The sequence below is a fragment of the Mobula birostris genome, chromosome 5, assembly GCF_030028105.1.
Source record: "Mobula birostris isolate sMobBir1 chromosome 5, sMobBir1.hap1, whole genome shotgun sequence".
Lineage (NCBI taxonomy): Eukaryota > Metazoa > Chordata > Chondrichthyes > Myliobatiformes > Myliobatidae > Mobula > Mobula birostris.
In genome coordinates this window covers 60,827,409-60,971,587 of record NC_092374.1, presented here as the reverse complement: position 1 = coordinate 60,971,587, position 144,179 = coordinate 60,827,409, and the positions used below count along the sequence as shown (strand labels likewise).

The following is a 144,179-nucleotide window of genomic DNA, read 5'->3' as shown; positions in this document are numbered from 1 at the left end:
TGCTTCCAGTGCTGTTCATTAAGAGTCATAGGGTCATCCGATGACTTGTTGTCCTTCAGCAGATTGTTGAGTGGTTGGGCAATTTCGGCATGTGAATCAACCCATGCTCTGCTGTAGTTGCACAAACCCAGAAATGATATCGGAGTTGCTGGGCTGTTGTAGGCGGTTCACCTATCTGACAGCCTTCGCATGATCCTCTGATTTCCTGCTTACCTTGGGAAATTTTCTGTCCCAAGTACACTACTTCTTGTTGAAGTTGTGCCTTGTCCAAATTTGCTTTGTGACCCTTAAGTAATCGAGCAAATAAAGCACATCATGTTCAAGTTGATCTGCGGTATCAGATGCAATCAAGGAATCAAGGCATCCTCCACAGACAGTATAAAAATCCAGTCAATGGCTGGCAGGTCCCTCAGATGTTGCCTTAGTACCATGTGGTAGACAATAGGACTGTTGTGCAGCCCTTGTGGTAGCCTTGTCCACTGGTACAGTTGTCCATTAACTGACAACCATAGTTGACATTAAGGTGCTGGCTTCAGGGAACTGAAATTATTAGTGGATCTGCCAGCAGAGGGGTTAACTTGTCAATACACTAAATCCACTGTCAGTCTCCAGGTGCCATTCACTTTATTAGGCCAAATGGACTGTTCGATAAGACCTCAAATGGGAGCCTGTTCTTCCAAACAACTCTTGTAAATTTTGTTCGTCTCCTATGTTGTCATCAGCTCTGAGTCAACTGTCTGGATTTCCTGACAAAACAACATAGTAGCCAGAATTTGGGTGCCAGCATGTGGGTGCAATCTGTAAATGTTCTTAATACGCTGAAGTTCAGACCAAGCTCTGACTACCTCCTTTTTTTGTTGGGTATGTGGAATTTCTTTGGATCATTTATCAATCTTTTCTGGTTCAGGTGGTTAGAAACGTAGAAACATAGAAAACCTACAGCACAATACAAGCCTTTTGGCCCACGAAGCTGTGCCATACACGTCCTTACCTTAGAAATTACCTAGGGTTACCCATAGCCCTCTATTTTTCTGAGCTCCATGTACCTGTCTAGTGGTCTATTAAAAGACCCTATTGTATCCGCCTCCACCACCGTTGCCGGCAGCCCATTCCACGCACTCACTACTCTCTGCGTAAAAGAAAAACTTACCCCTGACACTTCCTCTGCATCCATCATCAGGGATCCGCACCACCCGGGTCATGCTCTCTTCTCGCTGCTGCCATCAGGAAGAAGGCACAGGAGACTCAGAACTTGCACCACCAGGTTGTGGAACAGTTATTACCCCTCAATCATCAGGCTCTTGAACCAAAGGGGATAACTTCACTCAACTTCACTTGCCCCAACATTGAAAAGTTCTCACAGCCTATGGTCTCACTTTCAAGGGCTCTTTGTCTCATGTTCTTGATACTTATTGCTTATTTATTATTATTATTTCTTTCATTTTGTATTTGCACGGATTGTTGTCTTTTGCACATTGGTTGAGCACTCAAATTGGTGTGATGTTTCATTGATTCTATTATGGATTTATTGAGTATGCCCACAACAAAATGAATTGCAGGATTGTATCTGGTGACATATATGTACTTTGGCAATAAATTTACTTCACTTTGAACTTTTGAATTCAAGCAGTTTGAGATAAGCTGATTAAAAGGATTGAACCTGTCAATATAGTTGGACCACAGTTCAGCTAATACTGGTAAGGAAGACATGTAGAAAAAAAAATATGAAGCAAGGGAATGTATTGAAAGCTAATGATGCGAGGTACAATCTATCCTCAAATAAATCGTAAAGGGGCAGTGAAAACTTATGTACCAGTCTCCTTTCCTAGGCAATACAAAGGAAACCCATCAACAATGGGATCTAGTGATGGAAAATCAACAGATAAGTGGGGTGGATCTAGACAACCGTGAATACACGATAATAAGAGTTATGATTAAAGGACAAAGCATAGTTAACGATTGGACCAAGGAAATAAGAGATGAATACAAGAATGGGAGATTCTTTAAAAAGTATTTAATGAAGTTGTTGGTTGGTTGGCATCCACGTCTCGAAGGACAATGGGTGATGATGATCATAATCACAAGCCTGGGCGGAAGGTATGGAGATCCTGAGATGCCCAGTTGTCAAGATCTCCCTCTCGTCCTCACCAGTAGTCCAAAGGAAAGCTCATAAAGCAATACGTTTGGCACCAGCTTGGCGACAGGTGCTGTCAGAAGGATGTTCAATGATGTCCAGCTTCCTTAGGGGCTCCACTGCGGATTTGCTGTCTGAGTTTACTCCCATAAGCCCTCATCTCTCCTGAGGCTGCCCACAAGGCAGTGAGGCTGTTTACCCATAGCTGGGGATCTGGTTCATGAGCACCAGGGTGTGCCCACACACCAGTGAGGCTGCGTGCTACGTGTGCAGGGGCCAGACCTCCTCCCCATCCTCTGTAGTTCAGTCTGAGTCCGAAAGGAGTTCAGTTTCCGTGTGTCACCAGCGAGGAGGCACCACATGAGGCTTGTTGTTGGAGAGGCTATGTGCTGGTAGGGAGAGACCTACACACTCGGCTCTCCTTTTCGCGAGACTGCTAGCCAGCGGTGGAAGCTGAAATTGAGAGCGACAAGCGCTCCCCACTACACTACCACTCTAGATGTGTTACAACAACCAGCTTGACAGTATTTTACTATATATTACTAAAAAGGCCAAACTAAGTTAGGATAAAGAATGCAAAGAAGAATCTGAGTGAAATTGCTAAAGTTATGAATAATGAAAGAACCTATAAAAACTTAAGTAACAAAATGAAATTGAGTTTCGAAGAGCTGGAAGATAAACCTGTAAGTAATGACAAAAAGAACAATATTGAATACTTTTTCACAATTAATACCATGGAAATTATGAAAAACATGACATAAACCACAGGAAGGAACCAAAAAGAATGAAAATAAATATAAGGTAGAAAGAAGAAGCAGCTGTTAAAAGTCTCAAGGAGGATTGTTCCAGATGGAATTCACTTGTACATACTGCACCATCTATTATAAAGAATCACCAGCTGGTTAAAATATTGCCAATCATAGGAAAGAAATCATAATTTTTTTTACAGATGCAAAAGATAAACACACCAGGAACTGAAAATAAAATAAACAAGGCCTGGATTCTGATGAGAATCAGATTAAAATCTTTTCAATGTTTTCTTACTACCAATCATAAATGCTTGCGGGAAATTGGCATTTATGTTGGCTATTGAGTAATAAGGGATCACTGTCTCATTTACATAATGGGCTATTTTGAATTTTTCAATTCTCAAATATTGTATAGGCAAACTTGGCTAGTATAGGGAGCACCAAAGGTTTCTCCTCAATTGGTGATGGCAAGTGTCCTTTTTTGTGGAAATGTGACTAATTTGTCCAAGTTTGACGATTTGCATTTTTATAAGTCTCCAAATCACTAACCAATGTCCCAGTGACCCACTTTAGATAGTACATATGATGTACCAGCAGATAATCAGATAATTGTGCTAATTTAAAGAGATTAAAACATTGCAAGGAAATATTGAATGACATTCAGGAATTTTTTCTGAGCAGTCTACAGTGACATAATAACAGAGAAAAGGGCATGGAAAAAAGTACCTACCAACTGAGAGAGATGAAGAGGCTGGTGTGAGGCATAAAACAGAATAGTCCAATGGGCTGAATGACATTTTATTTTTGGTGATGCAGACTGTGTAATTGAATAGAATTTCTTTTATCTATCAAATAAATAAAAATACTTAAATATAATTTAAAGAAGCTGGCATCTTGGTAGCTAATGTTTTATCTTCTAAATCTCTATAATCCATCCAGATTAAATTAAATCATGAATTTAGTTTGTGACTACTTAATAGATAACAGTTCATTCATGGATTTGCAAGAGGTCCAGTGCTTATTACTATTCAGCAGTAGCGTTTTAATTAATACAGAATAAAAATTGTTATGCGTTTAGATTCCTTAAACAGTGGACAGATCAATTAACAGTTATATAAATTGAGACAAGAACAGGAGTTTATAGGTTAAGGGTGAAAGGTGAATATTTAAGGGGAGCCTGAGGCAGAACTTCTTCACTGAGAGGCTGGTGCAAATGTGAACAAGCTACCAGCGGAAGTGGTGGGTGCAGGCTCGATTTCAACACTTAAGAGAAATTTGGATAGATGCATGGATGGGAAGGATAGTCCAGATGTGAGACAGTGGACTAAGCAGAATAATTGTTTGACATGGACTAGACGGGCCAAAGGGTTGTTTTTGTTCTGTAAGCATGTAAAACTTATATTTTTGTATATTACAGACCAGCAACCAGCATCCAGGCTGACTAGAGCTGATTTGGACGAGCTCACCTTTCTGAACCTCTAGAATGATTAAATCAATGAGATCATAAGTGATCTATACACTAACTCTGTGGATTTTAATTCATTTGCTGAACAAGAAACCAAACTTATTTTTGTTATTTTCAATTGCTCCCTCCATGTTTCAGGTTTTCACTCTCTGAATAGTCTGGCTCTAATTTTAGCCCCCTCCATTTCAGGACTGTCATCAAGAAGAAGAAAGATTCACTGTTTCATAAATCCTCATAATGAAAAGGTGGATACTCCTAAATTCTTCTCCTTATGTGGAGATTGCAGTAAGGCAAAGGTTAAAATAATGTGCTGATAGAGACAGTGTGCAGACATTGTAACAAAGCAACACATGGCCTTGAGAACCTAGTTCCCCTCTTCACAGGTTGGGACTTAAAATCAGCAGACAAACCTAGACGGGATAAGAATGCATAGGATTATACCACACACACTTGCTATTGGACAGTAAGTTTACTAATTCCAAGGCAATTGTGACCTTTAACTTGGGTTTTTTTTCATTATTAATACCTGAAAAAAGGAATTGTGAGTGGTAGCTATTGTATACATGCAAATAATGGAATTCAAAGGTGCACAAGTTTCCATTGGATCAATAACTGTATAAAAATCCCCATTCTGATATGTCAGACATTTTAATTCCACGTCCCACTCCCATTCCGATATGTCACTCATTTTAATTCCACGTCCCATTCCCATTCTGACATGTCTATCCACGGCCTCCTCTACTGTCAAGATGAAGCCACACTCAGGTTGGAGGAACAACACCTTATATTCCGTCTGGGTAGCCTCCAACCTGATGGCATGAACACTGACCTCTCTAACTTCTGTTAATGCCCCACCTCCCCTTCGTACCCCATCATTTATTTATTTATTTATTGTTTCTTCACTCTTTTTTCTCCCTCTGTCCCTCTCACTATAACTCCTTGCCCATCCTCTTGGCTCCCCTCCTCCTTTCTTTCTGCCTAGGCCTCCCATCCCATGCTCCTCTCCCTTCTCCAGCCTCGTATCCCTTTTGCCAATCAACCTCCCAGCTCTTAGCTCCATCCCTCCTCCTCCTGTCTTCTCCTGTCATTTCGCATCTCCCCCTCCCCCTCCCACTTTCAAATCTCTTACTATCTCTTTTTTCAGTTAGTCCTGATGAAGGGTCTCAGCCCGAAACGTCGACTGTACCTCTTCCTATAGATACTGCCTGGCCTGCTGCGTTCACCAGCATTTTCTGTGTGTGTTGCTTGAATTTCCAGCATCTGCAGATTTCCTCGTGTTTGCGTTTAAAAATTGACAATTTTGATTGGAATTTTCAATACAGTTTGGTGACAGGGGCTGAACTGTTGTCCTTGTCCACATGTAAATAAAGTGTAATTAAGAAATTAGTTAATGTTGTCCAGTTAAACATTAACAATGCTTCAACCCCAGTACACCCACAAAAACATGTAGATATACCCTATGTTCTAAAAATAGTGACATACATTAATAAATGTTTCAGTATTTAATGGAAAATGATATTAGCTAATAACTTATTTTTATTGAAACTTACGGGTTGTAATTGGTTTTGAAATGACAAGATGCAGTTGTATAAACAAAAACAACCTTAAAATAGAACAACGCATCACAAGCAGCCGGTTGGCTGAAGTGCATGAAAGCCCATTGCGGTACTGTACAGGCAATGATTGGTTCCGCAATGTCTACGTGCATATCTGGGACAACTTACAGAAAAACACAGCAAGCCAGCTGATAACAAAGACTGAATGCATTCTGCATCTTGGTTCCAAATCACCCCAAAGTTCAGAAATGGTCCGATTATCCTATGCCTGGTCTCAATGGCTTTTGAACTGGAAGACAGAATTACAGATTTCCAATGGCCTGCAGGTTACTGCGTTCATAAAGTTATTACTCAGGGAACATGGATGCAATTAGTTATCTTTCAGCATTGGTAGAAATGCTACCAGAGCAGAGAAGTGGTCCTGAATGAAGCACACTGCATGAGTCATAAAATGCAACCATTCAACGGATCAGTGATCACAGACGATAATTGCAAACACTCAGTTATGAATTGTCAGATAACTGTAACACCTTGAGCATCACAACTTTTAAAAATTGATTAAATTAAAATTTTTTAAAACTTCAAGAAATTGACTTATATGGAGAGGCAGATAGATAAACAGCCATCAAGTTGAAATGCTAACTCTTCCATGCTACAAAAGCTTTAAAGATTTTCCAAAATTCAGAATTCCACCTTCCTTGGCATGTTGCTTTAATTCTTTGCCACACCACATTATGGGATATCTACAGTATGATTCTTTAATTTTGTTGAAACATCACTGAACACTATTAACAACATTTCTCTTTCCAAGATCTTACATAACCTGGCAATTATTTCCAGCACTTGAGTTATTTACACTTCTGCATTAACGTACAAGGGCGAGAAAGAAATCTGTGTGAGGGCAGGAGCCATTAAAAGGGGCAGGGCTCGCTGCGTGTGAGTTTCACTTGGAAAAGTGAAAAGAAGTTCGATTTAAATGGAGCAGCCATTGTTGGAGTGGACAGGGTTGGAGTGGGTGAATTGAGGCTTTGGCTCAAGAGGCTTCAGCAAGAAGTGGCTGAGGCCAAAATTTACTCCTGGTAAGCTTCTTTTCTTTCTTCGCTATTACATAGGTAGAACAGCAAGAATGGAACCCCGGGCAATTGTGTGCTGCTCCTGCATGCTTGTGGAAAGTCAGGGTGACCCCTCAAGTGTCCCTGATGACTACACCTGCAAGAAGTGCATCCAAGTGCAGCTCCTTGCAAGCCACATTAGGGAACTGGAGCTGAAGCTGGATGGCCTATGGATCATTCCAGAGAAAAGGAGTTGATAGATAGAAGCCACCAAGAGACAACCACACCATAGCTGCATGAGGCAGATAGCTGGGTGACTGTCAGAAGTGGAAAAGTGAGTTAGATAGATACATTTATACTGAACTTTGTACTAAGTACACATATATCACCATATATGTTACCCCTGTGGCTGTTGTCAATAATAAATATACCACCTTGGATACTGTTGGGTGGGGGTGGGATGAACTACTAGGAGAAAACTGCGAAGTCCAGGTCTTTGGCACTGAGCGTGGCTCTGTGGCTGAGAAGTGAAGGGGGAGCAGAGGAGTGCAGTGGTGATAGGGGATTGAATAGTTAAAGGGTACAGACAGGAGATTCTGTGGATGTGATACTCTGGATGGTATGCTGCTTCCCAGGTGCCAGGTTCAGGGACAACTCAAATCAAGTCCACAGCAGTCTTAAGGGGGAGGGAGAGCAGCCAGGCATAGTGGTGCATCTTTCTGCCAATGAGATAGCTGGGAAAAGAGAAGAGTGAATATAGAGCAGTAGGAAGGAAGCTAAAAAGCAAGACTTCAAGGATAGTAATCTCTTGACAGTTGTCTCTGCCACATGCCAGTGAGTATAAGAATAGGACGATATCACAGGTGGAACGTGTGGCTGAAAAATTAGTGTGGGGAGCAGTTATTCAAATTTGTGGATCATTGGGATCTCCTCAGGGGAAGGTACGACCTGTATAAAAGGTACAGATTACACCTGAACTTGAGAGGGACCAATGTCCTTGCGGGCAGGTTTGCCAGAGCTGTTGGGGAAGACTTACATTAAGTTGGCGGGGAGTGAAAACGAGAATGATAGGTCAGATGATAGAGCAGTTGGTGTAAATATAGATTCAATGTATTGAGAGACTGTGAGGAAGGATATTCAGTGAATGGGGCATAACAGTCAATTGGATGGGTTGAAGTGTGTTTCCTTTAATGTGATAAGTATCAGGAACAAGGGGTGATAAACTTAGAGCATGGATCAGTACATGGAAATACGATGTCGTGGCCATTGCTGAGATTTGGCTGTTACAAAGGCAGGAATGGCTGCTAGACATACCTTGTTAGTACAAAAGTGGTTAGTATCACCATATTTTACATGGGAGACTAGGTTCGATTTCACAGTGGGGAGTTCCGAAGATTTTTGAGGTGGCACAGTAGGATAGCGATTAATGCAATGCTGTTACAGTATCAGTGATCCAGGTTCAGTTCCTCTGCTCATGACTGCATGGGTTTCCACAGGGTGCTCCAATTTCCTCTCACATTCCAAGGACATACAGGTTAGTAGGTTAATTGGTCATGTGGGTATAATGGGGTAGTGTGGGCTTGTTATCATGCTGTACCTCTAAATAAATAATAGGGTGGGGGGGTAATAGAGGAGGGGTGTGAAATTGCCAGTCAGGGATAGTATCAGTAGGGACACTGTTGATCAGGGTTGACCATGGATGTTGTGTCCTACTGTTTACACAAGCCAGAGCAGTACGATATGGAGACCATGCATCAGGCTCCCCCTCTCCACACAGCTGAGGAATCCAAAGGAACGGCAGAGACCGATACCGTTTGGCACAGGTGGCATCACAGGGGTTGCCAGTCAGCATTGTACTCAACATGGGATGGCCTTAGTGACTCCAGCTCTGGATTTTTTCCTCAGAGTTTAGTCGCGAAGCCTTCCCCATGAGGGGTATAGCAGCAAGGCAGCGGAGGTTTGAAATCAGTTTTCCTTCTAGATGAGGTACCGATCATGGCTGACCAGGGGCTCTGCCTGAAGCAACTGGTTGTTAGTCACCAGTAACCAGTCTTCTCCCCTTCTCCTGTCAGTAGAAACAGTTCCACTGGGCTTAGTAATTAAGCCACACGTGAAGGCTAGGAGCTGGACTTGGTTGCAAAGGTTATTTGAGAGACACGGCATTGGGAGCATTTAATGGGTATTACCACTTATCCCCCCTACCCACCTCTGGCTATGGCGACCTTAAGGAGCCCAGAACTGTAAACAGGTTGACTAGAGGAGAGGCTTTATAGGACCGGTACTACACAATGACCCTGATCAGGTGACATATCTCAGTGGGTGAACATTTCGGAGCTTATTTACATAACGTGTGTCGAATCCTTCCTGTCGACACCTTCTGCTACATCTTGCACAAATGAGACCACAACTCCCTGACCTTCAGCATAGCCTTGGATGGTAGTAGACGGTATGGGGAAGTATTTAATTGGAAGAGGGCGAATTATAATACTATTAGGCAGGAACTTGTGACCATAAATTGGGAACGGATGTACTCAAGGAAATGTGCAATGGAAATGTGGAGGTTGCTTCGGGATTACTTACATGGGTTTCTGTATAGGTTTATCCCATTGAGTCAGGGAAAGAATGATAGGGTAAAGGACCATGGTTGACAAGTGAGGTGAAACATTTAGTCTAAAGGAAGAAAGAAGTATTCTTAAGATTTAGAAAACAAAGATCAAACAAGGTACTGGAGAGTTATAAAGTAGCCAGGATGCAACTTAATAAGGGACTTAGGAGAGGTAGAAGGGAACACGAGGTCTTGGTGAGTAGGATTAGGGAAAACCCCAAGGCCTTTTATATGTAAGTATAAGGATGACTCTTTCCCCGTGGGTTGTCACCTTGTCGTGGTGGAGAAGCTTATGTGGTTCTGTGATCCCGAGAGCAATGGCGTCTGGAGCTATGCTCCTGGTAGGGTCACCCATGGCGGTAAGGTCGAGGGTGAGATCCCTGACGAAGAACAATCCAACCAAGACCTCAACGGTGGAATAGGCGGACAAAGTTACTTCGAATTCAACGGCTGTGAAGGCGGATGGAGGCTGCAACAAATCCATCAGCTCCAATCCTCATGGCTTCCATGCCATTGGAATCAGTTGGTTGATTTGTAAAGTATCGTGTGCTTCTTGGAGCGCAATGTCAAGTACACGTTAAACAAATACATGCACAGGCGTCTTCGCTCTGTGGGCCACTTCTTCAGAATGAAGACCATCATCCTCGATCTTGAGGGATAGCCACAATGATAAGGATGACCAGAGTGAGGGTAGGACTGATCAGGGATAAAAGAGGAAACGTGCCTGGAGTCGGAGAAGGTAGGGGAGGCCCTTAATGAACATTTTGTCTCCGTATTCACCAGAGAGAGGGAATGTGAGGTCAGCTTAGAACAGGCTAATGTGCTGGAACATGCTGAGGTTAGTGATGCTGTAACTTTCGAAAAGCATTAGGATACACAAGTTCCCAGATTACTACAGGAAGTGAAGAAAGAGATTGCTGCACTGTCGTCCATGATTTTTGAGTCCTTAATGACCACAGGAGTAGTAGTAGTACCAGAAGATAAGAGGATGGCAAATGTTATTACTTTGTTCAGGAAAGTGAGTGAGGATAACTCTGGGAATTATAGACCACTGAGTCTGACATCAGTGTTGGGCAAAGTATTGGAAATATTTTTTAGAGAAAGGAATTGTGAGCATTTGGAGAAGCATAGTCTCATTAGGAATAATCAGCATGGCTTGCTGAGGGGTGGGTCACACCTTACAACCCAATTGACTTTTTTGAGGAAGTGATAACACAAATTGAAGGTAAAGCAGTTGATGTGATATAAATTGACTTTACTAAGGCACTTGACAAAGTTCTGCATGGTAGCCTCATTTAAAAATCTACAGAAATGGGATCAAGAAAAACTTGCATGGGGATTCTGCAGGGAGCGCTCATGGAGTGAGGTCGTCTCTCTGGCTTCGCTCCATTCCCGTTATCCTTTTTAACCTATGATCTCCTTGATCTAATCAACTTTAAGTACACCAGAAGACTTACTTTATCTCTCTGAATTATCGATTAATTGACTTCCTTTTGTCAATCGCAACTTTTGAGCTTAAAGAAATGAGTACGAGATCTAAAACCAAAGATGGGAAAGACGCTGCTGGGAACGGAGGAAAGAAGAAAGGTGACTCTAAACCAACGGAATTAACTTACGAAGTTATGGTGAAGTGTTTGGAGGAAATGTTTGAGCAGCATCGGATAAAATTATCTGAAAGTTTAACTGCTCAATTTGAACAACATCGTCAAAGCCTTAATGAAGATTTAAAATCAATCACGGAATCTTTGAAATTCCTGAATGCTGATGTTCAAAAACACGATGCAAAAATTTCTGAGCTGGATACTAAATCTCAGAAGACGGATACAAAAGTTGAGATCTTAGAGAAGAATCTAGCTTCGACTACTAAACAGCTCCAACAACTTAAATCCAAAGTTATTGATCTTGAGAATCGATCGAGAAGACAAAATTTACGTTTAATTGGCCTACTCGAGGATGTTGAGGTTGGAGATCCTGTAATATTCTTTGCTCAACTTTTAAAGGATTCGTTCGGTTCAGTTTTTCCCAACGATCCTCCATTACTCGATCGCGCCCATCGTATACCGTGGGTAAAGTCGGCAGCGGCTGTTTCCAAACCCAGACCAGTTATTCTTCGTTTCCATTATGTTAATGTTAAAGAACAACTTCTCCAGATCGCTCGTCGACAAGGGATGATCAAGTATCACCAGCATTCCTTCAGGATAGTTCAGGACTACAGTCCTGAAGTGAAGGAACGACTGACTTTTAAACCTTTAATGTCGGAATGCTGTCAAAAAAATCTCAAACCGGCACTACTGTATCCTGCACGACTCAGAATCTCTCTTCCCGATGGAAATCGTCGTGTTTTCCACTCTACAACTGCCGCTCGGAGCTTTTTGGATGATAATTTCCCATCTGATACAGACACCCTCTCTTAATCTGTGTTTGGTGCTTTCAGCACCAATTTTTTTTTCTCTCTCTGGTGTTTTTCTTCAAAATAAACCTTCTACTACTGTGCGATGAAGGTTTTATATAAGTTTAAGATTTTTGTTCTTTGTTCTTTACTATAGTGATTATTCTATAACTTATATAGAATATTTATCTTCTGTGAATAACATCACTTTCCCTTAGTTAACCTTTTGTTTTAATTTATCCTTTTTTGTTATTACTAATGATCCGATCCGACAGTCATTTGTAGTTATATGCTTCCTATTTTTGATTTTCGCATAATTAAAATGGAGACTTGTCTTTCTTTTTCTATAATTTTTATTTTTTTTCGGGACGCCATGTTCTTATGCTTCTTCTTCCCATAATCCAGTTTTCTTATTTTGGAAGCGTTTTTTTATTTACTCGTTTATAATTAACTAATTATATGCACTGATACTGGTTTCTTTTATTTTATATATTTTAGTAATTTTTACTATGGAGACTAATTTACAATACTGTTTATTTTTCACATATTAGTCTTTGGGAGGTCACTTACCTAACATATATTTTTGGAGTTGCCCCGTGCAGAAATGGGTTTAAAGTTAATATTAATTAGCGCTTTCTTCAGCCTTCTTTGGCTCAGTTCGGGTTTCTACTTGGGGTTGGGGGAAAGGGTGGTCTTTTTCTTTTTTAATTTTTTCTATTGGGCTGATTCAGAACTACAAAGATGTCCCCAGTGTCGAGATTTCCGGTTCCTCTCTAATCATGTATTCCTCTTCCGATTTCATGAGCTCACATTATGGTTAACCCCTTACTCACCAAAGGGTTAATTTTTAGTTATGGCTCATTCTATTAATTTTGTCTCTTGGAATACAAATGGTTTAAACCATCCAATAAAACGGAAAAAGATTTTCAAAATATTCCAAAGACTGAATGCTCATATTATCTTTGCTCAAGAGACTCATGTAAGGAAAGAGGACAGTCAACGCTTCTTTAAGTTTTGGAAAAAATAACAATACCACTCAAATGCTCAAGCCAAAATTAAAGGCGTTTCAATTTTTATTGATCCCTCAATTACATTCATTCATCAAGACATCATTTCAGATCCTAATGGCAGATTTCTGTTAATTACGGGGGTACTTTTTAATAAAAAGGTCGCTATGGTTAATGTTTACGCTCCAAATGTGGATTATCCTGAATTCTTTAAACATTTACTTACTTCCTTTCCCAATTTAAACAAGTATATGTTGATAATGGGCGGTGATTTTAATTTATGTTTGAATCCCATGTTGGATAGATCCACAAGTAGTCCGGCTTTACCGAATAAGTCGGCTACTATTATCAACTTTTTTATGTTGGATGCTGGGATTTCAGAAATTTGGAGATTTCTACATCCAAATGATAAGGAATTCTTTTTTTCACATGTTCACCGTTCTTTTTCCCGAATTGATTATTTTCTGATTGACTCTCGTTTGATTCCATATGTAGTTGATTGTAATTATGACATTATTGCTATTTCAGATCATGCTCCATTGAAACTTTCCATCAAGTTAATGGATACCTTTTGTACTACCAGACAATGGCGATTTAACCCTATTTTGCTTCAAGATCAGGACTTTGTCAAATTTATAAAGGAGCAGATTGATTTCTTCTTTTCAACTAATACTACGGATGAAGTTTCCAACGGAACTGTTTGGGACGCCTTTAAAGCTTATATCCGTGGTCAGATTATTTCCTATTCGGCCGGTTTGAAAAGACGTATTAATAATGAAATACTTCTACTGGTTGATAAAATTAAAGAAGTTGATAAAAAATATGCTATTTCTCCTAGCAAGGAGCTGTGCAAACACAGAGTTGAACTCCAATTGGAACATAGCTTATTATTAACATCCTTGATCGAAAATGAATGAGAACTAGAAGTGATTTTTATATTCATAGTGATAAATCGGGTAAATTACTGGCTAACCAATTGAAATTTGATTCGGTTAAACGTCAAATTACTAAGATCCGCAAACGGGATGATACTTTCACAGTTGATCATGTTGGGATAAACCAAACCTTTCAAGAATTTTATACCTCTTTATATCATTCTGATTTTCCTCATGATTCTAATTTCATGCATGATTTTTTAAGTAAATTGCGTTTTCTGAAACTATCTCCCGAAGATTGCCTATCATTAGAAACTTCCATTTCAGAGGAAGAAATAATAACTGCAATCTCATCATTAAATTCCGGTAAAGTACCCGGTCCCGATGGGTTTACAGTGGAATTTTTAAAATTTTTTTCCTCCATTCTTTCTTCTAAGTTGTCTAGAATATTTAAGGAAGCAATTAGTTTAGGTAAATTACCACAATCGTTTTATGAAGCCTCTATTTCCTTAATTCTTAAAAAGAATAAAGATCCTACGGATTGTGCATCCTACAGACCGATATCTCTTCTGAATGTAGATTCAAAAATTTTTTCAAAAATTCTAGCTACTAGACTGGAGAAGGTGTTACCTCAAATTATTTCCATGGATCAAACCGGATTCATTAAAAATCGCTATTCATCTTTTAATATTAGGAGGTTAATGAATATTGTTTATACCCCCTCACTTACTACTCCGGAATGTATTATCTCATTAGATGCTGAGAAAGCCTTTGACAGAGTTGAATGGCCTTATTTATTTAATGTTCTTGAGAAATTTAATTTTAATTTGACATTTATATCTTGGATTAAATTGTTATATTACTCCCCGGTAGCCTCGGTCTGTACAAATAATTATAGATCTCCTTTTTTCCGTCTTTTTCGCGGTAATAGGCAAGGTTGCCCTCTTAGTCCTTTACTATTTAATATTGCTCTTGAACCTTTAGCAATTGCTATCCGTGACTGGCCAAATATTGTTGGTATTACCCGTGGAAATGAAATACATAAACTATCATTATATGCAGATGATTTGTTGTTATATATCTCTAACCCGGAGAAGTCAATTCCTGCTATCTTAGATCTGTTAGCTCAATTTAGTAACTTTTCTGGTTACAAATTGAATCTTAGTAAGAGTGAATTATTCCCTTTAAATAAGCATGTACCTATTTATGGACGTTTACCATTTAAATTGGTTACTGATTCATTTATATACTTAGGGATAACAATTACCAAAAAATATAAATATTTATTTAAAGCTAATTTTTTACCTTTAATTGATCAGATTAAACTTTTATTTACCAAATGGTCCCCAATCTCTTTGTCTTTGATTGGTCGGATTAATTCTATTAAGATGATCATTTTGCCTAAATTTTTGTATATATTTCAATCGGTTCCAATTTTTATCCCAAAATCTTTTTTTGATAACGTGGATTCAAAAATTTCCTCATATATTTGGCAGAATAAAAATCCTAGGTTAGGTAAAAGATATTTACAGAAATCCAAGAAGGAGGGGGGACTTGCCCTCCCAAATTTTAGATTCTATTATTGGGCAATTAATATTCGATATTTAAAATTTTGGCTACAAGATTTGGACGCATCTTTAAACCCTCATTGGGTAAATCTTGAATCTAATTCATTACAAGGGTTTTCCTTGGGTTCGGTCTTAGGAACTTTACTTCCTTTTACTTCTTTTAAATCATATAAACAAATGAATAACCCAATAGTTAAACATACTTTACGTATATGGTTTCAATTCCGAAGATTTTTTGGGTTTAATCAATTCATTCTAGCAAGTCCCATTATATCAAATTTTCTTTTTCAACCTTCCATGATGGATCAAGCTTACTTTGATTGGAAAACCAAAGGTATAATATCTTTTCACGATTTATTCTTGGATAACTGTTTTATGTCTTTTGATCAACTCTCTAATAAATATAACTTACCCAGATCTCACTTTTTTAGATATTTACAGATTAGAAACTTTTTAATTACTGTCTCTCCTAATTTTCCACACCCATATCCAATGGGCACTTTGGAAAAAATCTTAGACTTAAATCTTTCTCAGAAAGGTGTAATAGCAATTGTATATAATATAATTATGAATTTATGTCCTGATGCCTCTAATAAAATTAAAGCTGACTGGGAAAGAGAACTTGAGATTAATATACCGACTGAAAAATGGGAAAAAATTCTTCAGTTGGTGAATTCATCCTCTGTATGTGCTAAGCATAGGTTGATACAGTTTAAAGTAGTTCACAGGGCTCATATGTCCAAAGATAAACTATCTCGTTATTACTCTTATACTAATCCAATATGTGACAGATGCCAGTCTGAGATTGCTTCTTTAACTCACATGTTTTGGTCATGTCCCTTGTTGGAGAAATATTGGAAAGATATTTTTGATATTATTTCAACGGCCCTAAATCTAGACTTACAACCTCATCCAATTACTGCTATCTTTGGATTACCAATGATAGACTCAAATAATTTAACCTCTTCATCACGAAGGATGATTGCATTTCTTACTTTAATAGCTAGAAGGTCCATCTTGTTGAATTGGAAAGAGATCAACCCTCCTACAGTATTTCATTGGTTTTCACAAACTATGGTGTGTCTGAATTTGGAGAAATTAGAAGTACAGTTTATGACCCTTCTATTAAGTTTGAAAAAATTTGGAGGCCATTTATTCAGCATTTTCATTTGATGTAATTTGATCATTTCCAAACTGGTTTTATTTCTCTGTACTGTTGTTGGAGGGGAATGGAGGCGTCGACGCTGAGGTTTTCTTCTTTTCCATTTTTAAGTTGTTAGTTTTGCCCAAGTCTTTTAGTTTAGTTTAGTTGTTTTTTTTTCTTTTGGGGTGGGTTTTTTTTTCTTTTTTTTGTCTTTTTCCTTTTTTTTTTGCTTTATATTATCCGTGATCAGTTCTACATGTATGGGAGTTTTGGTAATTTCCACTATTTGGTTTTGCAATTACTCTTTTTTTAAGTGTAACAATACATCTCATATTATCTGTATTATTGCTATGTTTTGTTTCTATATTTTGAAATTAATAAAAAGATTGAAAAAGAAAGAAGAAAAACTTGCATGGATTTAGCTTGGCTTGCCACACAAGACAGAGAGTGGAAGCAGATGGAGTGTATTCTACCTGGATTTCTAGGACCCCTGCTCTTTGTGATTTTTATAAATGATTCAGATGAGGAAGGGGAAGGATGGGTTAGTAAGTATGCACATAGGTCGGTGGTGTTGTGGATAGCATTGTCATAGTAACCTATGACAATGGGACACTGAGAGGATGCAGAAGTGGCCTGATAAGTGGCAGATGGAGTTCAATCCAGGAAAGTGTGAAGTGATACACTTTGGAAGGTCAAACAATGGCAGGATCTTGGGGCCCAAGTCCACAGATCCCTCAAATTTGCACGCAAGTTATTAAGTCATACAGCAGCTCTCTGGGCAGTATTCCCTGGAGTTCAGGAGAATGAGGGGGGATATCATAGAAACATTCCAAATTAGATATAGCAAAGTTATTTCCCATGGTAGGAGAGTCTAGGACAAGAGGGCACAATTTCAGGATTAAAGGATGTCCTTTTAGAACAGAGATACGGAGAAATTACTTTAGTCAGGGGGTAGTAAATCTATGGAATTTGTTGCCACATGCAACTGTTGAGGCCAAGTCATTGGGTATATTTAAGGCAAAGATAGATAGGTTCTTGATTAGCCAAGGCATCAAAGGGTATGGGGAGAAGGCAGGGGAGTGGGGATGACTGGAAGAATTGGATCAGCCCATGATTGAATAGTGGAGCAGACTCGATGGGCTGAATGGCCTACTTCTGCTTTTTATGGTACATTAGCCTTCATTAGTCAGGAGATTGAGTTCAAGAGCCGTGAGGTAATGTTGCAGTTCTATGAGACTCTGGTCAGACCCACACTTATAGGATTGTGTTCTCTTCTGGTCATCTCATTGCAGGAAAGATGTGGATGCTTTAGACAAGATGCAGTCTGGATTAGCAAACAGATCTTCTGAGGAAAGGTTGAGTGAGTTACCTTCAGGACAAATGAGGATGAGAGGAAATTTGGTAGAGGTATAGGAGTTGATAAAGGGCATAGAGTGCATAGTCAGCACCTTTTTTCCAGGGTGGCAATGGCAAATACAAGAGGACATACTTTTATGGTGATTAAAGGGAAGTATGGTGAGGTATGGTGGGGTGGGGGAAAGAGAGGAGGTGAGATAACTGGGGTAGTTTTTTTTAAAAAACACACACACACACACACACACACACACAGTGGAAAGTGCCTGTAATGCACTGTGGCAGGTGGTGATAGAGGCACATAATTTCGGGACATTTTAGATACTCTTAGATAGGCACACAGATGAAAGGAAAATGGAGGGCTATGTAGGAGGTAAGGATTACATTGATCTTGGAGAAGGTCATAACGTTGGTAAAACATCATGTGCCAAAAGGACCGTACTATGCTACATTCTTCTGTGTTCTATATTCCAAAATAGATCAATAACCCAGAAAGAGATTACTGAGTGTACACAGTGGCCATTTTATTAGGTACATCTGCTCATTAATGCAAATATCTAGTCAGCCAATCACATGGCAAAAACTCAATGCATAAAAGCATGCAGATATGGTCAAGAGGCAAGTTATTGTTCAGACCAAACATCAGAATGGAGAGGAAAAGTGATCTAAGTGACGTTGTCAGTGGAATGATTGCTGGCACCAAACGGGATGGTTTGAGTATCTCAGAAACAGATTTCCTGGGGTTTTAACACACAACAGCCTCTAGAGTTTACAGAGAATGGTGCACAAAACATCCAGAGAACAGCAGCTCTATGGGTAAAAGGGCCTTGTTAATGAGAAAGGGCAGAGGAAAATGGCCAGACTGGTTCAAGTGGACAGGTAGGCAGCAGCAAGTCAAATAACCACATGTTACAACAGTATACTGAAGAGCATCTCTGAAAGCACAGCACATCGAAGTGAAGTGGATGGGCTACAGCAGCAGAAGCCCTGTAGTTAATAAAGTGGGCATTGAGTGCATTTTGTGGTTTTATTTATGTGACTCGGCAGAAGGTACTCAAGATTGTATTTTATTTTAGAGAATTTATAAAATACAAATTTTTCAGAATAAAGAGAAAGTCTAACCACTACAATAATATAAATTGTTCCACTTTGTAGCAACAGCTCAAGTTAATAATAATGCCAAATTTTCACGAATTCAAATAATACTTGTGTCATTAATAGAAATTATACCCTACATATGGTTAGGTCACATCTTTCATAATTCTCTAAGTCATTAGTTTAATCAATTGCCTCATTATGATAAAGACATCTGTGTTTAGACCTGAGCGCACAGTGTATGAGCATCAGCTGTTCACAACATCCACTGCTGCACATTCAGTTCAGACAGTGGATCTGGTGGACTGAAACTAGCAGTCAATATGCTTGCACTAATTTCTCCACTCTCTCTTTCACAGTATTATTCTGACAATATTACATGTTCCTATCTGTGCAAAGCAGCTAGAAAAACATGCTTTGGTTGACATTCATGTCAGATATACTGAACCTAGTATACAGTTATGTAACCAAACATAGTAACGATCAAGCTGTTTCATTTATACTGGCTGTTGCTCAATCCTCAAGATTCAAGCTAGAAAAGTTCAGTTCTCCCTGGGCTGTCATCTGTTTGCTCTTCAATGGTGCATTAGTTTGTTGGTTGGATACACAAGTTAAAGTCTCAATGGACTTTGCTCTGTCGCTCTCATCATCACCATCAAAATCAGAGTCATCAGTACATTCAGCATCTCCATTGCCTTCGCTCCCTTTTATGCAACTTCTTGTGTCAGGATCTGTTTCAGCATCACCTTCTCTATTTTGGGTTTCTGAAGAGGACAATCTGAGAAGTGGGGAGAAAAAGATACGTCAGCTTCCTTATTCAGCAAACATGAACAGAAGGAAAACAATACATGATTATTTTTGTCCCAATATTATCGAGAGACAATTTCTTTTATTAAAAAAGAGTGTAGTCAGAGTTGCAATTGCAATAGCCAATTTTCATCCATCAGGTTCTTCAAAGAGAAGTCAGAAATATTAAGCAGAGAGCAGTTATTATCTATCTACAACTGGTTGTGAATTGACCGAATAACTAATCCATTTCAGAGGTGTCAATCAGATTGCTGTGGGACTGGTATTTGAAGCCAAGACAAATTAAGCACAGATGTTCTACCCAAATAAGGAAGGGTTTTCATGGGAGTCTGAATGTTTTACAACTTTTTATTCCAGATTTCAATTTAACCAGGTACCATGCTAGGATGCAAATGCATGTCTGCAGATCCGTAATGCAGCCTCTTGAAACGGGTACAACCAAATATCCACTGTGGTGTCCATCCTTGACAAGATAAACACTCTCTCATAACACCAAGGAAAATTCCTCTGCTCTTTTCTACAGAGTACCATGGAGGTTTATGTTCACTGGAGGGTATAGCTGTTATGAACTTGGATTTTAAGAAGGCTTTTGACAAGATGCCACACAAGCCCATGATATTGCAGGAAAGATTCTAGCATGGATAAAGCAGCGACTGATTGGCAGAAAGCAAAGAGTGGAAATAAAGGGAATAAAAGAGCAGGTTGAAAAAGTAATTGTAGGATCTGGGGCTTTATGAAGAGAGGATTTAAGAGCAAAGTCATAATGAGCCTTCATAATACTTGGTATGGACAGAATGGCCTCTTTCTATGCTATGGTTATTCTGTAATGGTGGTCCTCTTCAGCTCCCCGTTGGAAAATTTATCTGTAGAGCAGTTTCCAGCACTCCAGTTTTTGTACAGCTCGTCTTCCTTTTGGCACATTGATTGTATTGTTGTCCTACTGTGAATGCCTGCAAAAATAACCCAGGTTGTACAGTATATGGTGACATACATGTACTTTGATAATAAATATATTTTGATATCTTGTCCTGTGAATTGGATCATCACAGTGAAGCAGCAGGGCAAGAACAAGCCCTACCCACAAAACTGAAGAAACTGATAGTCAGCTCGTAAATGCTGCTGGGGTGGCTGACTCTCAATGCCATCAAAATCGATGCTAGAAGTCTCTCCTCACATGACAGGACATTTCCCCTCACATGACAGGACAGTATAGAAGTCTCAGCTTTTTAATGGAATGAATTTGAGAAAGAGTATAAATGTCGTCACTACTAAACAGACATGTTTAGTGCTTCCAATCATGGTTGAATTTCTGACATAAAAATGTGGTTGAAATAGTCATGTCCCAAATGCACACGTCACTGTTGAGGCCAGTATATTGATCCAACCTCTCCCCCCTACCCCCATCCTTTTTCCCTCTGCTCCTAACCCACACAATTCTTCTGACATCATCACCAGCCCCCATTACCTTGTTTCTTTCCCCTCCCTCAGACATTCAATCTACACATCACCCACACATTCCTTCCAGAGATTCCCTCCCCCACTGTTTCCAAATGCCCATCTCCATAGCCTCAAAGGGACATAGGCTATAGATTCGGGGGAGTAGATTTAGGACGGAGATGAGGAGAACTGCTTTTCCTCGGACAGTGGTGAATCTGTGGAATTCTCTGCCCACTGAAGCAGTAGAAGCTACCTTAGTAAATATATTTAAGGCAAGGTTGGATAGATTTTTGCTTAGTAGGGGAATTAAAAGTTATGGGGGAAAATGGCAGGTAGGTGGCCAGATCAGCTATGACCTTATTGAATGGCGGAGCAGGTTTGACGGGCCAGAGGGCCAACTCCTGCTCCTATTTCTTATGTTCTCACTTGATTCCATGTTCCACCTTCATTTATCATCAGATTCCGTTATCAGCACCCCTTAAGGTTTCTAACCATCACCCCTGTTACCATTTCTACTTTCCCTTCCTCCACCTGCCTATTACTCTTGACTAGCTAGCTCTTGACTCACCTCCTTATACTGGACATCATCCGCCTATCGTTCACTGCAGATATACACTGCGGTGAAGGGATATGTAGGCAGCTTGCCAGTGTCAGGAAATACTGTAGAACCTTATCTCTTAGTTTCCCCTACCTTTCTGCTTCTTGTAGTATTTTTACTATACAAGAACATCTACATCAGTGTTTACTCCAGAAATTACCAACGGTTCACAGGAAATCTGGGCCAAAGGAAGATGTTAGAGTGCCACCCGACAGCAGAGAATGATTTAGCACACAGCACTTTTCAATCTCAATAACATGTTGCTGCCAGTTCCCAAATGTAAGAAAATACAAAGATTTCTGTATTTAGTTGCATTAAGTATCTGAAACATCAAATGTTATGCTTTTCATTGTCTCCTACCAAAAATCTGCAAAGAACAGCAAAGCAATCAAAAATACCAAAATGATTTTTGTTTAGCAGAAGGTATCAACAGACACAGAGCCATTTGATCAGATTGAATTGATTTATAAATGTATCATCTCTGTCTCACTCTCTCCTCTGGATCAGAATGCTTCCTCTCAAACTAAGCTTCCTTAGCTGGATGCAAAATATCCAGTGTCACAGTTAGAAGAGCAAAGAATCTCTCCCCTGTGTCCCAAGGTCATTACCTATACTCCACAGCCATTAAAATACAGTACATTAACTCCCCTAGGTTGTAGGAGACAGGTAACTGGGTGACTGTCAGGAGAAGTAGAGGAAATGCACAACAAGTGCAGAGTACACCTGTGGCCATTCCCCTCAATAATAAGTATACAACTTTAGATACTGTTGAGGGTGACGAACACAGTGACTATCTCTAGCATGGAATCTGGTGCTGTAGCTCAAGAGTTGGGAGGTGAAGAGGATTGCCCTGTTGATTGGAGATTCTATAGTTAGAGGAACAGAAATGAGAGTCTGTGGGTGCAATAGAGACACCCAGATGGTATATTGTCATTCTGGTACCAGGGTCAGGGGTATCTTAGATCAGGTCAATGGCATTCTCAAGGGCAAAGATGAGCAGCCAGAAGTCTTGGTGCATATTGGCCCTAATGACATAAGTAAACAAGGTGAGGAGGCTGGGAAAAGAGCTTTTAGGGAGCTAGGTAGAAAGCAAAAGAACAGGATCTTTAGGGTAGTAATCTCTGGATCGCTGCCTGTGTCACGCGCCAGTGAGGACAAGAATAGGATGATTTGGCACCTGATTGAGTGACCAAGGAACTGGTGCAGGGAGCAGGGGTTTAGATTTATAGATCACTGGGATCTCCGCTGGGGAAGGTATGACCTGTACAAAAGGGTAGGGTTACACCTGAACCCAAAGGAGTCTCATATCCTTGCAGGCAGGTTTGCGGAAGGGTTTAAACTAATTTGGCAGGGGGATGGGAACCAGAGTGATAGTGCTGAGGTCCAATCACAAACAAGAGAAAATCTGCAGATGCTGGAAATCCAAGCAACACACAAAATGCTGGAGGAACTCAGTAGGTCAGGCAGCATCTACAGGAAAGAGTACAGTCAACGTTTTGGGCTGAAACCCTTCATCAGGACTGGGGGGGGGAGAAAAAAAGAGTCAGAGTAACAAAGCAAGGGGGAGGGGTGAAGTAAAGAGCTGGGAAGTTGACTGGTGAAAAAGATAAAGGGCTGCAGAAGGGGAAATCTGATACTGGAGGACAGAAGGCCACGGAAGAAAGAAAAGGGGGAGGAGCACCAGAGGGAGGCGATTGGCAGGCAAAGAGATGAAGTGAGAAGAAAATGGGATTGGGGGAATGGTGAAGTGGAGGGAGCATTATTGGAAGTTCGAGAAATCGACGTTCATGCCATCAGGCTGGAGGCTACTCAGATTGAATACAAGGTGTTGCTTCTCCAACCTGAGTATGGCTTCATCACAATTGTTCGTGATTGGAAACTTGGATGTCCAGCACCTGCAGGTTTTTTTCTTGTCTGTGAGTGAAAGTCGTTATGAGGCCACACTAGCCTGTAGAACCTACCATCTCCAATGCTGGCAGGCATGGACATCTCCAGACCACGTTACCTGCTGCCGACTTCAGTGGTTCTAACGATCCTGAGCAGATTCAGAAACCAGACTCCATCGCCATCGATGGGGGTTCCAACGACCTCAGACGCCCTCAGTGGCGATTGTGCAACCTCCAACTCTGCCTCCTGCCTTGACCAACAGCATCTCCAATCCAGGTTTTCACGTGCTGCCACTGGAAACGTCTCCCTTTCCCCCACCACCACTGCAATCCCGTGTCCCTCAGGTCCCACCGCCAGCTCCTGGGTCTGCAGAGACTTCCTTTCATACCACCTTCCCTGAACACTCCAACCCTCCCCCCGACACCATCAACCCTCTTCCCCGCTCTGATCCCAGCTCTCATTCGTGCCGAGTCTTCACCATCTCCTCTGACATACCCCTTTCTGAGGCAGAATGTTCTGTCCTCAGCAAGGGCTTCACCTTTGTCCCCCTGCACCCACACCTCTGAGTTTCGCGCCTGCCATGACACTGAGCTCTTCTTCTGCCGCCTCTGCCTCCGGCCTACTTCTTTGGCAAGAGCTCTCCACCCTGCACTGATGACCTTTCTCCTGTTTTCAACCCTCTTCCTCCTCCTCCTCCTCTTCCTGGAGGCACCACTCTGGTCTTCTGCTTACTGATCTTTTCATTGTTAACTGCTGACGTGACATCAACCGTCTTGACTTCACCACTCCCCTCTCCAATTCCAATCTCACTTCTCTCCACTTTCTTTGCACCAATCCTAACCTCACCTGAAATCCACAGATTAGTGGGGGGGGGGGTGTGCTGTAGTAGTCTGGAGGACTAACCTCTACCTTGCTGAGGTCCAGTGACAACTGTCAGAAACCTCCTCTTACTTAACCCTCGAACAGAACCCCACTAAGGAGCACCAGGCCGTTGTCTCCCACACCATCACCAACCTTATTAACTTGGAGGATCTCCAATCCACTACCTCCAACCTCTTAGTTCCCTTACCCCGCACCTCCCGTTTCTACTTCCTACCCGAGATCCACAAACCTGCCTGTCCAGGTAGGCCCATTGTTTCTGCTTGTTCCTGCCCCACTGAACTTGTACCTGCATACCTTGGCTCAGTTTTATCCGCACCCCCCCCCACCCCACCCCACCCCCGGTTCAGTCCCTTCATGACACTTTGCACACTCTTAATTATTTCAATGATTTCAAGTTCCCTGGCTCCGAGAATCTTACTTTTACTATGGATATCCACTGCCTTTACACCTCCATCCTCCACCAGGAAGGCTCAAAGCTCTCCATTTTCCATTTCTTTCTGGACACCAGACCCAACTAGTTCCCCTCCACCACCACTCTCCTCCATCTGGCAGAACTTGTCCTCTCTCTCAATAATTTCTCCCTTAGCTCCTTCCACTTTCTCCAAACAAAAGGTGTAGCCACCGGTACTCGCATGGGTCCCAGCTATGACTGCCTTTTTGTTGGCTATATAAAACAGGCTGTGGTCCAAGCCTACACTGGTGTCACTCCCCAACTTTTCCTACACTTCATCAATGACTGCATTGGTACTGCGTCCTGCACCCACGTGGAGCTTGTCCACCTTGCCTCCAAATTCCATCCTGCCCTCAAATTTACCTGGTCCATTTTCAACACTTCCCTCCTCTTTCTCAATCGCTCTGTCTCCATCTCTCGAGACAGCTTATCCATTAATGTACCATAAGCCCGCTGACTCTCATAGCTACCTGAATTATACCTCATCCTTCCCTGTTACTTGTAAAAACACTATCTCCTTCTCTCAATTCCTTGGTATTGACCGGATCTGCTTTCAGGATGAGGCTTTTCATTCCAGAACCAAGATGTCCTCCTCCTTCAAAGAAAGTGGCTTCCCTTCCTTCACCATCAATGCTGCCCTCAACCGCATCTTTCCATTTCAGACACATCTTCCTTCACTCCATCCTCCCGCCACCCCACCAGGGATGGGGCTCCTCTTGTCCTCACCCACCACCCCACTAGCCTCCGCGCCCAGCACATAATCCTCCATAATACCCGCCATCTCCAGCAGGATCCCACCACCAAGCACATCATTCCCTCCTCCCCCCCCCACCACTTACTGCTTTCCACAAGGATCGCGACTCCCTTGTCCGTTCGTCCCTCCCACTGATTTGCCTCCTGACACTTATCCTTGCAAGCGAAACAAGTGCTACACCTGCCCCTAGTTTATGTTCACCCGAACCCAGAGAGGCAAAGGTGGATGAAAGAAAAGTTGTGGAGAAAGCGTGCCAACAAGTTTCTTCAGTACTTGAGGATGGTAGTGTACACTGTTGGCATTCAAACCACATCAGGGACATCCAAGTGAAATCCCTCATTCTAGAACATGCTAGTGAACAAGATGGATTGGCACTGCAACTTATCCAAGCAGAATTCCCAGTTGAAAGACGAATCTGGACCAACACTCGATCCTGGTGTTTCTGGACAGCGCCAATCAGTCCAGACCAGAAAACTGGTGGAATATTATCAAGCTGGCTTTGCCTGAAGATCTACAGATGGAGAGATGTCCTATCCACCAGATGGCAGTTTATTGTTAAACTGGGAGCTTAACATCCACTGTATCAAACGGACAGGCAGGTAGGCAGAGGGGGTGGCGTGGCTCTGATGGTAAAAAATGAAAAGAAGTTACATAGGTGTTGAATCATTGTCATGTAGCTCAGAAACTGCAAGGGTTAAAAGACCCTCATGGGAAGTTGTATACAGACACCCCAAATAGAATCAGAATCAGAATCCTTTATTATCGCCAAGTATGTGGACACATACAGGGAATTTGATGCCAGTTTCCCTGAGCTCTCGTTCTACAGAATCAAAAAGCAAACAAAACAATAGTGCAAATACTCGTGAATTATATGCAATGAGGTAAGCCTGTGTATAGAAACATAGAAAATAGGTGCAGGAGTAGGCCATTCGGCCCTTCGAGCCTGCACCGCCATTCATTATGATCATGGCTGATCATCCAACTCAGAACCCCGCCCCAGCCTTCCCTCCATACCCCCTGACCCCCGTAGCCACAAGGGCCATATCTAACTCCCTCTTAAATATAGCCAATGAACTGGCCTCAACTGTTTCCTGTGGCAGAGAATTCCACAGATTCACCACTCTCTGTGTGAAGAAATTTTTCCTAATCTTGGTCCTAAAAGGCTTCCCCTCTATCCTCAAACTGTGGCCCCTCGTTCTGGACTTCCCCAACATCGGGAATAATCTTCCTGCATCTAGCTTGTCCAATCCCTTTAGGATCTTATACGTTTCAATCAGATCCTCCCTCAATCTTCTAAATTCCAACCAGTACAAGCCCAGTTCATCCAGTCTCTCTTCATATGAAAGTCCTGCCATCCCAGGAATCAATCTGGTGAACCTTCTTATGTACAGGTGGACTTGGTTTATAATAGACTAAAATTCAAGTGTTCATAAGACTGTTGGCATACGGAAAGAAACTGTTCTTGTATCTATTTGTCCTGGCATACAGTGATCTAAAGCGCCTGCCAGAAGGAAGTAGTTGGAACAGGTGATGTCCAGGGTGTGATGGGTCTACAATGATGCTGCTTGCTCGCTTCCTGACTCTGGATGCATACAAGTCCTGGATCGAGGGCAGCTTCACACCAATAATCCTTTCTGCAGCCCTGACAGTTCTTTGGAGTCTATTCTTGTCTTGTTTGGTAACTGATCCAAACCAGACAGTGATGGATGAACAGAGAACAGACTGGATTATTCCTGAATAGAATTGAATCAGCAGCTCCTGAGGCAGGTTGTACTTCCTGAGTTGACATAGGAAATACAACCTCTGCTGAGCCTTTTTGATAAGAGTATCCGCGTTGGGTGTCCACTTCAGGTCCTGGGAGATTGTGACACCCAGAAACCTGAAGGTCTCCACAGCAGACACAATACTGTTGAGTATAGTGAGTGGGGGGAGTATTGGGGGGCTCTTCCTAAAGTCCACTGTCATCTCCACAGTCTTGAGCGTATTTAGCTCCAGATTGTTCTGACCACACCAGAGGGCCAGCTGTTCCACCACCCGTCTGTATGCAGACTCATCACCATCTCAGATAAGGCCAATAACAGTTGTGTCGTCTGCAAACTTCAGGAGTTTAGCAGATGGATGCTGTGAGGTGCGGTCATTAGTGTAAAGGGAGAAGAGCAGTGGGGGAAGCACACATCCCTGGGGGGCACCAGTACTGATTGTCCGGGTGCTAGAAATGATGCTCCCCGGCCTCACTTGCTGCACCCTGTCAGTCAGGAAGCTTGTGATCCACTGACAGATGGCGGGGGAGAAAGTGAGCTGGGTGAGTTTGGAGTGGAGGATTTCTGGCACGATGGTGTTGAACGCCGAGCTGAAGTCAACAAACAGGACCCTTGCAGAAGTTCCTGGGTTGTCGAGGTGTTGTAGTATGTAATGCAGTCCCATGTTGACTGCATCATCCACTGACCTATTTGCCCGATAAGCAAACTGCAGGGGGTCCAGCAGGGGGCCTGTGATGTCCTTCAGGTGAGCCAACACTAGTCTCTCAAAGGACTTCATGACCACAGATGTCAAGGCAACAGGCCTGTAGTCATTTAGTCCTTTGATAGTGGGTTTCTTAGGGACTGGAATGATAATCGAGCGCTTAAAGCAATGAGGGACTTCACACAGCTCCAGTGATCTATTGAAGATCCGTGTGTAGACGGGGGCCAGCTGATCAGCACAGGTCTTCAGGCAGGAGGGCGACACGCCGTCTGGGCCTGGCGCTTTCTTGGTCTTCTGCCTCCAGAACAGCTGACTCACCTCCCTCTCACAGATCCTGAGTGCAGGTACAAGAGGGCTGAAGTGAAGGGGAGGGTAGGGGGAGCAGTTTTTGTAATGTGGGGTGAGAAAGCGGATACTGAGATATCGGGGTGATGGATGATGGGGATTGCAGGTAGGTCTGTGTTTTGGCTGGGGCGAATGAAGGTGTCGAATCTACAATAAAACTTGTTCAGATCGTCAGCCAGTTGATGGTTCTCCACAGCCTGGGGGGAATGGTTTCTTGTAGTTGGTGATCTCTTGGAGCCCCTTCCACACTGACACTGGGTCATTGTCTGAAAACCTGTTTTGCAGTTTTCCAATGTAGCGCTTCTTCGCTGCCTTATTCTCCCTTGTCAGTGGGTACCTGGCTCGTTCATACAGAAGCCTGTCCCCTCTTCTGTACGCCTCTTCCTTCTCCCGACGAAGCTGCCCGAGTTGTGATGTGGACCAGGGCTTGTTGTTGTTGAATGTGCAGAAGGTTTTTGCTGGAATGCACGTCTTCACAAAAACTGATGTATGAGGTCACGATGTCAGACAGGTCATGAAGATCTGTAGCTGCAGCCTCAAAGACACTCCAATCCGTGCAGTCGAAACAGGCCTGAAGTTCCAGCTTTGACTCGTTGTTCCATCTCCTGACTGTCCCGATAACAGGCTTAACCAATCTTAGTTTCTGCCTGTATGTGGGGAGAAGGTGAACCAGGCAGTGGTCAGAGAGTCCCAAGGCTGCCTGTGTAACAGAGCAATATGCATCCTTTATCGTCGTGTAGCAGTGGTCTCGTATGTTAGTGTCCCTAGAGGGGCACTTAATATGTTGTCTAAATTTTGGCAATTCGTGGCCAAGGTTTGCTCTGTTAAAATCACCAAGAACAATGAGCAAGGAGGCTGGATGTTTGTTCTCCACTTTAGTTATCTGGTCAGTCAGGTGTTGTAGCGCCTCCCTGACGCAGGCCTGAGGTGGAATGTAGACACCGACCAGAATAATTCACCAGAACTCCCGCGGTGAATAAAACGGTCTACAGTTTTTAAGAATTGTCTCTAGATGTGAAATGCATGATTTTCCTAATACTGTGACCTCCGTGCACCAACCTTCGTTTATGTAGAAACAGATTCCGCCTCCTCTCCCTTTCCACGAGAGTCCCGCATCTCGGTCCACTCGAAAGAGTTGGAATCCCAGAAGTTGCAGTGAGTTGTCCGGGATGTGCTCACCCTGCCAAGTTTCAATAAAGCACAAAGCGGTGGATCTGGAAAAATCGCCGCGAGTTTTATTGAGTAGCAGTTCATCCATCTTGTTGAGAAGAGAACAGACATTTGCCAGGTGAATCGACGGGAGCGCAGATCGAAATCCCCGCTGTCTGTTTAACGAGCGTGCCAGCTTGCTTCCCTCTACGGCATCTTGCACACAGACCAGTCAGAGCTGCTGCAGCACCTCGGACCAAAACCTCCGTAAAAGTATCCATAAACGGTGGAGAACAGTTGGTGGCAGATTCACTAATCTTTAGAAGTTCCTCTCTGCTGTATGTAATCAGAGAGGAATCACAGGAGACAGGGCAAATCAGAAAAAAAACAGCAACAGTACCAGAGCAACACACATCAAAGTTGCTGGTGAACACAGCAGGCCAGGCAGCGGGCCGAGACCCTTCGTCAGGACTAACTGAAGGAAGAGTTAGTGAGAGATTTGAAAGTGGGAGGGGGAGGGGGAGATCCAAAATGATAGGAGAAGACAGGAGGGGGAGCTTCTGGCCCAACGAGCTGTATCGCCCAGCAACTCACCTATTAACCATAACCTAATCACAGGACAAGTTACAAGGCCTACTAACAGGAACATCCTTGGGATATGAGAGGAGAGCGGAAGGGGAGGGAAGTACAAACTCTGAGCAGTAATAGCATTTCATGACCTACAACAACTAGAAGGACAAAGACAACAAAAGCATGGGATCAGAACCATTCAAAACTTGTCTCCCAAACCACAGATTAATTGGATTTAGAAATATATCACCAGTCACTCATTGTCACTGGGTCAAAATCCTGTAACACCCTCCACATCTCAAGGACTGCAGCAGCTCAAACTGAGCTCACATCTCTTGAATAAATAATAGATATCATATTAAACGTCTTTTATTATCAAGTGCCTTTTAGAAATCCAAATGTACAATATCAGTTGGTTCCTTTATATCCACTCTACTAGTCACAAAACTAAACTCTAAATTTGTCAATTCACCTTGCTTTATTATGGACCTTAACAATATGGTTCTACTGATGCTATTACTTGCCAATGACAAATTTTCTCCTTCCATTCTTGAATATATTTGTTATATTTGTGGTTTTTCCGATCCACTGAAGCCTATACAGAAATTGGGAAATTTCTCTGAGTACAACTATTGCATCTGTTACTAATCTGCCATTTGCATTTTAGAATGCAAACCATTAGGGTCCGAGGAACTATCAACCTTTTATCTCATTACTTTGCAGCTCTTCCTTTGAGATAGCAATTGCTTTAAATCCCCCTTTTCATAAAAGATCTTCTATCATTATTTGGATGCTTTAGACTCTTATCATAAAAAAACAAAATATTTGTTCAAAGTCTCTGCCATTTCCTTAATTTTCCAAATTTCTGCACGAAGGAACAAAACTTCAGCAACTTTTCATGTATGTGGATATGAAGAACAAGAGGTGGGTAAGAGATAAAATCTTGCTTTCACTGTCTGTAAGGACTGAAAGGTGTTATTTTCAGGATAAAACAGTTCAATGAAAACAGCTGTTAACTCCACTCCTTTTAAAATAACTGCATAAGCCAGCACAAGCTACTTACAGATGCACAATCTCCTCCTTCTTCCCACATTTGGCACAGAGCTCCAGCTTGAAGGCACATGGTTTACACATAATGTGGTACGAATCCTTCACCGTCTTCTGAAGGCATTTAACGCTAAGAAGGATTTTGAATAATCAAAAAGTCATGAAAAAGGTTCCAGACAATATTTCAAATAAGAACAGAGGCTCAGCCTATAAGTAGTGTTTTAGTAGGATCTTTAAAAAAAACGCTTGAGCAACTTGAAATAGAGGTATTATATTAAAGAAAGAGGCAGATCAGTCCATTTGATTTGCCATGGTACAAGTCACTTGGTTGAATTCCAAACCTCCTAGTTTCCACATTAATGCAATTATTTAATGTTTTCAAAGGAAATGACCCAACTTGAATAATCGTACTTTTGCTGAGCTGCAGAGATAATCCATCATCATTTTCCACACTGTATCTGGTTCATAAACTGCAGTAGGTCACTGCTTAACCTTTTTAATGGTTACTGATTGTAACAATGATGAGCTTGGTTTAAGATTGATTAAAAGAATCACCTTCAAAAGACAATGTTCACACCTTTCTCTTTCTGGTCTCTACTGATCTTGTAAACCCAAAATGTTCTGGGTTACATTTCATAGTGTCCAACCAAAGAAAAACAAAATCATTGTTTAGCTAATGAACACCACTCTGCACATCGTGTACAGTTCAGGCCACTCCATTGCAGGAAGGGTGCAGAAAATGTCCATCGAGAATGCTGTGTGGAGTAGAAAGCGTTACTTATAAGATTGGACAAACTTGTATTCTCTGGGGTGTTAGCGGCTGAGAAGAGAACTTAGAGGTTTATAAAAATATGAGAAGCATAGATAGCAGGAATCTGATTTCCAGATACTACCAGGGACATAGCTTTAAGGTGGAAGGAGGAATGTTTAAAGGCAATGTGCAAGGCTTTTCCCCACCACAAATAGTGGTGGTTGCCTGGAATGTGCCGTCAAGGCAATAGTGAAAGCAGATATGACAGTGGAACATGAGGAACATTCAGTGAGGCAGATTAGCACAAGGAATGGAAAAATATGAATTTGTAAAGGCAGGTAGGTTTAATATAATTTGAAATTATGGTCAGCACAGGCACCATGTGACAAAGCTTCTGTTCTTGTCCTATGCTCTGAGAAATGTCTAGCTGCAGAACTCCTCCTTCCCCTCCCCCACCTCACTTGACAGGCATTGCATCTACTTCATACCCCGCACATTGATTGTGAATTCACTGGAATTCAGAAGGATGAGGGGGGATCTCATTGAAACCTTTCGAATGTTGAAAGGCCTAGACAGAGTAGAAGTGTAAAGGATGTTTCCCATGGTGGGAGAGTCTAGGACAAGAGAGTACAGCCTCAGGATAGAGGGTTGCCCTTTCAAAACAGAGATGTAGAGAAATTTCTTTAGCCAGAGGGTGGTGAATTTTTGGAGTTTGTTACCACATGCAGCTGTGGAGGCCAGGTCACTGGGTGTACTTAAGGCTGAGAATGATAGGTTCTTGATAGGACATGGCATCAAAGATTACGGGGAGAAGGCTGGGAACTGGGGTTGAGGAGGTGAGGAAAAAAAGGATCAGCCATGTTTGAATGGTGGAGCAGACTCAATGGGCCAGATGGCCTAATTCTGCTCCTATATCTTATGGTCTTATGCAGGGAGAAATCCTACAGGAACCAGCAGTGAGAGACTGAGAAGTTAATAAAGAGGGAGAAAACTGGCAGATGATAGCAAAACAATCAACGAGGGGTTTCATGAATATAGAAAAAGCAAGAGGTAGCTGATGTAAATGTGGGACCTCTAGAGAGAGAGAGAGAGATTGGGGAATTAACATGGACAGATAACGTAAATCAATACTTTGCATCGGACTTCTGTTGGATGACAAGGATGTCAGATGAACTGAACCCAATGGTAGAAATGACTGCAGTGATAGTGGAAATATTGGTTGAACTTTATTTTTAAATCTCTGAGTTCTGGGAAGAAACCAATGGATTGTAAAACTGTGTGTGTCTAAGGTAAGAGGGAGATAAAAAGCAGGAAGCTACAGGCCTGTTAGTTTAACATCTGTTGTTGTCAAGATGCTGAAGTATTATCAAAGAAGAAGTGCCCATTTATTTAGAGAGGCCTGATGTCATCAAGCCAAGTCAATATGTTTTTTTGAAAGGTAAATCATATTTGACAAATTTGCCAGAGTCCTTCAGGGATGTAATAAAAACAGTACACAAATTTGGATTTTCAGAAGGCACTTGATAAGGTTGGTGCACATGGCATTAGGGGGAGCACACTGGTGTGGACTGAAGATTGTTTATCACACAGAAGACAGAGAGTTGAAGTTACCAAGACTCCTTTATTTCAGACTGAAAGGGTATAACTAGTGGGAGTGCCCTAAGGATCAATGCTCGTCCTATAGTTATCTATGATTAAACCAGAGGAGGAGGAGGAAGTAAAGTCCTTAGTACACAGGCTTGCCAATAAGTTTGGTGATAAGCATGGTTTGGTGATATTAGGACTTTGTGACGCTCATATAAATAGACTGTGTGAGTGGAAAAAAAAACTTGGCAAATGTCATTAGACGTGGGGGAATTGTGAGGCTATCCATTTCACTAATGGGAGTATAAAAGTGAAATATTATCTAAATAGAGAATGAACAAAATACTGAACTATAAGACCATAAGACATTAGAGCAGATTTACACCATTTGGCCAAGGTAATCTGCTCTGCCATTTCATCATTGCTGAACCAATTTTCCTCTCAGCCTCTCCCCTTAACCCTTCATACCCTGACCAATCAAGAATCTGTCAACCCCTGCCTTAAATATACATAAACACTTGGCTTCCACAAAGAATTCCACAGATTCACCACTGTCTGGCTAAAGAAATTCCTCCTCATCCCCGTTGTTAAAGGATGCCCCTCTATTCTGAGGTATCTGGGTGTTCTTATGCTCAAAGCTCAAAAATTTAGCAGGCAGGTGCAGCAAGTAGTTTGGAAGGCAAATGCCATATTGATGTTTATTGCAAGAGGGTTAACATTTAGAAATAAGAAAGTACTGATAAAGCCAAGCCTGGAGGATTATGTACAACTTTAATCCCTTTGCTAAGGAATGGACATAAAGGTAGTCCAAAAGTCCAAAAGATATTCACTAGGCTAATTACTGGGATGATAGTGTTGTCTTATCATTCAGTGACTAAAGAAAATATAGTTTGAAGTTGAGAAAAAAAGAGGAGTGATTTCATTAAAACATCATGAAAGGACAGGATGGGGTAAATACTAAGATGTTTTCACTTGGGAGAATATTGAATGCAACCCACAGTTATAAGACTAGGGGCAGTGAGTTAAATCTGAGATGCATAGGAACAACTTCTTGCAGTGGGTATTAGGTCTCAGTAATTCTCTACCTGAAGGGTTACGGAGACTATGCCATCAGTGCGATTTAAGAAGTAGTGGGCAAATGTACGAAAGATGTATGAAAGACTGGGGAAGTGAAACTGGCAGAAAAAGTGAGTTGATCTCATCTGCCCAGTCCGCCGGAGCTAACTTTGCATGTCCCTATCTCAGCAGAGTATGAGGCTGCCGGCTACCCTCACTTGGTTTAGCCTGCCTGTTGAAGAGATGTACTGGGGTCTGGCTGCCATCACATGGAAACAGCTACTTGCAGCTATAGGTGAGAATTGAGCATCCAGTGGGAGCCAAAGGTGAATGAGCTGCCCCAGAATGGACGCTACAAGCTCCTTCAGTGGTTCTGCCCCTCACTGGACACCCCACATACCCCAAACTGTTTACATTAATCCTGTATTAATGCAATTAATTCTCTCATCACTTCATCCAGATTCCCCCACCTGAGGACAGGTTATGGTGGCTAGTTCATCAACCAACTTGCCTGTCTTTGAGATGAAGAAGGAAACCAAAGCACATGTGGATACGATCACAGGGCGAATGTCTGAGTTCCCCACCGTTAGTTACAAGGTCAGGATCTGGTGTTCTGATGCAGTAACTGTGCCAGCTGTGTCACTCTTCCCCCTCTTGTTATGTCACTATTCGCGCTGCCTCCAATTCCATCCTTGCTGACATAAGACCAAACTTCATAGGTACAAACTACAGCTTTTGTTGAAAAGTCAGGAAGAATCAAAAAGGGCATCATCTTGAAATTCCCACTTTGTCCATATTGTGATGGATAGTTCCAAAATCTGCCCAGACCCATGCAAGGCTGATCCAAGTTATTTTATCAGTCACTCTTCCTGTTCTTTCATTGTTTGCAGCCTTCTAATTCCATACATCTCATTGCATCATACTGCAAACTCCTCTTCACTAATTGTCCCACACCTCACTGAGCTGTAGGCACCCATGTTGTCAATGTTGCCCCTCAGACAAATTCCATCTATGTCTCAGCCTGCCCAGTCTCTCACTGGTCACCTGCGCTCAGGATGATATACAGTAACCAATTAACCACCAACCATCTTCTGGATTGCCAGCACAAGCTGGATTACCCAAGCAGGAAACTCCTCCAGTCAAGCAAACACTACAGTCACTGAAGCTACAAGGAAGCGGGAGACAAAAGAGAGTGCAGCCGCTGGATTCTGAAGCAACGATCAATCTGCTGGAGGATCTGTGGAGGGAGATGGGTAGTCAATGTTTCTCCACGGATGCTGCTTGACCCGTTGAGTTTTTTCCATCAGATTGATTCTTGCAAGGAAGCACCTCTATTCTCAGCACTACACTACTTTGCTCGTGCTCAGAATACATCTATCTGTCCCGTTTCCCCACTTACCTCCGTGGAACATATTTTCTCTTTCAGATGCCCATTAATTTCCCCCAGCTCTTCTGCAACCCATTCCTGTGAAACCTCCGCTACCACACACTACCATCAATTGCATCATCACAAAACAGGAATACTATGCTTGATTCTTTCCCTCCAACCTGAACAACATCAGTGACTTCAAGGTCTGGGGACCCTTCGCAGCCTGGGCTTCTGATTACGAGATGTTCAGAAGATCTGGTGACACTACTATTACCAACATCAGTTCCAAACAACCCAAGTGGACCCTGGATTCCATCGCCATCAATGCCGGTTCCTACGACTCCGGACACTGTCAGACTGCAAAATTCATGGCCCCTAGTTCCAGCTCCAGTCTGAATCTTGATCGTCAGCACCTCCTAGCTGAGACCTTACTTGCTGCTGCTAGATGCCCAGTCCCCCCTTCCCCAACCACCACTCTGCAACCCCATGTCTCTCAGGCTGTACCATCAGCTCTTGGGTTCTCAGAGACTCCGTCTTCCTCTTGCCCCACCTCCTCTGAACATCCCAACCTTCCTTTCAACTTTGATACCACCAGCTCTAATCCTAGCCGTGTCTTCATCATTCCCTCCAGCCTTCCTTCTCTGAGGCAGTACTACATGTGAGTAAGAGCCTCACATTTGTCCCCCTTTGCCTGCACCCCAGTGAGTTCCACACCTGCCACGACTCAGAGCTTCTCTTCCACTGCCTCTGTCTCCGAGCCCACTTTGGCAGGGATTCCACTCGCCGCGCTGATGTCCCCTTCTCCCAACCTCAACCCTTTTTCTCTTCGTGGACCCCTGCTCTGGTTCTTTTCCTGCTCTGGATCTCTCATCTCGACTTGCAGATGAGTTATCAACTATTTTGACATGAGCATTCCTCTCTCCTCCTCGAACCTTCCCCCCTCTGAATGCACTGCCCTCCACTCTCTCGGCACCAATTCCAACCTTACTATCAAACCTACAGACAAAGTGGGTACTGTTGTACAGAGACACACTGACCTCTACCTTGCTGAGGCCAGGCAAAAACTCGCAGACACCTCCTCATACCTACCTCTCAAAGAGGACTTCCACTCCAGACTATCAGAAAACTGTCGCCGACACCATCACTGATTTCATCCACTCTGGAGAACTCCCAGTCACTGCCACCACTTCCCTTATCCTGCACTGCTTGCTTCTGCCTCCTACCCAAGATCCACACATCTGACTGCCTAGCTAAGCCCACTGTCTCCGCCTGCTCCTGTCCCACTGAACTCATTTTCTCCTATCTCGATTCCATTCTATCCCCCCTTGGTTCCAACCAACATCCCCTCCTACCAACATTCACAACTCTTCTCATCTCTCGATCTCTTCAGTAACTTTCAATTCTCTGGCCCTGACCACCTCATTTTCACTGTGGATCTTCTTCCCCTTACCCCACCTTTTTATTTTGGTATCTTCTCAGTCTTGAAGAAGGGTCTCGGCCTGAAATGCCAACTGACCATTCATTTCCATTGATGCTGCCTGACCTGCCAAGTTTCTCCAGCATTTTGTGTATGTTGCTTTGGATCTCTCCAATATGACACAATTTCTAATTCACTCAACCACTCTTCCTTCTTGCCAACCCAGCCCAGAGCCCAGGTCCCCCAGCCTATGAGTTGTTTGGCCCTCTCTGCCTCTGCACCCGCCATTTTCCTATGTGCAGTGTCAGCACTGGCTCTGATCCCAGGTAGAACATTTCATCACATGGTTTTAATCATAGTCATAGTCATAGTCATACTTTATTGATCCCCGGGAAAACTGGCTTTTGTTACAGTTGCATCATAAATAATTAAATAGTGATATGTAAACTATGCCAGGAAATATGCTGGGATTATCTTTTAAAAGTTTCCTGCCAAACAACATTGTAAAAATGTATCTTTGTTGGCAGAAATGAAACCCATAAAAGAAGATATGAATGCACCTGTGTCAATTTGGTTCAAACTTTGTGTTTGTCACTCTATAATGAAAATGAACTGCAGATGAAGATTGCTCCCTGAAGTGGAGGACAATGATAAGTGGTGTGTCTCAGAAGTCACCGGTAATGAATCTGAGAGACCTCGTGCACTGTTCATTGAAGATCACATCACAGGATAGAGAGGGTGATGAAGAACAGGCATTTAACATGCTGACATTCATCAGCCGATGCATTGAGCATAGGAGTTAGGACATTATACTGCAGTTCTATAAGTTGTTAGTGAGGCTGTGCTTGGAGTACTGTGTACAGTTTTGGTCTCCAGTTATAGCAAAGACAACGCTAAAGCGGAAAGAGTGAAGAAAAAAATGATGAAGATGTTGCCAGGTTGAGAGAGCCAGAGTTACAGGGGCAAGTTGGCAAGTCTATGTCTTTATTCTTTGAAACATGGAGAAATGAGTGTTTGAGGCAGGTACAATAGTATCATTAAGAAGTACTTGAACAGGTAGATGGAGGGTTTGAGCCAATTGAAAGAAATCTTGACTATCTGTTGGACAACATAGTTGGCATAGGTTGATTGGACCAAAGGGCCTGTACTTGTGCCGTGTTGCTCTGTGACTCTATGACATGGCCTGGTTAATAAGTTAATAAGTTGGTTGAGTCTGGGGAAGCATAATGAACAGATCACAGAAAAAGCAGGATTTCCCGGTGGCCAGCCATTTCAATTCTACCTCCCATTGCCATTCCGACATGTCAGTCCATGGTCTCTTCCACTGTCACAATGAGGCAACACCTTATATTTCATCTGGGTAGCCTCTAACCTGAATCCATGAATATCGATTTCTCCTAGTAATCAAATTCCCCACCCCCTTATACCCCACTCTTTCTTACATCTTCCGACCTATCATCTCCCCCCGGATCCACTCCTCCTTCCCCTTCTCCTTTAGTCCACTCTCCTCTCCTATCAGACTCCTTCTTCTCCAGCCCTTGAACTTCACTGATCATCTTCTAGCCAGCTTCCTTGCCCTCACTCTCACCTTTTTATTTTGGTACCTTTCCCCTTCCTTCTCAGTCTTGAAGAAGGGTCTCAGCCCGAAATGCCAACTGTCTACTCATTTCCGTAGATACTGCCTGACCTGCCGAGTTCCTCCAGCATTTTGTGTGTGTTGCTTTGGATCTCTAGAAGATGTTGCAATTTCTATCTCTCCCAAACACACTCTCCTCCAAAACTCACCCAATCATGGACTCCAGTCCAAATCTTCTATTATTCCACTCACCCAACCACTCTATTTAACCCTGACTCCAGTCCTCCTTATAAACTCCCTTCCTGACACTGAACATTATTAAATGCCCTATCTATCCCTCTCACTCGACCATTCTCCTCTCTTGTCAACCCAATTCAGAGCCCAGTCCCTCAACCTATGAGTTGCTTGGCATCCTCTCCCTCTGCACCCCCTACTTTCCTATGTGCCAGTGTCAGCACTAGATCTGATCCCAGGTGCAACATATCACCACATGGTTTTATGCTGTGATCATCCTTTAAGTTTCCTGCCAAGAATCATTGCAAGAATGGGTAATAAATACCTTTGTTGGTAGAAATTAATCCCGTAAATGATAAAAATGCATGTGTGTCAGTTTGGTTCAAACTTTGTGTTAGTCAATCTATATCGAAAGTGAACTGGAGATAAAGTCGAAACCAATGACAATATACCACAACTCTTTCTCTAATCTCTGCTTTCTTCAACATCAGATTTTTGTGTTTTCCCTTTCACTTCTGTGCTTTCCCATTAAATCCTGTGTCTTCTGGCTTTCTTGGCTTGGTTCATTACCAAAACGGCTGCACTTCAGTTGATCAACATGAACTTGTGAAAGTCATACGGAAGAATTTTGCAGGAATATATCCACAAGTGTTATTTCTGTGCAATTCCATAAGGCTGTTTATAATGTCCACCTCAAAAGGCTGCCAAGTTGAAACTTTGTGGAACTGAAGATGAACCAGTTTTTATTTCAGAAGGGTTACAAGAACAGGCCAGGGGACTACAGACAGGTCAGACTGACATCAATAGTTGGGAAGTTAGAACTTAGAACATAGAACATAGAAACTTACATCACATTGCAGACCATTTGGCCCACAATGTTGCGCCAACCATGTAACCTACTCTAGAGACTGCTTAGAATTTCCCTAGGGCATAGCCCTCTATTTTCCTAAGTTCCATGTATCTATTTAAGAGGCTCTTATAAGACCCTATTGTATCCGCTTCCACCATTGCTGCCGGCAATGCATTCCACACACCCACCACTCTCTGTTTGAAAAACTTACCCCTGACATCTCCTCAGTGCCTATTTCCAAGCGTCTTAAAACTATGCCCCCTTGTGTTAGCCATTTCAACTCTGGGAAAAAGCCTCTGGCTATCCACACGATCAAAGCCCCTCATCATCTTATACACCTGTGTCAGGTCACCTCTCATCCTCTGTTGCTCCAATGAGAAAAGGCCAAGTACACTCAACCTATTCCCATAAGGTATGTCCTCGAATCCAGGCAACATCCTTGTAAATCTCCTCTGCACTCTCTCTATAGTGTTCACATCCTTCCTGTAGTGCGGTGACCAGAACTGAACACAGTACTCCAACTAGGGACTGACCAAGGTCTTACATAGCTGTAACATTACCTCACGGCTCTTGAACTCAATCCCATGGTTGATGAATACCAACACACCATACGCCTTCTTAACAGCGCTGTCAACCTGCGCAGCAGCTTTGAGTGTCTTATCAACACTGACTCTAAGATCTCTCAGATCCTCCACACTGCCAGGAGTCTTACCATTTATATTATACTCTGTTTTCAAATTGGACCTACCAAAATGAACCATTTCACATTTATCTCGGTTGAAGCCCATCTGCCACTTCTCAGTCCAGTTCTGCATCTTATTGATTTCCTGCTGTAGCCTCTGACAACCCTCCAGACTATCCACAAACACCACCAACCTTAGTGTCATCAGCAAACTTACTAACACACTCTTCTACTTCTTCATCCAGGTCATTTATAAAAATCACAAAGAGAAGGGGTCCCAGAACAGATCTCTGCGGAACACGACTGGTCACCGACCTCCATGCAGAATACGAACCATCTACAACCACCCTTTGCCAATCTTTGCAAAGTTAATGGTGGAAATTCTGGAAGATATAACCTACAGATATTTGCAGGGACAAAGTTTGCTTTGGAGGAGACAGCATGACTTTATGCATAGAAGATCATGTTTGATGGATTATTTAAGGTTCTTATTTTGAAGGGGTAAACAGAAGGGTAGATGAGGGTTGACCATAAGATATTGGAACAGAATTTGGCCATTCAACCCATTGAATCTGCTCCAGTAGGGCAGAGTATATTGGGTATTTGGATTTTGGAAGACTTTTGTCAAGGTCCCGCATGGCAAGCTGATCTGGAAGGTGAAGTTCCTTGGAATCCAGGAAGAGCTAATTAGGTGATTCAACATTTTCTCAGTGGTGGTCGAAGATGGTTTCCCGCAATGGAGGACAATGATAAGTGGTGTGCCTCTGGAGTCAGTTATTGGGATCCGTGTTATTATGTTAATGGTTTTGGATGCAATTGATTGCACGAGGCTCAAATAGTGAGTTTTCAGATGGAATGAAATTAGAAGGTGTTGTTGAGAATGAAGAAGATTATCATAGATGATGGGGGGTCTTTATCAGTCAACAAGTTGAGCCGAAAAGTGGTAAATGAATTGCAATACAGGTAAGTGTGACATGATGCATTTGGGAAAGCCAACCCACCATAGAACATTTACTATGAATGGTAGGACACGACAGAGCGTCATGAAACGGAGCCACCGAGGAATACAAGTGCACCGTTCATTGCAAATAGGGTTGCCAACTTTCTCACTCCCAAATAAGGGACAAAAGTAGCAGTCAAATCCTGACGAAGGGTCCCGGCCCGAAACATCGACTGTGCCTCTTCCTATAGATGCTACCTGGCCTGCTGCGTTCACCAGCATTTTTTGTGTGTGTTGATGGGACACTTGTGTTTACCCCGAGAAAGACTACCATAACCATGAAGCCTTGCGTGGGCACCTGTGTGCGCATACATGACGTGTGCATGCGTGTACGTGCCGATTTTTTTCTACAAATCGGTTTTGGCTTAATCTTTCCGATTCTGTTAAGTGAAACTACACTGTACATACATTATTTCTACTTTATATAGGCTGTGTATTTATCATATCATTCCTGCTTTTACTATATGTTAGTGTTATTTGATATGATTTGGAAGGTTATTTTTTGGGTCTGGGAACGCTCAAAAATTTTTCCCATATCAATTAATGGTAATTGCTTCTTCACTTTACGCCATTTCGGCTTACGAACCGTTTCATAGGAACGCTCTACCTTAGTGGGGGAAATACGGGATAAGGAAGGTTCCATATGGGACAAACCAATTTATCCCAATATACAGGGTGTCCCAGCTAATACAGGACAGTTGGCAACCCTAATTGAAAACCACATCACAGGGTAGAGAGGGTGATTAAGAACAGGCATTTAACACTCTGGCATTCATCAGTCAATGCACTTGGCATAGGAATTAGGACATTATATTGCAGTTTTAATAAGTTGCTAATGAGGCCATGCCTGGAGTACTGTGTACTAGTTACACGAAAGACATTGCTAAATTGGAAAGTGTGAGGAAAAAAATTATGAAGATGCTGCCAGATCAAAAGAGCCAGAGTTACAGGGGCAAGTTGGCAAGTTCTCTATTCTTTGGAACATGGGGGAAAGAGTGGTGACTTCGAGAAATGTTTAAAATTATGAGAGACACAGGCAAGATGGATGATAACAGCCTTGTCCCCGGTGTAGGGAAGTGTAAAACTAGGAGGCATAAATTTAGGGGATGGTTTAAAAGCAACCTGAGGGGCAACATTTTCATGCAGAATGCAGAGAGTCCATGGAACGAGCTGTCAGAGGAAGTGGTTGAGGCAGGTACAATAGTATCATTTAAGAAGCACTTGAACAGGTATGTGGAGGGGATGAGCTTGGAGGGATGTGGGCCAAATGCAAGAAATTTTGACTATCTGCTGGACAACATAGTTGGTTTGGGTTGATTGGACCGAAGTATGTGTATTTGTGCTGTGTTACTCCATGATATGGCCTAGTTAATAAGTTAATAAGTTGGTTGAGTTTGGGGAAGGATAATGAACAGATTTCCAGAAAAAGCAGGATTTTCCGGTGGCCACCCATATTAATTCTACTTCCCATTCCCATTCCAACATATCTGTCCATGGCATCCTCTACGGTCGCGATGACATCACTCCCAGGTTGGAGAAGCAAGATCTTGTATTCCGTCTGGATAGCCTCCAACCTGATGGCATGAACATCGATTTCTCGATTTTCCAGTAATTGTCCCCCCTTCACCATTCTTCCATTCCCATTTCCCTCTCTCATCTTATCTTCTTAACTGCCCATCACCTCCCTCTGGTGCTGCTTCCCCTTCCCTTTCTTCCATGGTCTTCTACCCTCTCCTAACAGAGACCTCCCATCTCCAGCCCTTTGTATCTTTCAGCAATCAACTTCTCAGCTCTTCACTTCACCCCTCCCCCTCTCCCAGTTTCATCTATCACCTACAACCTTGTACTTCTTCCTCCTCTCTCCCCACCTTCTTGCTCTAACTTCACAACTTTTTGTCCAGTCCAAATGAAGGGTCTTAGCCCAAAATGTTGCCTGTTTATTCTTCTCCATACTCACAACACGCTGGAGGAACTCAGCAGGTCAGGCAGCATCCATGGAAAAGATCGGTCGACATTTCGGGCCGGAACCCTTTGTCAGGACTGTAGGGGGAAGGGGCAGAGGCCCTATAAAGAAGGTGGGGGGAAGGTGGGAAGGAGAAGGCTGGTAGGTTCCAGGTGAAAAACCAGTAAGGGGAAAGATAAAGGGGTGGGGAAGGGAGGCAGGGAGGTGATAGGCAGGAAAAGTGAAGAAAGAATAGGAGAAAACATAGTAGAAGGAGGCGGAACCAAGAGGGAGGAGGTGGGCAGCTGGGGGAGGGGGCAGAGTGACATAGGGATAGGGGAAGGGAGGGGAAGGGAGGGGGAGGGAATTACCGGAAGTTGGAGAATTCTATGTTCATACCAAGGGACTGGAGACTACCTAGACGGTATATGAGGTGCTGCTCCTCCAACCTGAGTTTAGCCTCATCATGGCAGTAGAGGGGGCCATGTATGCACATATCTGAATGGGAGTGGGAAGCAGAGTTGAAGTGGGTGGCTACTGGGAGATCCTGTCTATTTTGGTGGACAGAGCAGAGGTGCTCGACGAAGCAGTCCCCCAATCTGCGCCGGGTTTCACTGATGTAGAGGAGGCCGCACCGGGAGCACCGGATGCAATAGATGACCTCAACAGACTCACAAGTGAAGTGTTGCCTCACTTGGAAGTACTGTTTGGGGCCCTGAATGGTGGCAAGAGAGGAGGTGTAGGGACAGGTGTAGCACTTGCGCTTACAGGGTTAAGAGCCAGTTGGGAGATCAGTGGGGAGGGACGTGTGGACCAGTGAGTCACGGAGGGACCGATCCCTGCGGAAGGCAGAGAGGGGTGGAGAGGGGAAGATGTGCTTAGTGGTGGGGTCCTGTTGAAGGTGGCGGAGTTGTGGAGGATAATGTGCTGGATCCGGAGGCTGGTCGGGTGGTAGGTAAGGACAAGGGGAACTCTGTCCCTGTTGTGGTTGTGGGAGGATGGGGTGAGAGCCGAAGTGCTGGAAATGGACGAGATGCAGGTGAGGGCATCATTGATGACAGCAGAAGGGAAACCACGATCCTTAAAGAAAGAGGACATTTGAGATGTCCTGGAACTGAAAACCTCATCCTCGGAGCAGATGCAGTGGAGATGGAGGAACTGGGAATAGAGAATGGCATTTTTGCATGTGGTGGTTGGGAAGAGGTATAGTTGAGGTAGTTATGAGAGTCAGTGGGCTTGTAGAAGATGTCAGTGGACAGTCTGTCTCCAGAGATGGAGACCGAGAGATCGAGAAAGGGGAGAAAAGTGTCCGAGATAGACCAAATGAATTTGAGGGCTGGGTGGAAGTTAGAAGTAAAGTCGATGAAATTGACGAGCTCAGCATGGGTGCAGGAAGCAGCACCAATGTAGTCGTCAATGTACCGAAGGAAAAGTTGGGGAGCAGTACCAGAATAGGTTTGGAGCACAGACTGTTCCACATAATCAACAAAGAGGCAGGCATAGCTGGGGCCCATGCGAGTTCCCATAGCTACAGCCTTGGTCTGCAGAAAGTGGGAAGAGCCAAAAGAGAAGTTACTGAGTGTGAGAACCAGTTCCGCCAACCGGAGGAGGGTAGTGGTGGTGGGGAGCTGGTGAGGTCTATTATCCAGAAAGTAGCGGAGGGCTTTGAGGCCTTCTTCATGGGGAATGGAGGTATATAGGGATTGGACATCCATAGTGAAAATGAAGCTGTTGGGACTGGGGAACTGGAAGTTATTGAAGAGGTGGAGGGCATGGGATGTATCCTGGATGTAGGTGGGAAGAGACTGAACTATGGGTGACAAAATGGAGTCCAGGTAGGCAGATACAAGTTCGGTGGGACAGGAGCGGGCAGAAACTACGGGTCTGCCGGGACAGTCAGGCTTGTGGATCTTGGGGAGGAGGTAAAACCGAGCGGTACGGGGTGTGGGAATTATGAGTTTAGTGGCTGAGGATGGAAGGTCTCCAGAGTTGATAAGGGCGGTGATGGTACGGGAGACAATGGTTTGATGTTTTTTGGTGGGGTCCTGTTCCAGGGATAAATAAGAGGAGGTGTCAGAGAGCTGCCGTTTGGCCTCAGTGAGGTAGAGGTCCGTCTGCCAGACTACTATAGCACCACCTTTGTCAGCACCCTCCCCCAGCTGCCTACCTCCTCCCTCTTGGTTCCGCCTCCTTCTACTACCCATTGTGTTTTCCCCTATTCTTTCTTCACCTTTCCTGCCTATCACCTCCCTGCCTCCCTCTCCCCACCCCTTTATCTTTCCCCTTACTGGTTCTTCACCTGGAACCTACCAGCCTTCTCCTTCCCACCCTCCCCCCAACTTCTTTATAGGGCCCCTGCCCCTTCCCCCTACAGTCCTGACGAAGGGTTCTGGCCCGAAACGTCAACCGATCTTTTCCACGGATGCTGTCTGACCTGCTGAGTTCCTCCAGCGTGTTGTGAGTGTTGCTTTGACCCCAGCATCTGCAGATTATTTTGTGTTTTTTATTCTTCTCCATAGATGCTGCCTGACCTGCTGAGTTCCTCCATCATTTTGAGAGTGGTGTCAGGCTCTTATTACTGATGCCCATAATGATCTGTGACGGGTCCACAGTTAGTTCCTATCTTGATTCAGATGATGTGATTGAGCCTGAAGTTAGTTTGATTCAAGTTAAGGTTGCACATTTGCTCTTGGATGATGCGAGCATTTAGTTTTGTACTTCACTGCAATACTGACACAACAGACATATTTCAATAGCATTTCAAGCTCTTAAATTTCTGTAACAACAGTTTTTATTTGACATAAAAGACAGAGCATTTTAATGATCAATGAAAATATCATGCTTGCTTAAACAATACAGATATGCCACTTTGCAAAGTTTTTAATAGGTACATGCCAGTGTATAAACCAGTTGTGTCTTGATTGACAACATGAATTTGCAATGGAAACAAACAAAGACGTAGCTTTAAAAACATAAACCTTTTCCCTCTATATTCCACATTTGTGCTTGAATCCAAGTTCTTCTCATGTTTCCTTTCCTACCATTAGATAGTTACACAGCTGCCCACATTCTTCATTGCAGTGTTACAACCTGGCATGTGGCTTAGTACAAAGGGAGACCTCAATATCTTAACGTGAAAAGAGCAAGGCAATGTAAGTACTATTCTGTTTTTATGTAATTGAAGGGTAAATTTGTTTATGGGGTTTCAAATTCATTTAAATAATTTGCTTTTGGTTTGCATAGCTTGGAACCAAATCACATTGTTCAAATTTGTTGCCGTCAATTGAGCTGAATGTTTGATCCATATTTGCACTATCATGTCACACCTTAGTTATCTGCTTCAGCTCCTGCCTCAGTACATCCATAGACTTATTGCCATTAGTATGACTGTTCAAACACTGTACAATTCAGTCACCATAACTTTGATTCTGGAAAATTCAAGTCATTCAAAAATTCTGTTGCTTGCATTGCAGTTCATGCCAATTACTTACAGGCTTAAGCTAGACCCCAGTTCCTGCCCTTATCCTACTATATCTCTGTCATTTACTTCAGCAGTATAAAATAATTTATTTTATTAGATAATTAATGGCTTATTTGTTCTAGCCACAGCATTTCCAAACTAATTCAATCCACCTTTGTTGCCCATGCCTTCAACTAGCAAGACTCAAAGTTCTGATACTCTCTCTCTAAACCTATCTCCTTGACCAAGTCTTCCGCCATGTTATAACTTTTGCAGTTCAGTATCATTGCTTTTGGATGGGTTAAGAGAGTTGTTATAATTGGATGCTATTGTTGTTATTGCTGTTGGACTACTTGCTCCTCCACCCCCAGTACACCCACTTCCTCAAACCAATCAGGAAATCTTCAACAGTTACACAAGTTTTCATTCACTGAGACACCAGCTGTAGAATTGCAGAATGCATTTAAACCTTTATACACAATTACACATGATTTGACTGTCTGATTCCAAGCACTTTGCCTTAAGAGGAATATTAAAGTTTTGACCAGGATACAGGGCAGATCAAGCGGGATGGTCCCAGGGATGAGAGACTTTGGTTACCCAGGGAGCCTGGAGAAATGGAGTTGTACATTTCTCGGCAGAGGAGGTTAATTGGGGGATTACCAGAAGAGTTAGAAACCAAAGGATGTAGCTGGCAATTGTGAATGCAGCCCAGTCCATCATGCAAACCAGCCTCCCCTCGACTGACTCTGTCTATACTTCTTGCTGTCTTGGAAAAGCAGGACCCCTCCTATACCCCAGTCATTCTCATTCTCTCATCCACCCCCCCCCCTCCTCCACTGGGCAGAAGATACAAACGCTTGAGAACATGTACCACCAGGCTTAAGGACAGTTTCCATCCTACTGTTAGCCCCACTTATATGCTAAAGATGATCTGCCTATCTACCTAGTCATGGCAAATCAAGAGCTAGATGGCATAGGTTTAAGATAATGGGGGAAAGATTTAATAGGAATTTCAGGGGCAACTTTTTCATTCGTGTAGAATGAACTGCCAGAGGAAATGGTTGAGGCAGGTACATTAACAATATTTAAAGTGTATTCAGATAGGTACATTGATGGGGGAAGTTTAGAGCAGGGGTTTCCAACCTTTTTTGATAACATGGATGCCAATGATTAACCGAGGGGTTCGTGGACTCCCGGTTGGGAACCCCTGGTTTAGAGGGATACGAGCCAAATGTGGGCAAATGGACATCCTGGGTAGCATGGACAAAATATTTCCCCTCAGGTCGCTAATAAATCTCTCCACTCTTGTCTTAAATCCCTTTGTCTACCCCTGCACTTTCTCTGTAACCACAATACTACCTTCTGCATCCTGATTGTTTTCCCTTTTGCACAATCTCGATACATGGAATGATCTGAAGGATGGCAAGCAAAAACCTTCACTCTGTCTCAATACATGTATCAATATGAAACAATTAACAACGGTTCAGTTTGAGTGCTCTATTCCTGTATGACTCTATAATCCAACTGAAAGTGGGAGCAGATTCCAGGGGCTTTATTGTTTCCATCTACTCCTATTTCTCACATTCTTAATTATTTAAAAAGAAAAAGAAACTATTTTCACTCTCTGTGCTCTATCACACTCCCTGTCTCTGCAAATGCTTGTGTTACATCTTTCAGTCCTATGTCAGCTTTCCTTTCCTAAGGCAGTCCTCAGGAAGTGTGACTGAGCTCAGCATCCTGGAATTAGATAATACCAAGATCACAATCCTAGGATTTGGGAAGACTGAGCTCACAGTCCTGAATTAGGAAATGCCAGACCTGTCCTGCTCCCAGTTTCCAAGGGATGATGTGAACCCCTGTCAGTGAGGTTCACATCAATGGGAAAGCCAATGGAAGGAGCAAAATAATCCAAAAAAGCCAAGGGGAAATGTTACAGCTGAAACTCTGCAGAGCGCCAAACCTAAGGTGCAAATGTGAATTAGTCTGGCTGAAAGAAATTGTCATTTAAAGCCTTAGATATTTTTTTTAAATGTCAGCTCAGTAAGCAAGCAAGTGTGTATAGCAGGACAAAGATGCCTCTTATATATCAGAGGCTCCCTGTGATTGGACAGATTATCTATCAATGCCTGTGTTCTGTGATTCTTAAACTAGGCTCTGGAAAAAGGAAACACTTGCTTGCCAGCCACATAGACCTCCGACATGTTCCGGTCGTCTCCTGTAACAACACAAATATCAAAGGAATGAAGCACATTTTCATTCTGGAATGGTTAACTGTAAAAGGAAATGGTCTTTCTATACTAAGCAAAATGCTGTTGACTCTTCAGTCTGCTTCCACTGCAATGGTCTGCAATGCAATGATGTTCTCACATGAAAAAACCTTCTAGTTTCTTGAAGTAAATACAGGATTTGGGAATGCTGAGCTTGTGATTCTGGATTAAGGAAAATTGAGCTCATGGATTTCATTCCTCCTTAAACCTGAGCTGATCCACACTTTGCTACCCGTATCCTAACTTTAGAATCAGATTTATTGTCACTGACATATGACGCGAAATTCATTGCTTTGTTGCAGCAGTACAATGCAAAAACATAAAAATCTATAAATTACAGAAAATAAATAAACAGTGCATATAAAAAGGAATAATGAGGTAGTGCTATTGGGTTCATGAACCATCCAGAAATATAATGGTGGAGGAGAAGAAGCTGGTCCTAAGTCACCGTGGGTGTCTTTGGGATCCTGTACCTCCACCCTGACATTAGTAACAATAACCATGACCAGGATAATGAGGCTTCTTAATGATGGATGCCACCTTCCTGAGGCACTCCGTCTTGAAGATGAACTCAGTGATGAGAAGCCTTGTACCATGGTGGAGCCAGCTGAGGCCTCAAGCCTCTGCAGCTTCTTGCGATCCTGTGTTTTGGCGTCTCCATATCAGGCTGTGATGCAGCACTCAGAGTGCTCTCCTTTGTACATGTACAATCGGTCTCCATGCTACAGGACTGCTTTGACGACGTCAACTGGAATGTCTTTCATAATGAGGACGTCTTGGAGTTCACGGATGGGGTCATGAGCTTCATCTGGAAGTGCATCGAGGATGTTGTCCCCCAGAGGTCAGTCAGGAACGTGTCTGAATGACTGACGTCCTGTCACACTCACCTCAATAATAAGCAAATGTTTTGAGAGGCTGGTCAAGGACTTCATCTGCAGCATGCTACCACCCACACTGGACCCCCTACAATTTGCCTACCAACACAACTGATCGACAGATGCTGTAATAGCCACAGCTCTGCACACCATCCTTACACATCTGGAGAAGGACAATGCTTATTTGAGAATGCTGTTCTTCGACTACAGTTCAGCATTCAACACCATAATTCCCTCCAGGCTTGACAAGAAGCTCAAAGACCTCAGCTTTCACCCTACCTTGTGCAGCTGGAACCTGGACTTCCTGTCAGATCGCCAGCAGGTGGTAAGAGTGGGCTCCCTCACCTCTGCCCCTCTGACCCTCAACACAGGAACCCCTCAGAGCTGTGTACTAAGCCCCCTCCTTTACTGTCTGTATACCCATGACTGTGCTGCCACCCACAGCTCCAATCTGCTAATTAAATTTACTGATGATACTACATCGATTGGCCTAATCTCAAATAATTATGAGGCAGCTTACAGAGAAAAAGTCATCATCTTGATACAGTGGTAATAAGAAAACAACCTCTCCCTCAATGTTGCAAAAACAAAGGAGCTGGCTGTGGAATACAGGAGGAATGGAGAAAGGTTAACCCCTATTGACAGCAGTGGATCCGGAGTTGAGAGGGTGAACAGCTTTATGTTCCTCGGCATACACATCACTAAGGATCTCACATGGTCTGTATATATTGGCTGTGTGGTGATAGAAGCACAACAGCACCTCTTTCACCTCAGACGGTAGTTGGTATGGGCCTCCAGATCCTAAGAACTTTCTACAGGGGCACAATTGGGAGCATCCTGACTGGCTGTATCACTGCCTGGTATGGGAACTGTACCTCCCTCAATCGCAGGACTCTGCAGAGAGTGGTGCGGACAGCCCAGCACATCTGTGGATGTGAACTTCCCACTAGTCAGGATATTTAGAGTGACAGGTGTGTAAAAAGGGCATGAAGGATCATTGGGGACCTGCGTCACCCCAACCACAAACTGTTCCAGCTGCTACCAACCGGGAAATGGTACCGCAGCATAAAAGCCAAGACCAACAGGCTCCGGAACAGCTTCTTCCACCAGGCCATCAGACTGATTAACTCATGCTGATACAGTTGTATTTCTATGTTATATTGACTGTCCTGTTGTACATACTATTTATTACAAATTACTATAAATTGCACATTTAGATGGAGACGTAACGTAAAGATTTTCACTCCTCATGAATGTGCAGGATGTAAGTAATAAAGTCAATTCAGTACAGAATTTTGTAGCAGTCTGGTGACGTTCTAATTCTCCTGAAACACTTACTGAGTAGAGCTGCTGGCGTGCCGTCATCATGATTGCGTCAATGAGTTGGTCCCCGATAGATCTTCTGAGATGGTGACTCCCAGGAACTTGAAGTTGCCCACCCTTTCCACTGCTGATCCCTCAGTAAGAGGCCCTCAGCTGCACCAAGCCCTTTTCACATATCAGCTCCTGTTGACCGACCCTGGCTCCCGGTCTGGTAACAGCTGATTTATAAAAATCCTTCATGGTCTTAGTGTCCTGATAATCCCTGCAGCCTTCTCTGGTTCTGTGATCAGACAGCACGGCAGCACAGTTAGTATAGCTACTGCCTCACGGCTCCACTGTCTCTGGCTCAAAGCTGAACTCAGCTAGTGTCTGTCTGGAGTCTGCGCTTCCTCCCTTGAGTCAGGAGTTCCTTCTGGGAGCTCCAGCTTCTTTCCCTGTCCTAAAGGCATGCAGTTAATTGATGACTGTAAATTGTCCCTAGTATCTAGTTTGAATCCAAGAGGAAGATACTGACACGATGAAGGGAGCCCTGAACACTACCAGAGATGGAGGACCTCCATTGCTGCCCTAAACACCAGTGGCGTAATGGGCAGTAAAATGCATAGTTTGAATTGGGGGTGGGGAGTTGATGGGAATGTGGAAAGTATAAAATGGGATTAGTGTACATGGGTGCTTGGTGGTCAGCACCAACTTGATGGGCCAAACAACTTCATTCCATGCTGTAAGAAGAGGGATTTCTTCAGCCAGACAGTAGTGAATCTGTGGAATTTGTTGTTACAGAGGGATCGATATGCCCAGTCATTGATGCATTTAGGTATTGATACATTCTTGATTAGTGTGTGTGTGTGTGTGTGTGTGTGTGTGTGTGTGTGTGTGTGGGCGGTTAAGGGTTACAGAGAGAACGCAGGAGAATGGGGTTGAAAAAGAGCAGTCAAGATTGAATGATGGAGAAGATTAGATGAGGCTGAATGACCTAATTTTGCTTCTATATTTTATGGTCTTAGGTGCCTATGATTCAAAACTCTGTGATCTTTGTAGACTTGTATGTATGCTTTAGTTAATGGAGATGGGGGTCAAGCTGCTCTGTAATTCTGTCACTACACCTCTCTTTAAGTACCTTAATCCATCAGACCATTGTCTCCTGCACCATCACCAACCCCGTCAATTCTGGAAATCTCCCATCCAATGCCACCGGACTTGTAGTTCCCTTACCCTGCACTGCTCATTTCAACCTCCTACCCAAGATCCACAAACCTGATTGTCCAGGTACACCCATTGTTTCTGCTTACTCTTGCCCCACTGAGCCTGCGTCCGCAAAGCTCAATTCCATTTTACCCCCTTGGTTCTGTCCTTTCCCACCTACATCTGCAACACTTCACATGCTCTCGATCTCAACAATTTTCAATTCCCTGGACATGACTGCCCCTTTTTCACCATGGATGTCCAGTCCCTATGCACTTCTATCCCCCATCCAGTAGACCTTAAAGCTCTCTACTTCTTTCCCAACAACAGACCTAACCATCTCCACCACCACCCTCCTCTGACCGATGGAACTGTCCTCACACTCAACAATTTTTCTTTTGGCTCCTCCCACTTTCTACAAACTCAGGGTGTAGCCATGGGCTTCTGGATGGGCCCTAGCTCTGCCTGCTGTTTTATCAACTACGTGGGACAGTCCATGTTCCAAGCCTTCCCTGGCAATACACCCCAGTTCTTTCTACATTGATGATACATTGATTACTGCATTGGTGCTGATTCATGCACCCATGTTGAGCTCATCTATTAAATCAACTTCCATCCTACCCTTAAATTCACTTGGTCCATTTCTAACATCTCTCTCCCCTTTCTTGTTCTCTTTGGAGACAAATTGTCCATCGATACCTTTTATAAACCTATTGATTCCATGGTTACTTTGACTGTACCGCTTCCCAACATGTAAAAATAGCATGTCCTTTTCTCAATTCTTTTGCCTCGACTACACCTGTTCCTAGGATGAGGCTTTCCTTTCCAGAACATCAGATATGTCTCATTCAACAAGCGGGGTTCCCTTCCTCTGCCATTGATGCTGCCCTTACCCACATTTCCTCCATTTCCCAGACATATACACTTACCCTCACCTTCCTGCCACCTTAACAGGGATACAGTTCTCTTGTCCTCACTTACATCACCATCCCATGAGCCTCCACATCCAACACATCATTCACAGCATCCTCCACCATCTGGTATTAAACATTTCAACTCTAGGAAACAGATACTCTCTGTCCACTCAATCTATGCATCTCATAGTCTTGTAAGCCTATCCCCTCAGCCTCCAGAGCTCCAGCGAAAACAACCCAAATTTATCCAACCTCTTGTGATAGCACATGCCTGCTAAACTAGGCAGCATCCCAGTCAACCTCTTCTGCACTCTCTCCAAAGCCTCAACATACTTCCTATGGTGGGGCAACCAGAACTGTAGGTATTACTCCAGATGTGGCCGAACCAGAGTTTTATAAAGTTGCAACATAATATCCTGACTTTTGAACTCAATGCCTTGACTAATAAAAGCAAGCAACCAGAAAGACATCCCAAGCTATTTGACCAGTGCAGAACAGCCAATCATGGAAGTACAGAAATTTACAGTATTTAGTCTATGAGCAGCTGATAACGTCATTCAGATCAATCTGTCTGCAGCTTTCAATCCATGACTCTGTCTCTGAACCAACATATGACCTGTGGAACTAGAGGAGCCAACACACTTGACCAATGTTATACAACCATCAAGAACGCTTGGCTGGCTGTACAACTACTTCTGGCTTATAGGCAGAGACTGAAGACGGCAGTACCAGTGGTGAGGACCAAGAAAATGTGGTCAAGGGAGGTGGAGGAGTGCTTGGAGGATTGTTTTGAGTCCGTGGACTGGACAATATTCAGGGATTCATCTTCGAATCTGAATGAATATGCCACAGTTGTCACCAACTTCATCAAGACTTCATGAAGACCTGTGTAGATAAATCTGTCTTTGAGAACATATCAAACATACCTAAACCAAAAAGCTGTGGATGAGCCAGGAGATTCATAATCTGGTGACGACTAGATCTGTAGTATTCAAGACCAGTGATCCAGAACTATACAAGTCCAGGTGCGACCTACAGAAGGCTATTTTAGCAGTGTGAAATAAATATTCATTTAATTGCCCTATTTGGTTCTTTTTCACATTTATAATAATTTTTATGTATTTACATCGTACTGCTACCGCAAAACACCAAATTTGACATCATTGATTTATCAGTGATAATAAATCTGATTCTGCTAAATCTGAAATTAAATTTGTCTTGACTAATCTTTCCTGTTTTGTTCCCTGGCAATGTCCTTGTTAATTATTTCTATACCATCTTCAGTGCTGTCACAAAGCTTCTGAAGTTAAAAAATAAAATTTGACATCAAGCTGTAAGGAAATATTAGGAAATTAGCTACAAGCTAAGGAAAGAATGAGGTTTTAAACAGTATTTTAAAAAAGGCAAACTTTGACTTGCTAAGCTCCTCCAGCATGTAGTGTGTGTTGTTTAAAAGTGAGTCAACTAATGCTTATAGTTTAATGAAATTGAAGTGGCATTTGTAATTAAATTGTTTCACAACTCACCTAAGAATAGAAACTTCTGAAAGATATCCTGTAAAATCAGCAAAGAGAAATTCAGTGACATGTGAAAACACAAACGCTGAAATGCTTTCCAACTTTGCTTAGGAATGGGTTCACAGAATCCTTACCATCAGGGTGTCCTCAGGAGATATTTCAAACGGAGAGCTTGGGATGCCAGTGTTGATCAGAATAGCATCAAAGTCCTTTCCCACCTCAAAGTTTCCCGTCAGCTTATCGAGGCCCAAAGCTGTAAAAAGCAAAATTATCCTCCATAAAGAACGTGTATAATTTATAAAAGGGAACACAGTTACATGAAGGGCCGGAGCCTCGGTAGCATAGCAGTTAGTGCGACACTATAACAGCTCAAAGTTCAAATCCGGTGTCCTCTGTAAGGTGTCTGTACGGCATCCCTGTGGAATGCGTAGTTTTTTCCCGGGTGCTCTGGTTTGTCCCTCAGTTCAAAGATATACCATGTAGGTTAATTGGTCATTGTAAATTGTCCCATGGTTAGGTTAGGGCTAAATCAACTTGTCATATGTATGGAAATATTGAATAAAGGACTCCCGAGTTTCCTCAAATTTGATCAAGGAATTAACTGTGCTACTCCTCATTTTTTTTCTAGGTTTAAACAAGCTATAGTTTGAGAAAACCATTGAAATGTAGTAGGGGGATCAAAATCTTTCCATTTAAATAAAATGGATCTTCTGGCCATCAGCGTAACAAATGCTATCAAACGGCAGGTTGAAGATGATAAATAATTAGAATCAATCATTGGTAATCTAAAAATTGCAGTAATAGGATGGAGTTGTAAATCAATATATAAAACTGCTGAAACAATACCAAAGATATCTTTCCAGTATTTTTTCAAAAGAGGGCAGGACCAAAACATATGGGTTAAAGAAGCAACCTCAGAATTACATCTGTCACACATAGGGTTTATATGGGAATAAAAATGGGCTAATTTATCTTTTGACATATATATAACTTAAGTTGATTTTCTTTTTGAATCCTTTTTCCTAATATCTAATTGTTTATGGAAGGAGCAACGGAGTCAAGGACAGAATAATTAATTATAATTGACAAATTATGGCAGCCCAGTTTTTTTTTTCTGTTTTGTTTTCTGCTTAGCTTAGGGGTTTTTTCTTTTTGTTTTTTTTTTCTTGAACAATTCTTTTGAACTTTTTTTTCGGTTTCAATTATCGAGAGATCGGGAGGACCTGTCTGGATATGATATTTGAAACTTACGTTTGTATATATGATTGCTATTATTGTAATCCTGTTCTCTTGGTATTGTTATTATTGATATGTTCATTTAACTGATTAGAATGCAATAAAACGATTTGAAAAGGAAGGTTAAGGCTAAATCGGGGTTGTTGGGGATTGCCGGGATGGCAGAGCTCGAAGGGCCGGAAGAACCTACTCTGCGCTGTCTCACTAAATGAAAAATTAAACGAATAGACAGGATTGTTACCTTGAAGCGGAATGCTTAATAGATACTAGAGAGGTTGTTTAACCTCTTGCTTCTCTGATACCCACCAGCTTTAAGCAGGTTCTATTATACCAGTGCCCAAGGAGAATATGGCAACCTGACTCAATTACAATGATCCAGTTGCACTTACATTCATTGTGATGAAGTGCTTGGAGATGCTGGTGATGAAACTTATCAACTCTTGCCTCAGAAGTGACTTGGATCCTCTCCAATTTGCCTACCATTACAACAGGTCAACAGCAGCTGCCATTTCACTGGCTTTTCACTCAACCTGAAACACCTAGCCTTTGAAGATGCATATATCAGGATGCTCCTCACTGATTGCAGCTCTGCATTCAACACTATCAACCCCTCAAAACTAATCAGTAAATCCAAACCCAGGGCTCCACACATCCTTGTACAGCTGAGTCCTCGATGTCTTCTCTCGCAGTTCAGATCGGCAACATGTCCTCCACAATCTCCATCAGCGCAGGTGCACCACAAAGCTGTGAGATTAGCCCCCTGCTCTATTTGCTTTAAGCTTATGACTGTGAGACTAAGTATAGCTGCAACGCTATATTTAAGTTTTCTGATAACACTGCTGTTAGGCTGAATCATCAGGGGATCAGAGGTGGTGAGGTTCAGCAACTTTAAATTCCTCGTTGTTATCATTTCAGAGGACCTGCCCTGGTTCCAGCATGCAACTCCCATTACAAAGAAGGTGTAGCAGCAACTCCATTTTCTTAGAAGTTTGCAAAGATTCGGCATGTTATCTAAAACTCTGAAAAGCTTCTATAGAGGTGCGGTGAAAGGTATACTGACTGGTTGCATCATGCTCTGGTATGGAAACACCAATGCTCTCAAATGGAAAAGCCTACCAAAAGTAATGGATGCAACCCAGCCCATTTTGGTTAAAACCCTCCCCACCATTGAGCACATCTCCAAGAAGCATTGTCACAAGAAAGCAGCATCCGTCATCAAGGTGGGAGGAGAAGATGGCAGCGCGCGCAGCTCTCTGGTGAAATGATATCGTATTGGTAAGTAGGATGCCGTGCACAATTCTGATTTCATGGAGACAGACGTGAGAAGGCACAGAGGAACATATGGAGAAATTCCTGAAATGCCCGGTTCGCTGCCACTGCTACTGTGCGATTGAGAATCTCTGGAGGGAAGGCCTCAAAATTTCCGGCTTTGCCTGCTGCTGGCAACCAAGGCTGGGGTCGAAGTGTTCGGCAGAGATGGTGCTCGGTACTCGGTGTCGGAGGGCTGGTTGGAGCTCGAAGTTTTCGGACGACTCAGAGTTGGACCATGGTCGGGCATGGCAGGGAAAGTTTTCTTCCTTCTCCCGTCTGCGCGAGATGTGGGACTTTCGAGAGACTTTGAACTTTTTTACTGTGCTCATGGCCTGTTCTCCATCAAGTTATGGTATTGTTGCATTGTTGTAACTATATGTTATAATTATGTGGTTTTTGTTAGTTTTTTCAGTCTTGGTCTGTCCTGTGTTTCTGTGATATCACACCGGAGGAATATTGTATCATTTCTTAATGCACGCATTACTAAGTGACAATAAAAGAGGACTGCGTGTCCTCATAATCTAATCTAATCTAAGTACCCCCACCATCCGGGTCATGCTTTCTTCTCACTACTGCCATTGAGGAAGTGGTGCAGGAGCTTCAGGACTTACACCATCAGGTTCAGGAAAAAAAACTGATTTCCCCTCAAACATCAGGCTCTTGAACCAGAGGGGAAACTTTACGAAACTTCACTCACCCTAACACTGAACTGGTTCCACAACCTATGGACTAACTTTTAAGGACTCTACAACTCATGTTCCTGATATTGAGTGCTTACTCATTTACCATCATCATGGGCACTAGCTTCCCCAGCATCCATTAAATCTCAGAGGCAATGCGTCAGCATCTGTCATTGAGGACTCCCATCATCAGACAATGAACTCATGTCCACTACTCCACTACAGTGGCTTCTGGTTATTTGGCTATTGGTTAATCGAGACAGCTGTTAATTTAGAACAACACTTAGAAACAAAAACTAATCAAGAAAATCGCAGTGATTCCCTTTGTTTATTTAGGATACTATGCTGCTTAACTGAGACAGGAAGCTATTGCAGAACAGGTTTGAACCAGCTTCAGTTGTGTGCACTTGCATGGCAGTTAGACACTACACAGCACTTCAAGTGAACAGTTTTTAAATAGCATCAGTTGCATGTGTTTTTGTTCAAAAAGCAGTGTTTCTTGTCACTGACAGATGGTGAGAAATAAGGAGAAAGACAATTCAGAACTGTTTTACTCACTACGGTTTTAAGCAATCGGGCTTGGAGCTGCCAGAAACAGCTGTGAGTGAAAATGAAATGATTTCACTACTTCAACAATTTAGGCACTACGAAGAATTTGAAGGTATCGACAAACACCCTGAATGTTCCAACAAAAAATGAAGATTCGGAAGACGCAACCATCGAAAGCATTGTACGAAGGCAGTCTATTATCTGCACTGGGTGTCTGCTCTGATTTTGTTCATTTACAGTCAATCAAAAGAAAACAGCAGAGCACACTGGATGAATTCCTCCGCTGATAACTATTAGGAACCAATAAACAATTTTATAGAACTAGTGTTCGAATTTGTTCTGTCCTTCATTTAAGTACATAATTTGTTATTAGTTAAATGGTGGTTTGTCTTTTTTATACCTTTTGCACTATTTACATGAAACCGGCTAGTTGGGAGGCCACTTAATTGGGCCAAAATTTGTCCCAATTAGAGAAATCCACTGTATCTTTTTTTTTGCTCTCATTTTCTAATACTTATTTAATTTTTAAAAATATGTGTATTTCTTATTGTAGTTTATGGTTTGTATTTATTATTATGATTGCAATGTACTGTTGCCTCAAACAAAACAAAAATCATGCCATAAGCCAGTGATATTAAATCTGATTCTGATTCAGATCTTTCTGTTTTTGGATTTGCACAGTCTGTTGTCTTTTGCACACTGGTTGTCTGTCCGTCTTTGTTGTGAGTGGTTTTTCATCGATTCCATTGTGTTTCTTTGCGTTTACTGTGAATGCCCACAAGAAAATGAATCTCAGGATTGTATATGGTGAAATACAGTATATGTAATTTGAAAATAAATCTACTTTTACATTTGAAGGATAAAGTAAATAAGAAAAAGAACATTCACCCAGAGAATGGTGGTTTCTGGAAATCATTGTCTGAAAGGACGGTGCGGGCTAAGCCTCCCCCCAGCATTGATAAAGTAACTGGATCATCACAGTATCATGGAAATTTAGAGCAGAGGAGGAAGTCATTCAATCAATCATATGTACTTCAGCCCAAAAACCTATTTAGGTATTCAAGCTGGAGGTCTGTAATTAGTGGAGTTCTTCTCTGCTGGGACCCCTGCTGCTTGTGATGTATATACATGACCTGGATAAAGATGTAGATGGGTGGGCTAGTAAATTTGCAGATGATACCAGAATTGGCGGAGTTGTAGATAGTGTAGAGGACTGACAAAGAATGCAGCACAAGTTGCAGATATGGGCTGAGAAATGGCTGATGGAGCTTAACTGAGAGAAACGTGAGGTGTTGCACCTCGGTAGGGCAAAGGCAAGGAGAGAGTACAATGTAAAGGGCAAGGTCCGTAACAGAGTTGCTGAGCAGAGAGAACTGGGATCCAAGTTGTAGCTGCTGAAAGTGGCTACACAGGGTGATAGGGCAGTTAAGAAGGCTTATGGGACGCTTGCTTTTATTAGTCGAGGCACTGAGTTCCAAAGTTAGAAGGGTATGTTGCGACTATATAAAACTCTGGTTACGCCACATCTGGAGTATTGCATGCAGCTCTGGTCTCCCCATTATAGGAAGGTTTTTGGGACTTTGAAGAGAGTGCAGAAGAGGTTCTTCAGGATGCTGCCTGGTTTAAAGGGCATGTGCTGTCACAAAAGGCTGGATAAATTTGGCGTAGGTAGGAAGGTTTGGTTGTTTTTGATTTGCTTTTTAGCTGGTTCAGCACAACACTGTGGGCCAAATGGCCTGTTCCCTAGCTGTACTGTTCTATGTTCTACGTTAATCCTACTCCCAGCTCTTAATCCAGAGTCCTGTAGATTATGGCTCATCACACAGCCGTCCAGCTACTCTTTCAGTCTCATTTCGATTTCTGCCTCCACTAACTCTCAGCACTGATAAAACGACGTGAAGCAGTACTTGAAGACCCACTACCTCCAAGGCTGTGGACTGGGTGGCCACCCTGGGGAAAATGGATGAAAGGACTTTTTTCTCTCACTGTTTCCCTGATGGGATGACATGGGATGACAGTAAGCATGGGAATGCAGCTTTCAGATGGAATTCCTAAAGGGCTTAGTTCTTGCTGTGGAGGAAAATGCAATATAGCAGGAGGAGGCAGCAGTTACATGCAAGAACACAAAGGATGCTGAGGTACTGCAAGGTCTTGGAGTACATGATGCGTACTACACTTGCAGGGCTGGTTTTGCTCAGTCATGTTGACCAGCCACATCCTCCACCACCAGAGTTTGTTTAGCCCCAGTGGTCAAAATCAATGAATGGTAAACATTGGTTATCAAAGGAACACAGTGTTTCATCACTCTTCACCTTCTGTATAAATCAATACTTTCCCAGAAAGCAGAAGGCTGATTGTTGAACCAATAAATGGCTATAAAATAATGAAAGGCTTTGAGAATTATAACATCTAGAAACCCATAAGACCATAAGACACAGGAGCAGAATTAGGCCATTCAGCCCATTGAGTCTACACTGCCATTCCTTCATGGCTGATCCTGGATCCCACTCAACCCCATACACCTGCCTTCTCACCATATCCCTTGATGCCTTGACCAATCAGGAAATAGCCAACTTTCACCTTCAATATACTCACAGACTTGCCCTCTTTACCACAAACTCAACCTGTAAATTAACCTTCCAGGGGTCTTGCACGAGGACTCCTAAGTCCCTCTGCACCTCTGATGTTTGTACATTTCCCAACACTGTATTCCATCTGCCACTTTTTTGCCCATTCTTCTAATTTGTCGAAGTTCTGCTACAATCACATTGTTTCCTCAGTACTGCCTACCCACCCACCCTCAAAGCTATCAGTTCCATTATCCAAATCACTGACAGTGTGAAAAGTAGCAGTCTCAATACTGACCCTTGAAGAACACCACTAGTTACAGGTAGCCTATTAGAAAAGGCCCCTTTTATTCCCACTTGCTGCCATCTGCCTGTCAGTCATTCCTCTATCCATGCCAATATCTTTCCTGTAATGCCATAGGATTTTATCTTGTGTATGGCACCTTATCAAATGCCTCTGAAAACCCAAGTAAGTGGCATCCACTGCCTCTCCTTTGTCCACCCTGCTTGCCACTTCCTCGAAGAACTCTAACAAATGTGTAGGGCAAGATTTCCCTTGACAGAAACCATGCTGACTTTGACTTATTTTATCATTAGTCGCCAAGTAGCCCGAAAACTCATCCTTACTAATAGACTCCAACACTTTCCCAACCATTGAGGTTAGGCTAACTGGCCTATAATTTTCTTTCTTTTGCCTCCCTCCCTTCTTAAAGAGTGGAGTGAAATTTGCAAACTTCCAGTCTTCTGGGACCATGCCAGAATCAAGTGATTCTTGAAAGATCATGACCAATGCATCTATTATCTCTTCAGCAACCTCTCTCAGGACGCAGGGATGTAGTCCATCTGGTCCAGATGACTTATACACCCTAAGACTTTGAGTTTGACTAGCGCTTTTTCCTTTGTGATAGCAATGGCACTCACTCCTTCTCCCTGACACTCATGGACCTCTGACACACTGCTACTGTCTTCCACAGTGAATACAATGCAAAGTACCACTAAGTTCATCTACTCTTTCTTTGTCCCCCCATTACTACCTCACCAGCATCATTTTCCAATGGTCCAATATCAACTCTCACCTCCGTTCTACTCTTTATTTAACTAAAAAAACGTTTGGTATCTTTCTTTATATTATTGGCTCGTTTGTTCTCATACTTCATCTTTTCCCTTCTTATAGCTTTTTAGTTGCCTTTTGTTGGATTTTAAAAGCTTCCCAATCCTCTAACTTCCTGCTCACTTTTGCTACCTCATATGCCTTTTCCTTGGCTTTTATGCAGTCCTTAACTTCCCTTGTCAGCCACGGTTGACTACGCCTGCCATTTGAGAACTTCTTCTGTGGGACAAATCTATCCTGTGCCTTGTGAACTATTCCCAGAAATTTCAGAAATCTCTGCTGTGCCGTCATCCCCACCAGTATCCTCCTCCAGTCCACCTGGGCAAGCTCCTCTCTCATGCCTCTGTAATTTGCTTTATTCCATTGAGATACTGATTCATGTGACTTAAGCTTCTCCCTTTCAAATTGCAGTATGGATTCAAAGGTTACAAGCAGAAGGAATTCAACAAATTCTCTCTCTCGCAATCCGACACCAACCTGATTTTCCAATCCCCTATGTCACCTCTTTATAAAGACATAATTCCATCTCTTACTAACAGAACAACACCACCTATGCCTTCCTGCCTGTCCTTTCGATACAAAGTATATACTTTGATGTTAAGCTCCCAACTATAGCCTTCTTTCAGCCACGACTCAGTGATGCCCACAACGTCACACCAACCAATCTCTAATTGCACCACGGGTTTGTCCAGCTTATTCAAAATGCTACGCGTATTTAAATACAGCACCTTCATTCCTGCATTCTTTGCCTTCTTGAATTTTGACTCTGTGGTACAATTTAACTCTTTGCTCTGTCTGCATTTGTACCCAATCATTGGCTTATCCTTCTTACATTCACGTTACACCCATCATAGAACATAGAACATAGAATAGTACAGCACGTTACAGGCCCATCGGCCCACAATGTTGTGCCGACCCTCAAACTGTGCCTCCCATATAACCCCCCCACCTTAAATTCCTCCATATACCTGTCTAGTAGTCTCTTAAACTTCACTAGTGTATCTGCCTCCACCACTGACTCAGACAGTGCATTCCACGCACCAACCACTCTCTGAGTAAAAAACCCTCCTCTAATATCCCCCTTGAACTTCCCACCCCTTACCTTAAAGCCATATCCTCTTGTACTGAGCAGTGGTGCCCTGGGGAAGAGGCGCTGGCTATCCACTCTATCTATTCCTCTTATTATCTTGTACACCTCTATCATGTCTCCTCTCATCCTCCTTCTCTCCAAAGAGTAAAGCCCTAGCTCCCTTAATCTCTGATCATAATGCATACTCTCTAAACCAGGCAGCATCCTGGTAAATCTCCTCTGTACCCTTTCCAATACTTCCACATCCTTACTATAGTGAGGCGACCAGAACTGGACACAGTACTTCAAGTGTGGCCTAACCAGAGTTTTATAGAGCTGCATCATTACATTGCAACTCTTAAACTCTATCCCTCGACTTATGAAAGCAAACACCCCATAAGCCTTCTTAACTACCCTACCTACCTGTGAGGCAACTTACAAGGATCTGTGGACATGTACCCCAGATCCCTCTGCTCCTCCACACTACCAAGTATCCTGCCATTTACTTTGTACTCTGCCTTGGAGTTTGTCCTTCCAAAGTGTACCACCTCACACTTCTCAAGGTTGAACTCCATCTGCCACTTCTCAGCCCACTTCTGCATCTTATCAATGTCTCTCTGCAATCTTCGACAATCCTCTGCACTATCAACCTTTGTGTCATCTGCAAACTTGCCAACCCACCCCTCTACCCCCACATCCAGGTCTTTAATAAAAATCACGAAAAGTAGAGGTCCCAGAACAGATCCTTATGGGACACCACTAGTCACAATCCTCCAATCTCTCCACCACAACCCTCTGCCTTCTGCAGGCAAGCCAATTCTGAACCTACCTAGCCAAACTTCCCTGGATCCCATGCCTTCTGACTTTCTGAGTAAGCCTACTGTGTGGAACCTTGTCAAATGCCTTACTAAAATCCATATAGATCACATCCATTGCACTACCCTCATCTATATGCCTGATCACCTCCTCAAAGAACTCTATCAGGCTTGTTAGACACGATCTGCACTTCACAAAGCCATGCTGACTGTCCCTGATCAGACCATGATTCTCTAAATGTCCATAGATCCTATCTCTAAGAATCTTTTCCAACAGTTTTCCCACCACAGACGTAAGGCTCACTAGTCTATAATTACCCAGACTATCCCTACTACCTTTTTTGAACAAGGGGACAACATTCGCCTCCCTCCAATCCTCCAGTACCATTACCATGGACAATGAGGACATAAAGATCCTAGCCAGAGGTTCAGCAATCTCTTCCCTCACCTCGTGGAGCAGCCTGGGGAATATTCCATCAGGCCCCGGGGACTTATCTGTCCTAATGTATTTTAACAACTCCAACACCTCCTCTCCCTTAATATCAACATGCTCCAGAACATCAACCTCATTCATATTGTCCTCACCATCATCAAGTTCCCTCTCATTGGTGAATACCGAAGAGAAGTATGTCTTGGGGTTTTCCTTTACCCTACTCGCCAAGGCCTTCTCATGCCCCCTTCTTGCTCTTCTCAGCCCCTTCTTAAGCTCCTTTCTTGATTCCCTATATTCCTCAATAGACCCATCTGATCCTTGCTTCCTAAACCTCATATATGCTGCCTTCTTCCACCTGACTAGATTTTCCACCTCACTTATCACCCATGGTTCCTTCACCCTACCATTCTTTATCTTCCTCATCAGGACAAATTTATCCCTAACATCCTGCAAGAGATCTCTAAACATCGACCACATGTCCATAGTACATTTCCCTGCAAAAACATCATCCCAATTCACACCTGCAAGTTCTAGCCTTATAGCCTCATAATTTGCCCTTCCCCAATTAAAAATTTTCCTGTCCTCTCTGATTCTATCCTTTTCCATGATAATGCTAAAGGCCAGGGAGCGGTGGTCACTGTCCCCCAGATGCTCACCCACTGAGAGATCTGTGACCTGACCCAGTTCATTACCTAGTACTAGATCTAGTATGGCATTCCCCGTAGTCAGCCTGTCCACATACTGTGACAGGAATCCATCCTGGACACACTTAACAAACTCTGCCCCATCTAAACCCTTGGAACTAATCAGGTGCCAATCAATATTAGGGAAGTTAAAGTCACCCATGATAACAACCCTGTTATTTTTGCACCTTTCCAAAATCTGCCTCCCAATCTGCTCCTCTGTATCTCTGCTGCTACCAGGGGGCCCAACCCTGCTCTCATGACTATACCCCTTCCCCACACAAAACCACCACAGTGGGCTTCACAGCTGAACAGGTGAGAAGACAGCTGAAACGTCTCAACACAAGCAAGGCTGCAGGACCGGATGGTTTCAGTACCAGAGTGCTCAAAGCCTGTGCCCCTCAGCTATGTGGAGTACTTTGCCATGTATTCAACCTGAGCCTGAGGCTCCAGAGGGTTCCTGTACTGTGGAAGACGTCCTGCCTCGTCCCTGTGCTGAAGACGCCACGCCCCAGCGGTCTCAATGACTACAGACCGGTGGCATTGACCTCCCATATCATGAAGACCCTGGAGAGACTTGTTCTGGAGCTGCTCCGGCCTATGGTCAGGCCACACTTGGATCCCCTCCAGTTCACCTACCAGCTCGACTAGGAGTTGAGGATGCCATCGTCTTCCTGCTGAACCGTGTCTACGCCCACCTGGACAAGCCAGCGAGCACTGTGAGGGTCATGTTTTTTGACTTCTCCAGTGCATTCAACACCATCCGCCCTGCTCTGCTGGGGGAGAAGCTGACAGCGATGCAGGTGGATGCTTCCCTGGTATCATGGATTCTTGATTACCTGACTGGCAGACCACAGTACGTGTGCTTGCAACACTGTGTCCGACAGAATGATCAGCAGCACTGGGGCTCCACAGGGGACTGTCTTGTCTCCCTTTCTCTTCACCATTTACACCTCGGACTTCAACTACTGCACAGAGTCTTGTCATCTTCAGAAGTTTTCGGATGACTCTGCCATAGTTGGATGCATCAGCAAGGGAGATGAGGCTGAGTACAGGGCTACAGTAGGAAACTTTGTCACATGGTGTGAGCAGAATTATCTGCAGCTTAATGTGAAAAAGACTAAGGAGCTGGTGGTAGACCTGAGGAGAGCTAAGGTACCAGTGACCTCTGTTTCCATCCAGGGGGTCAGTGTGGACATGGTGGAGGATTACAAATACCTGGGGATACGAATTGACAATAAACTGGACTGGTCAAAGAACACTGAGGCTGTCTACAAGAAGGGTCAGAGCCGTCTCTATTTCCTGAGGAGACTGAGGTCCTTTAACATCTGCCGGACGACGCTGAGGATGTTTTACGAGTCTGTGGTGGCCAGTGCAATCATGTTTGCTGTTGTGTGCTGGGGCAGCAGGCTGAGGGTGGCAGACACCAACAGAATCAACAAACTCATTTGTAAGGCCAGTGATGTTGTGGGGATGGAACTGGACTCTCTCACGGTGGTGTCTGAAAAGAGGATGCTGTCTAAGTTGCATGCCATCTTGGTCAATGTCTCCCATCCACTACATAATGTACTGGGTGGGCACAGGAGTACATTCAGCCAGAGACTCATTCCACTGAGATGCAGCACAGAGCGTCATAGGAAGTCATTCCTGCTTGTGACCATCAAACTTTACAACTCCTCCCTTGGAGGGTCAGACACCCTGAGCCAATAGGCTGGTCTTGGATTTATTTCATAATTTACTGGCATAATTTACATATTACTATTTAACTATGGTTTTATTACTATTTATTATTTATGGAGCAACTGTAACGAAAACCAATTTCCCCCGGGATTAATAAAGTATGACTATGACTATGACTATAGAATACCCCCAATAGAGTAACTGCTCCCTTCCTGTTCCTGACTTCCACCCATACTGACTCAAAAGAGGATCCTGCTACATTACCCACCCTGTCTTTAGCTGTAGTAGTATTCCTGACCAGTAATGCCACCCCTCCTCCCCTTCCCACTCCCTCTATCCCTTTTAAAGCACTACTTTAAATCATCTACTTGTAAGCCTACTGACTCATCGTCAGCTTTATCATACTGCTTCCTAACCCACTGACATGTTAATTTAAACCACTTCCAACAGCTCTAGTAAACCTGCTGCAAGATTATTGATCCCCATTGGATTCAAGTGCAACCTGTACCTTTTGTACAGGTCCCACCTGCCCCTGAAGAGGGCCCAATTATCCAGAAATCCCAAGATTACTACTCTTGATGTCCTGCTTCTCAGCTTCCTTCCTAACTCTCTGTATTCTGTTTTCAGGACCTCCTCCATTTTTCTACCTACGTCGTTGATACCAATATGTACCATGACTTCTGGCTGCTCACCCTCCCTTTTCAGGATATTGTGGACACATTCAGAAACATTGTGGACTCTGACACCTGGGAGGCAAACTACAATCCATGTTTCCTTTTCACGTCCACAGAATTGCCTGTCTGTCCCCTGACTATTGAGACCCCTATCACTGCTGCCATCCTCTTCAGTTCCCTACCCGTCTGAGCCATAGGGCCAGACTCTGTGCCAGAGGCACGGCAGCTGTTACTTCCCCCAGGTAGGTCGTTTCCCTCGCCCCACCCCAGTACTCAAAATGGAGTACTCATTATTGGGGGGGGGGGGGGGGGGAGTCCACAGGAGTGCTATCCACTATCTGATGTTCTCCCTTCCATCTCCTGACAGTCACCCATTTATCTATTTCTTCTAGCCTTGGGGTGACTACCTCCCTGTAGCTCCTGTCTATCACTGCTTCACTTTCCCTAACAAGCTGAAGGTCATTGAACAGTCCCTAAGGAGCTTCTTCTCGATGCACTGAGTGCAGATGTGGCCAACAGGGAGGCTGAAAGTCTCCAGAACAGAAAACTAGCTCTGTAAACATACTCCCTATTCTCTCAAGATTTAAATAAGAAATAAGGAATGAATTTACCTACTTACCTGGCCTCCGCCTGTTCTCGCCAAAGCCACGTTAAGCCAAAGCCTTACTACTCTGCCTCAGTCTACTCCGACAACGACCGCTCCCATGATGACTGATCCGCTAGGCGGTACCTCTTTTTTCTAGAGACTGGGTTTTTAAGGCTCTTCACCGGACACCCTTTCTTCCGTCTCTCACCCTCCTCCTCTTTTTGGACGCTCCGCACTGGTTCTCTGCCTGTTCTGGTTCTTTTCATCTTGAATTTCCAATGAGACATTAACTAGTTCGACTTCAGCAGTCCCCGCTCCTCCTCAAACTTTATCCCCACTGAATGCACTGCCTTCTACTCACTCCGCACCAATAACATCCTTAACTTCAAATCCACAGACACTGTGTGTGCTGTTGTACTGTGGCAAGCTGGCCTCTACCTTGCTGAGGCCAGGCGGCAACTCTCAGACATCTCATACCCACCCGTTGAAGTGGACCCCACTTTGGACCATCAGGAAACTGGCTCTGACACCATCACCAACCTCATCATCTCTGGAGAACTCCCATCCATTGCCACCAAATTCATAGTTCCCATACCCCACACCGTTCACTTCTTCCTCCCACCCAAGATTCACAAACCTGACTGCCTAGATAGGCCCATTGTCTCTGCCTGCTCCGGCCGTACTGAACTTGTGTCTGCATACTTCGACTTCACTCTGTCCCCCTTGGTCCAGTCCCTTCCACTTACATCCGCAACACTTCTCATTCTCTTAATCTCCTCACTAATTTTCAATTCCCTGGCCCTGACCGCTTCTTTCTCAATAAAAGAACCAACCAGTTCCCCTCTACCACCACCGTCTTTCATCTGGCAGAACTGGTCTTTACCCTCAACAACTTTTCTTTCAGCATCTCCACTTTCTCCAGACCTGAGGTCTAGCAAGAGGCACCCACGTGAGCCACAGCTGAGCATGCCTATTAATTAGATCAGTCCATGTTCCAAGCCTTCACAGGTAAAGCTCCCCTCAGCTACAGTGACAATTGCCTTGGTGCTGCTTCATGCACCCACACTGAGCTCGTCAATTTCATCCACTTTGCCTTCAACTGCCACCCTGCCCTAAGGTTCACTTGGTCCATTTCTGACACCTCTCTCCTCTTTCTTGATCCCTCTGTCTCCATCTCTGGAGACAAACTGCCGACTAACATCTTTTATAAACCTACAGGTTTCCACATGATCTTGACTATAGCTCATCCCACCCTGTCTCCTGTAAAAATGCTATTCCGTAAGATCATAAGACATAGGAGCAGAATTGGCCCATTTGGCCCATCGAGTCTGCTCCGCCATTCAATCATGGTTGATCCTTTCTCCTCCTCCTAAGCCTCACTCTCCAGCCTTCTCCCCGTAACCTTTGATGTCATATCCAATCAAGAACCTATCAAGCTCTGTCTTAAATACACCTAACAACTTGGCCTCCACAGCTGCCTGTGGTAATAAATTCCACAAATTCACCACTCCCTGGCTAAAGAAATTTCTCCGCATCTCATTGTTGAATGGATACCTCACTATCCTGAGGCTGTGCCCTTTGTCCCAGACACCCCCATCAAGAGAAACATCCTTTCCATATCTACTCTGTCTAGGCCTTTCAACATTCAAAAGTTTTCAATGAGATTCCCCCCTCATCCTTCTAAATTCCAGCAAGTACAGACCTAGATTTATCAAACGTTCCTCATCTGATAACCCTTTCATTCCTGGAATCATCTTTGTGAACCTTCTCTGAACCCTCTGCAATGCCAGCACATCTTTTCTTAGATGAGGAGCCCAACACTGTTCACAATACTCAAGGTGAGGCCTCACCAGTGCCTTAAAAAGCCTCAGCAACATCTAGAAACTCAGGTCTCATCTCATCAACTCATCTCAGGTCTCTGTAAGAAATCCTCAGATAGCTGCAGTTCATTCAGAACACTGCTGCTAGAGTCCTCACTAAGACCAAGAAAGTAGAACTTATCACCCCAGTTCTCAGATCACTACACTGGCTTCCTGTCCATCAGAGGATTGACTTCAAAATATTACTTCTGGTTTATAAAGCACTGAATGGTCTAGGGCCAAAATACATCTCCGATCTCTCGTTGCATTGTGAACCTTCCTGAGCTCTCAGGTCATCTATGCTTTCTGTCCCCAGGGTCAAAACTAAACATGGTGAAGCAGCTTTGAGTTACTATGCTCCACATAACCTTCCAGAGGATCTGAAGTCTGCCACAACTTTAAGCTCTTTTAAATCAAGACTTATATCTTGTTCTATGTAAAGTGCTTTGCACTGCCTTGTGTTTGAAATGTGCTATATAAGTAAACTGCCTTGACCTACATGCTGATTTAAGAAACCTCCTGGATGCACCTATTAAATTCTGCACCATCTAAACTTATTGCATCAAGTCTACATTGGAGAACTTCAAGTCACCCATAGCAACGATCTTTTTTTTGCTCTTTTCCCTAATCTGCTTGTAACTCTGTTCCTTAATGTCCCAGTAGTTATTGGGGGTCAGTCGTATAATCCCATCAATGTGATTGCACCTTTCTTATGTTTGAGTTCTAACCATAAAGACTCAGTGGATGAGCCCTCCATTGTGTCCCTTCAGAGTGCAGCTCCCGATTAATAGCACAACTCCCCCTCTTCCTATGTTTTTTTAAATCTTCTTCTTTATCTTTTCTAAAGCACTGAAACTGGCGCATTAAGCATCCAGTCCTGTCCCATGCTCTGCCAAGTGTCCTTGTTGTTCTATGTACTCACCCATGTTATAAGTTCATCAACTTTACATTTAGTACTCATGGTATTAAAATGCTTCAACTCATCCTTCCCATTGCATCCATTACTTGCCCTTCCTTTCTTACAGACTTAATCATTACGACATCCATCTTTCTCTCAATCCCCCCACTTTCTGAACCAGTGCTTTGGTTCCCATCCCCCTGGTTTACCCAAACTAGATTAAACCATCTCGAGCAGCACCAGTGCACCTCCCTATTATATCTGAAGGAGAAGGTTAAAACAATGGGCCACAACTCTTAGGATAGTTCTTCTGAAATCCAATGGAGAATCAAGAAGAAATTACCACACCAAGAATATGGAATTTATTTAAGAGGAAGCTGGATACAGGAGGAAGAAAGGAATGGAAGCATGGGTCTTGGTGTTTTGCAATTTGGAAGTTCTTTGGAAGTCAGGAATGTGTCATAAAACTTGTCTTAATTGTTACACAAAGAATGAACAAAGAAAGAAGAGCTGAGAGAACAAAGAAGTCATGGTTATCTTCTACAAAAACTAGCTCAGATTAAAAACAACGTGTCAGTGATAAGAATTAGCCTGTAAATTAGCCAGATTCAAGCGATGCAATACCTGTTGCAGAAAAACTAAGAAGCTGCAAGTAAAATGCAGAAGCAGCAAGACCACGATCACTGGAAAATTCACTAAACAGTTACATGCTTATAGGTGATTCTATAAAAATACAAGCAAGCAGAGGAAAGTTAAACTACAAGAGAAAAAGCCATTCTACACCCTGATCTACACCGTGGTGAGATGAAGAGGGCTGGAAGGAGATATGTGGAACATAATAGCTGCATGTCAGTTGCATAAGAACTAACATGCCACTGTTGGACCAAGTGACCAATTTCTGTAATGCAAAGATGTGGAATCGATAATGGGTAGAGCTGCGTAACACTAAGGGCAGAAGACGCTGGTGGGAGTTGTGTACAGGCCACCTAACAGTAGTAGTGAGGTCGGAGATGGTATTAAACAGGAAATTAGAAATGTGTGCAATAAAGGAACAGCAGTTATAATGGGTGACTTCAATCTACATGTAGATTGGGTGAACCAAATTGGTAAAGGTGCTGAGGAAGAGGATTTCTTGGAATGTATGCGGGATGGTTTTTTGAACCAACATGTCGAGGAACCAACTAGAGAGCAGGCTATTCTGGACTGGGTTTTGAGCAATGAGGAAGGGTTAATTAGCAATCTTGTCGTGAGAGGCCCCTTGGGTAAGAGTGACCATAATATGGTGGAATTCTTCATTAAGATGGAGAGTGACATAGTTAATTCAGAAACAAAGGTTCTGAACTTAAAGAGGGGTAACTTTGAAGGTATGAGATGTGAATTAGCTAAGATAGACTGGCAAATGACACTTAAAGGATTGACGGTGGATATGCAATGGCAAGCATTTAAAGGTTGCATGGATGAACTACAACAATTGTTCATCCCAGTTTGGCAAAAGAATAAATCAAGGAAGGTAGTGCACCCGTGGCTAACAAGAGAAATTAGGGATAGTATCAATTCCAAAGAAGAAGCATACAAATTAGCCAGAGAAAGTGGCTCACCTGAGGACTGGGAGAAATTCAGAGTTCAGCAGAGGAGGACAAAGGGCTTAATTAGGAAGGGGAAAAAAGATTATGAGAGAAAACTGGCAGGGAACATAAAAACGGACTGTAAAAACTTTTATAGATATGTAAAAAGGAAAAGACTGGTAAAGACAAATGTAGGTCCCCTGCAGACAGAAACAGGTGAATTGATTATGGGGAGCAAGGACATGGCAGACCGATTGAATAATTACTTTGGTTCTGTCTTCACTAAGGAAGACATAAATAATTTTCCAGAAATAGTAGGGGACAGAGGGTCCAGTGAAATGGAGGAACTGAGGGAAATACATGTTAGTAGGGAAGTGGTGTTAGGTAAATTGAAGGGATTGAAGGCAGATAAATCCCCAGGGCCAGATGGTCTGCATCCTAGAGTGCTTAAGGAAGTAGCCCAAGAAATAGTGGATGCATTAGTGATAATTTTTCAAAACTCGTTAGATTCTGGACTAGTTCCTGAGGATTGGAGGGTGGCTAACGTAACTCCACTTTTTAAAAAAGGAGGGAGAGAGAAACCGGGGAATTATAGACCGGTTAGCCTAACGCCGGTGGTGGGGAAACTGCTGGAGTCAGTTATCAAGGATGTGATAACAGCACATTTGGAAAGCGGTGAAATGATCGGACAAAGTCAGCATGGATTTGTGAAAGGAAAATCATGTCTGACGAATCTCATAGAATTTTTTGAGGATGTAACTAGTAGAGTGGATGGGGGAGAACCAGTGGATGTGGTATATTTGGATTTTCAAAAGGCTTTTGACAAGGTCCCACACAGGAGATTAGTGTGCAAACTTAAAGCACATGGTATTGGGGGTAAGGTATTGGTGTGGGTGGAGAATTGGTTAGCAGACAGGAAGCAAAGAGTGGGAATAAACGGGACCTTTTCAGAATGGCAGGCGGTGACTAGTGGGGTACCGCAAGGCTCAGTGCTGGGACCCCAGTTGTTTACAATATATATTAATGACTTGGATAAGGGAATTAAATGCAGCATCTCCAAGTTTGCGGATGACACGAAGCTGGGTGGCAGTGTTAGCTGTGAGGAGGATGCTAAGAGGATGCAAGGTGACTTGGATAGGTTGGGTGAGTGGGCAAATTCATGGCTGATGCAATTTAATGTGGATAAATGTGAAGTTATCCACTTTGGTGGCAAAAATAGGAAAACAGATTATTATCTGAATGGTGGCCGATTAGGAAAAGGCGAGGTGCAACGAGACCTGGGTGTCATTATACACCAGTCATTGAAAGTGGGCATGCAGGTACAGCAGGCGGTGAAAAAGGTGAATGGTATGCTGGCATTCATAGCGAGAGGATTCGAGTACAGCAGCAGGGAGGTACTACTGCAGTTGTACAAGGCCTTGGTGAGACCACACCTGGAGTATTGTGTGCAGTTTTGGTCCCCTAATCTGAGGAAAGACAACCTTGCCATAGAGGGAGTACAAAGAAAGTTCACCAGATTGATTCCTGGGATGGTAGGACTTTCATATGAAGAAAGACTGGATGAACTGGGCTTGTACTCGTTGGAATTTAGAAGATTGAGGGGGGATCTGATTGAAACGTATAAGATCCTAAAGGGATTGGACAGGCTAGATGCAGGAAGATTGTTCCCGATGTTGGGGAAGTCCAGAACGAGGGGCCACAGTTTGAGGATAGAGGGGAAGCCTTTTAGGACCGAGATGAGGAAAAACTTCTTCACACAGAGAGTGGTGAATCTGTGGAATTCTCTGCCACAGGAAACAGTTGAGGCCAGTTCATTGGCTATATTTAAGAGGGAGTTAGATATGGCCCTTGTGGCTACGGGGGTCAGGGGGTATGGAGGGAAGGCTGGTACAGGGTTCTGAGCTGGATGATCAGCCATGATCATAATAAATGGCGGTGCAGGGCCGAATGGCCTACTCCTGCACCTATTTTCTATGTTTCTATGTTTCTAAATCTCATTATAATTTTAGTCAAATTACAAAATGGGGATTGTACACAGTTTCTCACCTTTACTGCCACCAAGCGTTGCAAGTTTGAATGCTTCCCTATACGAAAGCTCCTCATAATCTGGAGAGGTTAAACTCAGAATCTTGGACGTATCAATGGCTCTCCGTACAGCATCAAGTATTGAAGGCGAGTAACCACCTGAAACATCTAAAACAGAGTTTCGTATCATTTCAGCATTGCACATCAGAAAAGTAGCTGAAAGGTGAATAGTTGTCAAGGAGATACCTTTGAACTGCAGACTAAGAAGATCAGGTAAGAACAAAGTGGTTCTGCTGATTTTCTCCTTGTGAACGAGCCAACACCATAAACCACAAGAGACATTACAGAGGGTAGAGATGATATATGGAATTGTATTACCTGTTGCTGGTGTAGGTTCCAACCAGGACTCTCCTGAGTGAGCCCATCTCTGTCCTTTGGTGGTCCACTGCACTTACCTGCTCCATCACTGCTGATAGAAGCTTGTGCTTCTGATGGTGGGGGATATTAGATTATGTGCACCTGACCTTCAGCAGTGCACAAGGGCTGAGTCATCTTTAGGACCTTCCCTGCTGATACCCATGAAATTCTCACCTTAGTGTCTTCAGCTCATTTCCCTACATGCTTATGATCTTTTGCTAGCATTACACACAGAAAGTTTGGAAATATGTATTCCAATAGTCATGGTCTAGTACATTAGTTTCTAATTTAGAGCCATAGAGTCACAGAAAATGACAGCATAGAAACAAGTCCTTTGGCCCATCTCATCCATGCCAAACCATTTAAACTGCCTAGTCCTATCAACCTGCGCCCAGACCAAGGCCCTCCATTCCCATTCTATCCATGTATCTATTCAAACTTCTCTTTAATACTGAACTCAAAATTGCATCCATCACTTATGCTGACAGCTTGTCCACACTCACACCACCTTCTAAGTGAAAACATTTCCTCTCATGCTTTGCTTAAACTTTTCACCTTTCACCCTTAACCCCATGACCTCTAGTTATACTCTCAAACAACCTCAGTGAAAAAAGCCTGCTTGCAATTACCCTATCTATCCCCCTCATAATCTTCTACGTTCTAGGGAATAAAGTTCAAACCTATTCAATCTTTCCTTATAAGTCAGGTCCTCCAGATCTGGCAACATCCTTGTAAATTTTCTCTGTACTTTTTCAAATTTATTTATATCTTTCCTATAGGTAGATGACCAAAACTGCACACAATACTCCAAATTAGGCCTCACTAACCACTTATAAAACTTCAACATAACATCCCAACTCCTGTACTCTATATTTTGATTTATGAAGGCCAATGTGCCAAAAGTTTTCTTTACAATCCTATCTACCTCTGACACCACTTTCAATGAATTATGAACCTGTATTATCAGACCCCTTTGTTCTACCGCACTCCTCGGTGCCCTACTGCTCACTGTGTAAGACCTACCCTGGTTTGTCCTCCCAAAGTGCAACACCTCACACTTGTCTGCATTAAATTCTATCTGCCATTTTTCAGCCCATTTTCCCAGCATGTCCAGATCACGCTGCAAGTTTTGTTAGTCTTCCTCACTGTCCAAATCACCCCTAATCTTGGTGTCATCCGCAAATTTGCTGATCCAGTTTAGCACGTTATCATCCAGATCATTGATATAGATGCCAAACAACAAACGACCCAGCATCAATTCCTGAGGCACTCCACAAGCCCAGGTCTCCAGTCAGAGAGGCAACCATCTACTACCACTCTCTGGCTTCTCCCACGAAGCCTATGTCCAATCCAATTTACTACCTCATCTAGAATACCAAGTGACTTAACCTTCTTGACCAACCTCCCATGTGGGTCCTTGTCAAATGCCTTGCTGAAGTCAACGTAGACAACTTCCACTGCTTTGTCTTCAGCAACATTACTGTAACTTCCTTGCAAATCTCTATAAGATTGGTTAGATACAACCTACCATGCACAAAGTCATGCTGACCATCTCTAATCAGTACCCGCCTATCCATATACTCGGGTATCTGGTCTCTTGGAATACTTTCCTATAACTTTCCCATTATTGATGCTTGGCTCACTGGCTTATCATTTCCTGGTTTATTCTTCGAGCCTTTCTTAAACAGTGGAACAACATTAGCCATCCTTCAATCCTCTGGAAACTCACTTGTTGCTAAGGGTGATTTAAATATCTCTGCTAGGACCCATGCAATTTCTTCACTTGCCTCCACAGGTTCCAAAGGAACACCTTGCTATGCCCCAAGGATTTATTCACCCTAATTTGCCTCAGGACAGTAAATAACTCCTCCTCTAATCTGTATCAGTTCCATGAGCTCACTTCTATAGACTCTGTATCTGTCTCCTGAGTAAATACAGATGTGAAAAATCAGTTTAAGATCTCCCCCATCTCTTTTGTCTCCACGCATAGATTAGCATTCTGATCTTCCAGAGGACCAATTTTGTCCCTTCCAAACCTTTTGCTCTTAACATATCCCTTAGGATTCTCCTTCACCTTGTCTGCTAGGGCAACCTCATGCTTCTTTTAGCCCTCCCGGTTTCTTTCTTAAATGTCCTCTAGCATTTCTTATACTCCATAGCATCTCATTTGTTCCTACTTGTTAGGCACCTCATTTTATTTTTTAACCAGGGCCTGAATATCTCTTGAAAACCACAGTTCCCTAAACCTGTTATCCTTTTAGAATAAATGTCAAAATGAATGTGCCTTTTATTCTGATGGGCACATACAAGCTTTGTACTTCCAAAATTTCACTTTTGAAGGCCTCCCACTTACCAAGTACACCTTTGCCAGAAAACAGCCTGTCCCAATCCACACTTGCCACATCCTTTCCGATACCATCAAAATTGGCCTTTCTCTAATTTAGAATCTCAACCCGAGGACCAGACCTATCCTTTTCCATAGTTACCTTGACACTAATAGTATTATAATCATTGGATAGAAAGTGTCCTCCTACACAAACTACTGTCTCCTGCCCTGTCTCGTTTCCTAACAGGAAATCAAGTATTGCACATTTGTTCATTGGGGCTTCTATGTACTGCTTAAGAAACTTCCACAAACACATTTGACAAACTTTATTCCATCTAGTCCTTTTACAGTATGGGACTTCCAGTCAGTATGTAGAAAGTTAAAATGACCTACTGTCACAACTTTTTGTTTCTTGCAACAATCTGCAATCTATCTACAAATTTGTTCCTCTAAAGCCGGCGACTGTTGGGTGGTCTATAATATAGCCCCATTAATGTGGTCATACCTTTCTTATTCCTTAGTTTCACCCATAAAGCCTCACTAGAAGAGCTCTACATGTACAATCTAAGGACTACCATGACATTTTCACTGACTAGTAGTGCCACCCTTCCTTTTTTGATCTCTCCCGCTCTGTCACGTCTAAAACACCGGAATCCCAGAATACTGAGTTGCAAGTCTCACAACTGGCTACAAAATCATAATTCCAAGTGTTGATCCATGCCTTGAGCTCATCTCCCTTTCCTGGGGACCCAAGTCACCCCAACCACAAATTGTTCCAGCTGCTACTATCCGGGAAATGGTACCCCAGCATTAAAAGCCAGGACCAACAGGGTCCAGCATGGCTTCTTCCACCAGGCCATCAGACTGCTTAACTCATGCTGGCACAACTGAATTCCTATGTTATATTGACTGTCCTGTTGTACATTTATTATAAATTACTATAAATTGCACATTGCTCATTTAGACACCACCACGTTGAATGGAGACATAACAAAGAGAGTTTTACTCCTCATGTATATGAAGAATGTAAGTAATAAAGTCAATTCAATTCAATACTTCTTGCGTTCTTCCATTACTTGGAGGACTCTAGGTTCCAATCTCCTGACAGGGACATGGGCCATAATATTCTGGCTGGCATTTGCCTGGTCATCAGGGAGCTCTGCATTGATAGATGTATTGTCAAAGATTTACGGGACATGGACGTGGCCTCCTTAGTCCACCACGTCTGTGCCATCATCTGGAACCTATCTTTACCAATCCCTTGTGGCCCATAGCATTCTATGCCATGGTACTCCAAACGCAGATGAGATGTTAAGACTGAGGCCCTACCTGCTCTGTCAGGTGGATGTAAATATTCCATGGCACTCTTTCAAGGAAGAGCAGGGTAGTTGTCATGTTTAGAGTCATCAAGGGGTGCAACACAGAAACAGGCCATTTGCTCGTTGACCATGCCAACTATTTACATCTATCCCACATTTAGCTCATCTTTTACTCCACTCAGGTTCCAATTAATCATGCCTGGATTCTGCCACTCATATATACAATTGAGACAATTTACAGTGGACCATCGACCTACCAAACCACACATCTTTGGGTTGTGGAGTGAACCCGTGGGAGAACATGCAAACTCTGCACAGGCAGCATGCTAGTGCAGGATTAAACCTGGGTTTCTTGCACTGTCAGGCAGTGACTCTATAAACTGCACCTCTTCTCTCCGATGTCCTGAGCTATCACTTAATTTAACTCAGATTTAGATTCGGATCACATTGAAATTCCTTACTCAGGTGAACCTTACAGAGTAAACAGTATACATGACAATGATGCATACTGCAATCAGTGCGAAACAACAGAATGGCACAAGTTAGCAGATAGTCCCACACCCATGAATCTTCTCTGCTTCTCTCTAGCTTTTGTCTCATTTGATTAAATAAGCATTTGCTTATTTTTCAACATTGATGTCTGGTTCCAGATTCTTCCACAAGAGGGAAATTCCTCTCTTCATCCTCATTGTAAAGATCCTCAGTTTCGAGCAAGTCTGCTCTCACTCCTCTGAACAGCATGGTGAAGGTACTCCACCAGACTGGTGGGTAGGGAATTATAGGATTTAATCCCAGCAACTAGGAACCCGCAATATGATGCATCCACGTTCTGTTCAGAAAGCTCCAAAGCGGTTTGTAGTCAATGAAACAATTTTGAAGCATTATTGACTGTTGAATTAAAGAGACAAGAAGACAAAGAAGACAAAAGGTGCACACCTGGTCCAGAGACAAAAAAAATGGTTTACCTACCTGTTCCTAGCCCCACATTTACTTTGTGATTCAAAGCCCTTCGTACATCCATTAAACCGCTGCACAGGCTGGAGGGTGAAAGAGAGAAATCATGCCCCAGTATGTCTGTTATTCACACAGATTCTAACAACAAGCACGTACAACTAACAATTGCCCATCAGCACTAACAGGCTCCACTGGATATTGCTAACACTGGAATCATGGAGTTGTGGTGTGCCAAGTTTTTCATAATAACATTGCTCACTTCTCTGGTAAATCTTCCATTAATGTCCGTATCTCTGCTCCATAGCTCTCTCAGCTCCCCCAGCCTCTGGAACCAAGGTTCCACCCATGACACAGGTTTTACCGTGCAGTCTGAAGGCTAAACCAAGTTAGTCACCAGTAAGCCTAATGGGGAATTTGGGAGAAAGTGCAATACCGCAGAGTGGAAGGTTCGTTACCGCGGAATGCGGGAGGTCTGTCACCGCGGAGTGCGGGAGGTTCGTCACCGCAGAGTGGAAGGTTTGTTACCGCAGAGAGCAGAAGGTTCGTTACCGTAGAGAGTGGAAGGTTTGTTACCAAGAATGGAAGGTTCCATATAACCATATAACCATATAACCGTATAACAATTACAGCACAGAAACAGGCCATCTCGGCCCTTCTAGACCGTGCCGAACTCTTACTCTCACCTAGTCCCACCGACCTGCACTCACCCCATAACCCTCCATTCCTTTCCTGTCCATATTGTTGTCCAATTTAACTTTAAACGAAACATCGAACCTGCCTCAACCACTTCTGGTGGAAGCTCGTTCCACACAGCTACCACTCTCTGAGTAAAGAAGTTCCCCCTCATGTTATCCCTAAACTTTTGCCCTTTAACTCTCAACTCATGTCCTCTTGTTTGAATCTCCCCCACTCTCAATGGAAAAAGCCTATCCACATCAACTCTATCTATCCCCCTCATAATTTTAAACACCTCTATCAAGTCCCCCCTTAAGCTTCTACGTTCCAAAGAATAAAGACCTTTCTCTGTAACTTAGGTGATGAAACCCAGGTAATATTCAAGTAAATCTTCTCATACTCCTCTATTTTGTTGACATCTTTCCTATAATTCGGTGACTAAAACTGTACACAGTACTCCAAATTTGGCCTTACCAATGCCTTGTACAATTTCAACATTACATCCCAACTCCTATACTCAGTGCTCTGATTTATAAAGGCCAGCATACCAAAAGCTTTCTTCACCACCCTATCCACATGAGATTCCACCTTCAGGGAACTATGCACCATTATTCCTAGATCCCTCTGTTCTGCTGCATTCTTCAATGCCCTACCATTTACCATGTATGTGCTATTTTGATTAGTCCTACCAAAATGTAACACCTCACATTTATCAGCATTCAACTCCATCTGCCATCTTTCAGCCCACTCTTCTAACCAGCCTAAATCCCTCTGCAAGCTTTGAAAACCTACTTCATTATCTGCAACTCCACCTATCTTAGTATCATCTGCATACTTACTCATCCAATTTACCACCCTATCATCCAGATTATTAATATATATGACAAACATATAAAACAACATTGGACCCACTACAGATCCCTGAGGCACACCACTAGTCACCGGCCTCCAACCTGACAAACAGTTACCCACCACCACTCTCTGGTGTCTCCCATCCAGCCACTACTGAATCCATTTTACTACTTCAATATTAATACCTAACGATTGAACTTTCCTAACCAAACTTCCGTGTGGAACCTTGTCAAAGGCCTTATTAAAGTCCATATGGACAACATCCACTGCTTTACCCTCGTCAACTTTCCTAGTAACCTCTTCAAAAAATTCAATAAGATTTGTCAAACATGACCTTCCACGCACAAATCCATGTTGACTGTTCCTAATCAGACCCTGTCTATCTAGATAATTATATATACCATCTCTAAGAATATTTTCCATCAATTTACCCACCACTGACATCAAACTCACAGGCCGATAATTGCTAGGTAGACTCTTAGAACCCTTTTTAAACAATGGAACAACATGAGCAATACGCCAATCCTCCGGCACCATCCCCGTTTCTAATGACATTTGAAATATTTCTGTCAGAGCTGCTACTATTTCTACACTAACTTCCCGGTTCATTACCGCAGAGTGCGGAAGGTTCATTACCGACAGCGCAGAATGTTCGTTACCGAGAGTGGAAGGTTCGTTACCAAGAGTGGAAGGTTCGTTACCGCAGACCGTGGAAGGTTCGTTACCGCAGACTGTGGAAGGATCGTTACTGAGAGTGGAAGGTTCGTTACCGCAGACTGTGGAAGTTTCGTTACCAAGAGTGCAGAACGTTCGTTACTGAGAGTGGAAGGTTCGTTACTGAGAGTGGAAGGTTCATTACCGCAGACTGTGGAAGGTTCGTTACCGAGAGTGGAAGGTTCATTACTGCAGACTGTGGAAGGTTCGTTACTGAGAGTGGAAGGATCGTTACCGAGAGTGGAAGGTTCGTTACCACAGACTGTGGAAGGATCGTTACCGAGAGTGGAAGGTTCGTTACTGCAGACTGTGGGAGTTTCGTTACCAAGAGTGCAGAACGTTTGTTACTGAGAGTGGAAGGCTTGTATTGCAGAGTGCGGAATGTTCGTTACCGAGAGTGGAAAGTGCGTTACCACAGACTGTGGAAGGTTCATTACTGAGAGTGCAGAATGTTCGTTACCGAGGGGGGAAGGCTTGTATTGCAGAGTGCGGAATGCTCATTACTGAGAGTGGAAGGCTCGTTACTGTAGAGAGTGGAAGGTTCGTTACTGAAAGTGGAAGGTTCGTTACCGAGAGTGCAGAACATTCATTACCGAGAGTGAAAGGATCGTTACCGCAGAGTGTGGAACATTTGTTACTGACAGTGCGGAATGCTCGTTACCGAGGGTGGAAGGCTTGTATTGCAGAGTGCGGAATGTTTGTTACTGAGAGTGAAAGGATCGTTACCGCAGAGTGTGGAACGTTCATTACCGAGAGTGCAGAATGTTCGTTAGTGAGAGTGGAAGGTTCATTACTGCAGACTGTGGAAGGTTCGTTACCGAGGGTGCAAAACGTTCGTTACCAAGAGTGGAAGGTTCGTTACCGAGAGTGCAGAACATTTGTTACCGAGAGTGGAAGATTCGTTACCGCAGAGTGTGGAATGTTCGTTACCGAGAGTGTGGATGGTTCGTTTCCAGGAGTGTGGAACGTTCGTTCCCACAGAGAGTGAAACGTTCGTTACTGCAGAGTGTGGAACGTTCGTTACCGCAGAGTGGAAGGTTCGTTTCCAAGAGTGCAGAACGTTCCTTCCCGCAGGGAGTGGAAGGTTCGTTACCGCAGAGTGGAAGGTCTGTTACCGAGAGTGCGGAAGGTTCTTTACTGCAGAGTACAGAATGTTTGTTACCCAGAGTGGAAGGTTTGCCCCCAGTGAATGGCTGAGTTTAAAGGCAGAGACAGATCTATGCAGAAGTGAGATATGTATGAAAGATCAAGGAATAAATGACATGGTTATAATTTGAACTAAAGAGGGGTATGGAGAGACTTATGAAAACATCAGCATAAACAAGCTGTGCTGAATGGCCTCCCTCAATGCTGTACCATGCAATACATTAAAATATATACCTTTAGAAGAGAGACAAAATGTTTTGGAATCTTCAGGGACCTAGCTGAGAATCCATTGGGGGATCAATCAACATCTAGACTTGGGAATCAGGTTAGCAAATAACCATCAGGGCAGGGAGCAAGGGGCCTAGCAAGAGCATCTGCCAGAGCTATTGTCCAGACAGGAAACAAAGTTCCTGAGATTAACCAGAACCTGACAATCCTCATCCAGTCTAGGCACTTTCAATACCACCACACTCCTAGAAATATTGCACATCCCATGCACAGCTCAATGACCGTAGAATCTGATTTCCTTTTAAAGATTCACACAACACAGAAATAGGCCATCCATGCTGACCATGAATCCTAAATCAACACTGATCCCTTTCTATTCACCTTGTGTTCCCACTAACCTGCACCATGCCTTACCACTCATCTACACACTTAGGGTAACTCACTGTGGCCAATTAATCTACCAGCTCACACATCTTTGGGATGTGGAAGGTAATTAGAGTACTAAGAAGACTGCCATTGAGTGACTGGGAGAATGTGCGGATGCCATACAGACAAAACCCAAAGTCAGGATTGAACCCAGGCTGCTGGAACTGTGAGGCAGTAGGTCTACCAGAGTGCCACAGGGCTGCCCCATTACGAATGTTGATTGCTTGATAAAGTTTAACTGCACTGTCTGAAATAGTGCCGTGGGAAGGCAGGAGGCGCCTCAGCTTGATGCTTCATTGAAACGAAGGCACCTAAGTCAAAGCAGCACTCCCTTAGTGTGGCATGGGATCACTGGTCTGGACTTCTGTGTTCAAGTTCCTGGCGTGCAACCTTAAAGCCAAATCTCGACAGAATATTAAACCAAGAGTTCTTGTTGTACTCATTTTTTTTTCGGATACTCACGATATGTTAGAATTGGGACAGTGTGCAATGCCAGCTCCTTTCCTCTGGAAGAGTTCAAGCTCCTCATCGGAGAGGTAGACTCCATGAGCCATGATAGTCTGGAAAGACATTGTAGTTGATGATGAGCTCTTGATGAGAGGCTCCTTTAAAACTCTTACACAGACGGTGGGAAAAATCCAGAAAAATAGGCAGAGACTCAAAGGGGGAGTGTACGATAAGAATGCAAGTAGATGTAGGAGTAGGCCATTTGACCCCTTGTTCCTGCTAAACTTTTCAATTAGGTCAAATATATTCCAGATCACTGTCTTCAATATACTCATTAAAAAAAGCCTCTACAGCTCACGGCAAGAGAATTTCAAAAACTTCCTCTTTCTGACGAAATTTCTTCACATCTCTGTCCTAATAGAGAACAGGTAAGGAATTTTTCCTCTATTCACACCACTAGTTCCATAATATTAGACAGCCATCCTACTCGAAATCACAGCCCTCTGCGTGAGCTATAAAAAGGAGGCAAAATCTGGGGGAAGACTGTTTGTGAAATCTATTGGTGACCCTGGTTGAGTGACAAGTATCAGTCTTAGGATATCATGAAAAAATTCCCCACTTCTTTGCAAAATAACATTGTGGATCAATACACACACCCGAGGAAGGGCTTTTAGGGAATTAGGGAAGAAGGGTACCTCCAACAATCTAACACTCTCTCAGTACTGCAGCTGGACAACGATTCTGGATAGGTGCATGAATCTGCTACCTTCTGAAATTGCAACATGAACATCATGCTCTGTGTGCAACTGATATATAATTAGCAACAATGCCCAGGAACACTCCAACTAGCAGCCCTGCTTCCAGCTTCTTATCTTGGGAAACTTGGGCTGGAAACAAGGACCACAGATATATGTTGAAAGTGGATGGCAGTGGAAGGTTGGGAGGTTAGATTCTTTAATCTGCAAGAAGTACTTACCTTATCATTCAGAAGGCCGTGGACATCATAAACTTCGGAATAATTCTTGCAGTTTGGAAATAGTTTGTTCACAGCATTAATCTCAGGCTGAGTCTCACTGATATGACTCTGTTTATGAAAGAAAACACGTTTCAGGCAACTACAAGTCTATGGAGAGTAGAATAAAGGAAACCAATCAAGAGCAGGTTGGAAGGTTATGTTTATAGGTAGCAAAGAGTAAGGATGAAGGTTTCAGCAACAGATGAGGTGAGGCTAGAATCACGTAATGTCTCAAAGGTAAAGAGCTCTTGACTTTATTTCTAATAGGTTGAACCATGCTGGCTGTGACTGGCAGTTCTGATCAGAGCCTTCGGGATCCAGTCAATTAACCCACAGTAAATGCTGGACTTTGATACATGTGCAAGAGATATGGAACTATTGGACCAACCTTTGGATTCACGGAGCAAATCCGTCAGCTGAATTCCCACCCCGTCTCCAGATGGACCCTAGTGGCAGAACCCAGACTCACTGAGTCTTCGTGGGAATTCTAGGGTATGGATTGAAGAGGTTATGGAGAACTTAATTAAACTTTTAAAAATATTTAGCTGTTTTTTAAACGTCTGTAACTATTTCTAAATGCTTAAAACAAGAACGGCAATTGTAATAGTTTTTGTGTGTCAAAATGTCAGACATATAAAAATTGTAAAAGGCAACAACAGAAGGCCAAAGCTGCTCTGTCAGCTCCGCCCATTAGGGGCACTTTGAGGCAAAGCCTTTGCACTACAGTGGTACCAGCCAGCTCAAGGGGTGTGCTGCAGGGTTCCAGAGTATGAAGGACCAGACAGATTGGTGCATCATTTCCGGCAGTGTTTGCACAGAAACTTTTATTAATAATGTCATATCTTTGACTGCCAAGGACAATCATACCATGGAAAGACCACGATCATCCACGTCATACGACATGGCACATAATGAATAAGCGAATACCTTTGAAGTAACATAATAAAACAGGTCCTCTCAATCTGGCCCAGGTAACCACAGGAAACAGTGGACCATGATGCAGGGCAGAGAGAACAAACTGATCCCATCTTTGTTGTCTTCATATGACAGAGCAGCAGAACAAAATCTGAAGAGCATGCCAAGTTTATCTGGAAAAATTATTTGTATTTTAAGACATAATAATCAGCAAATATGAAATTGGTATTAATAGAAATTGCTGCTGAATATTGTATCTTGACTAATATAAAGTCACAGAGTCAAGGATAAAGTAAATGAAGAGGGACAGCAACAAAGACCAAAGACTGAAGGGCTGATGACCAGATGGTACAGGCTTAAAGATGGCCAGAAGCACCAGAATTAGCAGAAGAAAATGCAATGAGTGGTTAAAATTGGAAAAGCAGCCTGTTAGTGTGGACAGAAGCAATAGTGCACAACTGTACAAGTACTAGCAGAGAACATTGGCAGGAATAGGGTTCGGGGTGCATTATATGCTGTACCTGAATGTTCAAGTTATTGGCATTTGCAAATGTCCCTATTTGTTTCAATAACTCAGAAGAGCAAGACAGCGCAAATCGAGGGGTCACAATAGGTCTCACCAGAGGATACTAAAACAGAAAATAAATCAGTAAATACCACTAGTTACACACTACCATCAAACTATAAAGTCTAAAATTATTGCTGTCTTTGAATTAACATAAAAATAGAAAATGCCGGATATAATCAAGAGGGCAGGCAACATTTGTGACAAGAGAAAAACACAGACTGATATGGAACTGTGGTAGCTTTTAGTCAAGTGCAGAGGCAAGAAACTTGGCAAAGTTCTGTGCTTGGATCAAAGACAGGAGAGAGTGAATGACAGCAGTGATGGTTGAGCAAGATAACAGAGAGTAGTAACTGAAGGGAGTTACCAGTCTCTTCACAGAATCAGTCCCTTTGACCCATTAAGTCTGCACTGACCATCAAGTACACATTGACACCAATCCCATTTTACTGTGCCCAAGTTCACATCATCTCCCACACCCCCCAGCCCCCACCCCCACCCCTAGATTCTATCGCTCACCAAGACTTTAGGGGCAATTTACTTTGTCCAATTTACCTAACATCCCACATCATTGAGATGTGAGAGGAAACTGGAGCTCCTGGGAAAGCTCACTTGGTGATAGGGAGAACGTGAAAACTCATCATAGGCAGCACCTGAGGTCAGGTGCAAACCAGGGTTTCTGAAGCTGTGAGTAAGCTAGTCACATCACTGTGCTGCGCCAGTCTGAACTCCAAATAACCAATAGAAAGAAAGGGTGCAGTTCCTTGATCTCACATTGAAGAGCATGGAATCAAGAACAGAGAGGTGATAGGTCAGATAATTAAAGAGACAGGCAGCCCAGAGCTGTGGTCATGCTTGTACAAATAGCTGAAGTAATCAGTAAAGCCCTTGCCCACTCAGAGTTGGTACCCCTTTCAGTGTACTAGAGAAGCTTCACAAGCATTAAATATATTACAGTGAGCTAAATTAATTTGAATACTAGACCCACACAGAAAGGAGTTGCCTGCTGTGGTCAATGTTCACCTTTGGCCTTTGGTACCCAGGAAGCACCAATCAGTCATTGGTAGGCCCCAGGTGATGAGGCCTCAGCCATTGTACCACCCCCTCTTTTGACCAGAGGATAGACTGGTGGGAGTGTATGTCATCTCCTCTTAAAGGTAGGAATGTAGAGTCATCATCTCTACAAGAGGATATTCAGACTGATCAAAAACAGTTATATTTGATGTAAGTAGTTAGCAAAACTTAAAAAAGAATTATTACTTTTGCCAAATCGGGGTCAGGAATTATCAGTCAAATGAAGAGGACTCTGCACCTGTGGCCAGTGGAATCCAGAAGGAGAGCAGTGGGCAGATCCACTGGAATCTGTCCCAACATTACAATGGTTTGGTTATAATCAAGAGGGCAGGCAACATCTGTGGCGCGAGAAAAACAGGACTTACAGTAATTGGAAATGTTCCCAGAGAAACAGAAAGGATCGTGAGGAAGGCTTTTGGCATACTAGTCTTTATCAGTCAGGTATCGAATTGGGGATATTATGCTGCAATTGCACAAGATGCTGCTGAGCCCATATTTTGAACATTGTGTTCAGTTTTGACCATCCTCTGAAGGGAAAATAACCTTAAACTGGAAACAGCATAGAAAACATTTACAAGATGTTGTTGGAGCTCAGGGTACAGAGTTACAGAGAGAGGCTGGGCCGTTTGGAACTTCAGTCACTGGAGCATAGGAGACTGAAGGGTGACCTTGTAGAGGTATATAAGTTCATGAGGGGCATGCTGTAGATAGGGTGAATGCACAGAGTTGTTTTCCCAGGGTTAGGGAATAAAGAACCAGACAGCCGAGATTTAAGGTGAGAGGGAAGAGATCTAGTGGGGACCCAAGGGGCAATTTTTTCACCCAGAGGGTGGTCCATAAAGGAAATGAGCTGCCAGAGGAAGTGGTTAGGGTGAATACATTAAAAAGACAGTTGGCCAGGTACATGATCAAGAAAAAATCTGCAGATGCTGGAAATCCAAGTAACACACAGAAAATGTTCCTCATCTTTTTTTTCTCCAGTCCTGCTGAAGGGTCTTGGCCCAAAACGTTGACTGTACACCTTTCCATAGATGCTGCCTGGCCTGGTGAGTTTCTCCAGCATCTTGTGTGTGTTGCTTAGGCAGGTACTTGGATAGGAAATCTTTAGAGGAAAATGGGCCAAACGTAGGCAAACGGAACTAGAAAGTGGGCATCATGTTTGCATAGATCATTTGGGCCAAAGGGCCCATTTTCTTGCTGTACAACCCTATGTTCCCTCCTGAACCACCATTATAGTCCCAACTCTGAGTGAAGACATTTCTTTGCATCTTAATCTTAATAAATAGCCAACCCCTCCATAAAATCTGATGAAAACTCAATAACGTGAAACTGTTCCTGTTCCTTTCTCCAAAGTGGGTATCAGAGTCCCTTTCTACTTTATTGTTTCTATTATACAATCCAGCACCTACAGCACGAGTTATTCTGGAAATTAAAATTATTACAGGATTTCCTATAATACAGATGCTTTATAAATGCAAATGTAAATATTTTAAAGGTTGCAAATACTCAGATGATCACGTAGTGACTGTGAAAGAAGAACCAGTTAATTGCTGAAGTTAAGCACAGCTAATGCAGAGGCATAATAAGGCACTGGTTGGACTACATTTGGGATATTGTGAGCAGTTTTAGGCTCTGTATCTCAAAAGAGATGTGCTGGACTTGGAGAGGGTGCAAAGGAGGTTCACCAGAATGATCGAGGAAATGAAAGGCTTAATGTATGAGGATAACTTCATGGCTCTGGAACTGTACTTGGAGTTCAGAAAGATCAGGGGGAATCTGCTCAAAATCTTCTGAATGCCAAAAGGCCTGAATTAAATGGGCATGAAGAGGATGTTTCCATTTGTAAGAGAGTCTGGGATCTGAGGACACAGCCTCAGAATAAAGGGAGTATCTCTTTAGAAATAAGGTGACGAGGAATTTCTTCAGCCAGAGGATAGTGAATCTGTGGAATTCATTGCCACTCAGGGCTGTGGAGGCCACGTCATTATGTATATTTCAGGCAAAGATTGATAGGTTCTTGATTGGTAAGGGGAATATGGCCTAATTCTGCTCCTATATCTTGTGGCCTTCAGGTCCGGGACATTTCATTTGAACTTGGAAAGAGAGAACCATAGCTAGCAGAATCATAGATGTAGATATACATAGAGAGCAGAGGAGTTTCAGCAGGCTCTTTTTATATTCATTCAAGGAGTGTGTGCCCTCCCAAATTGTCCTCATTAAGATGGTAGGAGTGAGCTGCTTCCTTCAACTGCTACAGTCCTTGAGATCTGTGTACACCCACAAGACTACTTGGGAGAGAGATCCAGGATTTTCATGTAGTGACGGGAAAGAAATGGAGATATATTTCCAAGTCAGGATGGTGTGAGGAATAGTACGGGGAGAAACATAGGGGCTTTCTCAGATGGAATCCAAATCTGAGACAAGGTTGAGCCAGGATATTCAAGGTGCCAGTTAAAGTTTGGATGAAGCTTCCTTGTGTGCACAGTGTGTTGCTACTGGTAAGGCTGAAGGTCATGTCTTTGAGGCCAGATAGTACAAAAAGAAACAAAAGGAAGGGTGAACCAAAGAAAGGCGAGTCTACCTTACCTTCCGTTTGGCCAACTCAGCAACAAATCTGTGAGGAATAATAAAAATTCAATGCCTGCATCACACATTGCTTTGACTTACATAACATAAACTGTACATTGAGTATTCTTCTACACCCTCCCCGCTGGACAGATCAAGGATAGAAATCTCTAGCCTTCATCTTCCATTCCCCTGGGTTTGACAGTCAATAAGTAATCCTGTATATTTTCCACCAGCTTCAATGAGGTTCCACCTCCAGATACACCTTCCCCTCTGCTCCATTTCACAATTTCAATGTCAACGTTCCCATAATGACTCCCTTTCCCACTCTCCTATCACCATGAACTACATTCTATCTCTTAATATTTTCCTATACTGATGTGAGAGTTGCAGCATCTTCTCTTTTACTTCATCTCCTCCACTCGTCCAGAGCTTCAAGCTCCCCTCAGGGATGCAACTAATCCAATTGGGCTTCAGAGTTCATGACCTTTCTGTTGCCTGTCACTTCAATTTCCTATCCCACTCCCACTTAGATCTAGCTGTCTGTGCCCTCATGAATGGTTGTAGTAAGGCCCAAGGTAAGCTTAAGAGACAACAATTCACCTTCTACCTGCACACCTTTGCAGCCATTGGGCTTAATGGTGAGCTCAACAAATTCAGATAGTTAGCTTTCTCTGCTTGTAAGATTATCCATCTGCAAAGTTATGTCAGTTTTCCTCTCTCCACAGATGCTGCTGGACATCTTCAACATTCTCCTTTTGGTTTTGAGTCTCAGCCACTGCTCTCTCTAAGCTGCACTGTAACTGAAATGCTCCCATGCACATAGCCTTTGTTGCCATGCAGCTGGAATTTTCTTCTATATAATGTTAATATAATTTTGAAACTATGCTGATATAATTTTAAGATCTATGTTAATATTAATTATGTGCTATTTAATATAATCTATAAAAGTTCTGAACAATAATTGTACCACATTTACTTTGAAACGTTTTAGAGCTTCAATGTATTTACATTGTCAGTGCTTCGTTATAACACTGTTACAAACTGTAACAGTAAACACAGAATGGAAGTTGGTAGCTCATTGCTAATAAACCGCCAACCTGCTGAACACCAACACCATCTAGTCAAAACGTGTTACTTTTGTCATTGTGCCTCTCAGTTGTTTCAACTGCCTGACATAGTTTGCTTGTGTTGTGAGTTGTGGTTTGTGATTGTTTGATGTGTATATTGCCAAAAAAAAACATTAAAGTGCTGTTCAGTTTTCAGGCCATGTAAAAAGTTCCTGCACAGAGCAATGGTTGGTCTGCACAGCTGTAAAAAAAGATTAGAGGGAATGTTGGCCTCAGCAACTGCTCTAACCCGTATTTCACAGCTTTAACATGTCCCTTTGTTTTCTCACTCTAAGTTATTTCATTCATCTATCAATCAGAAAGCTCTGCAAAACAGAGGAATCACCTCATCAGCCCCAGCATCACCCTATAAAAGTCTAGCACTCTGCTACCAAATGATTCAGAAATCCTGATGGTTCAGAATTTCCTTAGAAAAGTTGCTTCATTCCCTTCACCCTCACTGGAAACCCATTTCCTGCACTCCATAATAATACCAAGTAACATCAAAATTGTACTGTATAGCCTACATTATAATAAGGGACTACTTTATGCTTTGGTAACACGTCATTGCATAGGCGCGTATTGAGCATGTGCTATTAGGCTCATATTGATCTGTATGTGTGTGCTGAGCTTGGATTCTGCCAGAAGAGATCCATGAAACTTAGCTCCTGTCTCCAGCATTTTTATTAATAACATTGTTGTGTAAACAGGCCACACACACAACAAATTGGCGATGAGAATTATGAACCTACATCTTATCGGAACACCGCGTTTTAGTTGATAATGACACTTGGAGAAGAGAGGGAAGGGAGATGAAAAGGAACGACACACGCATCTATATGGAGTGAGCTCATTGCGCTAGCAAAAGGGACACGAGTCAAAAAGAAAACAAGGGGAAAACTAGGCTAAAGTAACATAACAAAGGTGGCGATGATTGGAACCATTACAGCATTTGACAGTGGCATTGAAGACTGGGCAACTTACATTGAAAAAGTGGAGTTATATTGTGATGCTAACAGTGCATCGGTCTTGCCGAAGAGTCTTGGCCTGAAATATCGACTGTACTTTTTTCCCATAGATGCTGCCTGGCCTGCGGAGTTCCTCCAGCATTTTGTGTATGGTCCCAGTTCAATTGTAGTTTAATCAGAAAAACATATATTCTGCTTCTGAGCTACTATTTAACACAAACACGACTATAAAATTAGAGCGCCACAGTAGCATAGCAATTAGCACAAAGCTATTACAACTCAAGGCATTGGAGTTCAGAGTCCAATTACAGCATCCTCTGTAAGGAGTCTTTGTACATCCTCCCTGTGGAATGTGTGGGTTTCCCCTGGGTCTTCCAGTTTCCTTCCACAGTCCAAAGACATGCTGATTTAGTTAATCAGTCATAGAAAGATAAAAATCTACAGCACATTACAGGCCTTTCCGCCAACAATGTTGTGCCAACCATGTAACCTAGGGGTCCCCAACCTTTTTTGCACTGTGGACTGGTTTAATATTGACAATATTCTTGCGAACGGGCTGACCCCGGGGGGGCGGGGTAGTGCTGTCAACGGACAGGAGTAGCAGTCAAATATGTTGCGTTTACCCCTAGAAAGACTACAATGACCATGAAGCCTTGCGCGAGCACCAGTGCGCATGCGTGACTTGCGCATGCGTGTACGTACCGATTTTTTTCTACAAATTGTTTTTTGGCGATTCTGTTCGGGGGGTGGGGTGTTAATCACGACCGGAATATAGGTGATAAGTGGCTAATACACTCAATTTTGTTTCTAAAAGGGTTTATCTAACAAATATAATATTAAACACACAGCGCATATTTTCCTCGCATGAATATAGTGATAAGTCAATTATCAGGGGAGGACAGGGGAGCTTGAAGTAAGTAGTAGAGGCAGGTTCGATATTATAATTTAAAGAAAAATTGGATAGGTATATGGACAGGAAAGGAATGGAGGGTTATGGGCTGAGTGCAGTTTGGTGGGACTAGGTGAGAGTAGCGTTCGGCATGGACTAGAAGGGCAGAGATGGCCTGTTTCCATGCCGTAATTGTTATATGGTTATATAAGTCACTTATAAATTAATAGCATCATAACATTTTAAGTAACATTTGGATATAAAACACACAGCGCATATTTTCCCTATATAAACATATAAAATCATTGAAACACACCAATATCGCTGAACCAGTGGGAGCCCTGGGCTTGTTCTGCAACAAGACGGTCCCATCGAAGGGTGATGGGAGACAGCGATACTCAAAGGGGGTTCCTTATGTCCAGTCTATTCCGCAATTTAGTTTTCGTTGCATTTATTGCAGAGATATGATGTTGGAAATGGAAGCAACGTTTTCAGTGCTTTCGTGGCTACCTCAGGATATTTAGCCTTGACTTTGATCCAGAATGCCGGCAGAGATATTATGTGAAACATACTTTTCAGCCCGCCATCATTTGCAAGCTGGAGGAGTTGATCTCCTTCCCGCGCTGACATGGATGATGCGCGGGTAATGACCTCGCGTGCGTTCAAGCTCAACAGTGGGCGTGACAGGGAATGAGGAAAGGTGCAGCTGACTCCTATCGCCAAATCATGTCGTTTCCTCGCGGCCCGGTAGCACATGCTTTGTGGCCCGGTGGTTGGGGACCGCTGATGTAACCTACTCTAGAAACTGCCTAGAGTTCCCCTACCGCACAGCCTTCTATTTTCCTAAACTCCATCTACCTATCTAAGAGTCTCTTAAAAGACCCTATTGTATCCGCCTCTACCATCTTTGCTGGCAGTGTATTTCACGCACCCACCTCTGTCGATGTCAAAAAACTTACCTCTGACGTCCCCCTTATACCTGCTTCCAAGCACCTTAAAGCTATGCCCCCTCGTGTTAGCCATTTCAGCCCTGGGGAAAAGCCTCTGGCTATCCACATGATCAATGCCTCCCATCATTGTAAATTGTCTTGTGATCAGGTTAGGGTTAAATTAGGGATTTTGGGGGATGGGCTGTGCGAATTGAAGGGCTTGAGGGGCCTATTCCATGCTGTATCTCTAAATAAACAAAAATAAAAATAAATAAAAGCCTCACAGACTACCCCCTATGCAGAGATACCAAATGACAGAACCAAGCTGCTGTGATCAACAGAAGTCATCCACTCAGTTTGAAATAATGTAATGAACAGACTGAATAAACTTGCCAAATTCACATTTGGGCTGAACATGTTTTACCAGTACTGTGTGACCGAATTTCATTATTTTTAATCCAGGTACTCTTATCATTTACCAAGAAAAAAGCAACCTCTGAAAGTTTGCCTAACTCTTATCAGATACCAACAGAAATGTACTGGATTTTAATAATCATTAAACTATTGTAATGCACGCAAAATGCTGGAGGGATTTCCAGCATCTGCAGATTTTCTCTTGTTTACATAGAAACATAGATAATAGGTGCAGGAGTAGGCCATTCGGCCCTTCGAGCCTGCACCGCCATTCAGTATGATCATGGCTGATCATCCAACTCAGAACCCTGTACCAGCCTTCCCTCCATACCCCCTGATCCCTTTAGCCACAAGGGCCATATCTAACTCCCTCTTAAATATAGCCAATGAACTGGCCTCAACTGTTTCCTGTGGCAGAGAATTCCACAGATTCACCACTCTCTGTGTGAAGAAGTTTTTCCTAATCTCGGTCCTAAAAGGCTTCCCCTTCATCCTCAAACTGTGACCCCTTGTTCTGGACTTCCCCAACATCGGGAACAATCTTCCCGCATCTAGCCTGTCCAATCCCTTTAGGATTTTATACATTTTAATCAGACCCCCCCTCAATCTTCTAAATTCCAATGAGTATAAGCCTAGTGCATCCAGTCTTTCATCATATGAAAGTCCTGCCATCCCAGGAATCAATCTGGTGAACCTTCTTTGTACTCCCTCTATGGCAAGGTTGTCTTTCCTCAGATTAGGGGACCAAAACTGCACACAATGCTCCAGGTGTGGTCTCACCAAGGCCTTGTACAACTGCAGTAGTACCTCCCTGCTCCTGTACTCGAATCCTTTTGCTATAAACGCCAGCATACCATTTGCCTTTTTCACCGCCTGTTGTACCAGCATGCCCACTTTCAATGACTGGTGTATAATGACATCCAGGTCTCGTTGCACCTCCCCTTTTCCTAATCAGCCACCATTCAGATAATAATCTGTTTTCCTGTTTTTGCCACCAAAGTGGTTAACTTCACATTTATCCACATTAAATTGCATCTGCCATGAATTTGCCCACTCACCTAACCTATCCAAGTCACCCGGCATCCTCTTAGCATCCTCCTCACAGCTAACACTGCCGCCCAGCTTCGTGTCATCCGCAAACTTGGAGATGCTGCATTTAATTCCCTCATCCAAGTCATTAATATATATTGTAAACAACTGGGGTCCCAGCACTGAGCCTTGTGGTACCCCACTAGCCACTGCCTGCCATTCTGAAAAGGTCCCGTTTATTCCCACTCTTTGCTTCTTGTCTGCCAACCAATTCCCTATCCACATCAATACCTTACCCCCAATACCGTGTGCTTTAAGTTTGCACACTAATCTCCTGTGTGGGACCTTGTCAAAAGCCTTTTGAAAATCCAAATATACCACATCCACTGGTTCTCCCCTATCCACTCTACTAGTTACATCCTCAAAAAATTCTATGAGATTTGTCAGACATGATTTTCCTCTCACAAATCCATGCTGACTTTGTCCGATGATATCACTGCTTTTTTGTTTGTGATCATTAGACTATAACTCATTGAGTATAGCTACATGACTATTAAAATGTCAAGTGGTAATTGATCTGAAACAGAGAAGGAAGCTCCTTCAAAGCCTTAAGGCTTAATGTCAAGATGCCCTCAGAGCTCTCGTGGAACTGTGCGCTTCAGTTCATCTAGTGCCAGGCATAGTGCATGTTACTCCACTCCCATCACTATCAGCACTCTGAAAAACATTGCTCCTCTCCTCTCCTCTGTGAACTGGCCAGACTCCTTGATAGTTTTATACTACCAGTGCATCGGGACATTCTATCAGCAGTTCAGGACTTTCAACCTTTCCGAACTTTTGACTTGTTTCTTACTCAGCTGTATATGGAATGGACAGCTGGAGGAACTGCATCATCTCTGACTTAGCTGAGTATGTCCAGCATTTTCTATTTGTAACATTGCCAAGTATCTTTTACCCGGCTATCTGCACCTTTCTGTGAAGCACTGAATCGGTGCAGGTAAATGATTATATCTACACCATCTACAGTACATTGCCCAAAGAACAGAGAGGGAATTGCCCAGTTATTCCACTTCCAAATGAATCTGAGTGAAGAAGCTAGCCTCAGGGGAACATTGCATACATGTTTTAGGGACATGACCTTGGCTTAATGAGCAGGTTCCAGGATGGTGTTCGAACATGCAAATTCCACTAACAGAGCTGCTAAACAAGCCAACTTGTTTCAGTTTATGATGGTTCAGTGGGCAGAATGCCGACTGTTCTTGACTCAGCTCTAGGAGGGCTATTCGTCCATGCCCCACACCAGAGACTGTATTTCGGTAGCATTCAAACAGAGTCCAAGTCAAGGCAATGCTGTAGGAGGTACCACCTTTCAGCAGAGACATTAAATCCAGGACTCATCTGCTCTCTCATTGATGTGAAGAACCTGATGGATTTACTTTGAAGATATAGAGATATCCACCCTTCAGCCCACTAAATCCATGCTAACCATCAAGCACTCAATCATACTAAACCCTTATTTTTAAATTCTCCCGACATTTCCCTTCAACTCTCAACAGATTCTATAAGTCTTCTACAAGTTTGGGGAAATTCAGAGTGGCTAATTAAACTACCACCCCGCAAGTCTTTGTGATGAGGGAGGAAACTGGAGCACCCCGAGGAAACCTACATGGTCCGAGGGGAAAGGTGCAAACTCGTCATAGGCAGCACAGGAGGTCAGGACTGAACCCAGGTCACTGGCCCTGTGAGGCAGCGCCTCTAATAGCTGAGCCAGTGTGCCGTCCAGGAGAGCTCCCCTAGTGACGATGGGATGAATTACATTTAACAATAAAACCCAAATCAACCATTCCTTGAAGCAAACAAACATGAGGTAAATATCAAGCAATATTAAAAGTTCTTTTGCGGTTTGTGATATTTCAGTTATTACCATGACCATTTATTTGTACATTCTTCAGTCTTATTAATATTCTGAACTCTGTATTATATTTATAATATTAATTCAAAATTTGCTTTCTACATCCTGTCCTGTCTGTGGGAGTTCCTCAATACGATTGGCTCTGCCACCTACTTAATGGAATCACAGAGAAGCGTCAGCTGGTTCCTTTGATCTGATGCCTGATTTTGGAAAAAGGAATGCCTGTGTCACAAAGACCATCAAATCTTACAGGAGAGGGCCTCGCTCCACCATTTACTGGGAATTCTAAGCCCATCATTTTTTTATAATTATAGGAGAATTCTATATGCACTTACATTACTTTCTCCTATCTTCCAGTTTCATATATCCCATTTACTGATTGGTGCATATTTGCAATGAAGCAGGAAATAATGAGTCCACTTTGATGATTCTGTGCAAAGTGTAACAATATCTTCAAACCCTGTGCAACAGCCAAACAATAGCTACCCAATTTAAACTTTTGAATAGTTATGCTCTACAAACCTGCCAAGAACTTTCCTGGTGAAGACCATGCTCGCCCACATCATATGACATGGTACATAATGGAGAAGACTCTACAAACCAACATTCTCAAAACCTATAGTGTGTTAGCAACCGAGAGGCCATATAACAACCACTGCTTCTATATAGCACCAGTAACGTAGCAAAGCAGCACAAGATAATTCACTGACGGATTATCGGACAACAATTAGGTTGGTCCATTTGGCATGTTGAAGACAAATTCTTCCCTATTATTCAAACTTAAAGTCCTAGAGCTGTACAGCAAAGGAATGGCCCTTCGGACCCAAATGCCGATACCAAACTTTAATGTCCATTTACACTAATCCCAGAAAGTATTTATCCTTCTATGCTTTGCTGACTTAAGAGTCTGTCTAACACCGCTACACTTCTTACACGTAGTATTCTGTTTGTTCATGGGAGGTGAATTTTACTGCTAGGCTGGTGTTCATTGTCCATTCAAAATTAACCCCAAACAAATATTTCAGAATCATTTACAAATCAGTCAGATTATTGTGAGAACATAAAGGAAAGCAGATGCTGGAAAGTTGAAAATAAACATCAGGAAGATCTCAGCGGGCCAAGCAGCCTCTGTGGAGGCAAAGCAATAGTTGATGCTGCAGGTTACGATCCTGCATCGGGCCAGGCATGTCACAGTCAAAAGAGCACTTCGAGAGTGCAGTCACACTTGTAACAGATTCACCAGCATTGCTCGCATGCTTGTACAAGTAGGTAACGATCATGACTTGCACTGACTGGACTTGCAATCCTTCCAAACGAGTGCTTCAGGTGCAATAAGGAAACACATTATCAAACTGAAATATTTCACCAACTACAGAATTCAAGAGGGTGGAGGTGGATATTTTGGGGGGAAAGGGAGGGAGGGAAGGGAGGCAGGGGTGAAGTCAGGACACAGACAAAGAGCAGAGAAAATCTGGACACTGTCACAAAAAGCTGAAGCAACTGGTGGGCACGAGGATGATGGGGAGCTAGGTGGAGGCAAAGGTAGGATCGGGAAGTGGGGGATCTTGAAACAGTCTTCCACATTGATAGCTTTAGGCAAGAGTATTAAGTACTTAACTAATTAAAGTGTATGGAGTTAAAGTCCAGATCAACATCCATCTGATCAAACAGTGGATTAGATGAGGAGAGGCTAAGTTAGCTGTCCCTGTTCCGTGATGCTTTGGCTGCTGTTGTTTTTATTTCAAAACTCACAAGGTACTTGAAAGTGAAGGGTGCAGGAACACTGTGTGGAAAGTGTACATTAATTACAGATTCTGTCCGGTTTTGGGGCTACTCCACCAGCAGTAATGGTACTTGTTATGTTACGTAACTCCAACACATTAAACTAATGCAAAGGAAAACGAGAGAGCCAAGAGATGAGAGTCTTAAGTTTTGTTCTTTGCTTTAAGCGAGGCACATGCATATCAGGTGGTGGCATCACGATGTATGCAGTTCACTTATTTTTGTATATAACCCGTAATGAATTATTTAAACAACAAGAATGCTTAATCAAACAATATGTTTACAATATTACTCAAATATTAAAGGTGCCGCTGCTGACTGTAACATCAAACAGCGAGTTGCTGGTCTCCCCTCTTGCTGTAGCATGAGTGATATCTTTCTCTCCCTTGTCAGTGGGAGAGAGCCTGTGGCATGTCGAACTGTCAGGTGAACAGTGGATTTTGATGGACTGCAGACCATGGGCTCTTTGAGGACTTTGCTATTGCTCGCTTGCCGGGTGGTGGGGGAGGAGGCAGAGGCTTTGCTGAAGCAGGCGGGAGAGAGTTGATGCTTCACTGCTGCTTGGGCATGGGAGGGAGGGGGGCTTTGGGGTTCTAACATTTTCCTGTCATTCATTATTTAGGGTATTTCTTTTGTTTGTGTGGATGTCTGCAGACAGTATGAATTTCAGGTTGTATATTCTCTGATATTAAAAATGGAAGTATTGAACCACTGATGTTACTGAAATATTACATATGCAACAGTACTAAGCAGAGGTTTAAGTTCGAGATGATTGTACAAGCACAGTAAAACTCTAAAACTTGTCAATCAGAGATAAATCTAATTCTAGCAGTACAAGGGCTGATGTTGATAATTGGCAACTGTTATAACGCAGGAAATATTATTGCCATCTGTAACAGTAATATTGCCAACAGCAATATCTCTGAAACAAAAATGTGTCACAGACAACGCTGTTGATTTTTAATGCAAGATAAATATTAGGCAGGACACAAAGCAAAATCTGTGTGACCAACATATCCTTTGATCCCTTAATATTCAAAAATCAATCCTGAATAAACACTGTGATCAAGCACTGACAGCCGCCTTTGGTAGAAAATTCCAAAAAACTCATTAGACTCCACGTGAAGAAGTTCCTTCTCTTCTCTGTCCTGAATGGCTGGGCTCCTTATTGTGAGACAGTAACTGCTGACTCCTGACTCATCAGCCAGAGAACACATTATCCTTGTGTCTACCCTGTCAGACCCAACAAGAATTCCAAACTTGAGAAAGTGTAGACCCAGCCTGCTCACTCTTTCATTAGACAAAGTACCTACTATCTTAGAAATCAACCTGGTGAATATTCTCTGCCCTCCCTCTGTAAGTACATCCTACTTTACACAGGGAGTCCAGACCTGTACACAACTTTCCAGGTGTACTCTTACTCATGGTCCTTTCAATTGGAGCATGGCGCCAAACCCTCTTGCAGACCTTCAGTTCCTGGAAATGTATCAGTTTTTAAAACATACTTAGACTTATAGACAGGAGTACTGCAAACTTCTGGGACATTTGTGGACTCAAGGCCTTAAGCCACAGTGTCACCTGTCAGCAGTCGCCATGAGTGAGGCATTGAAGTCGGTTCACCCCACCGGGGCAGTGAGGTGCGGGGTCCAGGCTGGAGTCGGTGCTGCCCCCAGTGTTCACTTGGCTGAGGACAGGCTGTATCGTGGTCGACTGCATCAATGACTCAGGGTCTGTTCTATTTATTATTTATAGAGTTTAAGAGTCGTGATGTAATGATGCAGCTCTATAAAACTCTGGTTAGGCCACACTTGGAGTACTGTGTCCAGTTCTGGTCACCTCACTATAGGAAGGATGTGGAAGCATTGGAAAGGGTACAGAGGAGATTTACCAGGGTGCTACCTGGTTTAGAGAGTATGCGTTATGATCAGAGTTTAAGGGAGCTAGGGCTTTACTCTTTGGAGAGGAGGAGGATGAGAGGAGACATGATAGAGGTGTACAAGATAATAAGAGGAATAGATAGAGTGGATAGCCAGCGCCTCTTCCCTAGGGCACCACTGCTCAATACAAGGGGACATGGCTTTAAGGTAAGGAGTGGGAAGTTCAAGGGGGATATTAGAGGAAGGTTTTTTACTCAGAGAGTGGTTGGTGCATGCAATGCACTGCCTGAGTCAGTGGTGGAGGCAGATACACTAGTGAAGTTTAAGAGACTACTAAACAGGTATATGGAGGAATTTAAGGTGGGGGGTTATATGGGAGGCAGGGTCTGAGGGTCGGCACAACATTGTGGGCCGAAGGGCCTGTAATGCGCTGTACTATTCTATGTTCTATGTTCTACGTACCCCATAAGCTTTCTTAACTACCCTATCTACCTGTGAGGCAACTTTCAGGGATCTGTGGACATGTAACCCCAGATCCCTCTGCTCCTCCACACTACCAAGTATCCTGCCATTTACTTTGTACTCTGCCTTGGAGTTTGTCCTTCCAAAGTGTACAACCTCACACTTCTCCGGGTTGAAATCCATCTGCCACTTCTCAGCCCACTTCTGCATCCTATCAATGTCCCTCTGCAACCTTCAACAATCCCCTACACTATCTACAACACCACCAACCTTTGTGTCGTCTGCAAACTTGCCAACCCTCCCTTCTACCCCACATCCAGGTCGTTAATAAAACTCACGAAAAGTAGAGGTCCCAGAACAGATCCTTGTGGGACACCACTAGTCACAATCCTCCAGTCTAAATGTACTCCCTCCACCATGACCTTCTGCCTTCTGCAGGCAAGCCAATTCTGAATCCACATGGCCAAACTTCCCTGGATCCCATGCCTCCTGACTTTCTGAATAAGTCTACCATGTGGAACCTTGTCAAGTGCCTTACTAAAATCCATATAGATCACATCCACTGCACTACCCTCATCTATATGCCTGGTCACCTCCTCAAAGAACTCTATCAGGCTTGTTACACACGATCTGCCCTTCACAAAGCCATGCTGACTGTTCCTGATCAGACCATGATTCTCTAAATGCCCATAGATCCTATCTCTAAGAATCTTTTCCAACAGCTTTCCCACCACAGACATAAGGCTCACTGGTCTATAATTACCCGAACTATCCCTACTACCTTTTTTGAACAAGGGGACAACATTTGCCTCCCTCCAATCCTCCAGTACCATTCTCATGGACAACGAGGGCATAAAGATCCTAGCCAGAGGCTCAGCAATCTCCTCCCTCGCCTCATGGAGCAGCCTGGTGAATATTCCGTCAGCCCCGGGGATTTAACCGTCCTAATGTATTTTAACAACTCCAACACCTCCTCTTCCTTAATATCAACATGCTCCAGAACATCAACCTCACTCATATTGTCCTCACCATCATCAAGTTCCCTCTCATTGGTGAATACCGAAGAGAAGTATTCATTGAGGACCTTGCTCACTTCCACAGCCTCCAGGCACATCTTCCCACCTTTATCTCTAAACGGTCCCACCTTCACCCCTGTCATCCTTTTTTCCTTCACATAATTGAAAAATGCCTTGGGGTTTTCCTTTACCTTACTCGCCAAGGCCTTCTCATGCCCCCTTCTTGCTCTTCTCAGCCCCTTCTTAAGCTCCTTTCTTGCTTCCCTATATTCCTCAATAGACCCATCTGATCCTTGCTTCCTAAATCTCATGTATGCTGCCTTCTTCCACCTGACTAGATTTTTCACCTCACTTATCACCCATGGTTCCTCAACCCTACCATCCTTTATCTTCCTCACTGGGACAAATTTATCCCTAACATCCTGCAAGAGATCTCTAAACATTGACCACATATCCATAGTACATTTCCCTGCAAAAACATCATCCCAATTCACACCCGCAAGTTCTAGCCTTATAGCCTCATAATTTGCCCTTCCCCAATTAAAAATTTTCCTGTCCTCTCTGATTCTACCCTTTTCCATGATAATGCTAAAGGCCAGGGAGCGGTGGTCACTGTCCCCCAGATGCTCACCCACTGAGAGATCCGTGACCTGACCCGGTTCATTACCTAGTACTAGATCTAGTATGGCATTCCCCCTGGTCAGCCTGTCCACATACTGTGACAGGAATCCATCCTGGACACACTTAAACTCTGCCCCATCTAAACCCTTGGAAATAATCATGTGCCAATCAATATTAGGGAAGTTAAAGTCACCCATGATAATAACAACCCTGTTATTTTCACACCTTTCCAAAATCTGTCTCCCAATCTGCTCCTCTGTATCTCTGCTGCTACCAGGGGGCCTATAGAATACCCCCAATAGAGTAACTGCTCCCTTCCTGTTCCTGACTTCCACCCATACTGACTCAAAAGAGGATCCTGCTACATTACCCACATTTTCTGTAGCTGTAATAGTATCCCTGACCAGTAATACCACCCCTCCTCCTCCTTTACCCCCTCTCTATCCCTTTTAAAGCACTGAAATCCAGGAATATTGAGAATCCGTTCCTGCCCGGTGCCAGCCAAGTCTCTGTAATGGCCACTATATCATAATTCCATGTACGTGTCCAAGCTCTCAGTTCATCACCTTTGTTCCTGATGCATCTTGCATTGAGGTACACACACTTCAGCCCTTCTGCCTTACTACCTTTACACCGTTTATTCTGCTTCTCTTTCCTCAAGGCCTCCCTGTGTTAGATCTGGCTTTATTCCATGCACTTCTTTCACTGCTCTATCACTCCGGATCCCATCCCCTTCGCAAATTAGTTTAAACCCTCCCGAACCATGCTAATAAACCTACCTGCAAGGATATTGCTCCCCCTCAAGTTCAGGTGCAACCCATCCAATCTGTACAGGTCCCACCTTCCCCAGAAGAGATCCCAATGATCCAAAAATCTAAACCCTGCTCCATGCACCAACTCCTCAGCCACGCATTCAACTGCCATCTCCTCCAATTCTTACCATCACTGTCACGTAGCACTGGCAGCAATCCTGAGAACACCATCCTTGAGGTCCTGTTCTTCAGCCTTCTGCCTAGTTCCCAAAACTCACACTTCAGGACCTCATCCCTCTTCCTACCTATGTCGTTGGTACCAACATGTATCACAACTTCTGGCTGCTTTCCCTCTCGTACCAGGATGTCGTGCACCCGGTCAGAGACATCCCGGACCCTGGTACCCAGGAGGCAACAAATCATGCGGGTGTCCTTCTCACGTCCACAAAATCTCCTGTCTGCTCCCCTGACTATAGAGTCTCCAATGACAACAGCTCTCCTCTTCTCCGTCCCACCCTTCTGCACCACCGGGTCAGACTCAGTGCTGGAGGCCCTGCCACTGTGGCTCACCCCTGGTCAGTCATCCCTGCCAACAATATCCAGGACAGTAAACTTACTGCTCTTCCCAATAAAGCCAAGCTCTGAGAGGTTAGCAATTGAAACAAAATCAGAAGTCTAAAACAAAAACAGATTACAAAGAGTGAACATTTTGGTATAGTATTTCCAAATTTCTATCCTAGTGAACGCTCAGCTACATAATTAATAATGAAACTCTACTTCTGACCACAGCACTTAAAAACAATAAACCATATCAACAGCAGCAGCACTGCTTTACATTTCAGTCAATGCTCAAGCATCAACCTGTTGGTATGATACCCCGATTCCCATTCCTGTCCTGCTACGTCTGTCCACGGCCTCTTCTTGTGCCCAGGTAAGGCCACCCTCAGGATGCAGGAATAACACCTAATAATCCATCTGGGTAGCCTCCAGCGTGATGCCATGAATATAGATTTTCTCCTTTCAGTAAAAAAATTTGCCACCATCCCCTCTTGCCCTATTCCCCATTCTTACCTCTTTTCACCGACCTATCACTCCCCCCTCCCGTGTCCCCTCCTCCTTCCCTTTCCCCTGTGGTCCACTCTCCTCTCCTATTAGATTCCTTCCTCTCCAGCCGTTTACCTTCCCCTCCCACTTGGCTTCACCTAATCACCTTCTAGTTAGCTTCTTCAGCTCCCGCCATCTTATGATTCTGGCGTCTTCCTACTTCCTTCTCAGTCCTGAAGAAGGGTCTAGGCCTGAAACATCGACTGTTTATTCACTTCCATAGATGCTGCCTGACCTGCTGAGTTCCTCCAGCATTTTGTATGTAATGCTCAAGTTGTACCTTACTGAATGAAAAGAGAGATGTGGATTTAAGTGGTTCTTTTCAGCTGAGGAAGCACTTTTTTGCACCTGCCTGTAGGACACATGACAGCCAATCAGGACACACCGTACTCAATCAGCAAAATGTAAAATTGTTGGTCCATTCACTCCTTTCTGGAGGTATCAGTTGAGGGATGAATTTTGACCAGGATACCTAGATTAACTTCACTGTACACTGGTGAGACCCGACGTAGATTAAGGACTGCTTTGTCGAGCTCCTCCACTCCATCCACGTTAGAAAGTATGTCCCAGTGGCCAACCATTTTAATTCCAATCCCCTTTCCCATGTCACGTATTGGTCCATGACCTCCTCTACTGTAATGATGAAACTGTTCTCAGGTTGGAAGAGTAACACCTCATATTCTGTTTGGGTGGCCTCCAACCTGGTGGCATGAACATTGATTTCTCCAACTTCTAGTAATTTCTCCCCTCCCCTTTCTCTCCATTTCCATTCCCTATTCCGGCTCCCCCTTACTCCTTTTCTTCTCACCTGCCCATCACCTCTCTCTGGTGCCTCTCCTCCTCCCCTTTCTCCTATGGTTCACTCCCCTCTTCAATAAGATCCCTTCTCCTTCAGTTCTTTACCTTTTCCATCCATCACCTCCTAGCTTCTCACTTCATCCTCCCTCCCCAATCCTCTTACCTTCCACTCACCTAGATTCACCTGTCACCTTCCAGCTTGTACTCCATCACCTCCCCCACCTTCTTATTCTGGCTTCTTCCCACTTCCTCCAGTCTCAGCCCAAAACAGCGAATTTATTCCTCTCCATGTACGCTGCCTGACTTGCTGAGTTCCTCCAGCATTTTGTGTGTGTTGCTATAAACTTTACAGCAATGGATGATCTTCGGAATTTGGTTGCCAAGTGAATGGACAGGGAGTTGTTTGAAAGTTCCTCTGTTTGATAAACTGGGGAGACTCAGAAGTAACACATTACCTTTCTGTTTCCTTTACTGATTCCTCTGTTGCTTCAGTATACTCAGTATAAGCAAAGTTATTGTCCATGCATACTTTACCCACAAAAGCTCGCTGGCCAAATTTATCTGTATCAAAAAATAGAAAGAAAAGAAGCACTAATTTCTCAAAGTTTGCTGATGGTGGAAATGTCTTTTTTGTTACTCTAGCATAGTGGAATCGTTCCTGATGAAGGCATCAGAGAGGACTCACCTATTCTTCTTCAAGATAGCTCTTAGGAGCTTTGTGTCTAACTCAAAGAACAGAAACAGCCTTAGTTGAACAATCATCTGAAAAGCTGCCCACCCAGTAATGCGGAAGTCCTTTGGTGCAGTGTCAGCTTCATGAACAATGGCTGCCAATAGACGTGGCTAATTTAGCAGCTCCCTGCTGTCCTGAAGGCAAGGATATTGAAGGTTCAGTTCTCCAAAAATGAGAGCACTCAGCAGAGCTGAGATACCATAATGTGGTACTGAAGGATTTTTGCACAGTTGGAAATACTGCTTTTACTGATGATACATAAACTGAGGCTCTTTTTGCTCTATGAAGTGGGCATAGATGTTCAATGGCAGGGTTCTCCCTCTATCCTCGTAAATACACAGTATATCCCTCAGGAACATCATGAAATAATATAATTTGTGGAAGCTTTCTCGGGGTAAATTAGCTGCCATTTTGACTACTTTTCAAAACTACCTCATTGATTGAAGCTGGCCATTTGGCCAATCTACCTTTGATGCTCGACTCAAGCTGCTCCCGTGCCTCCTCCTCAAAACCACCATCGTAGCCTTTTTCAGCGGCCCTTACGTGCATCTATGCTATTCAGTGCAACCACTTCCTATGGTCTCAGATTCCACAGCCTAGCTGGGTCACTTCCTTAGCTCCTCCCTCTTCCAGAATTCTTTCTGTCAACCAGCTTCCCAATGCTCTCAGGCTTACTGCTCTAATTACTCACTCCACTGCTCTGCTCACCACTCACCCTTCCAGCTCTTGTTCTCTGTTCTGACCCCCTTTTCCTGATCCTTTCTCCATCTCTCCAAACTCCACCGCACCAACCAATAATGCCCTGGCATGGCCGTTTGTCAGTGTTGTCAGGCAAGTTTTAAACTGGAATGGCAAACGAATATGAGCCTAAGCAATGTAACTAGGGAGAGAGTAAAATGAGGACAGGAATGAAAGAAAACAAGGGCCGCAGTACAAAAAAAAGAGTAATATGATTAAAACTAGCAAGAAGGCAATGCTAAGGAGCTTTAAAAACATAAAAAAAACTACAGTGCATCAGTATCAGTGCATAAAACATTTGTCATAAGGTAGATGAACTAACTGCACAAAGTGAAGGGAAATTATCTGATATTCATTAGGAGGACATGAATGTAATGGGTTAAAGCTGGATGCTTGATATTTACCTTTCAGGGAGGATACACAGGAAGGGGAAGATAGTGGGGCAGTGCTATTAATAAGAGGCAAAATAAATATGGATATGAAAGAATACCTAGGAGATGCTGTGTCACTTTGCACAGAGGTTAAAAAAAAAGACACTGGCAGGAATTGTGTACTGACCCTAAATGGTGTAGGAAAGGATGTAAGTCAATGGTGATACATGAAAAAGAGCTATTATGGGAGACTTCGACCTTCATGTAAATTGGGTTAATCAAGGTGAAATAGAGAGCTACAGAAACTAATTCAGTGTCTGCATTTGGGATAGTTTCTGAGAACAATATGCTATGGGCCAACCAGGAAAAAGGTTAAGATCCTCTCATGAGTAATGAGATAGGGTTTATAAATGACACAAGAGTAAAAGATTCCCTGGAAGTTAGTCATAAGATATTCAACTTTCAAATTCTGGTTGCGGTCAAGAGCATAGGCTTGGAAACAACTATGTTTAACCTAAACAAATGGAATTACAATGGAAAGGGAGTGTTGGTTAAAGAGGGCTCAGGGAAGACTATGGGCACATGATGACAGGGACTTGAAAGAAATAATTCAAAATCCTCAGTAAATCTCTCTCATTGGAGGAAGCGTAAGCTAACCATGTCTAACTGCAGAGGTTAAGAACAGTATTAAGTTGAAAGAGAAGTAGTTAAGTAGTCCTTAACCCTATGTCAGTCTACACTGGTGAAATGGTAGCAAAGAGAATCAGCAGCATTAAATTCCTGGGCACTTACATATCAGATGATCTATCTGGGGCCCAGCACGCAGATACAAATTACAAGGATGGTGTGCCATCATGATGGCTTAGATTCTCACCCAACATTCCAACAAATTGTTTATAGATGTACTGTAGAAAGTTTATAACTGTGAGTTGTATCCTGGTCTGGTATAGTAAATGGCACATCCTTCCCAGCATCAAAAATATCTGCCCAAAGCATTGCCTCAAGATGGCAACATCTATCATTAAACATCCTCACTATCTAGACCAGACCAATAGGCAGGAGGTACAGAAACTTGATGTCCCACAACACCAGTTTCAAGAACAGCTACAGTACTTCCCTTCAACCATTCAGTACTTGAACCAACCTGTGCAAACTCTTATCACAACTTCAGTACAACAATACTGTGATCACTTTGACTACTTTGCACTACAAAAGTCTTTAATTTCTGTTGTAATTGTGCTTTTCTTGCAAAAACTGTACATGCTTATGTATATTCAGTTTATGTTTTTCTTGTGAATGTTGTAAATGTGAAGCTTTGTGCCTGGGATTTTGCTGAAAGCAATTTTTTCATTGCAAGTGTGCATATACATTCAGTGACACTTCATCAGGTACCTCCTGCACCTAATAAAGTGGCCACTGAGTGTATGGCCGTGGTTTTCTGCTGCTCTAGCCCATCCGCTTCACGGTTCAATGGCTTGTTCATTCAAAGATACTCTTCTGCACACCACTGTTGTAATGCATGGTTATTTGAGTTACTGTCACCTTCCTATCAGCTTGATTCATTCTGGCCATTCTTAAGTAAAGTCAAGTCAAGTGAAGTTTACTGTCATTTAATGACATACATGTATATAACATTAATAACCATATAATGTATATAGAAACAAGACAAAGTCTCTTTGAACCAGGGCGTAAAGCACATAACACATGATAACTTATGAAGGTAAGGATAAAATCTACTGATGAATTACACATAAATAACAAACTAAAATGCATTAATATTAAATATTGTAGGGTACAGAACAGATTAACTGGTGACACTTTGAATACAATGCGGCCAGGAGTTCAGAAGCCTAATGGCCTGGGGAACTGTTTTTCATCTTGACTGTTCTTATTTTTGTGCATCATAGTCTGCTGCCCAACGGCAGAAAGTCAAAGTGGATGACCTCTCTCACTAACAAGACATTTTCACCAAAAAACTGCCACCCTCTGTTTTTTTTCGTGTTTTCCACACCATTCTCTGTAAACTCTAGACACTGTTGTGTGTGAACACCCCAGGAGGTCAGCAGTTTTTGAGATAATTAAACATCTCTGTGGAGTCTGCGGAACAAACTCAATGGGCCAAACAGCCTAATTCTGCTCCTATATCTTATGATCTTAAGGCTTCTGTCTGGCACCAACAATCATTCCACGGTCAAAGTCACTTAGATGACGTTCCCCCGCCCCCACCCCTATTCTGATATTTGGTCTGAACAACAACTGAAGCTCTCGGCTGTCTCTGCCTGCTTTTATGAATCGAATTGCTGCCACATGATTGGCTAATCAGATATTTGCATAAACAAGCAGGTATACAGGTGCACATAATAAAGTGGGCACTGAGTCTATATACTTGTGCATTTGACAATAAACTTGAATCTGACTTTGAAATCCTTTAAAGCTATTCAGGTGCAGACATTCACTAGATTGTGTAGTTGCTATCTATGAAATGAATAGATTTGGGATAAACCTCTTACCAATGATGTCACAAAGCTTTAAAGATGAATCAGTATGGATGGTTGCAAAGTAGCATGCAGTAGTTGTGCCATTTCTCAGTGTTCTTTTCTGTTGAATAATGAAGTTGTTATTAGTGGGAAGTTTGTTCTTACTCTTCTGCCCTTTCCAAGCTCTCTCTTGTCTGAGTAACAGAAAATCACTGACGGGCAAAGAATGTTACCTGCAAATTCTTTCTTCATCCATTGGACTAAATACAGCAAAACGTAGTGCTGGATTCACTGTGATGTGTCAATATAAATGCACTGAGCAAACCAGATGGAGCTGAATTTATAGTCATTTGTTTTTATACAGATTTTCGTGGGAAGGTTACAGTGCAGGAAGAAGACATTCAGCCCATCAAGTCTGTATCAACTTTATGGAAGAGAAGTTCAGTTGCTCTCACTGTCCCATCCTCTCTTCATGAGCCTGTTTAATTTTCCTACGACCAATTTTGAAACACAGCATTGAATCTACTCACTAACACCTCCAGGAGCACTTTCCAGAGAGTAAAAACATTTTTCACTGTCAACCTTGGTGCTTCTACCAGTAAACTTTACCCCCTTCTGTTCTAGTTGTTGACCCCACTGCCATTTGGAATTGTCCACAAGTATGAAGCCCCTCATTTCTGGAACAGGCCATTTGGCCCTATCAGTCTGTATGGGGGTTTATCTTTCACACATATCCCTCTTTGTCTCACCACCTTCAGTAAACCCTTCCAGCTCTTTCTTCTTTGTGCGTTTATGCAGTTTCCCCTTAAATATATCCCTGTTATTTTCCTCAAATGTTCCAGTCCATTATAAACACTCAACACATCAAGAAATATCTCAAGAATTCATTATTGGATTTGTTCATGATTTAATATTAACAATGATCTCCCATAAATGGAGACATTGCTCCATTAACCTAATTACACCTTTCACTTTTCTGATGAAAGGAGCCCCAGCCCATTCAGTCTGATAGTTCTAACACTCAATTTCGCTATCACCTTGTGATCATTTTTGTTGCTCCTGCTATTCATTTATACTTGTTCTGTAACATGCAGCACAGTTTTCCAAGTGTGGTCAAAAACAAGTTTCAACACAAGTGAAACAGCCTCTCTGTGTTTTTAATTCCTTTCCTCTAAAAGTGAACCTCAGGTGCTGGCTTCTTCTTAGCTTTCTAATTATATTAATTACCTGTATCATTTCTTCTAGTGCTTTGTGAAATATGACCACTTTATTCTAAGGATTACATACTGCATATGTTGATTTGAAAACCAACCTCAGCAGATTGGCTAAAGTGATGGAGGTGGAAGCCTGCAGCTTTTTCCCACCATGCCTGGAGACTCTTGAAGCTTGGATGGACAGTACACAAAATCCTATGAAAATTTCTGGACACTTTAGAAGGTTTCAACTCTAAAAGGGATTAGCAGAGATAGACATCATGGTCAACCTGGATAAAATTGACTGGGACCTGTCCCATGAAGTATTACTCTTATGATATATTGATTCTAGAGGGCATGCAGTGTAATTTTTCCAGAATAATAAGAGCTGGTCTCCAAGAGTTAAATTGCATAGGCTAGAACTGTGCACCTTGAAATAATTAATCAATTTGATTTAAACTTCAGGATTTCAGAGGAACAGACAATGTCACTATCTTTTGTATTTCCAGTTCTGAAAAGTCTAGAAACATTTTTGTTTGGATACATTTCTGGTCATAGTATGTTAAAAATTTGCAAAAAGTCTGTGATGCCATGTCGATTATTCCTTTAAATTTGAGGCTTTTATTTAAAAATTGTCAATGGACATGGGGTGAACATAGGTGTGTGGAGTTAGGTTTGCATCTCATTGAGTGGGATAACAAGCCCAAAGCACTGAATGGCTGCCCGATTCCCATAAGTGTCTACTTTCACCAAGTGATGCAAGACAATACTTGAAATATGGTTTACGTACCACTACTTTGGTGTAAATATCCTCTGCAAACTTCAGGTCTTTGAATTTGGTTTCAGTGGGGAAGGTGTACTTGATTAGCCATTGAAGGAGTGACAGATCCAGGCAACATCCCATATTGGGATATTGGGGGGCATGGATGTGGGTGTCAACCAGTCCCGGAATAAAGAATTCCTGCCTGAATGAAGAGAGAGCAGATAGTTAATGACATAGCTTACTTATTGGCATAAACCTTTTTTCATTGCAGTTGACCAGGAGGACAAAGGGAGAAGACATGGGTTGGTTAATGACCAACAGGAATGTTTTGGTTAAGCCCATAATTGGTTGGCAAATAACAACAAAGCAATGACCTATGAGTTATCTTAAAAAAAAAATAAGATTACAATGCTCGGAACTCTTGGATTGCTGCAGCCAAAATATTGGTAAAATTTTGTGAAATGTTATGATTACATAGAATTAGAGCACAGAAAAAGGCCATTTTGCCTTACTAGTCCTGTTAGTGTTTATCTTCCGTGTGAGCTTTTCCCCCACTCATTTCCATTTCGCTGGTCACCATAACCTTCTATTTCTTTATCCACCTCTGAAATGCATCTCTTCTGTTTGGTACAGCCAAACTCTGTGGGGATGAGTTTCACACTCTTCCCATGAGTTCAATAAATGTGTTGCCCTGAATTCTATATCTATCTCTGATACTGATGGCCAACAGTTCTGTGCTAGGAGAGGTGCCCTGGTTTAACCTACATTCAGGGTCACGATGAGCTGCGGAACCCAGAGGGAGCCAATGAAAACAATGATGCAGGACAGGATGATACCACCCATCCAGCACATGGGAACCCTAGGCTTTCATTTCCCCATTGACACTGCCACTTGTGCCAGCAACTAGTAAACAACAACTTGCCTTTGCAAAGCATCTTCAGGTGAGTGGAGAAAGATTCTTTCCACTCACAGGGCAACAAATTACCGGGGGGGGGGGGGGGGGTGTTGGTGTTGGAGGCAGGTAAAACAGCAACAATTAAAAGACATTTGCAAGATTACATGGATCGGAAAGGTTTAGAGAGATATGGGAAGCTTTAGTGAAAAACAGAAAACAGAATGCACAGTGATTATATGGGCATACAATCAACAATGATTCAGACAACAACAAAATGATGGAGAAGTGGAGCCACAAACATGGTAATATTCAGGGTCTCATGTTGCAGGTGTACAATTACACCACTGGATTCTATAATTGGAAGGTCTCGTGCATTTTTCTAGATTTTCACTCTCTTTCCCCTGACATTGTGAACCACTTGGCCAGTGCGTGAGGACTTCATAACCTACAGTGTGCTCTAACCTTGGCTGAAGCACTCGGACCGTATCCCTCTTGAAATGCCACTTCGCTGACAGTTCTTCTTCTTTATCTGCAGTATCGATGAATATGATCTGCAACAGAAACAGGAAAAAATCTGATTCTGTTCTGCTGGTTCTGAAGACACTTAGTTTCCCTTCAAAAGAACATAGGTTTTCCAACCATCGAAAAGATCTGCACCTGGAGAGAAATAAAACTGTCAGTGGGTCAGGCAGCATCTGCGGAAAGGGAAACAGATTTACCATTTAAGGTTGAGGTCTGTCATTAGAAATGGGAATAGTTAGAGATTAGAATAAGATGTCAAATGCTGGAATATGGAAAATAAAACAATCTGCTGGAGAAACTGTGTGAGTCATGCAGCACCTGGGGAGAGAAATGGACAGCTGAAGTTTTGGCTCAAGATCTAGACTGAAAAAAGGGGACTTGACCTGAAACACAGCTGGCCATTTCCCTCCACAGACTCAGCAAGTTCCTCCAGATGTTATTTACTGCTGGGAGTGTTTGAAGGTAAAAGGTGCAGAGAAAGCAGGTGTTGGAGTAGGGATCGAAAGTAAAATGAGAATTAAAGGGAAAGTCTGTGTGTGAATGGAAGGCAGGAAGATGAGAAGGTGAAAGAGGGTGACAGTATGAGATGAACAGGGATGGTAACAGGGAATAAAACTGTAAATGTAGAATAATTATCTGAAGTTATCAAAGCAGCATACAATGAATGCTGGAAATCTGAAATGAAAATGCCAGAGAAGTTGATTATCTGAAATGGTTACAGTCAGTATTCCATGGAAGGTTGCAATGCGCTGACTGAGAAGATAAGGTGCTACTTCTTGAGCTTTGTTGGATTTCAACATCGAGAGATCAGAGCAGGAATGAGAAGTGATTCATCTCAAGTTATATATGCATGTGAGCAGTGACTGGGGAGTTCAGGAAGATCCGTCCTAACAACTTTAGGTGCCCTGTACGGGCAGCAGTTACGAGAAGCTGTTTTTATCATCATGTTGGTCTGGGAGTGTAGGAATAGGAAATGTCTTTAACAAAAAGAAGGAAGGAAAATTCACATCTCCAACACTTTTAAAGCAGCCCAAAAGACTCTGTAACCACACAGGTATTATTAGAACGTCATAGCAAGTTTCCATCAATAGTAGTGTGACAACACCTTGGCTAGCAAGTAAAGTTTGAAACAAACTTCCCTACCCTTCCTCGCACCTGCTTGGGAGGTCAGATCCGGTTTTATCTCAATGACACTACTGAAATTTGTCACCATTTGAAGCAGATTTATCTTTTATTCCCAGGCAGTCTAATCCCTCATTTATTGCTCAGCTTCAAATGCTTTTGCTAAAGTGGCCATGAAGCAGCGTTTTAAGTAATTGCCATCCCCACAGTATGCATGTTTCAGGATTTATGTCCAGGAAAGGTAGGCCAGTAAAGTATCCACAAGTCTGGATATTGGGTAACTTGAAGGGAAGCACAGATGGCATACCTCCTACTCGTCTCTCTCGAGGTGGGAGACACTGTTCCCTCCAAATTGCATTGGTGTGCGGCTACACAGTAACTGAAATGCTCCCGCACACATAACCTTTGTTGTTACGCACCTGGCAATTTCTTTGATATAATATTAATATAATTTTGAAATTATGCTAATATGACTTTGAAATCTGTGTTATAAGTCCAGAAGATAAAGGAGCAGGATTTGGCCATTTGGCCCATCAAGTCTGCTCTGCCATTTCATCATGGCTGGTCCAATTTTCCTCTCAGCCCCAATCTCCTTCCTTCTCCCTGTATCCCTTCTTGCTCTGACCAATCAAGAATCTATCAACCTCTGCCTTAAATCTACATAAAGACATGATCTCCACAGCTGCCTGAGGAAAAGAATTCCACATACAGTATTCACCACTCTCTGGCTAAAGAAATTCCTCCTCATCAGCATTCTAAAAGGATGCTCCTCTATTGTGATGCTGTGTCCTCGGGTCTTAGACTCTCCCACAATAGAAAACATCCTCTGCACATCCACTCTATTAAGGCCTTTCACTATTCAATAGGTTTCAATGAGGTCAACCTCATTCTTCTGAGTTCTAGTTGAATACAGGCTCAGAGAGATCAGACGCTCTTGATATGACAAATCATTCAATCCTGGAATCACTTAAGTGAATGTCCTTTGAACCCTCTGCAGTTTCAGCACATTCCTTCTAAAATAAGGGTCCAAAACTGCTCATAGTATTCCAAGTGAGGTCTCACCAGTGTTTTATAAAGTCTCAACATTATATCCTTGCTTTCATATTGGGATACATGGGTGTTACTCTGGTTGGTAATTAGTGGTGAGTGGTGTGCCACAGCTGAGCCCGCAACTGTTCATGATATACATTAGGAAGAGGTACAGTCGACGTTTCAGGCCGAGACCCTTCGTCAGGACTAACTGAAGGAAGTTAGTCCTGACGAAGGGTCTCGGCCTGAAACGTCGACTGCACCTCTTCCTAGAGATGCTGCCTGGCCTGCTGCGTTCACCAGCAACTTTTATGTGTGTTGCTTGAATTTCCAGCATCTGCAGAATTCCTGTTGTTTGCATGATATACATTAATATTCTGGAAGAGGGGGCCAAGTATAGTGTATCTAAGTTTGCTGATGACACTAAATTGAGTGGAAAAGCAAATTGTGCAGAGGATACATAGAGTCTACAGGGAGATAGAGATAGGTTAAGAGAGTGGGCAAGGGTCTGGTAGATGGAGTATAATGTCGGTAAATGTGACGTCATCCACTTTGGAAGGAAATTGGAAGATCAGATTATTATTTAAATGCTAAAAAATTGCAGCATGCTGCTGTGCAGAGGGACTTGGGAGCGCTTGTGCATGAATCACAAAAGGTTGGTTTGCAGGTGCAGCAGGCTATCAAGGCGGCAAATGGAATATTGACCTTCATTGCTAGAAGGATTGAATTTAAGAGCAGGGAGGTTATGCTGCAACTGTATAGGGTACTGTTGAGGCTGCACTTGGAGTACTGCATGCAGTTCTGGTCTCCTTACTTGAGGAAGGGTATATATATATATATATATATATATAGTACTGGCTTTGGAGGTGGTACAGAGGAGGTTAGACTATGAGGAGAAATTGAGTCGCTCGGGGCTGTACTCATTGGAATTCAGAAGAATGAGAGGAGGTCTTATGGAAACATAAAATTATGAAAGAAATAGATAAGATAGAGGCAGGAAAGTTGCTTTCACTGGTAGTTGAAACTAGAAGTAGGGGACATAGTCTCAAGATTCAGGGGAGTAGATTTAGGATGGAGAGGAGGAGGAACTGCTTTTCCCAAAGAGCGATGAATCTGTGGAATTCTCTGCCCAATGAAGTAGTGGAGGCTACCTCAGTAAATAGATTTGAGACAAAGTTGGATAGATGTTTGCATAGTAGGGGTATTAAGGGTTATGGGGAAAAGGTAGGTGGGGGGATGACTCAGATCAGTCATGATTTTATTGAATGGCAGAGCAGGCTCCATGGGCCAGATGGCCTGCTTCTGCTCCTGCTTCTTATGTTCTTGTGTCTATCCTGCTTGTTATTTCTTCAAAGTATTCCAACAGATTTGTCAGGCAAGATTTTCTCTTGAGGAAACCATGCTGACTACGGCCTACTTTGTCACGTGTCTCCATGTACCCTGAGACTGCATCCTTAATAATTAACTTCAACATCTTCCCAACCATCGAGGTCAGACTAACTGGTCTATTGTTTTCTTTCTTCTGCCTTTCTCCCTTCTTGAAGAGTGAAGTGACATTTGCAACTTTCCAGTCTTCAAGACACATTCCAGAATCTAGTGATTCTTGAAAAATCATTATTAATGCCTCCATGATCCCTTCCACCACCTCGTTCAGAACCCTGGCATATATACCATCTGGTCCAGGTGACTTATCTACCTTCAGAGCTTTCAGTTTCCTAAGAACCTTCTCTCTACTTATGGTAACTTCACACACTTCATGACTTCTGACACCTGGGAACTTCTACCATACTACTTCTGGTTTCCACAGTGAAGACTGATGCAAAATACTTACACATTTGTCATTTCCTTGTCCCCCATTACTACTACTCCAGCATAGTTTCCCAGCAGTCGATATGCACTCTTGTCTCTCTTTTACACCTTATGGATCTGAAGAAACATTTGGCATCCTCTGTGATGTTACTGGCCATCTTACTTTCACATTCCATCTTTAACTTCTTGACTTTTTTTAGTTGCCTTCTATTGGTTTTTAAAAGCTTCCCAATCCTCTACCTTCCCACTAATATTTGGTCTACTGTATGCCCTTTCTTTGACTTTTATGTTGGCTTTGACTTCTCATGGTTATGTCATCTTTCCTTTAGAACAGCGGTTCCCAACCACTGGGCTGCAGACCGGTACCGGGCCGCAAAGCAGGTGCTACCGGGCCGTGAGGGAACAATATGAGTCAGCTGCACCTTTCCTCATTCCCTGTCACGCACTGTTGAACTTGAACATAGGGTTGCCAACTATCCCGTATTAGCCAGGACATCCTGTATATTGGGCTAAATTGGTTTGTCCCAATGCGGGACCGCCCTTGTCCCATATTTCCCCTGCTAAAGTAGAGCGTTCCTATGAAACCGTTCATGCTGAAATGGCGTAAAGCGAAGAAGCAATTACCATTAATATATATGGGAAAAATTTTTGAACGTTCCCAGACTCAAAAAATAACCTACCAAATCACACCAAATAACACATAAAACCTAAAATAACACTAACATATAGTAAAAGCAGGAATGATATGATAAATACACAGCCTATATAACATACAAGTAATGTATGTACGGTATAGTTGGGAAGATTAAGGCAAAACCGATTTGTGTAAAAAAAAATCGGCATGTACGCGCATGCGCACATCACATATGCGCACGTCACGCATGCGCACACAGGTGCCCGTGCAAGGCTTCATGGTCATGGTAGTCTTTCCTGGGGTAAACACAAGTGTCCCGGGATTTGACTGCTTCTTTTGTTCCTTATTTGGGAGTGAGAAACTTGGCAACCCAACTGTAAAAGACACGTTGAGGTGAGTTTAACCCTACTTAAACACCGCCCCCCCCCCAGGTTGGCCGGTCCGCAAGAATATTGTCAATATTAAATCGGTCCGCCATGCAAAAAAGGTTGGGGACCGCTGCTTTAGAATACATCTTTATCTTTGGGATGTATATACCCTGTGCCATCCGAATTGCTTCCAGAAACTCCAGCCATTGGTGCTCTGCTGTCATCCCTGCCAGTGTTCTTTTCCAATCAATTCTGGCCAACTCCTCTCTCATGACTCTGCAATTCCCTTTACTCTACTGTAATACTGATACATCTGACGTTAGCTTCTCCTTCTCAAACTTGTGAGCGAATTCAATCATGTTATATTATATAATTGGTTCCTTAGAATTATTATAGCCTGGGGTGGTAATGGGAACAAGCTCCCACTGCCTATGAAATGCTCCCAATGGCGTGCACCTAAAATATCCTCTGACAACCAAATCCAGCTCCTGGCCTTCACGTGTGGCTTAGCTACTAAGCCTGGTGGAACTGTTTCTACTGACAGGAGAAGGGGAAAAGGTGAGTTACCTGCACCTTAAAACCAGTCGCTTTGGGCAGATGGTTGGCAGCTCATCTAGGAGAAGGAAAACTCTGATTTCAAACCTCGGCTATACTCACTCACAGGCAAGGCTTTGGGACTAAACCCCGAGGGAAAAAATGGAGCTAGAGTCCCTAAGGCAGTCCTATGTTGAGTTCAATGCAACTGGTAACTCCTGCAGTGCTGCTGGTACCAAACTGTATCGTGGTCTGCTGTTCCTTTGGGTTCATCAGATGTGTGGAGAGGAGAAAGCTTGATACATGAGTAGCAGCTTGCTATCCATATGGTACTGCCCAGGCTTGTGTATCTAGACAGCTAGGATGCAATATCCATGGTCAACTCTGACTAATGGAGGCCTCAGACACAGAGTATTATATAATTATATAATATAATTGTGTAGTACCCTGTAATTAATTGCATTAATGAATATAATCCATAAAATTTCTAAATAATAAACATGCCACAACCTTTACCTTGAAACATTTTACAGCTTCAACATATTTACCTTGTCTGTGTTTCAAGTTACAACACTGTTAGAAATTGTAACAATAAACACAGAATGGAAGTTGGTAGCTCATTGTTAATGAACCTCCAGCCCTCTGAATGCCAACGCAATCTAAATATTCATAGTATGCATATTACAAAAAAAAATTTAGAGTGCCTCACAAAAATTTCCTGTTCAGAACAATGGTTGGTCTGCGCAGCTGTAAAAAAATTAGAACATTGCGGGCAGAGATCCTGGAAACTAATAATCTTGAAAAGTAAAGTTGAATTTTGTGCACAAGTCTCTGGAGTGAAACTTGAAACCTTTTCTGGATCATATCTGCACACCTGAAGCAAATGCCAGAGCTGCATAATGATATTTAGATATTACTGCATGCCAGGTTAACGAATGAGAACTTTGGGGGGGGGGGATAACTTCATGTCCAATAATCACAAGGTATACAAATGAAATTTGGAAATATAGCAGACTTTGTTTTTACCTGGACATTTCATTTAGATAACTTGGCTGTGGCTCATTTCCAAAAGTCTTGCCTCTGAATCAGTAACCGTGGGTTCACGTCCTACTCCCTCGTTATCCTTATCACGGGATTTGTGCTTAGGCGATTATGTGCGGGTATCCTCCCACCCGTTCATTTACAGCTCTGATGTTTTCCGCACTCACCCTCTCTGTCCCCACACCTCTCTCCAGCCCTTTCCTCTGATCTTCCACTCTCGCACCTTTCCTTTCTCCTCTTCCCTTCATTCCCCACTCTCCTTCCAACTCTTGTGTTGTGATCCCACCGCACACTTTCACCCCTTCCCATTCCCTTTCCCAAATTCTTCTTCCTTAACATTTCCTAACCGCCGACCAGAGTTAGAATACCTCTACACAATATTTATAAAGTCCCTTTTTATGGAAAATAGCCCTTGGCCACGATTTTCCAACGACTGTGACACAGGTGTTCGGTTATTGCCGAGGTGCAGAGCGAGAGACACCAGAGTGGATGAACAGTTCACTGGCTTTTAATAAGAACTGTGCAGAATTAAAGGAAGATCGATAACGCTAGAACGACGGGGGCGTTAACTAAAACTCTCAAACTGAAAGCTAACGCCAGCACTGCGGCTAAGAAGCAGTAATCTGACACTAATTCCGCTCCATTACAGCGCCGGTATAAACGGTAGCCTTCTTTCACGGAACAAGATAAACAGGAAGAGTAGGCGTTACTGTGCTTTTGGTCAAGTATCTATAAGACTGGGACGAGAGTTACCGTAAATAAGGTCACAGTGAATTGCCTGGACGTGCATTCTTGCGAAGCGATTGCCGAGCCTTTTCCGCAGCCCGCCTGCGGGAGAGCGCAGAGTCCATGGTTGTAATGTTCGTTTTCTAGAAGGTGGTAATGCACCCGATTCCCAGTTCTAAACGAGGACTAGTCGAATTTACCTCTACAGGCTACATTGACACCAAATGAAATTGTAATAAAAAGAATTGCATTGAAAAGTATAATTGATTGATAATGCACGCATTCTTCTCCGAAAACGTGATTCCCCATCCATACGCACACGACTGGTTTCTGCCGATCTTTGGGCGCAGGGAATTCGTTACACTAATATATTGTCAAGTATTTCATTTACACTGAAAATCGAACTAAACCATTGATCCCTCTTGACCCAGCGATTTAAAAAACCAACCACAGTGGAAATATGAATCGGTGTCCGTACCTTTCCCAACTCGTTGACTCCCACAATATAAGCGTCCAAACTCTCCACTGGAGACGTATCTGTGGAGTGGATGAAGGTCCCTCTGAAAACCTGGAGGCAGTCGCCGCGATCCTTAGGAGTTTGGGTGGCCATAGCTTTAACTGGAGGGGTGAGCTTTGTTGTCAGTACCGGGCAGCGAATTGATCCCACAGTTTCAAGAGGAGCAAATGATCAGCCACCCTCACCAGCTCCGAATCGAAGCAGTCTTTGCCCTGCTTTGCATTTATGAATGTAGGTCGAACGCGTTATTGTCTTTGCTAAAACTCTGACGGCGTAGTGACATCAGCGCGGGACTTCGGAGAGACAGGTTGTGAGTTCGAATCCAGCCGACTCTCATCCGTGCTTGGGTTGTGTTCAGCTAACAATTCGACCTCGATGGGCTCCGCCAGGTTTCAGATGCCCAATCATATCAAAAAAATCGGTGCAAAAAGCTTGTTATGACTCCACCAGGATGCCACACAAGTTCAGCAAGTTAACATTTGCACTTCTCCTGCTACAACTATTAAGTGACAGGGAAGGAAGAACAAAGAGTGAAGACCGTGATAATGCAGGTTGTAAGTAGAAGCCATAGGGACAATACATCACATTTAATTTAAATTCTCTTAATTGTGTAGTTTTCAATTGCAATGGAGGACCAGCAGCATAGAGTGGCAGGCAAGAGCTTCTAGATGGTCTAGATTTCCCAGATGGTAGGTAATCAGCAGAACCAGGAGGTGGCAAGTAGTGGAGCTAGGGCTAAGGGGACGCAGGGAAGAAAGAGGAGTCTTCTGCTGAGGGGAAATTTTGAAAACAAAGGAGGAAACATGGAAAACAATAACCATAGTGGTCAGGGAAGATCAAAACACAGTCTTAGAATGGGAAAAAACAAAAATGAAAAGATTTTTTGATTGCATGCAACAATTTAAATTTTAATAAAGTACATGAATATGGAACAAAATTAAATAACTGGATAGGATCTAATAGGCAAGCTGTTTTAGTAAATCAGGGAATTAGGGATGCAGATAACAATGCAATAATCACAGGGCAGCGGTTTAATCTGATGTTGCGGTGTTCGTCAAGCTTTGCAATTAGCTTATAGACGTATCTTTTTTTAATTTCAAAATATACTTTATTCAAAAATAAAATTATATACAATAAACCATTCAATAATTTTCCATCCTTTACCTACACTTCCTTTATAGTCAGTACATGTCCATACTTATGGCCACCCACGTGGCACTCCAGTTGTTTGCCTTACCACATCATTGTTGAGGGGTATACTCCCCACCACCCGACCCCTCCCACTCCCATGGGTGAAGAAACCTATACCGTGGTCTTTCCCCACCGGGCCCTTGCGGTTGCTGTACCAAGTTTCAGTGCGTCCCTCAGCACATACTCCTGCAGCCGAGAGTGTGCCAGTCGGCAGCATTCTCCCACGGACATCTCCATGTGCTGGTAGATCATCAAGTTTCGGGCCGACCAAAGAGCGTCTTCACCTTGACTGGAGATATCCTCAGTGCGCAGTTGTTAGTGTTTCTCTCTGGAAGAGCGCTCGTTTATATAACACCACCCCCGCCACCAGCTCGCCCGCTTTCGTCTTGATTCCCATCCCTTCAGTTCACCTTTGAATTCTATTGGGTCGGGGGTTTTTTTGGTCTTAGGGGTTCGTAGATAGCGTCTATTTAGATACGTTTGCTTACGGAATTATTAGAGAACCCAGCCTCTGAAAATTCTCATGCTTGCTTTGTGTTTGCCTGCGCCAGAACCTCTGCGGTGCCCCGTTTAAAATGGTCCTCGTGTACCCGTAAACGTCCTGTCTGGCCGACGTAGTCCTTGTTGCATTCTCCACGGGTGATCCTGTACACCACATTGCTTTTGTCGGTTGTCTTTCCTTTCTGGTATCTTGATTCTTGAGATGAGCTGCCTTAGAGATGCTGTTGGTTTGATCTACTTATAGACGGGGAAAACCAGATTAGCGGCATTTATGTGGAGGACAAAATACATAGAAAGCATAAGGGATGGTGTTCACAATCAATCTCTTGACGGAACCCAGATAGTTTTGTGATTGGGAGTTGTGCAATGAGAAAAGAGCCAATTAATAAGCTTAGATTATATCACAAGCCCTGCTGGTCTGTGCACCTGTATTTGTTAATTATTTTCTTATCTAGAGTCTTTAAGCCCTTGTGCTTTCTGTTTATTTTGACTGGCATGGACTGTGATTATTTAAAGGGGACTGCTGATTTCCACTTGTCGCGGGGTCCTGTGATTCGTCACATAGTGTCAGTCAGTCAAGCCATTGACGGTCTGTTGAAATTCCTTGCCTACCACCCCATGAGCTTCTGCATCCAACACATCATCCTCCACAACATCTGCCATCTCCAAAGGGATCCTACCACCAAACATATATTTACCTCCTCACCTCTCTCCATTTTCTGCAGGGATTCACTCGTCCATTTGTCCCTCCCCACTAATATCCCTCCCGGCACTTATCCTTGCAAGGAGCCAAAGTGGTACACCTGCCCATTCACCTCCTCCCTCATCTCCTTTCAGGACCCCAAGCAGTCCTTCCAGGTGAGACAACGCTTCACCTGTGAACCTATTTGGGTCATCTATTGTGTCCAGTGCTCCTGACGTGGCCTTGTCTACATCGGTGAGACCTGTCGTAAATTGGGGGACCGCTTTTTGGAGCACCTCTGCGCTATCTGCCAAAAGTGGAACTTCCCAATGGCCAAACATCTTATTTCCAATTCCCATTCTCTTTCTGACATGTTGGTCCACGGCCTTCTCTTGTGCCAAGTTGAGGCCACCCTCTGGGGGAAGGAGCAGCACCTGGGTAGCCTCCAACCTGATGGCATGAATATCAATTCCTCCTTCCAGTTAAAAAAACCTCCCTCCTCCTCATCCCCTCTTCTTCTATTCCCCACTCTGGCCTCTTACCTCTTCTCACCTGCCTATCACCTTTTCCTGGGTACCTCCTCCTTTCCTTTCTCCTATGGCCCACTCTCATCTCCTGTTGGATTGCTTCCTCTCCAGCCCTTCATCTTTCCTCTCCAACTGGCTTCACCTATCACTTTCTATCTATCCTCCTTCCCCCCCCCCCCCGCCGCCTTTTTTATTCTGGCATTTTCCCATTTCCTGAAGGGTCTCGGCCTGAAACGTTGATGTTTGTTCATTTCCATAGATGCTGCCTGACCTGCTGAGTTCCTCCAGCATTTTGCGCATGTTGCTTCCTATGAATAAACTTTTGTTTCTGTCTTTACATGGGAGCTTATCATTCCTCCACACCTGGGTTAGTCGTCTGTCAGCGCACACCATGACAGTAGTATCCCACCATAAGTGGACTCAGTGGAGGTTCAACAGAGGCTTGGACATCAGTCGGCTGGAGGTGAGGGTGCCTTCTATTCTCAGTGCTTGTCCTGAGTTTACATTCCAAGTTCCCCAAGGCTACCTTCTGAGTTTCTTGAGTCCATGTTCTGAGTCAAGGCTCTGAGCTTCTCTAGTCTATGTTCAAAGTTGTCATGGTTTCCTGGATCTGCCATGAGCCTCCAAGTTTCTGCGGACTATTCAATTTCCAAGTTATTTTCATAGTCCGTGAGTTATATGCTATGTTCCTGAGTTTGCCAGCCCTGTCTTGAGTTCCTGAAAACCGTCTTTTCATTTCGATCAGAAGTCTATCTATAACTGGATAGAAACAGTGCTTGCAAAAGTCATCTGAGGATGTGACAGGTCTGCGTTCAGTTTGGCCTCAACAGCAAAATCACGTAGGCGGCGGGGTGGCTGGGCCTGTCTCCTTTCATGTGGTCTGCTCTGTATACCGGCCTTGATGCACAGGTCCCTAGCTCTTGTCTGAATTTCACTCCATGATTCCTCACCCCGTTTTGCTGAGAGTGCATCGATAACAGACTGAGCCAAGTCCACAGCAGATGAAAGCTCCAAACTGGGAGATTGTAGCTGGTCTGACATGAACTTGGTGACTTGGAATAAATCCTCAAACAGAGTGAGAAGTAAAGCAAACTGCTTGTCAATCAGTCTATTTACAGCTCTGGCCTCCATTTTCCTCCGTGCATTTGGTTGACCCATAATATCCTGTATTGTAGCTAGAATGACAGGGGTGATTTCCTTATAGCCCACAAAGCTGTATACTGCCATGCCCAGCGTGTATCTGACAGTTTCTTCAACTCCACGGGCTGTGCAGTTGGTTCCAGTTCTCTCTGTTTCTTCGTGAAAAGATCGTGGGCAACAGAGTTTGAAAAGAAGTTGTAAAGCAGCTGCACAATTTCAAAAAACTCACCCGCTTGTGGTACATTGTTCACAACATCCACTAAGACAAGGTTAAGTCTGTGAGCATGGCAGTGTATATATAATGCCTGCGGGATCTCTTTCCTGAACTTCTCTTGGACCCTGTTATTGCACCCAGACATCACTGCTGCCCCATCATAACACTGACCTATACACGCATTCTTATCAATAACACACTGGGCGAGTGTCTGTTCAATGCTTTTAAGAAGCAGCTCTGTGTCCAACCCTTCCGCTGGAGTGAAGTGCAAGAATTCTTCAAGCACTGTTTCGTTATTCAAATACCGCACCACCACTGATATTTGCTCCTTTTTACTCAAGTCTTTACTTTCATCAACCATGATGGCAAAATGTCCAGCCTGCTTGATTTCTGCACTTATTTGATGTCTGACCATATCTGCCATAATACCCATAACTTCATTTTGGATATCATGATGGGTGTTTTTTCCATTTGTCCTCTTTTTTTTTTTAGGTACAGTCTTATCAAACTTCCCAATTACACTGAGCAACTCAACAAAGTTTCCCCTATTGCCAGATCCATCATCCTCCCAGTGTTCTCGCTGGGCAATGCCTTGGCACGCATAATATTGTAGAGACTCAGCTACTGCTCTCATACACTCACGATTTTCTTGAACAATCTTTGCATGTACTTTATCAAGCATATTTCCGGATCTTGAACCGTCTTGTCTTCTCAATCTGAATTCAGCCCCACTGTCGTCCTCATCCCCACTTCTTTCTGCATGTCACTTTCAATTAAGACAGGCTCAGGCTGAGACACCACTGATTCCTTTGGATGAGGTCGTTTCCTGACTAAAAATCGATCCATTTTTCACGCCGGCCAAAATAACGCACGTGCCAGGCCCACGCTAGCTGTAAAAGCACAATGTGCGTGTGTGGCATCCGTTAGTCTCACGAGACCATGGATCTGTGCCTGGATGTATACTATCAATCTCTCGCGTGAGTGAGAGTGAGTGACATCACCACCTTAAATGATCTTAGTTCAGCTTAACTGATCTGAGGACGGCAAGAGCAGGACATTGACAACGAACGAATAAGCAGAAGTGTAGAGTGGATGTGACCTTAGACTAGCACAGAGACAGAGCTTGTAACTTTATTGCTGCATGGGTGCTATGGTAATTAGGGGCGCTGTTTCACTAGATCAACTGGAGAAACAAGCTGTATTCAGAACTATACAGAGAAAGCAAAGCAGCTGCAATTTGTATGTCAATTTTCAGTTAATTTCTTGGTGGTGCTATGGTGGTGCTATTGTAATTTCTGCTGGTGCTACAGCACCAGCTAGTGCCACCTCAGTGCTGCCCTTGGCTTGTAAACATTTTCCAGGAACAGGACCTTCCCTAAACTGGGAGAAAGTCTACAATTTCCTGCACTTTCTGAAAGCAGCTATTTTAACATTGGATTGTCAAACATTGTCTTTATACAGTGAAGTGTTTTAAAAGTGTTTTCCCCACAGGCCTTCTGTCAAACAGTGCTTTTGGCTGACCTCACTGTTCGTATTCTTGCCCACAGGGGGGACTGGATTCGAGTGGGTCTCTGCTACCCAAAAGAATCTACCTTCCAGGTCATGGCTGACATCTACCAAAGGCAAAACTCAACAGCCCACAGTGTGGAGGATTTCCAAGAGGTTGCTTCTCTCGTACAACTGCAGAATAAACCGGAGGAGAGAAAATACTACTTTGACAATAGTACTGGGTATGTTACTCTTTCCTTTTGAGTATCCCCTGTAAAGTAACATTGACAATTGATCAGTTTTTCTCACTTGCTTTTCTTTGACTGCCTAACTCTATTTTCTTCAGCTTTACTGCCTGTGAGATGAAGACACTGTGCATCCTTGTTCACCATCGAAGTGACAAAGGTCAAGGTGCTGAGATACCCCTAGAGTTAAAATTGTATTACAGTCTATTTGATTGGGCTCCCATGAAGTACCTCAGCACGTTATGTGGCTGCAGTTCAAAACAGCAAAGTGGATCACAAAGACAACTGTAGACATGCAAGTTAGTTTTCCCTTGTGCCTTATCTTAACTTGTGTGCTTAATGTGCTGTGGTTTGCAATCTGAATGGTTGAACTGTATGGTAACGGCTGACGTCACCTGTGTCACAGCGATGGAACTACACCTGACCTGTGTCGTTGAATGAGGGCGGGGGAAGTCTGCTGCTTGTCGGACATTGGCCCGTCTTGATTCATCAAACAGGCTTGGCTGTGCTGGTCCTTGCAAAGGTTAAAAAGGTGACTGGTATTTGCCATCCTGTTCTAGATGGGAACTTGAAGAGGTTAGGGAGAAGGGATGAGATTGGCGGGTGTACTCCACCTTGCCTACTTTGAGGTCATCCTGTATTTCTCCTTGATCTATTTGGAAGCTATTGTCACCCACTCGCAGTAAGACACCTACAGTATATTAACTATTACAGGTTGACGCTTCTAATGTGGGTTGTTACAGAAGTGACTTGCATCGTAAACAGTGATTCTCCCTATCACTTGTTGGTCTGGATCCGCAAGTGAGTAGGTGCCTGATTTGTTATATTTGATGTCAACACTCCAACCTGTGATGTTTGGAGAGGTGATGTCATTCTGACTTGCTTTCTGATTGCCTGAGCCGGTCCTGAGGCTCTCCAGGTCTTTTGGTCCACTTGGCTCATGCATTTGAAGGTTATATTCATGCAGGCTTGAAGTGATGGGAGTCAGCAGGGATCTGTGGAGAGATGGGGCTGGTGGTGGGTAGGAATACACAAGCACAGCATCCAGCTGTAAGGAAAAACTGCGCACAGCCACGAGGCAGGATACTGGGGAGAGACCCATGCAAGCCTGCTGACTGTGGTGCCTACTTAAGGTCAGGAATTTGGAAGGGTCCCTGCTGATTTTTGGACCAGGTGTGGAAAGGGTCTGGAACTAGTGGTGTAGGCATGTTCACCTCTCTATGTTGTGGTGCACTGACATTCTAGGCTACAGCAAGAACAATTGCATTGCAGCTACAGACCCAAGTTTTGGGAACATCTGTTATCCTGCAGCTTAAATTAAACCCAGAACTTTACCCCATCCTCAGGAGGTTCTGAAGCTCCTGACAGCTGAAGGATCACCTATAAGACTTGCTCCTTGCAGGAATGTACTCAAATAAGTGTCTGGCCATCTGTTGTTGGAAAGATTTCACTCTCTTCATGCCAACCTAATCAAAGGCTGATCTGAGGGGATGGAGCATTGTGTTTGGCTGTAGAGATTAGGAATTGTTGACTTTGTTGTGGTTTTCTCTGCTTGGGGGGGAGGGCAGGCCTGAGCTTCAATTTTGAAGAGCATTAGGTAGACCTCTTTATGGCTGACACAGATACTGGGAAGAAAAATTTGGCTTCAGAGGTTCTCAAGTGTGTATTCGGGGAATGAATGATTCTTTGTCTTGGGTACTAGCTGCTTCTGTGTGGACCTGGACTATATTCCCTTAAGGTGAGAAGATTGAGGGCTAAATTAATTGTGATGTTTTAGATGATTAAATTGAGAGGATGGGGGAAAGAACAACAGTTTCATTTGGAGGGCAAGCCTAGAATAAGGGGTATAACTGTTAGGCATAAAACATGGAGGAACCATCACAAACTCATAGTCATAGTCATACTTTATTGATCCCGGGGGAAATTTGTTTTCGTTACAGTTGCACCATAAATAATAAATAGTAATAAAACCATAAATTTTAATAGTAATATGTAAATTATGCCAGGAAATAGATCCAGGACCAGCCTATTGGCTCAGGGTGTCTGACTTTACAAAGGAGGAGCTGTAAAGTTTGATGGCCACAGGCAGGAATGACTTCCTATGACGCTCTGTGTTGCATCTCGTGGAATGAGTCTCTGGCTGAATGTACTCCTGTGCCCAACCATGACATTATGTAGTGGATGGGAGACATTGTCCAAGATGGCATGCAACTTGGACAGCACCTTCTTTTCAGACACCACTGTCAGAGAGTCCAGTTCCATCCCCACAACATCACTGGCCTTATGAATGAGTTTGTTGATTCTGTTGGTGTCTGCTACTCTCAGCCTGCTGCCCCAGCACACAACAGCAAACATGATAGCACTGGCCACCACAGACTCGTAGAACATCCTCAGCATCCTCCCACAACCCCTGATGATCCTATGATTTCACATGAGAGAATCCTTCAGGAAGGTGAGCCCATGGAAAACATCCAGCCCAGACAGGGCTAAGACCTGGGCTGATCAGCTGGCTGGAGTGTTTAACCTCCCGCTTAGGCTCGCTTCAAGTAGGCTTCAATCATATCATTGCTTAAGAAGAACGCAGTAACCTGCCTCTATGACTACCATCCAGTAGCACTAGCATCCACTGTGAAGAAATGTTTTGAGAGGTCGGTGATGAAACACGTCAACTTCAACCTGAAAACTGATTTGGAACCACTCCAGTTTGCCTACTGGAGCAACAGGTCCATAGCAGAAGCCATTTCATTGGCTCTTCAATCAACCCTGGAACACTGGGCATCAGGATGCTCTTATTCGACCACAGTCCGGCATCCAATACCATCATTCCCTCAAAACTATTCAATAAGCTTTAAGACCTTGGCCTTAATACCTCCTTGTACAGGAGGTCTGGGAAGAAAGACAAGGGGGGGGGACCCAGAGGATGGGCAAGAGGTATATTCAGAGGGACAGAGGGAGAAAAAGGAGAGTAAGAGAAAGAATGTGTGCATAAAAATGAGTAACAGATGGGGTACGAGGGGGAGGGGGGGCCTTAGCGGAAGTTAGAGAAGTCGATGTTCATGCCATCAGGTTGGAGGCTACCCAGACGGAATATAAGGTGTTGTTCCTCCAACCTGAGTGTGGCTTCATCTTTACAGTAGAGGAGGCCGTGGATGGACATGTCAGAATGGGAATGGGATGTGGAATTAAAATGTGTGGCCACTGGGAGATCCTGCTTTCTCTGGTGGACAGAGCATAGATGTTCAGCAAAGCGGTCTCCCAGTCTGGATCTCTCTGGGTCCCCCCCCCCCCTTGTCTTTCTTCCCGGACCTCCTGTCCCATGATCCTCTCGTATCCCCTTTTGCCAATCACCTGTCCAGCTCTTGGCTCTATCCCTCCCCCTCCTGTCTTCTCCTATCATTTTGGATCTCCCCCTCCCCCTCCAACTTTCAAATCCCTTACTCACTCTTCCTTCAGTTAGTCCTGACGAAGGGTCTCGGCCTGAAACGTCAACTGCACCTCTTCCTAGAGATGCTGCCTGGCCTGCTGTGTTCACCAGCAACTTTGATGTGTAGAGTTGTTGGTGCATGGGTAGCAGTGGCTTTTCTTGCTGGAATAGCTTCCACCATTTTGGAGCTTAGTCCACTACTGCCATGACATCTGAGTATCACTGACAGTTTGGTAATGTACTGCTCTTGTAGGTGCAAAAATGAACCACGCGGGACAGGCAACCTAATTGTGGTAGTTTTTCTGCTGTTCCAGAATTTGTTTTTTGGCAGAGCGTGCATTTTTCCAACTTTTGTTGAGCTTGTGTCTTAAAACTTTGGATTGCATCTCCACTGGGGAAATCTATTGATCATTTTGTTTTATCCAGTGTGTCCTAAGAAGTGTATCTGCTGTGCCAGGTAAGGAAGCAACAGAATTGGAGCTACCAGTCTGTGACTATTTCCATATCTCCATGCTCCATCGCTGTTTAATTCCCCATCATTCTTCAACCAGAACCATTTTTCTTCCTTGGAGCATTGAGCTTCCACTTCATGAATATCTTGTATAAAAATATACGACAAAGAATTCTCATTTGTTACCGTAACTGCAGTTGCTGAGTTCACTTCATGTGTTCTCTGTACTTCGTTTAATTATTCGGCTTATTTCTTTTATTTTATCCCTTCCCATGCTGTATTTTTTGCAATTTCCACTGTTTTCCATTGTAGACATTTTGGAGTGGATTTTATATTTTAATACAACCACTTTTGGTGGCAATTGTATGACAACCATTAGTTTCTGTTCTAACTGGCTATTCTTCAGTGGGGGTCAAACTTAGGCTGAAGTTTCTAAAGTTGTGAACAATTCCAAAAGCATATTGAGAATCTGTGTAGATGTTAGCTGATATTCCTTCTGCCATGTTACAGGTTTCACTCAGGGCTTCCGGTTCTGCCTGTTGTAGAGAGGTACCAGGTACCAGGAGCTGTGCCTCTTGATGCCAATACTTCGGTTTTAGAAACAGCGATCCATCCCGCTATTCAAACTCCTTCCTCACTTGTTGAGCAGCCATCAATGCACAAAATCAGATCTGTGTTCAATACAGGCATTTCTTTCTAATGCTTTTCATCTCTGCAGCATGTTACTGCCCTTGCACAGTCATGGTCATCATAGTCTCCATGTGTGGAAGTAACATTGTAGCTAGATTCACTGGACTTGCTCACTGGATGATTGTATTAGGTGCCTCAAGAACAGTAGGCCATTTGGACTAGTGGTAGTGGTTACCTAAGAAGCCCTATTGATTGTCAGTAAAGTGAATGCAGACATCAAACATGCAAAACTTGATCAAGCATAATGCTAGAAATAACCATGACTGCCAGATAGATTGCCTGTACTGCTCATAAATATGAACCCCAACCTAATGCTACATTATCAAATTTGGCAGAGTAATAACCAACGAGATGCTGTTGGTCTCCATGTTATTGAGTCAAGACTGTTGTCTTGTACAGGGTACATCTAATTGGCGTACGGGGTAAATAGTTTACCCTGTATCGGGGTTCCTAATGCAGTTACAGTACATAATATTGCCTCTCAAGTCTGAAATGCTTCCAGTGCTGTTCATTAAGAGTCATAGGGTCATCCGATGACTTGTTGTCCTTCAGCAGATTGTTGAGTGGTTGGGCAATTTCGGCATGTGAATCAACCCATGCTCTGCTGTAGTTGCACAAACCCAGAAATGATCGGAGTTGCTGGGCTGTTGTAGGCGGTTCACCTATCTGACAGCCTTCGCATGATCCTCTGATTTCCTGCTTACCTTGGGAAATTTTCTGTCCCAAGTACACTACTTCTTGTTGAAGTTGTGCCTTGTCCAAATTTGCTTTGTGACCCTTAAGTAATCGAGCAAATAAAGCACATCATGTTCAAGTTGATCTGCGGTATCAGATGCAATCAAGGAATCAAGGCATCCTCCACAGACAGTATAAAAATCCAGTCAATGGCTGGCAGGTCCCTCAGATGTTGCCTTAGTACCATGTGGTAGACAATAGGACTGTTGTGCAGCCCTTGTGGTAGCCTTGTCCACTGGTACAGTTGTCCATTAACTGACAACCATAGTTGACATTAAGGTGCTGGCTTCAGGGAACTGAAATTATTAGTGGATCTGCCAGCAGAGGGGTTAACTTGTCAATACACTAAATCCACTGTCAGTCTCCAGGTGCCATTCACTTTATTAGGCCAAATGGACTGTTCGATAAGACCTCAAATGGGAGCCTGTTCTTCCAAACAACTCTTGTAAATTTTGTTCGTCTCCTATGTTGTCATCAGCTCTGAGTCAACTGTCTGGATTTCCTGACAAAACAACATAGTAGCCAGAATTTGGGTGCCAGCATGTGGGTGCAATCTGTAAATGTTCTTAATACGCTGAAGTTCAGACCAAGCTCTGACTACCTCCTTTTTTTGTTGGGTATGTGGAATTTCTTTGGATCATTTATCAATCTTTTCTGGTTCAGGTGGTTAGAAACGTAGAAACATAGAAAACCTACAGCACAATACAGGCCTTTTGGCCCACGAAGCTGTGCCATACACGTCCTTACCTTAGAAATTACCTAGGGTTACCCATAGCCCTCTATTTTTCTGAGCTCCATGTACCTGTCTAGGGGTCTATTAAAAGACCCTATTGTATCCGCCTCCACCACCGTTGCCGGCAGCCCATTCCACGCACTCACTACTCTCTGCGTAAAAGAAAAACTTACCCCTGACACTTCCTCTGCATCCATCATCAGGGATCCGCACCACCCGGGTCATGCTCTCTTCTCGCTGCTGCCATCAGGAAGAAGGCACAGGAGACTCAGAACTTGCACCACCAGGTTGTGGAACAGTTATTACCCCTCAATCATCAGGCTCTTGAACCAAAGGGGATAACTTCACTCAACTTCACTTGCCCCAACATTGAAAAGTTCTCACAGCCTATGGTCTCACTTTCAAGGGCTCTTTGTCTCATGTTCTTGATACTTATTGCTTATTTATTATTATTATTTCTTTCATTTTGTATTTGCACGGATTGTTGTCTTTTGCACATTGGTTGAGCACTCAAATTGGTGTGATGTTTCATTGATTCTATTATGGATTTATTGAGTATGCCCACAACAAAATGAATTGCAGGATTGTATCTGGTGACATATATGTACTTTGGTAATAAATTTACTTCACTTTGAACTTTTGAATTCAAGCAGTTTGAGATAAGCTGATTAAAAGGATTGAACCTGTCAATATAGTTGGACCACAGTTCAGCTAATACTGGTAAGGAAGACATGTAGAAAAAAAAATATGAAGCAAAGGAATGCATTGAAAGCTAATGATGCGAGGTACAATCTATCCTCAAATAAATCGTAAAGGGGCAGTGAAAACTTATGTACCAGTCTCCTTTCCTAGGCAATACAAAGGAAACCCATCAACAATGGGATCTAGTGATGGAAAATCAACAGATAAGTGGGGTGGATCTAGACAACCGTGAATACACGATAATAAGAGTTATGATTAAAGGACAAAGCATAGTTAACGATTGGACCAAGGAAATAAGAGATGAATACAAGAATGGGAGATTCTTTAAAAAGTATTTAATGAAGTTGTTGGTTGGTTGGCATCCACGTCTCGAAGGACAATGGGTGATGATGATCATAATCACAAGCCTGGGCGGAAGGTATGGAGATCCTGAGATGCCCGGTTGTCAAGATCTCCCTCTCGTCCTCACCAGTAGTCCAAAGGAAAGCTCATAAAGCAATACGTTTGGCACCAGCTTGGCTACAGGTGCTGTCAGAAGGATGTTCAATGATGTCCAGCTTCCTTAGGGGCTCCACTGCGGATTTGCTGTCTGAGTTTACTCCCATAAGCCCTCATCTCTCCTGAGGCTGCCCACAAGGCAGTGAGGCTATTTACCCATAGCTGGGGATCTGGTTCATGAGCACCAGGGTGTGCCCACACACCAGTGAGGCTGCGTGCTACGTGTGCAGGGGCCAGACCTCCTCCCCATCCTCTGTAGTTCAGTCTGAGTCCGAAAGGAGTTCAGTTTCCGTGTGTCACCAGCGAGGAGGCACGACATGAGGCTTGTTGTTGGAGAAGCTATGTGCTGGTAGGGAGAGACCTACACACTCGGCTCTCCTTTTCGCGAGACTGCTAGCCAGCGGTGGAAGCTGAAATTGAGAGCGACAAGCGCTCCCCACTACACTACCACTCTAGATGTGTTACAACAACCAGCTTGACAGTATTTTACTATATATTACTAAAAAGGCCAAACTAGGTTAGGATAAAGAATGCAAAGACGAATCTGAGTGAAATTGCTAAAGTTATGAATAATGAAAGAACCTATAAAAACTTAAGTAACAAAATGAAATTGAGTTTCCAAGAGCTGGAAGATAAACCTGTAAGTAATGACAAAAAGAACAATATTGAATACTTTTTCACAATTAATACCATGGAAATTATGAAAAACATGACATAAACCACAGGAAGGAACCAAAAAGAATGAAAATAAATATAAGGTAGAAAGAAGAAGCAGCTGTTAAAAGTCTCAAGGAAGATTGTTCCAGATGGAATTCACTTGTACATACTGCACCATCTATTATAAAGAATCACCAGCTGGTTAAAATATTGCCAATCATAGGAAAGAAATCATAATTTTTTTTACAGATGCAAAAGATAAACACACCAGGAACTGAAAATAAAATAAACAAGGCCTGGATTCTGATGAGAATCAGATTAAAATCTTTTCAATGTTTTCTTACTACCAATCATAAATGCTTGCGGGAAATTGGCATTTATGTTGGCTATTGAGTAATAAGGGATCACTGTCTCATTTACATATTGGGCTATTTTGAATTTTTCAATTCTCAAATATTGTATAGGCAAACTTGGCTAGTATAGGGAGCACCAAAGGTTTCTCCTCAATTGGTGATGGCAAGTGTCCTTTTTTGTGGAAATGTGACTAATTTGTCCAAGTTTGACGATTTGCATTTTTATAAGTCTCCAAATCACTAACCAATGTCCCAGTGACCCACTTTAGATAGTACATATGATGTACCAGCAGATAATCAGATAATTGTGCTAATTTAAAGAGATTAAAACATTGCAAGGAAATATTGAATGACATTCAGGAATTTTTTCTGAGCAGTCTACAGTGACATAATAACAGAGAAAAGGGCATGGAAAAAAGTACCTACCAACTGAGAGAGATGAAGAGGCTGGTGTGAGGCATAAAACAGAACAGTCCAATGGGCTGAATGACATTTTATTTTTGGTGATGCAGACTGTGTAATTGAATAGAATTTCTTTTATCTATCAAATAAATAAAAATACTTAAATATAATTTAAAGAAGCTGGCATCTTGGTAGCTAATGTTTTATCTTCTAAATCTCTATAATCCATCCAGATTAAATTAAATCATGAATTTAGTTTGTGACTACTTAATAGATAACAGTTCATTCATGGATTTGCAAGAGGTCCAGTGCTTATTACTATTCAGCAGTAGCGTTTTAATTAATACAGAATAAAAATTGTTATGCGTTTAGATTCCTTAAACAGTGGACAGATCAATTAACAGTTATATAAATTGAGACAAGAACAGGAGTTTATAGGTTAAGGGTGAAAGGTGAATATTTAAGGGGAGCCTGAGGCAGAACTTCTTCACTGAGAGGCTGGTGCAAATGTGAACAAGCTACCAGCAGAAGTGGTGGGTGCAGGCTCGATTTCAACACTTAAGAGAAATTTGGATAGATGCATGGATGGGAAGGATAGTCCAGATGTGAGACAGTGGACTAAGCAGAATAATTGTTTGACATGGACTAGATGGGCCAAAGGGTTGTTTTTGTTCTGTAAACATGTAAAACTTACATGCTTACAGAACCAGCAACCAGCATCCAGGCTGACTAGAGCTGATTTGGACGAGCTCACCTTTCTGAACCTCTAGAATGATTAAATCAATGAGATCATAAGTGATCTATACACTAACTCTGTGGATTTTAATTCATTTGCTGAACAAGAAACCAAACTTATTTTTGTTATTTTCAATTGCTCCCTCCATGTTTCAGGTTTTCACTCTCTGAATAGTCTGGCTCTAATTTTAGCCCCCTCCATTTCAGGACTGTCATCAAGAAGAAGAAAGATCCACTGTTTCATAAATCCTCATAATGAAAAGGTGGATACTCCTAAATTCTTCTCCTTATGTGGAGATTGCAGTAAGGCAAAGGTTAAAATAATGTGCTGATAGAGACAGTGTGCAGACATTGTAACAAAGCAACACATGGCCTTGAGAACCTAGTTCCCCTCTTCACAGGTTGGGACTTAAAATCAGCAGACAAACCTAGACGGGATAAGAATGCATAGGATTATACCACACACACTTGCTATTGGACAGTAAGTTTACTAATTCTAAGGCAATTGTGACCTTTAACTTGGGTTTTTTTTCATTATTAATACCTGAAAAAAGGAATTGTGAGTGGTAGCTATTGTATACATGCAAATAATGGAATTCAAAGGTGCACAAGTTTCCATTGGATCAATAACTGTATAAAAATCCCCATTCTGATATGTCAGACATTTTAATTCCACGTCCCACTCCCATTCCGATATGTCACTCATTTTAATTCCACGTCCCATTCCCATTCTGACATGTCTATCCACGGCCTCCTCTACTGTCAAGATGAAGCCACACTCAGGTTGGAGGAACAACACCTTATATTCCGTCTGGGTAGCCTCCAACCTGATGGCATGAACACTGACCTCTCTAACTTCTGTTAATGCCCCACCTCCCCTTCGTACCCCATCATTTATTTATTTATTTATTGTTTCTTCACTCTTTTTTCTCCCTCTGTCCCTCTCACTATAACTCCTTGCCCATCCTCTTGGCTCCCCTCCTCCTTTCTTTCTGCCTAGGCCTCCCATCCCATGCTCCTCTCCCTTCTCCAGCCTCGTATCCCTTTTGCCAATCAACCTCCCAGCTCTTAGCTCCATCCCTCCTCCTCCTGTCTTCTCCTGTCATTTCGCATCTCCCCCTCCCCCTCCCACTTTCAAATCTCTTACTATCTCTTTTTTCAGTTAGTCCTGATGAAGGGTCTCAGCCCGAAACGTCGACTGTACCTCTTCCTATAGATACTGCCTGGCCTGCTGCGTTCACCAGCATTTTCTGTGTGTGTTGCTTGAATTTCCAGCATCTGCAGATTTCCTCGTGTTTGCGTTTAAAAATTGACAATTTTGATTGGAATTTTCAATACAGTTTGGTGACAGGGGCTGAACTGTTGTCCTTGTCCACATGTAAATAAAGTGTAATTAAGAAATTAGTTAATGTTGTCCAGTTAAACATTAACAATGCTTCAACCCCAGTACACCCACAAAAACATGTAGATATACCCTATGTTCTAAAAATAGTGACATACATTAATAAATGTTTCAGTATTTAATGGAAAATGATATTAGCTAATAACTTATTTTTATTGAAACTTACGGGTTGTAATTGGTTTTGAAATGACAAGATGCAGTTGTATAAACAAAAACAACCTTAAAATAGAACAACGCATCACAAGCAGCCGGTTGGCTGAAGTGCATGAAAGCCCATTGCGGTACTGTACAGGCAATGATTGGTTCCGCAATGTCTACGTGCATATCTGGGACAACTTACAGAAAAACACAGCAAGCCAGCTGATAACAAAGACTGAATGCATTCTGCATCTTGGTTCCAAATCACCCCAAAGTTCAGAAATGGTCCGATTATCCTATGCCTGGTCTCAATGGCTTTTGAACTGGAAGACAGAATTACAGATTTCCAATGGCCTGCAGGTTACTGCGTTCATAAAGTTATTACTCAGGGAACATGGATGCAATTAGTTATCTTTCAGCATTGGTAGAAATGCTACCAGAGCAGAGAAGTGGTCCTGAATGAAGCACACTGCATGAGTCATAAAATGCAACCATTCAACGGATCAGTGATCACAGACGATAATTGCAAACACTCAGTTATGAATTGTCAGATAACTGTAACACCTTGAGCATCACAACTTTTAAAAATTGATTAAATTAAAATTTTTTAAAACTTCAAGAAATTGACTTATATGGAGAGGCAGATAGATAAACAGCCATCAAGTTGAAATGCTAACTCTTCCATGCTACAAAAGCTTTAAAGATTTTCCAAAATTCAGAATTCCACCTTCCTTGGCATGTTGCTTTAATTCTTTGCCACACCACATTATGGGATATCTACAGTATGATTCTTTAATTTTGTTGAAACATCACTGAACACTATTAACAACATTTCTCTTTCCAAGATCTTACATAACCTGGCAATTATTTCCAGCACTTGAGTTATTTACACTTCTGCATTAACGTACAAGGGCGAGAAAGAAATCTGTGTGAGGGCAGGAGCCATTAAAAGGGGCAGGGCTCGCTGCGTGTGAGTTTCACTTGGAAAAGTGAAAAGAAGTTCGATTTAAATGGAGCAGCCATTGTTGGAGTGGACAGGGTTGGAGTGGGTGAATTGAGGCTTTGGCTCAAGAGGCTTCAGCAAGAAGTGGCTGAGGCCAAAATTTACTCCTGGTAAGCTTCTTTTCTTTCTTCGCTATTACATAGGTAGAACAGCAAGAATGGAACCCCGGGCAATTGTGTGCTGCTCCTGCATGCTTGTGGAAAGTCAGGGTGACCCCTCAAGTGTCCCTGATGACTACACCTGCAAGAAGTGCATCCAAGTGCAGCTCCTTGCAAGCCACATTAGGGAACTGGAGCTGAAGCTGGATGGCCTATGGATCATTCCAGAGAAAAGGAGTTGATAGATAGAAGCCACCAAGAGACAACCACACCATAGCTGCATGAGGCAGATAGCTGGGTGACTGTCAGAAGTGGAAAAGTGAGTTAGATAGATACATTTATACTGAACTTTGTACTAAGTACACATATATCACCATATATGTTACCCCTGTGGCTGTTGTCAATAATAAATATACCACCTTGGATACTGTTGGGTGGGGGTGGGATGAACTACTAGGAGAAAACTGCGAAGTCCAGGTCTTTGGCACTGAGCGTGGCTCTGTGGCTGAGAAGTGAAGGGGGAGCAGAGGAGTGCAGTGGTGATAGGGGATTGAATAGTTAAAGGGTACAGACAGGAGATTCTGTGGATGTGATACTCTGGATGGTATGCTGCTTCCCAGGTGCCAGGTTCAGGGACAACTCAAATCAAGTCCACAGCAGTCTTAAGGGGGAGGGAGAGCAGCCAGGCATAGTGGTGCATCTTTCTGCCAATGAGATAGCTGGGAAAAGAGAAGAGTGAATATAGAGCAGTAGGAAGGAAGCTAAAAAGCAAGACTTCAAGGATAGTAATCTCTTGACAGTTGTCTCTGCCACATGCCAGTGAGTATAAGAATAGGACGATATCACAGGTGGAACGTGTGGCTGAAAAATTAGTGTGGGGAGCAGTTATTCAAATTTGTGGATCATTGGGATCTCCTCAGGGGAAGGTACGACCTGTATAAAAGGTACAGATTACACCTGAACTTGAGAGGGACCAATGTCCTTGCGGGCAGGTTTGCCAGAGCTGTTGGGGAAGACTTACATTAAGTTGGCGGGGAGTGAAAACGAGAATGATAGGTCAGATGATAGAGCAGTTGGTGTAAATATAGATTCAATGTATTGAGAGACTGTGAGGAAGGATATTCAGTGAATGGGGCATAACAGTCAATTGGATGGGTTGAAGTGTGTTTCCTTTAATGTGATAAGTATCAGGAACAAGGGGTGATAAACTTAGAGCATGGATCAGTACAGGGAAATACGATGTCGTGGCCATTGCTGAGATTTGGCTGTTACAAAGGCAGGAATGGCTGCTAGACATACCTTGTTAGTACAAAAGTGGTTAGTATTTACATGGGAGACTAGGTTCGATTTCACAGTGGGGAGTTCCGAAGATTTTTGAGGTGGCACAGTAGGATAGCGATTAATGCAATGCTGTTACAGTATCAGTGATCCAGGTTCAGTTCCTCTGCTCATGACTGCATGGGTTTCCACAGGGTGCTCCAATTTCCTCTCACATTCCAAGGACATACAGGTTAGTAGGTTAATTGGTCATGTGGGTATAATGGGGTAGTGTGGGCTTGTTATCATGCTGTACCTCTAAATAAATAATAGGGTGGGGGGGTAATAGAGGAGGGGTGTGAAATTGCCAGTCAGGGATAGTATCAGTAGGGACACTGTTGATCAGGGTTGACCATGGATGTTGTGTCCTACTGTTTACACAAGCCAGAGCAGTACGATATGGAGACCATGCATCAGGCTCCCCCTCTCCACACAGCTGAGGAATCCAAAGGAACGGCAGAGACCGATACCGTTTGGCACAGGTGGCATCACAGGGGTTGCCAGTCAGCATTGTACTCAACATGGGATGGCCTTAGTGACTCCAGCTCTGGATTTTTTCCTCAGAGTTTAGTCGCGAAGCCTTCCCCATGAGGGGTATAGCAGCAAGGCAGCGGAGGTTTGAAATCAGTTTTCCTTCTAGATGAGGTACCGATCATGGCTGACCAGGGGCTCTGCCTGAAGCAACTGGTTGTTAGTCACCAGTAACCAGTCTTCTCCCCTTCTCCTGTCAGTAGAAACAGTTCCACTGGGCTTAGTAATTAAGCCACACGTGAAGGCTAGGAGCTGGACTTGGTTGCAAAGGTTATTTGAGAGACACGGCATTGGGAGCATTTAATGGGTATTACCACTTATCCCCCCTACCCACCTCTGGCTATGGCGACCTTAAGGAGCCCAGAACTGTAAACAGGTTGACTAGAGGAGAGGCTTTATAGGACCGGTACTACACAATGACCCTGATCAGGTGACATATCTCAGTGGGTGAACATTTCGGAGCTTATTTACATAACGTGTGTCGAATCCTTCCTGTCGACACCTTCTGCTACATCTTGCACAAATGAGACCACAACTCCCTGACCTTCAGCATAGCCTTGGATGGTAGTAGACGGTATGGGGAAGTATTTAATTGGAAGAGGGCGAATTATAATACTATTAGGCAGGAACTTGTGACCATAAATTGGGAACGGATGTACTCAAGGAAATGTGCAATGGAAATGTGGAGGTTGCTTCGGGATTACTTACATGGGTTTCTGTATAGGTTTATCCCATTGAGTCAGGGAAAGAATGATAGGGTAAAGGACCATGGTTGACAAGTGAGGTGAAACATTTAGTCTAAAGGAAGAAAGAAGTATTCTTAAGATTTAGAAAACAAAGATCAAACAAGGTACTGGAGAGTTATAAAGTAGCCAGGATGCAACTTAATAAGGGACTTAGGAGAGGTAGAAGGGAACACGAGGTCTTGGTGAGTAGGATTAGGGAAAACCCCAAGGCCTTTTATATGTAAGTATAAGGATGACTCTTTCCCCGTGGGTTGTCACCTTGTCGTGGTGGAGAAGCTTATGTGGTTCTGTGATCCCGAGAGCAATGGCGTCTGGAGCTATGCTCCTGGTAGGGTCACCCATGGCGGTAAGGTCGAGGGTGAGATCCCTGACGAAGAACAATCCAACCAAGACCTCAACGGTGGAATAGGCGGACAAAGTTACTTCGAATTCAACGGCTGTGAAGGCGGATGGAGGCTGCAACAAATCCATCAGCTCCAATCCTCATGGCTTCCATGCCATTGGAATCAGTTGGTTGATTTGTAAAGTATCGTGTGCTTCTTGGAGCGCAATGTCAAGTACACGTTAAACAAATACATGCACAGGCGTCTTCGCTCTGTGGGCCACTTCTTCAGAATGAAGACCATCATCCTCGATCTTGAGGGATAGCCACAATGATAAGGATGACCAGAGTGAGGGTAGGACTGATCAGGGATAAAAGAGGAAACGTGCCTGGAGTCGGAGAAGGTAGGGGAGGCCCTTAATGAACATTTTGTCTCCGTATTCACCAGAGAGAGGGAATGTGAGGTCAGCTTAGAACAGGCTAATGTGCTGGAACATGCTGAGGTTAGTGATGCTGTAACTTTCGAAAAGCATTAGGATACACAAGTTCCCAGATTACTACAGGAAGTGAAGAAAGAGATTGCTGCACTGTCGTCCATGATTTTTGAGTCCTTAATGACCACAGGAGTAGTAGTAGTACCAGAAGATAAGAGGATGGCAAATGTTATTACTTTGTTCAGGAAAGTGAGTGAGGATAACTCTGGGAATTATAGACCACTGAGTCTGACATCAGTGTTGGGCAAAGTATTGGAAATATTTTTTAGAGAAAGGAATTGTGAGCATTTGGAGAAGCATAGTCTCATTAGGAATAATCAGCATGGCTTGCTGAGGGGTGGGTCACACCTTACAACCCAATTGACTTTTTTGAGGAAGTGATAACACAAATTGAAGGTAAAGCAGTTGATGTGATATAAATTGACTTTACTAAGGCACTTGACAAAGTTCTGCATGGTAGCCTCATTTAAAAATCTACAGAAATGGGATCAAGAAAAACTTGCATGGGGATTCTGCAGGGAGCGCTCATGGAGTGAGGTCGTCTCTCTGGCTTCGCTCCATTCCCGTTATCCTTTTTAACCTATGATCTCCTTGATCTAATCAACTTTAAGTACACCAGAAGACTTACTTTATCTCTCTGAATTATCGATTAATTGACTTCCTTTTGTCAATCGCAACTTTTGAGCTTAAAGAAATGAGTACGAGATCTAAAACCAAAGATGGGAAAGACGCTGCTGGGAACGGAGGAAAGAAGAAAGGTGACTCTAAACCAACGGAATTAACTTACGAAGTTATGGTGAAGTGTTTGGAGGAAATGTTTGAGCAGCATCGGATAAAATTATCTGAAAGTTTAACTGCTCAAT

General features: G+C 43.2%; 1 protein-coding gene and 2 long non-coding RNA genes across 6 annotated transcripts in view; all 3 read right to left on the bottom strand.

Moving 5' to 3' along the window:
- Positions 1-1,999: 1,999 nt before the first annotated feature.
- Positions 2,000-12,867, bottom strand: LOC140197729 (uncharacterized). Of its 3 annotated transcripts, none has more exons than XR_011886007.1 (4): positions 12,521-12,867; positions 6,073-6,193; positions 5,535-5,697; positions 2,000-3,728 (listed from the first exon to the last, which is right to left on the bottom strand). It is a non-coding gene; the product is annotated as an uncharacterized lncRNA (long non-coding RNA). The 3 variants fall into 3 exon arrangements; XR_011886006.1 differs by lacking the exon at positions 6,073-6,193 and having other exon boundaries at positions 2,000-2,815; positions 3,614-3,728; positions 12,521-12,862; XR_011886005.1 differs by lacking the exon at positions 6,073-6,193 and having other exon boundaries at positions 12,521-12,852.
- Positions 12,868-46,601: 33,734 nt separating this feature from the next.
- On the bottom strand, positions 46,602-122,119 carry LOC140197728 (guanine deaminase-like). Its single transcript, XM_072258113.1, has 14 exons — positions 121,859-122,119; positions 114,058-114,146; positions 112,728-112,902; positions 110,778-110,865; positions 106,881-106,986; positions 90,785-90,812; positions 87,081-87,188; positions 85,606-85,713; positions 84,645-84,742; positions 80,157-80,224; positions 75,147-75,293; positions 55,519-55,637; positions 55,394-55,421; positions 46,602-49,521 (listed from the first exon to the last, which is right to left on the bottom strand). Exons 1-14 carry the CDS (start codon positions 121,988-121,990, stop codon positions 49,454-49,456), a joined length of 1,362 nt encoding a protein of 453 aa, XP_072114214.1. The 5' UTR covers positions 121,991-122,119; the 3' UTR covers positions 46,602-49,453.
- A 12,827-nt stretch (positions 122,120-134,946) lies between these two features.
- The window catches only part of LOC140197727 (uncharacterized), a 10,685-nt gene continuing 1,452 nt past the window's right edge, over positions 134,947-144,179 (bottom strand). The window contains exons 2-5 of one of the 2 annotated variants that reach the window (XR_011886004.1): positions 139,008-139,128; positions 138,470-138,632; positions 136,555-136,669; positions 134,947-135,756 (exon numbers count right to left, since the gene is read on the bottom strand). This is a non-coding gene — a long non-coding RNA (uncharacterized lncRNA). The remainder of the gene's footprint in view (positions 135,757-136,554; positions 136,670-138,469; positions 138,633-139,007; positions 139,129-144,179) is intronic. The other variant, XR_011886003.1, reaches the window with a different exon arrangement.

Coding starts and splice junctions, on each gene's coding strand:
- LOC140197728 (XM_072258113.1), bottom strand. CDS start 121,990: ATGGCCACCCAAACTCCTAAGGATCGCGGCGACTGCCTCCAGGTTTTC. Junction 75,294..80,156: donor AAATGTGGGGCTAGGAACAG/GTAGGTAAACCA, acceptor ACTCTGTTTTAG/ATGTTTCAGGTGGTTACTCG. Junction 55,638..75,146: donor AACGCTTGGTGGCAGTAAAG/GTGAGAAACTGT, acceptor TGCTTTTTACAG/CTTTGGGCCTCGATAAGCTG.